The sequence below is a fragment of the Mauremys mutica genome, unplaced genomic scaffold, assembly GCF_020497125.1.
Source record: "Mauremys mutica isolate MM-2020 ecotype Southern unplaced genomic scaffold, ASM2049712v1 000101F_np12_subseq_7647038:7791248_obj, whole genome shotgun sequence".
NCBI lineage: Eukaryota > Metazoa > Chordata > Testudines > Geoemydidae > Mauremys > Mauremys mutica.
Window position 1 is genome coordinate 4,773 of NW_025422846.1, and position 139,439 is coordinate 144,211.

The 139,439-nt window shown below is 43.7% G+C and overlaps 1 protein-coding gene across 2 annotated transcripts; it reads right to left on the reverse strand.

Annotated features, from left to right (window-relative positions):
- Positions 1-22,564: 22,564 nt before the first annotated feature.
- LOC123356965 (tyrosine-protein phosphatase non-receptor type 12-like) lies at positions 22,565-121,291 on the reverse strand. 2 transcript variants are annotated; one of them, XM_045000219.1, is made up of 17 exons: positions 121,184-121,291; positions 101,011-101,087; positions 98,865-98,960; positions 97,537-97,575; positions 96,528-96,599; positions 95,138-95,197; positions 85,727-85,869; positions 81,067-81,133; positions 79,180-79,257; positions 78,985-79,083; positions 63,659-63,744; positions 44,654-45,612; positions 37,244-37,321; positions 32,336-32,427; positions 27,941-27,971; positions 26,809-26,925; positions 22,565-23,875 (listed from the first exon to the last, which is right to left on the reverse strand). In XM_045000219.1, exons 3-17 carry the CDS (start codon positions 98,886-98,888, stop codon positions 23,814-23,816), a joined length of 2,007 nt encoding a protein of 668 aa, XP_044856154.1. In that variant the 5' UTR covers positions 98,889-98,960; positions 101,011-101,087; positions 121,184-121,291; the 3' UTR covers positions 22,565-23,813. The 2 variants fall into 2 exon arrangements, with proteins under 2 accessions (XP_044856154.1, XP_044856155.1); XM_045000220.1 differs by lacking the exons at positions 22,565-23,875; positions 26,809-26,925; positions 27,941-27,971; ... (1 more) ...; positions 37,244-37,321; positions 121,184-121,291 and adding an exon at positions 39,389-39,943 and having other exon boundaries at positions 101,011-101,081.
- Positions 121,292-139,439: the final 18,148 nt, after the last annotated feature.

The window sequence follows — 139,439 nt, forward strand, 5'->3', positions numbered from 1 at the left end:
ATACTATAATCATGGGAGATACATAAACTGTGGGGAGCTAAGATTATCTTTCTGATGCTTATACAGGGCATAGCACAACAAACCCTTGTGTCCTACTGTAATACAAATATTAAATGAGGACCTACATAGAGTTTTGGGCACTGCTGATTCCCTCTCCCCTCCCGCACCTGAGAGTGGTACATTCTATCCCTTAACAGTAGGTTCAGCAGTCCCTTGCGTCTTTAACCTGTTAGCTCCTTTTTCTCTGCAAATGGTGAAGAAGTTTCCAACCAATTGCTGCGTAAAGTCCGAGGCCTTTTTCTGCAGTCATACTAGGAGCGCAGCAGCCATGAGCCAAGAAGCAGAAAGTCACATCCTCACATTCCTTCTAAATTATATCAAAACAATGTAATATTGGACTGTTAAGGCAGCCCTCCTAATAGTACCCACCATCACCAGATAAGTAAGGAATCTCTTATGATGTTTAAAGAAAACTTTGCTTGATAGCATTCTGTTGGGCATGGAATCACTTATCAACAGTTTATAGAGTCATAGATTCAAGGACTGGAAGGGACCTCGAGAGGTCACTGAGTCCAGTCTCCTGCCCTCATGGCAGGACTAAATACTGTCTAGACCATCCCAGATAGACATTTATCTAACCTACTCTTAAATATCTCCAGAGATGGAGATTCCTCGGCAATTTATTCCAGTTATGATTGTAAAATCTATACTTCTATTGTTTTGCCTTTATGGTCTCTACTTCTCTATTGTTTTATCAGTATGATCTCTGTCTGATTCTTTGATTGTTTCTGTCTGTTGGATAACTAATTTTGTAAGATTTAAATCAACTAAGGTGGTGGGGTATGAGTGGGTGAAGAATTATTTCACAGTATGTTAAGATTGGTCAAAGAATTATTTTATAGTATTTTAGTTTAAAATGATAGGTTAAGGTATAGCTAAGCAGGACTCAAGTTTAACTATATAAACTGGGGTCCAAAAGGAAGTTCTTTGGAACTTAACTCCAGGACACAGCCCCAAGTATCAGCCTCAACACCATGCTAATCACACTATGCAGAAGCTGGAGTCCCCAAATCATCTGATCCTGACTGGCCATTAAGAAAACTTCCTCTCCCTTTTTGGGAGTGAGAGTGGCACTGGAACACTTTTTAGAGTGGGGGTGCTGTGCCCCCCTTACCTTTGTCCACGCCCCTCGCTTCCCCCTGGAGCTGGGGCCAGGAGCAGGGTCGTGGCTCTGGGATGGGGGGATGCGGACAGGGGCAAGGGGGCCAAGGCTGGGGCCACAGCTCGGGGTAGGTGCGGAGCCCTTACATGGGGCCGACTGCCAGGACCACGGGCATGGGCCAGGAGCCAGCAGCTGGGACTGGAATCAGGAGTGGAGCCGGGACCAAGACAGAGCATAGGGTCCCAGGGCACAGGGCCATGTGCAGAGCCCCTGGTGCAGGGCCAGTAGCTGGAGCCAGGGATGGGGCCGGCAGCCAGGAACCCACGTAAAACCTGGGGCTGCTGCAGCACCCCCCACACGCCTATTTCCCATGCCTATGGTGTGTGGTGAGTATTGTATGTTTAGCATGTTCATTCTGTTTTGATGATTGTTAATAAATAGAGGTTAAGAATATTACTGTGTAAGGCTCTTTCACTGGAAAAAGACCCTGTAAACCTGCAGAAAATTGTGCCCTGAGCCCTAGGAACTGGGTAAGGGTGGGGGTGCCTAAATCAACAGGGTTAAACCTTGAGCCCTGGGGACTGGGTAAAGGTGGGAACATTCTATCCCTTAACAGTAGGCTCAGCAGACCAGTAGTGTAGCTGGGGGGGTGGGAGCGGGGCCGTGGCTGCTCCCCCACTGAGCATCTTGACGCCTTTTTAATTTTTACTCACCCAGCGGCGCTCCGGGTCTTCGGCGGCACTTCGGCAGCAGGCCCTCACTCGCTCCGGGTGTCTTCGGCAGCACTGAAGGAAATGCCACTGAAGACCCGCGGAGCAAGTGAAGGTCCCGCCGCTGAGGTGCCGCTGAAGACCAGGAGTGCCACCGGGTGAGTAAAAGCACCGCCCCGTCAGTAAAAGTGCCACAGCAGGTGGCACCTTTTTCTTTTGATGCTCCCCCTGTTCCCTCCACTTGGCTACGCTACTGCAGCAGACCCTTCTGTCTTTAACTTGTTTAGCTCCTTTTTCTTGGCAAATGGTGAAGAAGTTTCCAACCAGTTGCTGAGCCTTCAGTTTAAAATCCCAAGAAATCCCTGTGGCTCCCCTCCCCTGAAAACATTCCCATTGTCATTTACAATTTACCTTTTTTTAAACTGACAGTCATTTTGAGGTGATTGTGGTGTGAGACACACTTTTGCCTCAGAAGGCCTCGTATCACTTCTGTGTCTCATTTTCAGGTCTCTGGGGTGTTTTTAATATTTCACCTGTTCTTTATTTTAGTGACTTCCTGTTCTGTCCTGAAGTGCAGTTTAAAAAACTGATTCCAACTATGACTTATGTTCCAAAAAATACTATGTGGGTGGTAGAATCATTGGTGCAGGGGAAAGCTTACCTCCAAAAAAGTTACACCTCTGAACATTCAAGGCCAATAGGAGACAAGAGGCAGTTCCAGGGACTATATGCCAGCTCTTCAAAGGGCTTTAGGTAGCTAAAGATTTAGGTAAATGCTTACAGGCTTTTGAAAATCCCATTAAGCAGGCTAGGTGTCTAACTCCCATAGAAATCAATAGAAAAGTTAGGCACCAAACATGTTAGGAGCCTGTCTAAATCTTCTGCCACCTAAATATCTTTGAAAATCTGGCCCTCTGTCTCACAGGAGCCTAACCACTTGTTGCATTAAGGTCAGAGCTGGCTATGTAGTTTGAAGTATTCTCCGTGACGTCTTCAGAGTGTAAATACCTTTTGAACTTGGTGCATCAACAAGATCAGACCACCACAATGCACCATTAGAGCTGGTGCGATAACAGTCATGCAACTCTCTATGTATCTATATGATACCCAAAGCATCTGAGCACCTCCAGAGAAACTAGGGATGAAATCTTGGTCCCACTGAAGTCAATGGCAAATTACCATTGGCTTCAATAGGGCCATGATTTCACCTTAAGTATTTGAGGAGGAATAATCTATTTCTTCCTTCTTTGCCTGTAGGAGGAAAAGTGTAGGGGAAGAAATGAGTTTTGCATTCAGTCTGTTCTTATCTCCCATGAAAGTAAGTTCCATAGTGTAGGTTGAGCTCCTGTAACAGTTCTGTTTCCTGAATGAGCAACTCTCTCTATTGACAACTGACAATTTAATTATTCTAATGGAATGTCGCTGTTGTGAGAGGCTAGGGTAGTGGAAGGAAAGGCAATCTTTTACGCTACTGGTGACACTTCCAGGCAGGGCTTTGAATATCAGGACAGAAACTGAACTGGACTCTATTCACTGGGGAGGAGGATTAGGATCTAAAATCTCTCTTAAATGAGTCAAAAACACATTAGTCCTCTTTTGAGAGCTCTAAGGCAGTTTGGTTGGCTTTAAGCTAAGCTAATATCTTAAAGACCAAACATTTTCTTTACAACCTGGAATTTTGCTCTGAATAACATTCCAGTTTCAACTCCTGACTCTTCATATACCTGTTTAAAGGCAAAAACTTTTCTGATGTGCTTGTATGAAGGGGATAAGTAATGACCCCTATGATTTTAACTGCTTTCAGGATTTGCTCCCCAGCCTGTCTATTAGACAAGATAACAAAAATAATGCTCCCTTCATTGTCTTCATGTTTGAGGTAGAATTTCTCTACATATATGGGATCACTGATACTGTCAGGTATCAGCACTATAGACATACCTTTCTCTATGATCTGGGACTTAGAATCAGTATCTAGTGGTATTCCAAGGTCACAGATATTTCAAATGGAGTTGTTCCTCTAGTACTTCTACAATTTTCTCTCCAATCAAGAACTGATTTTAAGAAGTTATTTTAGTAAGGGATTTTTCAAGTATGGACATCTCTTTTTCAGTTCCCTTTTTTTCTTTAAGCTAAGATTCCACATGGCTTATTCTCTGTCCATCTCTAGAAATTCTTGAATCTGAAAGTGACAGAATCCCAGAAACTAACTCCATTATCTATTACAAAATTCTCCCTCTTCACTAGAATCCATCTTAGCACGAAGGTCCAAGGAATTTACTTTAATGATCTGTCAGAGTCCCTTCCCACCAGGGCTGGCTCTGGCTTTTTTGCTGCCCCAAGCAAAAATAAAAAAAAGGGGGGGGTGCGCACGGCTGGAGCGGCAAAGCAGGGGAAAACAAACAAAAAACCTTCTGCACAGCCGGAGTGGCAAAGCAGGGGGGAAAAAATAACAATACAGCGCAGCCGGAGCGGCAAAGCAGGGGAAAAAAACCAAAACAACAACATGGAGCGGCCAGAGCGGCAAAGCAGGTGGGGCGGGCGGGGGGGGAACCAAACAAAAACACGGCGTGGCTGGAGCGGCAAAGCGGGGGAGGGGGGGAAGAAATGGTGCAGCCGGCAAAGCAGGGAGAAAAAAGAAAACAAAAAAAACCCCTACAGGGCGCCCAGAGCCAGGGTGCAGCAGAGTGCACGCCTGGTCTAATGGGGGGGGGGGAGCGCGGCCGGGGGAAGAGAGAAGGGGGGCAGCCAGGGCTTCAGCGGGGTGCTCACCCCACGGCCCTGACCACCGCGCCGCCTGCCGGGAGGGCTCTGCACCACTCCGGTCGGCTGGGAGGGAAGGACGCGCGGGCTGCCCTGCTGAGTTTGCTGCAGGGTGCTCCCCTCCTCCACCCCCTACAGGGCGTCCAGGTCGGGGAACCAAAAAAAAAACAAAACCCTGCTGTGCTGCCCTAGGGTTGGGCGGACTGCCACCCTGTAGAATCTGCTGCCCCAAGCATGAGCTTGCTCAGCTGGTGCCTGGAGCTGGCCCTGCTTCCCACTAAAAGTGGGAAAGATGGCACGAGCATCAAGCCGTGCAGAGCCCTGTGGCTTGGAAAAATCTGAGCTGTCTCATTTCCCCAACCTTTTCTCCATTTTTTGGTTACCTCAGTAAAGTGGAGCAGAAAAGGTCTATCTCCCATATCAATTTGAGAAGAGCAAAATGTTTGGGTTTTGGTGTATTTGATCAGCTGTCAGTTGTCCTAGCTGGAACTGTGCCTCCCTGCTTCCTCCCCTTTTGGCACCTGAGTTTGACCCCTCTCTTTCCCCCCAAAATGTATTTATTTCCTCTGTGACTGCTACTGTAGTCCTTTCCATCTGCAGAGCTCCCATTTCTTCTAGTAGTACTCCATATTAGCCATAGGTGAAACCCTCTGTTAGCAAAAAACCTGCATGACATGCAGTCAATATCTTGGCCCTTTATATCACCCTACTAACTTATGATAATACAACCCGTGAGGTATGGTTCCCCCCCTAAAGATTACAAGACCTCTGTATTGGATTGTAGGAAGTAATTTACTCTTCTCGCCACAATTCCCCAATGGACCACACGTAATGTCTCCTCACCAGCTCCTGCCAGAAGCTTTTTCTGCCATGAAATAAGTCATCCTTTTTTAGTGCTCATTTGGCTAAAATTCAAGATTCCAATTCAGGACAACACACTTTATACCATCAATATTCCTTAGACTTAAAGCCCCATGTAGTTTACCACTACTTCCTTCCTTATGGGTGCAATACGTGTTGCATTAGTGTTATACCACTTAACCACATCTTCAGTTACAAGTCTCTTACAGAACCGAGAACCTGTTTAACACGTTCTGTACAAGTTATTACCCCCAGGCAACTACAGCTTGTTCTTTACTTGTACTCACTACAATCCCGCTCCTATCTGGTTCACTTTTTCCTGGGCTATTTAATCCTAGTGTTCTTGCTTTTGACATACTCACCTCTCATTGTGAATCATCTAGAAATCTTTAATTTTTCTGTATACAATATTTTGGGGGCAAACAGTCTATCATGATAAGTTATTTTGCTTTTCAGGTGTTCACAAGATGACTGTGGAGACTAGTTTGTGACTAGAGCTGATGAGTCACTTGGCAATAAAACTTGTTATAAAACCTGAAATTTAGACAAGTGCTTTTTCTAAACAGCATGTGGTGTGTTCTTCATGTCAGTGGGAAGCATAAAGAAAGGTTATTTACTTTTTTGTAACTGAAATTGGAGATATGTGGTCCCTGGGTATTCACTGTGGATATGTATACACTCTGGGGGCCAGAACCAGAAATTCTTCAATAGCAGTATCCATTGGTCTATACCTGTGCCCTTCATCTCCTTGTACTGCCTACAGAGAGCATGAAGGGTGGTACAGACCAACTGCCTCTCCAGTTCCTTCTCTGGCATAATTCTGAAGACAATCAAGCAGAGGTGAAGGAGGGTGGGATGTGAATACCTATGAGGACACACACCTTAAAGAATTCCAATTACAATAAAGGTCACCTTTGATTCTTCAAGTGCTGGTCCCCGGGGTGGGGTGGGGTTCACTGTGGATGATGCCCAAGCCATGTTTATTAAAGAGGCAGGTGCAAGGAAGTGCTCTGCACCACCGTTCACTGAATCGCTGAACTCAAGGAAGCCTCCTCAGCCGAGGCTTGAATTAGGGCACAGTGCCTAGTAAACGTGAATGGAGCCCTAGGTTACCAATCTATAGACTTTAGAGAGTGGGATTCCATGCAAGGAAACCACTGAAGTCACTTGAGCTCTGGTAGAATGAGCCCTGACAGACTGAGGAGGAGGGGCTTCTGCATGCTCATAACGGAGGAAGATCCAGTTGGAAATCCATTTTGAGAGAGTCTTTGGGAAGTTATTTCCTCTCCTTTCATCCTCTCATCATTAGAGATGAATAACTTCAGAGGTCTAAGGGCCTTGTCTTGTCCAAGTAAAAGGCCAGATCTCTGTGTGTGTCAAGGAGTGGAGTTTCCTATCCTTCCTATTATTGTGAGGTTTCAGATAAAGTACAGGTAGCGAATCATCTGGTTCAAGGGAAAGTCAAGATGCTGGATATTATCCAGTCTATGTCTCCTTCCTAAGTGGCTCTCCCTATTAATTAGGCCATTGTGGAGCCCACTAAAACCAGGCATACACCCATGTCCTGACCCCTAAAAGGGCTGAGCAGAAGTATTTTGTTCCCTCCGACGAGGCAGAATACTTGTTTTCCCACCCTAACTCAAACTCTCTGGTTGTCCAAGCAGTCATGGAGAAGAATAGGCTACACCAGCCCAGGTCCACTGCTTCCAACAAGGATGCTGAGAAACTTGATTCCTTTGGCAGAAAGAATGTTTAATTGGCCAGCCTATTTCTCTGTATTGCAAAGTACCAGGCACTCATATCAAAATAGGACTGTGTTAATTACAATAAGCAATCAGAATTTGTCAATAAGCTACTGGAGAGCCCAATTCTAGGCTATCCTAGATGAAGGGAAGCTGGTGGCCTCAATACAGCGGACACACCTTCTCACTCCATGGCAACCTTTGTGGTTACGAGTCAGGACTCTTGACTGCAGTCATTGGAGTTCTCCATGGAGGTCCAGGCAATAGCTGAAGATCTGCCCTTCAAGAGTAACAATCTCATCTGTGAGAAAACCAATGTGTTGCTTCACTCATGTAAGATCTCTCCCGCCACCCTCTGCTCCTTTGGAATATACATCCCAGCAGCTCACAGAAAATAGTCTAAGCTGCTACTGCATAGATACCAGCCAACCCCTCAGCCATTCTACCACCAGAGGACCTACAAGCCACCAAGAAAATGCCAGAGAGCACAGCACAGCAGACCAACCACACTATTGCTATTGGCTCTTTAGTAGGCAGGTGGGCCCAGAAAGACATTTTGATGGCATGCTCAAGAGCCCAATCCTTGCATGGCAGGTCTCTCCCACCACTTTCAGTGGATGCCTGGTCCATTTCTTTCTGATGTGGCAACTTATAGACTGAAGGACTCTTCAATCTATAGATGAAAAGTACTATTAAACTGAGTACTATTATTCTGTTGCATATATAGTACGCTGCTGATCTTGACATCTCAACAATGTCAGTTCCAATCTGGGAGCATTATCAGAGAGCTGTGCGTGCCCGAGGCTCTAGTCCTCCCTTCCTCAAGGCTTTATCATAACATTTGTCAATAATATACTCATAGCATGCAGCTCTACCCATCTGGTCTGCCAAGGGTTTACCTTTTCTGATTTGCATTATACATTAGTCTTTTCTGGTTTCAGTTCAAGCCAGGTGGATTTAACTTCATGATCCAATTTCTATACACTTGGTATCAGTTGGTAGCTGCCCTGGGATTTAAAAAAATACACAGAGCTGCATGTTATTAGCATATTATTGACATTAAAGTTTATGATAAAGCTTTGAGGAAGTAGGGACTAGAGCTTCTGGCTACACAGCTCTCTGATAACACTCCCAGATTGGACGAGTGATTGTTGAGATGTCAAGATCAGCAGTGTACTATAGATATATCAGAATAATAGTACTCCGATTAATAGCACTTTTCATCTATAGATTTCAGAGAGTCCTTCAGTCTCTTAATTCATCTAAGTCTATTAACTCAGACTACAGTATATATTTAATTTGTGAAAAAAGTTAGGGGTAGAAGAGGTTTCAAAGTGTCTTAAATTAAGCCAGTTACTTAGGCTCCTAAATCTATATTTAAATGTTTAAGTGTAGAAACCCATTTGTTAAGATCTTGGCCAGAATACATGGAAGCAAAGGAATTAATGTTTCCATTGCAATCATGGAGTGTACAAGCCCTCTGCTGGCTAAATATGGTACCTGTAAATTCCCACAGATATTAATCAAAGACTGTATAACCTGTGTAGCCTTGTGGATTAAGGATTCCCTTCCAGAAGTAATGATTTCAAACACAATTAGGGTTGTATTTTTAATGTTTCTATAACAATTTTTTCCACAGCACACAGACTAATTCTTTAATCACTTTTCTAATGCAAACTTACTGTGTAAGCTAAAAACTACATGTGAAACATAGCAGAAAGTGTCACATGAAGATGTTAGAAAAACGATCTACACTAGGGAAAGCATTCAGATTTTTCAGTTAAACTAGCCACATTTATTGCTAGCTTGGTCCTGTCTCCCCATTCAGAGTGCTCATTTGTGGGTTGATGAGAGAAACGAGTAATTTTATATTGGTGGACTGAAAAGGAAAATTAAGTTTTATCATGTTACAGTTGAAGTAGGACAGAAGTGTTGTCTGCTTCAGTCCTTTACCTCAGATGACTTTGGAGGCACCCTGTAATATGCAAAGAGGATACAAATGAAGGTTCTTTAGGTGTTTATACTGTGATCACAGTACCATGTATAACAGGGGTTCTCAAACTGGGGGTCGGGACCCCTCGGGGGTCACGAGGTTATTACATGGACAGTCACGAGCTGTCAGTCTCCACCCCAAACCTCGCTTTGCATCCAGCATTTATAGTGGTGTTTAATATATAAAAAAGTGTTTTTAATTTATAAGGGGGGGGTCACACTCAGAGGCTTGCTGTGAAAGGGGTCACCAGTACAAAAAAGTTTGAGAACTACTAATGTAGAACCATCAAAATCTAAAGACAATTAGTCATGTCTAAGGCTACGTTTCAGTCATGGGTATTTTTAGTAAAAGTCATGGACAGGTCACAGGTAGTAAACAAAAATTCACGGTCTGTGACCTGTCCTTGACTTGTACTAAATCTTTGGGGGAGGAGGGGCGTGCGGCCCAGGGGTGCCGGCCCGGGGGCACCACAGGTGCTGGGGGGTGCCTCAGGACACCGGCTGGTGCTGGGGGGGTGGGGAGGTTGGTGGGGCTGGCAGGCTCCCTACCTGGCTCTGCACGTCCCCGGAAGCAGCGACATCCTCCTCCCTCTGCTCCTAGGTGGAGGCATGGCCTACAGCTCTGCATGCTGCCTCCGCCCAGAGTGCCAGCTTCGCAACTCCCATTGGCTCCAATGGGTGCTGTGAGGGTGGTGCCTGCAGTGCGCAGAGCCCCTTGGATGTGCCTCTTCTCAGGAGCCAAGGTATGTTGCTGCTTCTGGGGAGCCCCCCAAGGTAAGTGCTACCCAGAGCCCTCACCCCCCTCACTCCCCAGCCCTGAGCCCCCCCCCCACACCCAAACTCCTGCTGCTGCCGGTGGAGAGGGGTGTGGTGGTCCACATCTACCCCAGCAGCGGCCGGTGCAGCTGGCTCAGGGGCTGCCTGAACTTCCACACCAGCTGCAGCAGAAGCCACAGAGGTCCCGGAAAGTCACGAAATGCACAGCCTTGGTTACGGCAAGTCTTCCAAACCTATGGCATCCCTGAGACATTGAAGACATCTACAGAAAGTCTATGAGTGTGGTGAGAGTAGACAAGAAACTCACAGAATGGTTCAGAACGGCTGTAGGAGAGAGACGAGGATGCCTGCTATTGCTAGATTTGTTCAACTTGGTATTGGAAGCACTAAGGACTAGTACAGAAGGATGAAACAAGAAGAGTCATATTACATGTGAAGACAGTGAATAACCTTAGATTCATAGAGGATATTGACTTAATAGCATTGAGCAATGAGGATTTACAGAGAAAAACAGGCTGTGTCTACAATTATGGCAGCATGTACAGTACAGGTACTACACATGTAGCTACTTGCCACACTGAAAGGCTCCAGCAGTGCCTTTCACTGCAGTGAGGAAAGGCTCCAGCAGGGAGAAACAAGTTAACCCCCATGCCCCCCAGGGTCTTCAAGGATTGTCAAGTGGCAACTGCTCTAATTTGGTTTCTTTAGAGGCTGTGAGGTAGGGCTATTGCCTGCTCTCTGCCCATTAGTTAGTATTAACCCAGAATTAATGACCACAACTAAGTGGGTTCCAGACAAATGCAATTACGTTAAGTAGCCGTTAGATAAACTGTTTCCACAGTAACTGTAATTTTACTCCATTGAAGATATGTAGTAATTTTAGTTACTATAAAAAGCATGGCCTTTTATGGGTTAATATGAAAGTGCAATGTCATGTAGTTTAATTTGCTGTGGGAATTACAATTTTGATCATACAGTTTAGTGAGTGTTTAAATGACAGCACACAGCTAAAAGTTAACACGTCCTAGAGCTATATTCCCCAATGTGACTACTCCAGCAGAACGTGGAAACTTTAAAAACTAAGCACATGGAGTCTGAAATATTTAGCGAGCACTCACGAAGCATTTTGGTTGGAGATAAGGCAAAGAACTTTTATTAGCAGAATGATCACTCCCCAGACTGAATCTACTTCGGTTTCTAGAAACATCTAGTTTGCACTGGAAATGCTCAGGGGTTTAACAGTAATTATAGCCTAGTTACTCCCATATATTTGTACACTTAAAGGGACTAGCATAAAAGCCACCAGACCTACTAGGCCCCTTTCCAGTGCAGGTCTGGTGGTGGTTGCACTAGCCATAGGCAATGCCAAGAGTTTCAGAACTTCTGCAACCTCTGTTGAATGCAGCACAGTCTGCCAAAATGAACAAACTGAAAGTAAAAATACTTGGGTCTGACTCACAGACTAAGGCCAGAAGGGACCATCAAGATCATCTAGTCTGACATCCTGCGCATCCAGAGGTGGATTAAGATTTATAGGGGCCACGGGCACAAAGAACATTTTGGGACCCCACACTCCGGAGGCCCAGGGACACCAGAACCAGAGGGGCCAGGTCCCCCCACTTTTGGAAGTGGGAGGGCCATGCCTGCCTACTTTTTAACATGGGCGTAATAGCCTCAGGCAGGTGCAGAGTGGTGGCGACCTGGGCATAGTTGGTGTTGCCAAGAGCACAGGGGGGTGTTGCGTCCTCCAAACTGCAAGCCTCAGGCCAGAGGCGACAGGAGGAGCAGTGGTTGCTGCCTTGGGCACAAAGCCCAGGTGGCAGTGGGGGAAGCCTGTCACCGGGAGCAGGAAGGACCTAGCGGAGGCAGCCTGTCAGTGGGAGCTGGGCGCAGGCACGGAGTGAGCCCAGGTGGAGTGTGGCGGTGACAGAGGCTGAGCCAGGAGCAGCAGCATCTTCACCGGAGGAGCCCTCTCTGATTGGCTCCTCATTGCCTGTGACCTTCCCAGGTCTCCCTGCTGCCTCCCAGCTGGGACAGGGCCTCCTCTCCCTGCAGAGCGTGTCTGGTGTGCCCCAGGCAGGAGGGACACAGGTCGGGGCTGCTCTTGGGCACCTCAGCCCCTGCCCAGGGCAGGTGGAGGGTCCAGGGCTCCACACAGTGGTCTGGGCTCCCTGGGCGGTTATCACTGCCTGGCTGCAGCTTCTGGCCCAGCTAGGGGTCAGGGGTCAGGGCCATAGTTCTGGCGATGGTGGCCCCAACACTTGTACCCAGATTCTGGCACTCCTGCACCCCATCTTCCATTATGCATTTTTCCTTTGAGATTTTAAGCATGCCAACAACGAGGCCTAACAATTTACCAGTAGAAGAGGACAGATAAAATTATACTCATATATAGAACAAATTTTTCAAGAATTTTCACAAATCTGTTAGTTTTGCAGAAGGAGAATACATCCAAAGCTACTTCTAATGAGGGTCATGATCCATTTCTAGGATGAACTGTAGAAACAAGAATGGAGATTATTTACCTAATGCAACAATAGTTCCTTTTTGTTTTGTCAAGTTATAGCCAAATTCCGCAAAAGCTTTTGATCAGAATGATACAGTAGTTTAACTGTTTTAAGAATGGAATATTTCCTGGTGAAGTGTAGTTTTTATAGCTCAAGTGACAAGTTTAATGGAAAAATATTTCCAAATCTCAGCAAATATCACGACAGCATTTGTATAAACAGAATAATGAAGACAAAATATATTACAGTATCTTAAAATAACTACATTAAGTTGCTGAGGTCCACGTTTAAAAGGTATCAAAGCTTAGCAAAATTACTAGATAAATACACACAGATGTGGGAAGAGTGCAATGAAGCAGACCTAAAATCTGAATAAACCTAAAATCTACCTATATCTGATAATATATAAGGGACAGACAAATGTAAAATACCGGAATCTAATAGACATCTGACATGTAAGCAATTCAAGAAAAACCCTTCACACCCTCTATACAACACAGATAGGATGGTTGATTAGGAATAAGGAGACCTGTGATCTATTCTCAACTCTGCCACTGACCCAGTGTGACCTTAGATAAGTTACTTCACTTCTATGAGTCAGCTTCCCATCTGTAAAATGAAGATAATACTCTTCCTTTCCAAAGTTCCTTGAGCTCTATGGATGAAGTGTGCTATGTAAGAGCCAAATACACCTCTACCCCAATATAACGCGACCCAATATAACATGAATTCGGATATAACGCGGTAAGCAGCGCTCCGGGGGAGTGGGGCTGCGCACTCCGGCGGATCAAAGCAAGTTCGATATAACGCGGTTTCATCTATAACACAGTAAGATTTTTTGGCTCCTGAGGACAGCATTAAATTGGGGTAGAGGTATATTATAACGTCACAGTGTTTTCTAATGTAATATTGTTTAGCACTGCAAGGAATAGTTTGATAGGAGTGCAGGCCCTGAAACTTGGCAAATACAAATGGATCCAATAGAGGCTAAACAATTTTAAGTGTAACTGAGCAAAACATCGAAATAATAAAAGAATCTGTGCAGAGAAAAAACCTGTATGATAAAATACTCATATAGCTGCCTGGAGGGTGTACAAAGTGTAATATCTAAAAGAATAAAATGAGAGTATGAAAATAAAGGAGCTGCTAAAAGCAAATATGAAGATTTAACTAAATATTTTTATTTAGATTTATGAAGTGTCTAACCATTGCTCTAGGTGTTAAGTTATAATTATAAAACATGTAACTGGAATAATCCCCAAAATAACTGAATACAGAAACTGCTAAGCAAATAGCCCATCCAGGAATCTCCGCATTAAAATAATTACCCCAGAAATAATAAAAATCCTAGTCAGTCATCTGCTTTTCACCCATCCTTTGGCAAATACTGAGGAGGAGAAAAGATGAAGCTTGCACTATATCCTGTAGGTTAACAAGTCAAAGTTCTCAAGGGCCAAAGAGGGTGTAAATTCCAGGCTGCAGGGCTCCTTCATGAAGAACACGTTGCCAGCAGCCCACTCCCATTTAATGGGAGGAAGCATCTCTGCTCAAATACCACTAATTGTAACTACTTTAGTACCATATGGCCTTGTCTACACTACCAAATAAAACTTACTGACACCAGTTGTCAGCAATCCGTGTAGCTAAAGTGGTACCAAACACTGTTTGGCTCTAAGTGTAAACAAGGACAAACCATATTTTGTACTGTTGCGCTAACTGATAAACACTGGTCTGAGCAGTAGGCGAGGTAACAAAAGATCCCTGTAATACCCTGCATGAAAGCAGCATCAAAGCAGAAGAGCTATTGCCCAAATCTATCCTCACAAACATAGGAGTAGAGCCACTGGAGTGGTTATATCCACTCTTACTAGGTAGCACTTCTGTACCAAAGTCAATGGGGTGGGGGCGCGGAAGGCTGTTCACAATCCAAAAAAGTCTACCTGGACATATTCTGTTCATTCATCATTAGATACAGACCAACAAAATGAGGAGTTTCAGTCTAGTATCCAGGCCAAAAAAAGGGGGGGGGGCAGGGGGAGGAGACGAGGAAATTTGAGGACTTCAGAAATCACTAAAGCTGCCACATCAAATCCTTTTCAGTGACTTTTCTAAAAAAGGAGGTTTGGATACAGGTTAAGATTTTGCAAAACTACCAGCATGAATAATGGTCTCTATAGTATACCTACATTTAAACTGGAAGATAAATATTCCTTCATCAAACCTAAGCAGTCACTGACTCAGCCACCAGAGGAGGAACTACTTATAGCACTAATGAGACAACAAAAATAAAAAAGTTTAATACACAAAAACAAAAAATCCAATTGAAATGAGCAATTTATGCAGATTGTACAGATCTATAAAATATAGATTTGAGACGTTTAAATATTCATAATAGAAAGGCTGCAAGCACTCACAACAGATAGATAAGAAAAGATTAGAGAAGTATAACAAAGAATGGTATGCCACTATCTCTCTGATAAACGGAAAGTCCAGATAAGAGAGCCTGCTCAATGAATACTATGAAAGTAAATAATAATCCATTATGCCATACATGTGATTAATGTATGATTAAATTATAAATACAGTCCAGTTACAGGGAGTAAGGCAATTTTTTTCCTGAGAGATTTGTTTAAGGGCATTTGGGTGTTTTGATTGAAAGAGGAATTCATTTTAACTTTACATGCATGTATGTCTTGCATCCAATGAAGTGGGTATTCACCCATGAAAGCTCATGCTCCAAAACGTCTGTTAGTCTATAAGGTGCCACAGGACTCTCTGCTGCTTTTACAGATCCAGACTAACACGGCTATCCCTCTGATGCATGTATGAGTGTTTACTTGTTTTTTGTTCAGTATTAATACACCTACGTTATTCAAAAGGTACAATATATAATTAGAAAAATACTTAATAAAAATACAAGTCAGTGCGGTAACTCCAGTGATGGAAAGTTAAACAACCAGGTTGCACAAAGTGATATGGAATTTGGTTGGAGTGATCAGGTTGGTTTTAGACTTGAAAGAACTGCTGCCAATATGAGAACACTGTTGCACATTATTTGGGAAACAGAAATTGTATCTTAACCATTAACAGCCTATTCCATAAAGAAATTAAAATAGGATTGAACAAGATTTGACCTTTTGAGGTGGCCTACATTTGGATTGGCAGAGAATTTCCGAAGTGTATTGAAAATGTAACAAACCCCTCCACTCCAATGAGTTCAAGTGGTCTAACAGAAAGTAACCTCTCCTTAAGAGTGAATAGGAAAGGGGATCCTACTCCTCACTCCTTCCATGGGTATTAGAGCTATTACTACTGCAATAAGGAAACAAATGATGGGAACAAAGGTAGAGGTTTTTGGTTTTATATATATACACACACACACAATACATGCAGAAGCTGTTATACTGGCTAAGGAAGCTGCCACAACAGTTCAAGAAATATACAGGTAATATGGATCTATTTCAAAATACAAGGCCCCAATGCTGCATAGCTCTTAGCATTGCGCAGGCTCAGGTATTTGCCAGTGGCAAGTTTTGCCTTACATTAACATGGTCAATTTACTCGAGTCTCCAAAAAAGATTAAATATGTAAGTATAAAAGTCAGATGAATAGGATATAGCAGACAATTGTGTACAAAGTAAAGAAGTGACAATAAGAACTCAAAGGTAATACAAACAAGATAGTTTTGGTTTCACAGTTCAAAACCTCAGTAATACTTCAATTTACTACTGAAGCACAGAAAATTCTCAGCTTTCTTATGGCAAAACCAAATGCTGAGTAATGCTGAAGCAGTAGTTCTCAAACTTTTGCATTGGTGACCACTTTCCCACAGCAAGCCCTCTGAGTGTGACCCCCTCATAAATTAACACATTTTTTATATTTAACGCTATTATAAATGCTGGTGGGGAAGTGGGGTTTGGGGGTGTAGGCTGACAGCTCATGACTCACTGAGGGGTCATGACCCCCAGTGCTAAAGAATGTATGCAATTCCAAGAAAAAGAATCTCTCTTGAATGTCTTGTGAATTGAAATGCTACCAAATGGCCTTTATAAATGTTTGTGCCATGAGTCAAATACAAAGTTACCTAAAGACACTTTGTACATCTTCCAGTTTTCAATCTGTAAATCCCAAGTACTATTTAACCTGAAAAATATGGAACTGCCTAGTTACAATACATATCCAAATCACATGGCCGGCACACTTTTCACTTAATACTGACTTGTACTGCAAAGCTGCATTTGGATTGTCCATTGGCACTGGCAAACTGGAGAGCTACTAGACCACTCTGCTGTATGCATTACTCTTTAAAGAGCTTGCAAGCAGGCCTAATAAGGTGGCAGCCTAAGTTAACCATCTCTGGTGTATACATGGAGGAACAGAATTCAGGTTCACTGTTTCCTGCAGATTACAGCTATCTGAATAGTTTGTTGGCCAGGCAGCCAGATAAGGAAGCCACTGGAAAGTGTGGTAAATATAGCAGCTGAGCTAGGCCTCACTGATGTCCTAAGGGAGCCAGAAAGACAGCAGTTGGAGGACGTAGGCTCATCACATTGGTAACAAGTTCCATTTGCTGAGGAAAAAAAGATGGTTACTTGCTGTATTCCACTCAGGTGTGCATGTGCCCAGTGCACTGAAACCAGAAAATGTTGTTTACCAGTACCCATGGGGGCAGTGCTTGTGCCTTGTGGCTCTAGCCTCTGCCCTAGCTATTTAAGGGCAGTGCCACCCTGACCCAATTCCTTCACAGTGAACATCAGGGGTCGAGACTCCGATACAAAGGCGATGGAGGGTGGGTCGAGGAATACATGTCTCCCCCTATGTCCCAGAGAACAATTATAATACAGCTACTTAACCGTCTTTTCCTTTTTAAGTGGTTGCAGACTTGTATTCTACCCAAGTGACTCACAAGCAGTACTCTTGTGACATTGGTCCCCAAACTTTTCATGGTTGCACCCCCCCCGACCCCTGTCCATGACCCCTGACACCCCCGGAAGCCAGGACCAGGAGCGGGGTCATGGCTCCTGGGGGGAGCATGTGGACAGGGGTAAGGTGGCCGAGGCTGGAGCCACAACTGGGGGCAGGGCTGGGGCTGGGAACAGAGCTGCAGCTGCGGCCGGGACTGGGGCCACGGCTGGAAGCGGAAGCTGCAGCTGGGAGCTGCTGCCAGAGCAGAGTGGGGGGCAGAGCAGGGCACCTCATGTCTTGGGGATCTTTGCCTTAAGATGTGGGACTTGGAGTCTACTGAAAGAATGGCTGCAGGACTGCTTTCCTGAAGTCTGCATCTGACCTGGATGCCATGGTATATCAGGTAGTGCCTGATAAAGGTATGTATAAAAGACCAGGTAGCAGCTCTGCACATGTCCAGTACTGAAACATAACTGATGAATGCTATCAGCATTGCTTGGACCCTTGTCTAATGAGCCCCCAATCTCTGAGGAGGCATGGTTTGAGCTACTTCACATGCTGATTTCCAGGAAGTTATCCACCTACAAATACTTTGCACAGAGACTGCCTGACCCCTCATCCAATCTGCATATGAGACGAACAAATGAGGTGATGCCTGAGAAGGCTTAGTTTTGTCCAGATAGAATGCCAAGCATTCTTACATCCAACATGTCAAGTCACTGTTCATCTGAATTGGAATGTGATTTAGGAAAGAACTCCACTAAAGAAATTATTTAGTTGTTATAGCTACAAGGAAGGCTATCTTCTGGCACAGGAGGGATAGAGAACAGATTGCTAGAGGCTCAAATGGAGCCCCCTCAGGACAGTATTAAGGTCCCACAAGTGAACAAGCTATTTCAGAGGTGGATGGAGATGAAGGATTCCCCTTAGAAACCTCAACACCAAGGGGTTCAAGAAAAAATGACTTCCCTTGGATGAGTGGATGAAATGCCAAGATTGCTCCCAAATGAATTCTTAAACGAGGTGAGAGAGAGACCAGAATACTGAAGGTGAAATAGGTACTCTAAAACATCCTGAATACAGGCCAGCATCATCTGAATTCCCCAAGCAAGTAACCAATCTGAAAAATGCTTCCATTTAGCCAAGTTGCTCTAGTACAGAGCTTCCTGCTGTTAAGCAACAACTGTCGAACAGCTTCTAAACTTCGTTCCTTCTCCTCCAGCCATGTAGCATCCACTCCATGAGATGTAAGTACTGAGCACTGGATGCAAAACTCAACCATAGTGCTAAATCAGCAGATTAGGATGAAGAGGAGATAAGGGAGGCTGAACTGACAGATTGAGAAGGTTGGAGAACAAACATTGCCTTGGCCAAGTTGGACCAATGAGAATCACTTTGGCATGATCCAACTTCAGCTTGAGAATGACATGGTGGGATTATTGGGATCAGAGGGAGGCATACATCAAAACTAATCCCCTACTTAGGTGGAAGGCATCAGTTAAGGAGCCTGGACTGACTTGAGAGCAAAATTGAATGGCATTTCTTGATGTGTCTCATTGCAAAGAGATTGATAGTTGGAATGCCCCATTCTGCGAAGATGGAGCTAAGCACACTGACTTCAGAGACCACTCGTGATTCTGGAAGAAGTTCCTCCTGATGTATACTGCCAAGTGATTCTGGACTGTTGGGATGATGCTCTCCCTGATGCAGAATTGCCCAACTTTACAGCCTGTTGGAGCGGGATCCTCCTTGCTTGTTCACATAATACACTGCAATGGTATTGTCGGTATGTATACGAACTGCCGTGCGTCTGATGTGATCCCAAAAGGCACAGCAGTGTCCAGAGTTCCAGTATGTTGACATGGAGGGAAATTTCCTATTCCAATCACAAGCCCTGAAGCTTCAATGCCCTCAGATGTGCTCCCCAGGCTATTGAGGAGGCATCGCTGACCACAGTCCTGTTTGGTGGGAAATGCACAAAGGGAACTGTCCACCACTGAAAGGAGCACAGAATCTCCACAGGCACTGGATAAGCTTGTCTAATGACAACGGGGATGACAGACCATCTTGAAACATGCTTGAAGAGAGCGAAGGAGTAGACATGCAAAAATGAATGCAGCCATATGACCTAGTAACCCTAGGCATACATAGATTGTAGTTGAGGGTTGAGATTGAATTGCCAGACACAGGTTCTGAATCGCTTGAAATCATTCATTCAGTAGAAACACTCTCGAACTTGTAGAATCTAGTAGGGCTCCAATGAGGTCAATTTTTTGAGATGATGTTAATGTCAACTTCTCTCTGTTCAGTGAGAGACCTAGAGATCCAATTCACATTACATCTCCTTGACCATGGGGGAGGAATTGTTCTCTGGACGTGCCTCTCACTAACCAATCTTGCAGGCATAAATGAGTATCTCTTTCTGAGATAATCTCATTTTATGGCCATGCATGCTGTAAAAAAACCAAATTGCTGAGGACAGCCTGAAGGGCAGTACAATGTACTGATAAGTGTTGACCTGCCATGACAAATCTCAGGAACCTTCTGTGGTTTGTGAGGATTGCCATGTGGAAATAAGCATCCTGAAGGCCAGGACAGCAAACCAGTCTTCTCAAAGCAGGTTAGATGATAGGGTGACCTCATGGAACCTCATGTATCTGATATATCTGTTGAGTTGCAGAGATCAATGATAGATCTCCTCCCTCCTTTCAATTTGTGGACTCAAATGCTGTGAATAAAACCCCTTCCCCTGATGCTGTAGGGGACCTCCTCTATAGCTCCCTGTGCAAGCAGCCTGGACCCGCTGAAAGAGAAAAGTGTCTCATAAGAGGGGGTCCCTTGAAGGGGGGCAGCCAGGAGGGACATGCAGGAATTGTATCTCAGTGCTTATGCTGCCTTTGTCCATGGTAACCATATCCCAAGCACTATAAAAGCCAGCCAGCCTGTTTCCAAACTGAGGAGACAGAAGGGCAGGACACAACTGGAATGCTGTCCTGGACATGCAAGTTAAAGTGGCTGCATGCTGGACAGCGAGCTGGCTGAATGAAATTGGTCCCAGAAGACCTTCACCTCTGTGACTTGTGACCTTGCCTGTAAAAACCTTGCTATTTCTTGGGAAAGGAGGTCTCTCAGACACCAGTGAGGAAGAATATAGCAGAATCATCTGGAGAAGAAGGGTTAGGGAACAACGGAGGCCAGCAGGTACTAGGCCAGGGACCCCTACCCTTACTGAGGGATTTGTGCTGGTCCCGGTACTGATGGTGATCCAAGGGTTGAGAACAGTTCTTCAAAAGGTGAAGGGGAAGAGGAAGAAGTCCCCAAACCAGATCTTGAGAAGCTCTAGAAGTCATTTGGTGGAAACTGTGGAGCCACTCCTGAGGAACAAATAACCGTCAGCCTCATCCAGAGCCCAGTACAAAGAAGTCATCAGTGCCGAGGATGAATGAATAGTCGATGCTGTCAGTACTGTAGCAAATGACAGAGCCAAGACCGAGTTCAGCTGAACCGGATTAAAGTGTCTGTGGTAAGGACATCAGTAGTACCGAAGACAGCATCCATGCTGATGAACCTCTCAATACCACAAAGGACTTTGATTGAGGTGCTGCAGTCTTAGCCCCAGATGGTGTGGAATATGGTGCTGACAAGTGAGACAGCTCTGCAACCCAACCAGATGTTGCCAGTGGCACAGCAGAAGAGACAGATGTAGAAGCCATGTCAGCTGACAACCTCTGGACTATAGGGGAATCAGGAATAAAGGCAAAGCAGGTCTGACACTATTCCAATGGCATGGAGACTATTGGTGCCAATGCTGTTGTCATTGGTACTGGACTCAATGGGTGCCCAATGGCCAATACTGGAGGTGATGATACAGAGTCCAACTGATCTAAATGTGGTACTATGGAGGGGCTAGATGGGCCATCTCTATAATACATACCAAAAGGACTCTCAGTGCCGGTCAGCACTTCCCTTGGAAGACAATGAGGAGTCCCCTTCAAGTCCTGGAACAGGCCTGGTTGGTCTCATGGGACCTCTTCCTCGAAGGACCTGAGGAAGGAGAATGACCTCTCTTCCTGTTAGGGGATGCACCACATCTCAACCCAGTAACCACACAGTGTTGGCTACAAAGAAGAGTGCAGGGCCAGAGGACCTTAAGAGATCCTTGGTTCTGAAGCAGGGTTCATGGCCTGCTCTAAGAGGCGCTGTTTCAGACATAAGGTCTCTTGCCACCTTTATCCTCTTCTTAAATGAATTGTATATAGAGAACCTTTCCTAAATGTGCCCCTCTTGCAGGCACAACAAAAACCACGTGAGAGGGTCACTACTGGGGATAGCTACCCCACACAACAGACAATGTTTAAAACCTGGTAGGGGGATCACCCAGGGCAACTATCCATCCTAATTACTATAACTTAACGTAAGGGTACTACTAAGCTACACTAACAATGAACTATATACAATAAATTCCCAGAGAAACAGGAACAGTGTGAGGTGAAACACCACACAGAATGCTCCGACTCTAGCCTTGAGTGCTGAGAAGGAACTAAGGGAGGTGGGGGGTACTGCCCTTTAATAGTGAGGGGAAGGGCCAGAGCACCACCCAAACAGATACTGCTAAGCAAAATTCCCTGGCTTCCGTGTGCTGGGTGACACACACCTGACTGCAACTACGTGAACCACCACCAATTCTACAGAAGTTCCTAGCAGTCTGCTAGATTAACTTCTCACTGTCTAAAGCTTTCTGTTGTGGACAGCAGTGAGCCTGAAATCAGAGAAATGGAGGAAAAAATGACTAAACTGCCCCCCACTGTGGTAGAAAAGACACTGTCAAATCCATGACTAGTGTCCAGAACAGCAGATACTCATGTATGAAGGTTTCAGTAATAAAAACAGGTTATAAAAAAATCTTCATATGTTTTACTACTAAGCTCATTTCTACTGTTTTTTTGCATTGTAATTAGGCAGAATCTCTAAGAAAGTTGACAGAAAATATATATATTTTAGCATCCATTAGGTTCAGTTTCATTTTTACAGTAATGAGCACTGAAGAACTACTAACTTAAACAGCTGAATATGACCTGGCCCACCCCAATGTACTCTAGTTCACTTTTGAATAATATACACGTTCCTTATAAGTAAAAACACTCAATGAAATTTTGAGGTACTTTCTTTAATTTAAAGAGTCTATCATTATTACAGAAACAAAGTTTATAAGTAGAGAATCCTTATAAGGATTAATCCTTGGCATGGTATGCTGCCAAGATACAGTGTAGCTGCAAGGGCTCTATGTGAATCTTCGTATGATAAGTTGCTTTCACACATACACACACTTGCTGAATGATCAAAATACTATTTTTACCAGCACAATGGAAAATAATGGCTCTCAAATAGTCCCTTTACCAGTGTGTCCTGAAATGTTTGTACAAAAGTAGAAATACACACCATATTATACTGTAGCATTAAACCAGTTATGTAGGAAGTTTAGGAAATTCATCTCTATAAATTGAAACTTATGAAATATTAAAATGAAAACTAACGAATGTTGGTTACTTAGAATGAGTTCTATTTTACTGGCAGGTCAGATACATTTTTTTTGTTTTTATAAATTTCTAAACCCAGATGAACTCAAACACTGAAGCAACATACATAGGCTAAGAGAATTCAATATTGTTCCAAGGCACTTACTGAATCTCCATGACTAGATGAAAACCAGAACAAATTAGGTCTGACCAACAGTATATAATATAAAAATAACCTTTTGCTTACAATTTACAAAACGTATTACAATCTTTATCTCTGCAAACCTGCAATTCTGGCTGTATGTCCAGAATTTTTTTGTTTTTAAATCAGAAACTGTTTTCTAAAATTTCAGGGCAAATAATTTACAAATAAGATACACACAAATTTAGAACATGCAGAGATTTCTTACATCTTCTGTTAATATTTTATGATTGCAACTTTATCAAATTATATTCCTACTTGCCCTGTACATATACAAAATAATGCATACATGGTAATCAAAAGTTAGCAAAAAGTAGTCCATAAACTCAATTTGTCAAAAGTATCACTATATTAACAAATGTCTACAAGCAGCGTGTAACAGGGTTAAAAGACATTAAGGCAATAATACTTGGAAGTCAAAAATAAACCATATGTAATACTTTCTTCTAGGTGTAATAAGGCAGGTAGATGGCCCCAGCAAAAAGTTAGGTTGTAATACTGGAATCCACTGTTGTGAATAATATTTAAGGTTTTATGTGGGATGTAAAGTAAAAAGTGTACCATTCTGTAGTTATAACTACACTGTTGTGTGTTAGTCCCCAAAAAGAAAAGAGTGGAATACTATTTATTTAGTTTTCAGTGGCACTTGACTTTTCCAGAGTGACCATTTTCTTTTTCATCATGTCCATTCTGAGGGTGGCTCTCTTGGTCCTCTTGGCTTTCCACAACGGTTACCAAAACCTAAAAACAGAAAACATTTAAATTCTGTCAACTTTGAAAAAAGCAAATTCAGAAATATTAGCATTGAGAAGAATTGCTATTGTTAAAGCTGTTTCAGCATCTCCCACTTAAGATATTCCTATTTTCAGGGATTTACAAAACTTCATGTAGTCTCAATACAAGAGTTATAAACACAAGATGCTTGTAATAACGACAAACATGAACCAGATACTTTTATATTTCACTATTTAAACTCAAATTTGGAAGGTACTTAATCCACAACGCCAAATTACAGTCTTTTATAATTTGCTTATTTTATTCCCCCAAATACAATGATTTTGGAAAATTGTTTATTTCCTCAGGTTTTCATAACTATACAGTGAAAATGTGTTGTAATCATTAAAGCATAATTTTGCAGACTCTATAAACACGCAAGTGAGGATCGATTACATAATTCAAAACCCAAATAATTGTATGAGTAAAATATGACAATACATGGACAGTTTCAAAAAGGAAATTCAAATAAAAGTACATTACAGTATGCTCAATTTCTGAAAGGAATATACTAAGAAATTCATATTTACAGTAGCTACTCTACTTTATTGCAACTAAGAGATTAAAATTTACAGCACTAATTGTCAAAATCTTTAAGCGAGGTCTAGTGCCTAGTATAGCTAGGCTGGCAAACCCTTCTGTTGCAGATGTAGCTAATACTGTTAAAGTGCTTTTGCATTTTAGTAATATTTGGAAAATAACCCATAATAGCTTAATACCAAATCTGTTTGTGTGTGTACTTTTAGAGTTTTATGCTCCTAAAGAATATAAGAACAGCCGTACTGGGTTAGACCATAGGTCCATATAGACCAGTATCCTGTCTTCCAACAGTGGCCAATGCCAGGTGCTTCAGAGGGAATTAACAGAACAGGTAATTATCAAATGATCGATTCCCTGTCGCCCATTCCCAGCTTCCGGCAAACAAATGCTAGGGACACCGTCTCTGCCCATCCTGGCTAATAGCCATTGATGGACCTATCCTCCATTAATTTATCTAGTTCTTTTTTGAACCCTATTATAGTCTTGGCCTTCACAACATCCTCTGGCTAATTGTTCCACAGGTTTACTGTGCGTTGTGTGAAGAAATACTTCCTCATGTTTGTGTTAAACTTGCTGCCTATTAATTTCATTTGGCGATGCCTAGTTCTTGTGTTATGTGAAGGAATAAATAACACTTCCTTATTTATTTTCTCCATACCTATTATGATTTTATAGACCTCTTCAATATCCCCTCTTAGTGCCTCTTTTCTAAGCTGAAAAGTTCCAGTCCCAGTCTTATTAATCTCTCCTCATATGGAAGCTATTCCATACCCTGAACCTTTTCCAATTCCAATTTTTTTTTGAGATGGGGCGACCATATCTGCACGCAGTATTGAAGATGTGGGTGTACCATGGATTTATATAGAGGCAATATAGTATTTTCTGTCTTATTATCTATCCCTTTCTTAATTATTCCCAATATTCTGTTAGCTGTTTTGACTGTCGCTGCACACTGAGTGGATGTTTTTTAAGAGAACTATCCACAATAACTCCAAGATCTCTTTCTTGAGTGGTAAGAGCTAATTTAGACCCCAACATTTTATATGTATAGTTGGTATTATGTTTTCCAATGTGCATTACTTTGCATTTATCAACATTGAATTTCATCTGCCATTTTGTTGCCCAGTCACTCAGTTTGGTGAGATCCCTTTGTAACTCTTCTCAGTCTGCTTTGGACTTAACTATTTAAGTAATTTTGTATCATCTGCAAGTTTTGCCACCCCACTGTTCAACCCTTTTCCCAGATCATTTATGAATGTGTTGAACAGCACAAGTCCCATTACATATCCTTGGCGGGACTCCTCTATTTACATCTCTCCATTATGAAAACTGACCATTTATTCCTACCCTTTGTTTCGTATCTTTTAACCAGTTACCAGTCCATGAGAGAACCTTCCCTCTTATCCCATGACAGCTTACTTTGCTTAAGAGCCTTTGGTGAGGGACCTTGTCAAAGGCTTTCTGAAAAGTTTAAGTACATTATGTCCACTGGATCCCTCTTGTCCACATGCTTGTTGACTCCCTCCGAATTCTAGTAGATCGGTGAGGCATGATTTCCTTTACAAAAGCAATGTTGACTCCTCCCCAACAAATCATGTTCTTCTATGTGTCTGATAATTCTGTTCTTTATTATAGTTTCAACCAATTTGCCCGGTGCTGAAGTAAGGCTGTAATTGCTGGGATCGCCTCTGGCGCCCTTTTTAAAAATTGGTGTCACATTAGCTATCCTCCAGCCATCTACTACAGAAGCTGATTTATGACAGTTTACATACCACAGTTGTTAGTTCTGCAATTTCACATTTGAGTTTCTTCAGAACTTTTGGGTAAATACCATCTGGCCCTGGTGACTTATTATGGTTTAGTTTATCAATTTGTTCCAAAGCCTCCTCTACAGACACCCCAATCTGGGGCAGTTCCTCAGATTTGTCACCTAAAGAGAATAGCCCTCACATCATCAGCCGTGAAGACCGATGCAAAGAATTCATTTAGTTTCTCCGCAATGGCGTTATCTTTGAGTGCTCCTTTAGCATCTTAATTATCCATTGGCCGCACTGATTATTTAGCAGGCTTCCTGCTTCTGATGCACTTAAAACACTTCTTGCAATTACTTTGAGTCTTTGGCTAGCTGTTCTTCAAATTCTCTTTTGGCTTCCTAATTATATTTTTACACTTGATTTTCCAGAGTTTATGCTTCTTTCTATTTTCCTCAATAGAATTTAACTTCCATGTTTTAAAGGATGCTACTTTTTAAAAGTGCTACTAAATGGAATGTATACACTGAATGAGTAAACATTTATATATTTATGTACTCAATTTAAACAAATACATAAAAGGGTCAGTTTTGAATGAACGGCAATTACCAATATCTGTGATTTCTACTGGAATTTCTGTAATTTGACCTCTTATATCAGAGGAACTGGAAAGAGGAATCTGAGGTATAGGATCAGCTGGTGTTTTGTTGCCCATTTCAAGATTATCTGGAAAACAAGAGATTTTAATATAAATATGTTAGGCAAGCACTTTTTGTGGTATTCTTAATTTCAAAATGATGCTTTCAAGTCAAACTTGATTCAAATTTTACCCTCTGTAGAAAACAGCCTTTATAAAATCCATGACTAACAGAAATGTTTTTATTCCAGTAGAAACAGTTTTTTCTTTTAACACTTCCCTGAAGTGCTTGTAACCCAGGCACTGCAGCACTGAGAACTGAAAGTATTTATAGTAAAGTTTCAGCAGCTGAACTAATACCATTGGTCTTCACTGGCCAAACTTAGAGAAATCCACATATTAAAGTTTCACTTATTTCAATATGAAGTAAAGAAGATTTAAAAATTCCTTTCCGTTTTTATCTTCTAACCAACTAGTGTCAAAGGTAACTATGTAAAATATTATTTAAATTCACAGTATCTGTAATACATTCATATAAGTAGCTATATTCATGCTTTCCTTTCAGCTTGTATTTGGTGCTTCTGAGCAACAGAACAGAATTCATTTGAAATACTTCAGGCTTACACCAATTTATTTTGGAGCTTCATTAATGAGGTTAGTGTTTGTGAAAATTAGCTCATACTGTAAAATAAAATGAAAATTAACTCAATATTTATATAGTACATACAGAAGTAAAAGAGTAGTTTGGAAATGAAGGTGAAAAGATAAGACTTCGTTTGTACATTAGTATAACAGCTACAATTGGGTAGGAATAATTTTTAAGTCAGGTTGTTGTAAACCTAACTATTATTGTGACGAAGTGCAACAGGCTATAGGCTACAAAAACTATGGTAGATTTAAAAAAGGATAAAGAATTTAAGATGTTTGGTGACTATGCAATGCACATCCCCTGCAGCTAGATCAATTCAGTAGCTAGTGCAAACAGGGTAACTAACTCCTTTTGGCCTCCCACCATTACTTCAAGGTAATTCACAGACTAGTAACAAGGCAAGTTGTTAGTTTGAAAGTTTCATTTATATTCAAGAACTAAAATCAATCACTTACCAAGCTTTACACATCCAGCTGTTTTCAAGCCCTGTTAATATGAAATATTGTATTTTAAATGTCTGTAGCATACCTCAAAATAATTTGTTAAAGAATGTCTGAGATTCAAGATAAAAGCAAACATTTTTGGAAGGAGATACCATAAGCAGAATTGGAAAATTTTACACTTCCTACCAGTGGTGTAGTCAGGATGGGACACTTGGGTGGGCGGGCAATGACAGGAGGGTGGGGGGCCCACCTCCCCCTATCCCTTCCAGCAGGCCTTGCGTAGGGTGATGGAGGTTCTGGCCAGGGTCCCCCTGGGGCCCTGGATGCGCACCCAGCTCCGGGAGGAGATGCAGCTCTCCAGCATGCATGAGTCCCAGCACCTGTTCTCGTCCCACAGCCCCACGCCAGGCCTGGCTCCCTGAGGAGGCAGGCCTACCTTTTTTGAGGAGCTCCTCTGTCGCCAAGCCGCACACTCGCTTGCCTGCCCCTCCCAGTGGTGGATTACCACTGGGTCATGCCTAAGGGGCCCAGCCAATTGGGGTGCCACCATCCCCCAATCCGCTCCGCCCGGCGCTTCTGCCAGAGAGCAGGGTTAGGTGTGGGGGCTTGCCCCGCTTCGCTCACCTAGGGCTTCTGTTGGGGAATGAGGCCAGGGCGTGGGGGCTTGTGGGCACCAGAGCAGGGGCAAGCCCTGGTGCCTTGACCCCACTCCCTGGCTGGAGCACCGGGCAAGCAGGCAGAGCCGGGCAAGCACTGGGGCCGGAGGCTACAGAAGACTCAATGTAAAAGTATGATAGACTCATGGTAACAAGAGCTGATAGTTAATACATGAATTACTGTTAAAATCATTATTTCCATTCTGGAATGCTGGCAAAATAATGCAAGTTCTGATGCATTAAAGATGACCTGGAAAGCTTTTAAAGTTTGTTCACTTTTTCATTTAGTGATTAGGGCCCTACTAAATTCATGGTCCATTTTGGTCAATTTCACAGTCACAGGATTTTAAAAATTGTCATTTCATGATTTCAGATATGTAAATCTGAAACTTCACAATGGTAAAACTGTAGGGGTCCTTACCCAAAAGGTGATTGTGTGCATGTGTGGGTGGTGTCACAAGGTTATTGTAGGGGGCTCGCGGTACTGCCTGCCTTACTTCTGCGCTGCTGCTCATGGTGGCGCTGCCTTCAGAGTTGGGTGGACAAAGAGCGGCAGCTGCTGACCTGGAGCCCAGCTCTGATGGCAGCACTGCTGCCAGCAGCAGCTCAGAAGGAAGGATGACAGGGTATAGTATTGCCACCCTTACTTCTGTGCTGCTGCTTGTGGGGCACTGCCCTTAGAGCTGGATGTCTGGCCAGCAGCCTCTGCTCTCTGGCCACCCAACTCTGAAGGCAGCACAGAAGTAAGGATGGCACTACTGTGATCCCCTACAATAACCTTGCAACCCCCCCCCCCTCACAACATCCTTTTGGGTTGGGACCCCCAGTTTGAGAAATGGTGGTCTCCCCCCATAAAGTCTGTACAGTATAGGGTTCTCAATCTTTCCAGACTCCTGTACCCCTCTCAGGACTCTGATCTGATGCGTACCCCAAGTTTCACCTCACTTAAAAACTACTTGTTTACAAAAATCAGACAAAATACAAAAAAAAGTGTCACAGGACACTATTACTGAAAAATTGCTGACTCATTTTTACCATACAATTAGAAAATAAATCAATTGGAATATAAATATTGTACTTACATTTCAGTATATACTATGTAGAGCAATATAAATAAGCCATTGAAATTTTAGTCTGTACTGACTTCGCTAGTGCTTTTTATGTAGCCTCTTGCAAAACTAGGCAAATATCTAGATGAGTTGATGTACCCCTTGGAAGACCTCTGCATATTCCCAGAGGTACGTGTACTCCTGGTTGAGAACCACTGGTGTAAGGTAAAAGTACACAGAAGACCACATTTCACAGGGAAGACCAGGTTTCATGGTCCGTGATGTGTTTTTCACGGTCATGGATTTAGTAGGGCCCTATTCATTGTCCATGAAGATACATTTCTACTTTATTTTTGTCAAAATCCACAATTTCTTGCTTTTTATAAAAGTAAAAAATAGCTATTCTGATCTTTCCAAGAGTAGTTTGGGGGACTTCAGGTTTGCCTCCAGCTGACACTTCTATTGCATATCTAACAGAGGCAAACATACCACTTTCTATACCCTCTGTACTTATACAGTGCTAAATTGATTTAAAGTTATAGTATTTTTATTGAAGATGCTACATTGTTGCTTCCCAGCAGAGTATGGGAAGCGGGAAACAGTCAGTAGCAGGAGCTCAGATGACAGCTCAATGATTAATGTGATCATGGGGTTTGTGAGCTGCTGAGGGCAAATGGGTGTCCCCAAAATGGCAACATTCAAGGAGGAAAGAGAAGGAAGTTGTATTTAAAACATTAGGACTTCAAACATACATATTAATATGAGGCCTGTTACAAAAACGTTACCAACAAAATTAATTCATGTCACTATTAAATTTGCATTCAGATTGTTCCTTTCCCTTATCATCTTTCATATTCCGCTATCTCAGCACAGCAGCCATCTAACACAGAGGAGGGCAAACTACGACCCACGGGCCACATCCGTCCCACAGGACCATCCTGCTTGGCCCCCGAGCTCCTGACCCCTCCCCCGGTGTCCCCCTCCTCTGGAGCCTCAACTCGCCGTGCCACCAGTGCTCTGGGCTGCGCGGCTAGCTACAGCTGGGCTGTGCAGCTGCAAGCTCCTGCCACTCTGAGTGGCATTGGGGGTGTGTGTGTTGGATAAGGGGCAGGAGGTTCTGGGGTGCAGTCAGGGGACAGGGAGCGGGGGGGGCTGGATAGAGGGTCGGGTCCCGGGGCGGTCAGGGGACAAAGAGCGGGGGGGCTGGAGGTTCTGAAGGGGGCAGTTGGGGTGCATAGGGGGCGGGGGCCAGGCTGTTTGGGGAGGCACAGCTTTCCCGACCCGGCCCGCCATACAGTTTCACAACCCTGATGTGGCCCTCAGTCCAAGAAGTTTGCCACCCCTGATATAGCATATTAGTAATGACTGCAATAATGAATAGAATTAAAGTGGAATTGACTAACCAGTTAAGTAGCTGCATGATTTGGTCACCACTAGCACAAGATCATACTAAATCTCTAGCATAGTTAGGACAGTTTATTACATAGGCTGAGAATTTAGTCTTCCATCCTACAGGTTTGGACGTTTTTTTGGACATTTTAATACTCTCACATGTTTTCAATTTATTTAATCAACTTTCTATCTTGTGGTTGAAGTCAAGGCCACTTCTATTATAATGTGGAGGAGCTCTTAATGGGGACCTGCAAAGAAATACACTGGGCTGTGCGCAATGTTTCTTGCCTTTTCTTTTTTTGAGCTTCTTAATGATATGAAGAAAGCCTGTAAGGCTGAGTTTTTTGGTTTGTTTTATTTTTTTCCACATTAAAAATACAAGCCTTGGGCAAAAGCTTCCGAAGTGCTTAAGTATCTTGGGAGCCTATGTCCCATTTTCAAAAGACTTCTAAGTGCCTAAATCACTAAATCATTTTGAAAATGTGAGTTAGGTGTTCTTGGAAATTTTACCCATAGTCTACCCTGACAGACAATGGACAACTGGAAATTTGTCATCATATTTCACTTAGCGTATTTGAGACATTAAAAAATGATTTTTATTTTACCTGTTTTTGTTAACCCCTTTAACTAAAATCACTTGGATGGCAAAAAGCTCCCAACCCACATTTCTCAATCATGTAAGACCTCCTCTAACAGTAAAACCTTCATATTCTTTGTACTTTTAAGAAAAACACCTTTTGGAAAATATCTTCTCAAGATCCTTATACATCAAAGGATAGTCATAATCCTAATTTACACAGTAATCAATTTTTTCTTCATTGCAGGTCACCTTTAACATGTCTACAATTTTGTATGGGGCAAGGATTGGTGAAATGTAGTTGGTTGCAATGGAAAGGAAAGAGGGATTGTTCCTAGCAATATAACTTCAGAAGGCAAAGGAGAGTCGTTTGAGTGTAGGTAGCATTTAACTCATTTCACAGAACGTTCAGTTTCTGATTTTAATTTTCACGCCTGTTTGAAGTTAGAAGACCTCTGTGCTACCACTTCATGTGAAGTACTGGTGACAAAAAATGCAGAATGTTAGCACTCAAAATTCAGAACAACAGCGTAGAAAAGCAGCTCAGGTTTAATTTTAAAAATTAAATTGATATAGGTCACCAGTTAAAGCAAAGGGGGAAGTTAACTTGGTCAGTTGAAGTTTATCAACAATTATAACATTTAAAAAAAAAATTCTTTTACCATTTGGCTGTATATTCAAAAGGTTAGTTCCAGAAGCTAAAAATTAACCTGTACTTGTCACTCATACTTACTGTAGATTCTGTTTGTTCAGGAAGATTCTGATCTTGCAGTATATGCCTTTCAGCAGATTGTGAAAATGTAACAGGCTTGGTCAAAGGTGCATCTAATAAAAATGAAATTTTAAAATCAAAATATATTTCAGAAATGTATACACTGTGGTCTCCTGAGTTTCAATACCACACCAAGGACCTTCTTAACAAAACTTTAGAGATAAGTTACATTAACAACCTTTTCTAAGAGGTCTTTAAAACAAACAGTATTCACAATATTTCTAAGCAACATTTTGTTCAAGACACTTAATGAAGAACTTCCAAAATTACAAAGTGCCACCAATCAAAATGCAAAATCACAAAATTCCCTTTTTTGTTTAAAATTGGATAGAATTTCCTACAATCAGGGAATTCCAGTTGGTAGGCAACTGGGTTAGTTTTTAGGTAAAATTTAAAAAATGCAATACACCAACTGCAAAAAAATTTATACCCTGAATATATACAACATGCAAAACTTGGATATGCATTGATAGAGTCCACTAAATTCTATTTTGACATCTCAGGCTAGAATACAACATTATATACAAAAGAAATATTTTAGAGGGAGATTAATAGATATTTATAAAGTCACAGTTACAGACGGTACAAAGTCAAGAATTACAAACCCAAAAATTCAGAGCTAGGGTTAGATCTGAAATATCAAAACATGTCAAGCTAAGGAAATGCACAAATAACCATAATTCTTCCCTGTAGTGACACCATACAAAAATATGATTCAGATTATGGCATTTTAGCACTTGTCGTCTGAATTAAATGTTTAAAGACAGAATTTTCTTCTCACGTCTCTACAGGACAGAAATAAGATTGTTTAGGTACTGCAACTGTACATTTTTATATCTTAAGGTGCCTTGATTTCTTTCAGGTTTAACCTTCAGTCCGAATTTCCTGGGTTTGTAACACTTTCTTTTGAGATAATTACAGCATCCCTGATTTTTTTTTTTTTTTAAAAAAGCTTTAGTACTCAACCTTAATTCCATTTTAAACAATTTTTGTTTGCAAATTTCCTTTTAAAAATGGTTCTTACATGGGCACTACACAAATTCCAACAATGTTACGATGTGATAATTTTAATGATTTGAAAATATGAAGCAAAAAACTTTTTATTTTAAATGTTAACTTTTATGACCAGATTCACCAGTATGCTTAGACCTGCCAAGCAGTAAGAATGTACACACACCTTCTCCTTTAAGTTTTTCCTGTCCTCCAAACTCTGTGTACAAACATGCCACCTAGTTCTCTCAACTGCCTGGATCCTGCATATTTCCTTGTGCACCCCGTTTTCTCCTCCCTTTCTGCTCTCTCTTGAATAGATCTGGTTCAACAGGTAGCTTTTGTGGAGACATATTTAGGATTAATGGTCATTTTTTGCCATTATTTTTCATAACAAAATTTGCCAGGGTTTAGCGCATTAAATCTTCAGAGAAACTGAAGAATTTACCCTCATTCAAAATGGCCTTCATCTCCCATTGTTCTCAATGAGAGATACCAAGTCGCACTCAAAATGGTGGCCTCCTATGCTGCCAGGAGGTAGAAGAGAACACTCCAGGAGAGATGCTCCTCTCAAGATGGTCACCAAGTGGTTTCAGTCTGTGTCATGTCTCATTGTTCTCCATCATTTTGAAAGAGGGCTGTTCTTTGTGGATTTTCTGTAGACCATTATCTACTATTTGCTGAATGAGAAACTTTTAGTTACAAAAAGTAATTGGGGAATTTTTAATTTTTTTTTTTATTCTTTAAATGTAGCCTGGACAAGATTTCAGTGAGTTTTAACTATGTGAGAAGCGTGAAGGGTCTGCATTATTCCATTACAGAGATCATTCAGGACAAAAAAATTGTTTGAATAGGATGCTAACTTGCTTAAGGAGCCCATTTTAATTAATTTTGATTCAGACAAAACTGATTTATTTATGCATTCTCAGAAAATAAATACTATGCTCCAGGAGTAAGTGCTCTAAAAGATGTGTGGAAAATCCAGTTCATCCTTAACTATGGATTCACGAATGGCACTTTCACAACTCAGGTAATTTCTATAAGAATTTTTAATGAATCAGTAAAATCAGGGGTTGTACCGTACGACTGGAGAATTGCTAACATAGTTCCTATTTTTAAGAAAGGGAAAAAACGTGATCTGAGTAACTATAGGCCTGTTGGTTGGACATCTGTAGTATGTAAGGTCTTGGAAAAAAATTTGAAGGAGAAAGTAGTTAAGGACATTGAGGTCAATGGTAATTGGGACAAAATACAACATGGTTTTACAAAAGGTAGATCATGCCAAACCAACCTGATCTCCTTCTTTGAGAAGGAAACAGATTTTTTAGACAAAGGAAACGCAGTGGATCTAATTTACCTCGATTTCATTAAGGCATTTGATACAGTTCCACATGGGGAATTATTAGTTAAATTGGAAAAGATGGGGATCAATATGAAAACTGAAAGGTGGATAAGGAACTGGTTAAAGGGGAGACTACAATGGGTCGTACTGAAAGGTGACCTGTCAGGCTGGAAAGAGGTTACTAGTGGAGTTCCTCAGGGATCAGTTTTGGGACCAATCTTATTTAATCTTTTTATTACTGACCTTGGCACAAAAAGCAGGAATGTGCTAATAAAGTTTGCGGATGACACAAAGCTGGGAGGTATTGCTAACACAGAGAAGGACCGGGATATCATACTGGAAGATCTGGATGACCTTGTAAACTGGAGTAATAGTAATAGGATGAAATTTAATAGTGAAAAGTGCAAGGTCATGCATTTAGGGAGTAATAACAAGAATTTTAGTTATAAATTGGGGACACATCAGTTGGAAGTAACAGAGGAGGAGAAGGACCTCGGAGTAGTGGTTGATCACAGGATGACTATGAGCCGCCAATGTGATATGGCCGTTAAAGAAGCTAATGCGGTTTTAGGATGCATCAGGCGAGGTATTTCAAGCAAAGATAAGGAGGTGTTAGTACCGTTATATAAGGCACTGGTGAGACCTCATTTGGAATACTGTGTGCAGTTCTGTCTCCCATGTTTAAGAAGGATGAATTCAAACTGGAACAGGTACAGAGAAGGGCTACTAGGATGATCCGAGGAATGGAAAACCTATCTTATGAAAGGAGACTCAAAGAGCTTGGCTTGTTTAGCCTAAACAAAAGAAGGTTGGGGGGGGATATGATTGCTCTTTATAAATATATCCGAGGGATAAATATTAGGGAGGGAGAGGAATTATTTAAGCTTAGTACCAATGTGGATACAAGAACAAATGGATATAAACTGGACACTAGGAAGTTTAGACTTGAAATTAGACGAAGGTTTCTAAGCATTAGAGGAGTGAAATTCTGGAACCGCCTTCCAAGTGGAGTAGCGGGGGCAAAAGGCATATCTGGCTTTAAGACTAAGCTTGATAAGTTTATGGAGGGGATGGTATGATGGGATAGCCTAATTTTGGAAATTAATTTGGCAACTGATCTTTGATTACCAGCAGGTAAGTATGCCCAGTGGTCTGTGATGGGATGTTAGATGGAGTGGGATCTGAGTTACTACAGAGAATTCTTTCCTGGGTGCTGGCTGGTGAGCCTTGCCCACATGTTCAGGGTTTAACTGATTGCCATATTTGGGGTCGGGAAAGAATTTTCCTCCAGGGCAGACTGGCAGAGGCCCTGGAGGTTTTTCGCCTTCCTCTGCAGCATGGGACACGGGTCACTTGCTGGAGGATTCTCTGCAGCTTGAAGTCTTCAAACCACAATTTGAGGTCTTCAATAAGTCAGACATAGGTTAGGGGTTTGTTACAGGAGTGGGTGGGTGAGATTCTGTGGCCTGCATTGTGCAGGAGATCAGACTAGATGATCGTGGTGGTCCCTTCTGACCTTGAAGGGTATGAGTCTATACAAAATTTTCTAGAGCATTACCAATCTGCTCAGACCTGATTTACATTAATTCCTTTTATTTATTTACTTAATAAAGCCATTGCTGGTTTTATAAGTGAAGTATACTGATAAAGACCCAGTGACTGATTTATTAGAGTTGGAAGTGTTATCTGTTTCAATATGTTACAGTAGCACTGTGCTAAATAAATGTAACAATATCGGACTGGACTGCTGCTTCTGCTGGACACAATGGAGTCAGGCAACAGGGAGCTGTAAACAGCTCCCTTATTCTCTGCACAACCCTAGACATTGCTTAGAGCAGCCTAATGCTATTCTATGATAGGGACTGTTGCCAGCTGATTTGAAGGACCATCTATCAGCTAAGGAGAGAGTAGTATAGCATACACCAGCCACACTCCCTCCCCAACCCCTGCGTTGGAGGTTACAAGTATACTGAAGAAGCAGACAAGTAAATCTTTAGTGGAGAGGGGGAAATACAGCCACACTTCTATCCCTGCACCATTCTCTTCAAACTATCCTTAACACAGTGTTACAAGCTTTTAGAATACTGTATTTTAAGAACATATCCTTTTTTCAGGAAATGTTGACAAGCCATAAACTCAATTTTTATCAGCACTCCCACCAGCTGTATCCAGGTGCATGTATTAATGTATTACTATGCTAAATGGATGTAGGTATAGAGAGCATACTGATCAAGTTTGCAGATGACACAAAGCTGGGAGAGGGGGTGCCCATACTTTGGAGGATAGAGCTAAAATTCAGAGGGATCTTGATAAATTGGAGAACTGGGCTATAGACAACCAAATGAAATTCAACAGAAACAAATGTAAGGTGCTACACTTAGGGGGGAAAAAGGCATGGGTGGGAAAACTGGCTTGATACCTTTTTAATTCTTTAAAACAAACAAAAAGCAGCAGCACTCAGAACTACTGTATTGGACTGGTATTATTTAGAATTATTTTATTCCCCAAACCTGTAAAACATAACAGAAGAGACTCACTCTGTTCACTTGCTAATACAAATGATTCTGGTGTTCTTTCTGGTAGTGGGGGAGAGGAGTCTTCACTCACATCAGCATCTAAAATCAAATGTATTACTGTAGTTAGACAAACTGAGAATGATGTAGCTTTGTTTAAGCAAACAGAATTTTTAACAACGCTTAATAGGTCAATTTTTACAAGTCCACAGTATAAGGCATTGTATAAAGAAAAGTTTAAAACCAAATACAGATGCAACAACAGGTTTATACAGCAAATGAAACCATTTCCTCTATCATTCTCATATTTTAGTGTGCAAACTCTTTGGGGAAAGGGCAGTGTCTCTGTATTGTTCAGTAATTAGTTCACTGACAGTGTTCAGCAAATCAAATAGATGAAAAACTACTTTCTGTTCAGATGCCTAATGTTCTTCAATTTGTGCTTGGAGGGGGAAGAGTATCTCCTTAGTGGTGTTTGAGAAGTTTTTAGTAATAAGCTCAAAACAGTAATACAAATAAAGAAAAAACTTACTGTGCCTGTTTAGAGCAATGAAGCAAAAACAATGTTTTGTGCTACCCACTCTGAATTTAAAGAGAATTAGGATGTCTCTGTACTGGAGAGCTCTGCTATTGCTTCTTGAACCTTGAGGGTTGTGTCAGTGCCAAAAGCAATAGTCCAGTGTATCCACAGTAGCCATTTCGTTTTACTTACAGTTCTGCTCTGTGATAAATGAAGGGGAAGGGGGCAGCTCTCTTTTATGGAAACCCAGCCAGCCAGTTAGCTACAAAATCCCTGTTAGTAGCTGTTCTCTACTTGCTTTACAGGTAAAGGGTTAAAAATCCCATGGGTAAAAGGGAGGGAGTGGGCACCTGACCAAAGAGCCAATGGGAGGGCTAGAACTTTTTAAAATTGGGAAAAAAAATTCCCTTTGTGTCTGTCTGTTCTCTGGAGAGAGGAGACACAGAGCAGCAATGCTGTAAGAAGCTTTAAACCAGTTATGAAAAATCATCAAAGGATACCTAGGAATTACTTATTTGAACCCCAGATAAGCAAGTACATCAGGGAATGTCTAGGAAGATGTGATTAGGTTTAGCTCTTATTTCTTTATGGCTTGTGGACGACTCTGTGCTAACCCCAAAATGCTTTTGTTTTGCTTGTAACCATTAAGCTGGACCTCAAGAAAACTATCTTGATGCTTAATTATTATATTTGCTCTTTTAAAATCTAGCAATAGCCTAAGTTCCAAATATATTTTCTTTTTGTTTTTAATAAAATTTACCTTTAAGAACAGGATTGGGTTTGTGTGTCCTAAGGTTTGTGCATGTTTAATTAGCTGGTTTCCTTCGTTATCTTTCTCAGCTCTTCCCCAGGGATGGGGGAGGGAGTGTAAGGGCTCGCGGGTACCCACAGGGAGGAATTCTCATGTGCGCCTTCCTGGGTCCAAAGGTTTTTTTGTTTTGTTTTGGGCGCACTTGGGTGGTGGCAGCATCTACCCATCCAAGGTCAGAGAGAAGCTGTAATCTTGGGAGTTTAATACAAGCCTGGAGTGGCCAGTATTAAATTTTAGAATCCTTGCGGGCCCCTACCTTCTGCACTCAAAGTGCCAGAGTGGGGAATCAGCCTTGACATGCCTCATGTCTATACACAGCACACTAATCAACCTTTGTAGGCACACTGCCTCAAGTTTTTAAGCCCACAATTTCAGGTTTCCTGAAACAATGGCTTGCTAGAGATTTGAAAAATGTTTCTGCAAGCCCATGGAAATTATGAGAGAAGAGGGGTCAAAATCCCAACTCCTTTAGAAACATAACCATTCATATCCATGGCCTGTTTGCAAAACGGAAACAAAACAAGACAATTTTCTACTGGAGGTAAGAGAAGACTACTATTTGTTATTAAATATTGTTTTCTTTGCTGGTGGTGGGTTTAACTTTATGTGACAGCTGTTGCTGATCCCATTTTGTAAATGTGTATGATTTTGATTAAAGATATTATAGAAAATGAGGTAGTCTGGTGTCCAGTGAGATTTAATGATACTATGAAGGATAAATTTCATTAAGCAGAATAATTTAAAAGATATACTGAAAACCATCTTTATTTAACACCACATACAGGCCAGCTGAAGTAATCAATGCAAAAATGCATAATAAAACAAACAGCTTGTAACTAGATACTGTAGGGACAGGAATTGCATCTTCTGTGGATTCTCATGGTCTTTTTGTTAGTTCTGATGAGGGGCAGAGTTGCATAGGAATGCCCAGGAAGAAGCAGGTAAGAATGGACAGTCCAATATGTAGTGCTCATGTCTAATGGCATGGTACTGAAGAGCTGGAACAGAATGCACGTGCAGGGAGCCAGAGGGGAACAAACTGCAATTTGCCTCTTGCTCTGCATTTATTTCCCGTGAAGAGCTCCCTGTGGTACTCTTTTCCCAGTAGGCTCATTTCCCTGTCACAATAGATGTATTCCATCATGGCTTCTCTGTCCTCTTCCCTGAATGTACACAAAAAAGGTTGACTGTCCTCAAACTTCTATTTCTTGTCCTCCACCTCAACTTCTATTGCTGTATATTTTCACACCCCTATGATGGTCACCATTTCATCTCTTGCTCTGCCTTAGCAGAAGACAGGTCAAGCATCTGCTCCTTGTGGTGCTGCCTGTTCACTATCTTGGTGTAACTAACATTTCCAAATTGTGGCCTTGATGCAGTAGTGGTTTCTAAACTGAGAAATAAGGAGAGAGTCAACAGGCATATTAATGTATTGACCACCCTTGAAGTATCAAGGAATGTCATAAAAGTAGCATTCATTTCCCTTTTAAATTCAAAGTCTAAAGATAATCTGTAAAAGATTTATTTTAGAAAACTTAATATGAGCCCTTTTTGCTTCATTATGATTTAGAAAACTTTTGGGTTTGTATTTTTACCTGTTGCCTTTGAAATATCAGGAATACGAATTTATGTCTTTCCCAGTTTTGATGGAAGACTTACTGGATATTTCCAGAGAACATATAGTCAGCTCTCACATCTTAACAGAAAGTTAGGGCATGTTGAATTTTTAACAAAGGTTTCCTTTTTCCAAAATGTTAGTGACAGAACAAAAAGTGGCTACAAATACCTTCCTCTTTCCATTGTTAAGCTTTTACTCTAAGCTCTTATGACATTAATTTCAGAGGAGTAAACTAACAGCAATATATCTTGTTTAGAGGACCTTTCATCTCCCAAGTCCTCATTCGAAACTTGCTTATCAGCTTATGTCCAGAAAGAGACACTGCAAAGAGATCTTTCAGCACCCAGAACAGTTCTGGATAAGCCTTTATCCACATCAGTTCTGGATTTGGACCCATATGTCCTTTCCACCTTTCCTTGTTCCTCAACAGCACATTGACAGCTTTTTTGATGCTGTCCAAAATGAACTCAGACTAGGATAATATTCTCAGCACATCATCATCTAATGTGTCATAAATAGGTGTCTTCCACGCTGCTGTGGAGCAACTGTCAACATTCCAGGCCTTGTTGCACTGGACCTTCAGACCCTCTATCTTCTCCCAGAATTAATGATACTTTGCTTGGCGAGACATTTGGAACCCAGCTGTAAAACATGGTATTATGAATCAGTTCAGCTGGGAATAATCTGCTGGTTGCTCCAGGTTCTCATGAACACCCAAACACTTCCAAGCCAGCTGGACGCACATTTAAATGATGGTTTCTTCTGACATACTACAAAAGTAGCCTGGTAACTCAAGAGATTGTGAAAACACATGTACTGACATCCCAAGCATGTGCAATCCAATTTGAATGGGTGAAAGGCTTCTAGCAAATTTGACCCTTGTACAATACAGAAGCACCTAAACAACGATCACTGCACTGTAATGCACACTAATTGCACTTTTGCAGCTGTTATGCCAGTACTGTTCTCTACCCTGGTGATGCAATGGCGGAGATGAACAGATGTCACAATTAACTCAAACGACATCGACAAAGTCCATGAGCACTGGTGCACTGTTGAAAGTCTGGCATGTGGGCTTGCTGGCATGCCTGTAACAGTGGTTAGCATGCCAAATTTTTCTAGTATAGACAAGAAAAGTTCACACACATGTATACGGTCTCTTCTTTAGGGCTTTTAACTAATTATTAGCACTTTCATCTCAAAGTACTTTACAACCAAGCATCACAAATAGCCTTCATGCGGTTTGCACAGGGTGGCTGGCCTCTTAAATGAAGTGGGTCCAGCTTCTCTGGAGACTAAGTGCACCCAGTTGGGAGTCTAATGAAGGGGCAGCTGGCACCTGATTGGGAGTATAATTAGAGAGAAGACAAGACAGGAGAGCTTGAAAAGGACTGGGGAAGGACTCTATGAAAGGAAAAACTGCATGATAGCTCCTTAGAATCTAGGCTCAGGGAGGGCAGGAATAAACTATCTAGCTATGAAGAACAGCAAATCCCATCAGAAAGAAGACAGGCCCAAGATGTGAGGAGTAGCAGAAAGACTTCAGGAAGCGGTATGTCTGGGGAGGGAATAAACTGGGACGAACTGCAAGCAGCAGCATAAAACCTTAAGAGGAAGGTGCAAAGTCTGAAGAATCTGGTATAATAGGCTGAGACTGAGAAAAATAAAACCCCAATGAAAAAGCTGTTTGAAAAATAAGTGTCTGCATGGTAATCTTTAAAAGACAACATGGTGCATAGTCCTAGTGTGACATTGTGGATGATGACTCCTGTTCACCTGTACATGGTTGTGTTTAATGGAGAGTCCCACGAAATACAAAGAAACCCATCCGTTTAGGGGTGATGCTCCGCTGAGGCCTGCTCCATTTGAATCTTTTGTCAGAAAGGCTGAACTGCTACTGCAGCACTGAAAATCTTTATCATACAACCAAAGTATAAAGCCTAAACAGCCGTTCAAGGGCATTAAACACAATTTATAATCCTCATTTTAAGACCAGCCCTTGAATGTTTTTGCACCAGCATATTCTCTAATACAACACAACTGGTTACCTGGAAGAACTGCATTGGACCATTAGTTGGGGATTGGTCCTGGTTTGAGCAGGGGGTTGGACTAGATGACCTCCTGAGGTCCCTTCCAACCCTGATATTCTATGATTAAACATGGTTCAATCAGCATAATACAAGGGAGACAGGTGAACCCACAATGACCAGGCAGCACATATATGACAAACTAGAATCTACCACAATTTAAAACCTTAAAGGGGAGAGTCCTCTGCCTAAAATGTTTTATCAAGTCTTCTAGAAACCACAGTTCAGACTTCATTTTTAAGTTCTCTCACACACACTTCTGATGCAGCATTTCCATTGATCAAGCCTCTGGGTGCTGTGTTCTTCTTAGTCTATCATCCCCTTTATACCACACCTTGCATTCCCACCTTATTTACTTTTATGTCCTCACAGTATCCATGCCAGGAGAACATGGCTAACATGTTCAGACATGAGGAGATAGACTTGATCATCATCATCATCATCATATCTTGGGACTGACAGTAGCAAAATAGACAAAGCAACAGCCATGGGTGAGAGCACCAAAAGTCTGAGTAGAAATATATTGAAAATAAACAATTTCAATAATATGAATTTACCTGTTTTTTACTAGTCTCAAGAAAGACCTTTTTGGCAGATATGCTAAATAGGGGATGGAAACAAAGGGTATTTGCTTTTTGGTACGTGTCTGATGATTTTAAAAAACCTTAAAATAGGAATTAGCTACTTTTAACCCTTAGACTATGTGCAAGCTATACTTCTGCTTGTAAAAAGAATTTAATTCTGAAGTACCTGTAAAAATAGTGGTTTTTTAGATTTGTCAAAAGGTAATATTCTTTTGAATATGTGTCGTATTTTTGACAGAAGCATAGCCTAGGAAAAAATATGAAAACTTTCAAAACGCTTCTCTGAAGCAGCAGCAAGGCATCATCTTTGTTTAAGAAAGTTGACTTCAACATCTCATATCACTGAACACCTTCCCCTCATTTTGGGACATTCAAGATGGACACACACACACACACACACACACACACACACACTCTCTCGCTCTCTCTCCCCCCAACAGTGGCTGGGGCAGATGCTTCAGAGGGAATGACCAGAACAGGGCAATTATTGAGTGAGCCATCCCTGTCATCAATTCCCAGCTTCTGGCAGTCAGAGGTGTAGATACACCCAGAGCTTGAGGACAGCTCTCTGACTATCTTGGTAATAGCTATTCATGGACCTATCCTCTGAACATTTCTAATTCTTTTTTTAACCCAGTTATGCTTTTGGTCTTCACAACACTTTCTGGCAAGAGTTCCATAGGTTGACTGTGTTGTGTGAGAAAGTACTTCCTTTGTTTTAAACCTACTGCATATTAATTTCATTGTGTTATGTGAAGGGATAAATAACACTCCCTTTTTCACTTTCTTCACACCATTCATGATTTTATAAACTGTATTACATCACCACTTAGTTGTTTCTTTTCTAAAATGAACAGTCCTCTCTTTTTAATCTCTCCTCATATAGAAGCTGTTCCTTACTCCTTATCATTTTTGTTTCCCGTCTCTGTAGTTTCCCCCCCAATATACATATATATTTTTTGAGATGGGGCAACCAGAACTGCATGCAGTACTCAAGTTGTGAGTGTACCATTGATTTATATAGTGGCATGATGATTTTCTGTCTGATCTATCGCTTCCCTAATGATTCCTAACATTCTGTTATCTTTTGGACTGTTGCTGCACATTAGTGTTTGATGTCACCTGCTCAATTATGTTTAACGTCTTTCTTTTGAATGGAGCTGGGGTGTAAGCCTGTCTTCCTCACCCCATTCTGATGCAGCGAACTGCAAAAACCATAGAGCCCAACAGTAGTATTAGAAATGCATCATCTGTTCACAGTGTAACACATTTCTCAAAGAGCGATAAAGCAAAGATTACTGTTTTTCACAAATATACTTTAACCAATGGTGACAGCAGCCAGATAAATTACTCAGAAAGGTGTATTGCTGCTATGTTTTCTACTGTGAATGTAGTTATGCAAACTAACTGTATATCCAACATTTAACAGGCTGTGATATTTGTTAAGTACACAAAAAATTTACACTAATTTCCAAGTAGCCAAAGTGGTGGAACGAAGGGGCAACCTAACTTCAGATGAGACGAATGAGACTGTTGAAAAGGTAGAAACAGGCTATTCATGGAGTAAATGTTTCTCAATACAGCACTTGAGGCAGTTTATCAAGGTTTCTAGTAATAATACAACAGGGTTAACTCACAGGAGAAAAGAAGATTGGGAAACTAAATTAGATTGTTGCAGAAGCAGCCATACTGTCAATTTAAAGTTTAAGATTTATAATTAAATATTTCTTTGCAATACTGTCTTAAAATTATGAAGTATTTTCCCACTCTACAGCTTAAATGTGACAAATATAGCTGAAATACAAAAAACCTACCTTTTTCCTCTTCAAAATGTCTTACGCTTGGAACATCTTGTCTAGCAATGGACATTGATAATACTTTTCTAGAAGAAATGTTTTCAGTACTAGTGGAAGCAGAAACTGTGGCACTTGCGGTTGAAATATTAGACATACTTTTGGTCATGGCTCCATCAACGTTCCTCTCATCTGTGTCAGAATCATCGGAATGAAGAGGATTAGTAAAACAGAGGGGTGCTCTAACTAAAAGCATACTGCTCTGATGATCAATTGTTTCACTGGAAGAGCATTCCACTTGAGATGTGGGGTTTGGTACCAGAGAGGCAGTTTTAATACCATGACTTAAGACATCTGAAGACATATCCTCAGACGCGGATGTAGGCAGTGCATTTTCAGGCCCGTGTAGTGACCACATGGCATGCCCCTTCTCTTTGAGAAGCAGACGGTCTGGTCTTGGTGGAGCATCAGAATCCTTCTGGCTCTGCAGCCCTTCCAGTGAAGCTACTAAGGCTTTGTTTTCCATACTAGAGTTTTGAAAAGAGTCTACAAGTGAATCCTCTGAACTATGATCCAGTGGCTTAGAGTTCTTATCCATTACACAAGATGAAACAGACTTCATTTTAATTGCATGTCCTCGGTTCAAAAGAGTATTCCCATCAAAGCTTCGTGGACCCTCCTGAAGAGGTACTTTCTTAATTTCAAAACTTAAGTTACGCTCAAGCTTTTTCTCCACACGTTCATTGGGTTCATTTTTCCCTGAATGTTCTGTTGATTTATTATAGTTTTCATTGAGGTCTGTTGAATGGTCTGATGAAACCATGTGCAAAACTGGCTTTGGATGGTATCTATCATTGTCCTGCCACACAGTAGTGACTGTCGGATAAGCTGAAGGAGGAGATGGTGTTAAGATGGGTGGTACTGGGTGAGGCTCTGGAGGCTGCAAGATTTCTTCCTTAACATCTCCTTCTACAAGACAACTGCAAAAAAATAATTATGTAAATTCTCTGTATTTCAGCAATATCACATCTGATATAGTTCAAAAAAATTCTGAAACATCCAACATACATTAATCTTAAAGTCTGGGCAACACTTCTACTGCTTGCCAAAAATGGTTGTATAATATGGCTGACAGAGCAGATATGAACCAAGCACAACAGTATAAATGGCAAGGAAATAGTTAATAAGTCTTCCAAAGTATAACTTGGAAAGGATTCTTGATAATGCCACAAATATAACTTTTAAGGCCAGATCTTACAAACCTTAACCCATAAAAATAACTTCAAAGCAGATTTTCCCTCACTTTCCTCCCCACAGCCGACTCTACAGAGAATTTGTAGGACGGTCAGACCTTAAGAACATAAGAATGGCCATACTGGGTCAGACCAAAGGCCTATCTAGCCCAGTATTCTGTCTTCCAACAATGGCCAATGCCAGGTGCTTCAGAGAGGATGAACAGAACAGGGAATCATCAAGTGATCCATTCCCAGCTTCTGGCAAACAGAGGCTAGGGGACACCATACCTGCCCATCCTGGCTAATAGCCATTGTGGCGATACTCCCTGAAAGATTTTGAGGAAAAAAACCCAATTGATTCATAGGAGCATAAGCACCCTCTAAAAACACTGCTTTTAGTGAAGCTAGGAAAAATTCCCTATATTTAAACAAAAATAGAAATCTTTGGAAAGATATCTTAAGATACAGACTCTTTTTGGTACTCAATCCCTCTCAACTTCTAGCTCAGTTTGTTGCCCTCCTCCTCCCCAAATAAAAGTCTATTAGCTATTTAGAGACATTTTAAACAAAACACATTTTCTCCATAGATTTAATGATGGCAGTATTGTGAATATAGATTCAGTTTTTGTTACTCTGAAGGTTAGTTTATACACCAACATGTTGATGGCATAGCTTCAGTGAGTTACATACAGTATATAAGGACAGATTCATCTATTGGAGTATCTGATTTGTTGACAAGGAATTTCAATATTACCTTTTTTGGGAGAGAAAAGCGACAGGGGTAAGGTCAAAGACACCTCTGCAAATTTGTTTTAGTGAAATTTGTAGAGTGGATTTTGACACGAGTTTACAATTTATACTATTTATACTAAGTTTTGGTAGAAAGTTTGCAGTTTTTGAGAAAAAGGGAGAAATATTTTAGGTAGGAGTGTATAAGATATACAAAATAGGTATCTAATAAAATTTACTGTAAGGTGAAACTGAAGTAACAGGTCTTCTTGATAAAATAATTAAAATGACTCAAGATTTGTTTAAAAAGTCTACACACAGGAATTGCTTGTTATATAGAGGTAGTTTTTCTTCAGAGCCATTAAAATTGGCGGTAGGGGGTGGGGTGGGGGTCTTTTCCACTATGAGAAAAAGAATCAATTTTCCCTACAGTAAAATTAAGAAAAATGCATTAAGACACTTTCATTCAGCAGATGGTATTACTACAAGGGGAAAATGGCTCAAGCACAGGATTATATGCAAGAACAATTATGTGGTTTATACAATTAATTGCCCTTGTGATGTCATACCTATATGAAAGAGGGGAGGAGGGGGGCAATTTTACCCAGAAGGATGAACTCAAACCTGTGGGTAAGGCTTTTAAAGAGTATGGGACATCTGTTATCTAGGCTTCATGCCAAATTCCATAAGAAACATATGAGGACATTTTGATGCAAGAAAAAAAAAATTGGAATTTTGACAGACTTTGAATACTGTTTTTCTACATAAGTGAATCCAAATAATGGAATTTCAATGTTTTTTGGCCTAACAGCTGGGTTCACTATACATGAATTTAACTTATGATATCTAGTAATATCCCTTCTAGCTGGTTAAAAATAGCTTGGCAAAAAATCTCTTGCAGACATCTTATTGTGATTCAGAGAAGTGTGGTTAACTGGAGCCATTCTCTAGAAAAATGTTGTTCAATTCTCAGAGTGTAAACCCGAGATGTGCTGAGCACCTGCAACATCCATTGATTCTGCAAAATGGATGATCAACACCTCTCAGGAACAGATTCCTATTGTCTTCTTAAGTAATATGCCATTGCTTTAAGATGTTATAGTTTGTCAAACAGTAGTAACATAGCTATGTGAATTCCAATATTGGAGATGTAATATATTTGAATAATTTCTTTGTTTTCATCCTCAGGAAGACTTTGCCTAAAATGTCAATGTGATATGCCTGTCACTTTTACAGGAAGGCTGCACCACTCTTGAATATTATGTAAATTTAATTTCTGAAACATTCAACAAGCCACTAAAGAACAAGGTTTTAAAATATGCTATTTCGTGTTCTGAAGACTGTCTACTTGTCCCTGGATTTATAGATGAAGTTTATCTAAAAAACAATGACACCTTTCAAAAACAAAACAGAGGTGAGACAGTGAACCAAAAGAGCACAAGAAAAACTCCTTATGACTTAGGTCTGCTCCTTCCAGCAGAGTAGGTGAGACATTTCCAGGATACTAAAAACTGCTTAGTTATCTTCATAACTTGAATAAAGGTTCAGAATAGTTTTATGTAGCAACATAGATTTCACAGAAAAAAATACTTGTCACAGTAAGCCCTGGAGAGAAAAGCTTTTAGATCTTAATCACCTTATTACTCCTCATAGCATTTAAATGAAATTCAATGTAAAGATGTACTACATTTTCATAATCATTACACAGCTTTCATTATAAAATCTGAATATGCCCTGATTTGGAAGTTAACAGTTTGTTACTTTTTAAAAATAATTTTAACGCAAGCTAATTTATTTTATAGTGTCCTAAAGCATACTGGGTGTTTCAGAGAAGGAAGATAATCTACACCCAACAAAGTTTACAATCTAAAATGTATAAACACAGTAAGTGAGATGACAAACAATAGGAAGAGGATGGGTAATGCAAATAGGGACAAGCATTTCTATAGTACACCCATCCTCCAACCATGCGCCAAAGGATTAATAAAATAGACAATTTAAATTTTAAATCACTCTGTGCTTAGTGGAAAATTGCAACTGTATTAAAAAGGGGCAAAATGCAGTTTGGATTTAAATGAGAACTGGCTAGTGTCCAAATGAAAAATCCTCAATCCATGGTTACTCTGTTTAACACACTGTGGAGTTTTAGCATCAAATAAAAGAGAGTGATGTCAAGGTCATGGAATGCAGCTGCTATGATCAACCAAAAATAGATACTGAGCTCTGCATTCTTCTGGATAATTAAAATAGGAACATTAAACCCTACGTAAGTGGGCTGAAGCCAGACACCATATTATTCTACTTTATTTAAGCATCAGATCTTATTCAGTCATAAGGGAGAAATGCTACAATTTGCTCAACTTGTCAGAAACTGAATTATAGGTTATAACATATACCCATGCATCAGGAATGATCAAAAATAGCCCTTTGGTGATTTTCTAGTAAAAAAATAGTTAAATGAAAAACGTTTTTAAAATCATCACTAACAAATTTAAACCAATGGCTGCTAACAGGGCTATTAGCAGCCAACAGATTATTGAACTGTTTTTAATTTTAGCCTAACTGAATATGCATTAAAAGGTTCGTCAGAGTTTGAAATGTGGCAGAGGAATTACTTGCCATTACAGCATGCAGCCTCATTCACAGTAAGTGGCAATTTGACTTGTATCATCAACATTCTAATCTCTTCTCTCTCAAATAAAGAACTATAGAAATAGAAACGAAATCAGGATGACGTAGAAACATTGTCTCATGTTTCCTTTACCACCAATTTCCTTCTCTCACGCCTTCTATTTTCCCACTTTCAGCATTGCCTTACCTTTGTATGTTTGTGAAGTATTTTGGCTGTAATCAGTTTCATCATTTAAATGTTGGGTCTAAAGGATACTTTCAGTTTGAAAAAAAAAAAGTTACCATTTTTCCCTACTGAACACCAATTCCCATTATCCTTTTCCTTTACAGGTGTCTTACTTATTCTCTAGCGAACAAAGCTATCAAGTAATTAGATAAGAGAGCTTCAAGGACTTGGCTCACTGAAAAGTACTTGTGTAATTAAAACACCCCCTCCGGATCCTAAAGAACCAGCACATTATTGCTGGAGTTGAAGTAATTGAGTTCTACTGTATGGAAATAAGTCTAAATTGCAAATTAATCAAAGCTCTGGCTTTGCATCTAACACTAGGAATAGTCTAATGTACTCAGATAAAAAAATCAGGTGTGGCAATTGTATCAACAGGCACTAATATTGTAATACTAGAGTCTGAGATTTACTGAGGCAGTTAGCATGAGCACTAGTTACAGAACTTCCAGACTCAATGGCTCCCAGAATTAACTATACTGTGTTGTTGCCAGATGAAATCGGGACAGCATGAAATGTTCATATACACAAGTTAGTGGCAGTACTCAGAATTTTTTTTTTTAATATTTAACATTTTGCTAATATCAAGTTCAAACACAATCTACCCAAAGATGATTATGTTCAATAAGGAATTACTATTTGCTCATATTATAGAAAAATTTTAAATGTTTTGTACTGTGTTATCATAAATTGTTATAATTCCAAAACCATTAAGGAATGTTACTGGAAGATTCTTTTGGGAAGTAAAACAAGCCAAAAAGTGTACTTAAGACATCCTTTTCATGTGATTAAAAATTAAAAATGTCAAGAAACAAGAATCTACTAGAATTCTTTGAGGGGGTCAACAAACGTGGACAAGGGATCAAGTGGATATAGTGTATTTAGATTTTCAGAAAGCCTTCAGACAAGGTCCCTCACCAAAGGCTCTTACGCAAAGTAAGCTGTCATGTGATAAGAGGGAAGGTTCTCTCATGGACTGGTAACTGGTTAAAAGATACAAAACAAAGTGTAGGAATAAATGGTCAGTTTTCAGACTGGAGAGAGGTAAATAGTAGTGTCCCCCAGGGGTCTGTACTGGGTCCAGTCCTATTCAACATATTCATAAATGATCTGGAAAAAGGAGTAAACAGTGAGGTGGCAAAATTTGCAGACGATACAAAACTACTCAAGATAGTTAAGTCCCAGGCAGACTGCGAAGAGCTACAAAAGGATCTCTCAAAATTAGGTGACTGGGCAACAAAATGGCAGATGAAATTCAATGTCGATAAATGCAAAGTAATGCACATTGGAAAACATAATCCCAACTATACACATAAAATGATGGGGTCTAAATTGACTGTTACCACTCAAGAAAGATGTTGGAGTCATTGTGGACAGTTCTCTGAAAACATCCACTCAATGTGCAGCGGCAGTCAAAAAAGTGAACAGAACGTTGGTAATCATTAAGAAAGGGATAGATAATAAGACAGAAAATATATTTCCTCTATATAAATCCATCTTGAATACTGTGTGGAGATGTGGTCGTCCCTTCTCAAAGAACATACATTGGACTTGAAAAAGGTTCAAAAAAGGGCAACGAATATGATTAGAGGTATGGAATGGCTGCTGTATGAGGAGACATAAGACTGGGACTTTTCAACTTGGAAAAGAGATGACTAAGGGGGGCTACGATAGAGATCTATAAAATCATGACTGGTGTGCCAAAATTAAATAAGGACATGTTATTTACTCCGTCTCATAACACAAGAACTAGGGGCCACCAAATGAAATTAATAGGCAGTAGGTTTAAAACAAACTCAAGGAATTATTTGTGAAGGCCAAGATTATAACAGGGTTCAAAAAAAGAACTAGATAAATTCATGGAGGATAGGTCCATCAATGGCTATTAGCCAGGATGGGCAGGTATGGTGTCCCCTAGCCTCCGTTTGCCAGAAGCTGGGAATGGATCACTTGATTACCTGTTCTGCTCATTCCCCCTGGGGCACCTGGCATTGGCCACTGTTGGAAGATCAGATACTGGGCTAGATGGACCTTTGGTCTGACCCAGTATGGCCATTCTTATGTAAGCATCTGAAACCTGTGAAAACCTTTATTTGCAGGCAGACACACAAGCAGCAAATTAAAGTTCAGCTGGAAAGCTACACATCTGTAAGATACTTTCGTCTCTAATGGTATGTCTATACTGCAAGGTAAGCCCAGGGTTAGCAGGACTCATGTCAGGGGACCCTGGGTTTGAGAATCCATGATTGCCAACGCTAGGTTAAAATTTTTGACCGGACCTGAACCCGAACCCGGGTTCTGGCGTCCACGGACCCAAGTCCAACCAACTGTATCCCAGACTTCCTAGTGCCCTCTCAAAATGTGGCGACTCTAGCTCTTCGTTCATGGTGTAGTGTAGGAAAACTTGATTGTCCATGCTACACATTACATGAAGTTTGAACACTCCCCCCAACAAACCCTGCTGAGCAGTCATTTTGGTCTGTAGGCTTCCACCAACTGGAGTCAACAAAATGGAGGCGTTGCCATTTCCAGAACTTCTATTTGAGCTTTTGCTCCTGTTTCAAGATGCAGGCAGAGCTTCCATGAGATGCTGGTGGGCAGTTTGGTGGCTTTTTATGACCCACAGAAGGCACCTGACAGAGCTAATGACCAAGCAGGACGACGACGACGACGACAACAACAGACATGGCAGACTCAAATCAGCTGATGCTGCTCATGACATTCTGTATAGCCACTGATACCTGCTACATACACTGGTGCTTCTGGAGCAGAGCCACAAGCACAGACTCGTGGGATCATATCACCATGCAGATGGGACAACCAGCACTGAGTCCATAACTTTTGCAGAGCACAGAACTTTTGCTATATTTCTGAAGCTTTGGGAGCAGTTTGCCCCGAACCCTCCTGTGTAAGATCATATGCGTGAGGGTGGGCTTGTAAGTCCAGAAGCAGATTGCTATAACTGTTTAGAAGCTGGCTGTCCCAGACTGTTACAGGACCATTGCCATCCATTTGGTGCTAGAAAGTCGACTATGGGTAAAATGGTGACAGATTTCTGAGACAAGCAGCTTTGTGGTTTAACCCAACATGACAGGCATTAAAGAATATTCCTTAAGTAATCGCTGGCTTTGGGAGAATGGCGTGATGCCAGTAAACCAAGTGCCAGCTCTAGTCAAGGCCATAGGTGTTATAACTGGACTGGAAACCAAACCAGCTCACCTTTATGTTAGGTTTGTTCAGAATAGGTATTCTTTTTATAAGAATATATTTAGTGTTTAGACTACGAAATGCTTGTAAATTGCTGCATGCATTAATCTCACTTGTAATGTCTGTATTCCATGTTGCAAGGTAAGATACAAGTTTGTTTTATAAAACTGTAAAAATGCCTGCTCTGAACTTGTGAACAGAGACAGGAAGAGTGGTTCTCACCACCCATCAAGACAAACTATCAAGACTTGATGGGTCCTCTAGGACAAAGCCTTCTTGATTGCCCCATCCACCCATGAAGAATTTACATGCAGGAGCACTCATCCCATTGGTTTGTGCTCTGGTGAAAGGCCTTATAAAGGTGCTCACAAGAAGAAATAGTTCTCTCTTTGCTGTTTGAACTCTCACAGGGTCAGAAACACTAAACCAAAGCACAGATCCCCAGAGTCAACCTGGGTCCACCCTGTAAGACATTTTGAACAGCAAAATGTGACAAAGTGGGTATTCTCCCACGAAAGCTCATGCTCCAATACGACTGTTAGCCTATAAGGTGCCACAGGACTCTCTGTTGCATTTTGAACAGAGATTACATTTCTGTCACCTTTAGAAACCATAGATGGTAACTCGTTTGTGTATATATGTTTGCTTGCTTTAACCGGTAAATAACTCATTTTTCCCCCTAGTTAATAAACTTTAGGTAGTTTATTACAGGAGTAGCTATAGGTGTTGTCTTTGGCGTAAGTTCTATGGTACCAATTGATCTGGGGTAAGTGACTGGTCTCTCGGGACTAGAAACAACCTGAATATTTTGTGATTTCTGGTGACAAGATAGTCCCCTTGGGCTCTCCAATCTGTCTGTGACACCATGCAAGACTACTACAGTGAACCAGGAGTTCATATTTGTTACTAGGCTGGTGAAATCGAATGATAGAACATACATCAGTTTGTATCTGCCCTGTTTTTGACTGACTGTCCTGAGGTACACACTCACAGTTATGAGCCACTCCAAACAGTGTGACAAATGGGGTTTCCAAACTGCAGTGGACTCATGCTCATCATGTGCCCACCTCAAGGAGCACATGAATTCATAAGCCACAAAGAGTCTTACTCCCTAGTTATGAAGGACCTTGTGGACAACAGAGGCCAAATTATGAACCTCAAAAGTTCATGATACCAGGGTTTTCCACCAACTGGGAGTCTACATTTTTGGACAGGCTGGGACACGATTCCCACCACATGACTGTCATAAACAGAGTTACTATCCTCACTGTTATTCTCAGGGACCCAGCATATCCCTTTTTGCTTCGTGAAATCATACCCTGATCTTAGAGGCCCTGGCAAAAGAAGGTTTAATTACAGTCTCAGCAGGTGCAGAGTGGTGATGGAATGTGCGTTTGGCCTACTGAAATCCTGCTGGCAATATTTACAGACCTGTTTGGATTCCAGTGTCACCAATGCTGTCCACATTACTGTGGCTTGCTGTGCTCTTCATAATCTTTGTGAAGCCAAAGGTGAGCCATTTCTCCAAATGAAAATATGACAGAGGTGCACTTTGTGGCTAAGTGTCTAACACAGCTGCAGCTGGATATACCCAGGCAACAGAAATTAGGAATGCTTTGTGTTCTCACATTATGGACTGGCATGGGCCAGTGGCAGAGGGAGAATAGTATGTTTATGAATGTGCTTGTTGCGGGGGGTGGGAGGGATTTGACCACCATGTACTGTACTTTTGAATGACATGACTGCTTATTATGAAATGCGGGAGGGGGGAAAAACAGATGGATTGATGTTTATAGCTGTATTGAGACATGGGTTTTGCATGCAACAGGAGTGGGGAACCTACCTCTTGCTCATTTTCATCTGGCCCACAGACCAGACACATTCAACTCACCCGCTGGGGATGGGGAGACTTGGGGCTCCCCCCCAACCCCACGGTGGGGTGAGCCGGCACTCGTGGGGGTGGGGGGAGAAGGGCTGGAGCCTTGAGCGCCGGCTCACCCTGCTGTGGGTGGAAGCCCCAAACCTCCATGCAAGTGAGCTGAACTTGTGTGGCCCACCACTGATTTTTTTGATGGGTCAACATCCCGACACAGAAAAGGTTCCCCACTTCTGGCATACAATCTCACAGTTGTCTCTGATCATGCGTTTACTTTTAGTATATGATGTGTTGCCATGACAATAAAATTTCTTTACAAAATGAAAACCTTTATTTTCAGACATGTATTGGAAAAGTAAAATATTAAACCGTTGCCTGGCAGGCCAGCTGCCTTTAGCACACCAAATCAGCAGCAACACCAAAAGCTTTAAAAATAACCAAGAGCAAAGTGGATAAACAAGTGCACATAGCTGAACTATATACACAGGACACTCTCCAGGTTTTCCACACACTTGCAGCCAGGACAGGGGTGTCCACGGGGGAAGAGGTTCAGCACTGAGGACCGCATGAGACACATTTGCCCTGTCCTGTCACTCATAGGGCCCCACTGAATGGGCCACCCTGTTCCTGGAATGCAGGCCAAGGTACCATGGATGGGGACACAGGCCATGGTGCAGGTGCAGCAGGAGCCTGCACTTTTGCAGCCATTAGAGGTAGCAGCCACTCAAACAATTCTCTCTGTTGTGCTCTCTCCTCCTCCCTTAGCTGCCATTCCTGTTCCAGGAACTGTGAAGAGTGCCTGCTTCCATGCTGCTACCCTGTCAAGCTGCAAAGCCAGCCTGAGCCTGTCCGCTTGCCTCTCAGCATGTCTTTCTTCTTGCCGCAAGTCCCTTTGCCTTTGGTACTCACGCTACCTATTGGCCCAGTCCAGAACTTCAATCAAATTCATCATGCTTCCTCCTGGAACCGTCTGTGAGGGTACGAGGAGTCAGGCTTCTGCAATGTGGGCAAGCTAAGAAGGTATTGCAACATGTAGAGTTCGAGAGGTCTGGAACAGGACAAGACACAGAAGGTTACTGTCTTGAATATCACTCAATGTCAATATATTGGCAGAGGGCTGCTCCAGACCACAGAAGCTCCTTGGACACAGCCAGGTTAAATTGCAGTGAGAGAAAAAGTGTATGCCACCAAAGTATTCATACATATGGTGACTGAACAACACATCCATAAATGGAGTGGGCTGGTGAACTATTGAGGTGGCCCTGAAAACATGCACCTTTCCTCAAAATGTGACTAACTATCTGGAGTTCTTGTTATGTGTTTGGGTCAGAATTCATGGGGGAAAAAAAATCAACAGGATGCTGCATTTGGGCTTCCACATTGCTTCAGACTTCCCTTATGACTTCTGACACAGTCTTTTAGGACTGCATGAAAAGAGACAACTAGTCCCTCCCTCCCCTGGCAAATTTATGGACAGAATTCAACCTTCCCAGTCATATTTGGAACTAGCGGTTTCATCACCCATGGAATCACCTCTTCCCCCACCATAGAGTTCAGTCCTTTCAGGCATCTTGTTACCAGCTCAATAGTGTATTGAGCTACATACAGACAGGGAAAGTAATACTAGTGTATTATTTTAACAAACTGGAATTTATTAGAAAAAATGTGCACCCTCCCAGTAAAAATTCTCTTTTTATATGCTTGTTTTACTGTTTGTGGTTCCTGGCCTCTACTTTGAATTTCCTGTGGTGGGGAGGGTGGCATTGTGATGCCATGGCACTGGCATAGAATCCGCCATTAATGGATACACGCTTCTATCTAGGGCTTCTCCTCTTTTATATTGGTTCTTACAGTAGAAATTGCTCCGATTCTTATATTAACAAACATGAAAATAGATCCAGAAACTTACTCGGCTCTGGGGCAGCTTCTCCCTCTTCTGCTTCGGCAGCCAGTTCTGCAGTGGGGTGTTCCTCCAAGGGGACATAAAAAAAGCTCTTCTGAGTACATCCTCAAGATGTGCTGCAGCTGCTCCTGCAGCAAAGCCTCCTCCTAGGACCAGTTTCACCAACAGAGTTACTTCATTTCATATTTGCCTCATTTGGCACCTGCTACTGGCTCCTATTTATTTCGTTGCTGGCTTCTGGATGCCATCCCAGCTTACCAGGTCATCGTACACAGTTGATGGCTCAAGTGCAGTCACCAGCACCCGGTCAGACTCATCATAAAATGGGCATGATGTTGGTGAGCAGCCAGAGATGCGTTTGTGGTCCCTGGTTTTCTGGTAGTCTTGAGCTGCTTAATCTGTTTTCTGCACTGATCGCTGGTCTGATAAGTTTCCAGTGCCACCATCTTCTTTCCTAGTAGCTGGTATTCATGGTCACTCCTAGAACTCTTACTAAAATCCAGTTTTTCTGGCCTTGCACCAGAGATTAGCCAAAATCTGGCTGTGCTCACATGACCATGAAGGAGCACACTTTGTAAAGGGACATCTGGTCAGTATCCATTGCAAACACTGAAGAGTTTCCTAGGGTGTGTTTGCAGCTTGGCAATCAGAATAAAATGAAGGGGTTAAACACAAAGCTGCTGCACTGGAACAAGGAGAGTGCTTCCATTTCCATGGAGTCGACTGCTGATTCTTGGGAGATGGAGGACAAAGGAAGTTGTCCCATAGCATTGTGGGAGATTATTGGTGGACTCCAAGGACCAGAGTCCAGGAAAGCAGGGGTGCTGCAGAACACCCCTACACTATAGTACAAAACAATAAGGCTTGAACCCTGGGTCCCATCTTGACTTGGGTTCAGACAGACCCTCCATGCTCACAGGGTCCTGGGACCCTGGGTCAGAGCACAAGTTCAAGAGATTTGCATGTAGACTGAAGGGGAAGGGTTAAGGCTTTAGCCTGAGTCCGAGCCCAGGCTTATATTACAGTGTAGACATATCCCAAGATCACCCAATCCAATGAAGCATTAAAGGATTTTCTTTTCATTTCCTGTATAAGCCTGTTTTCTTTTACAAAAAAAATCCTCTTGGCAGCATCTCACCCCTATTAATATGTACATGAAAGTTTATGATAATTTTATCAATATACACCAATGGTTGCTGTGGCAAAATACGTAATGCGCAATTATACTTTTATGCTTTGCAGATAAAACTCAGGCTAACAGTTATATGAAGTTAAAATAACGTGCCCTCTTCAATTTATCTTCTGAGAAGCCATATTCACAAATCCCTCCCAAGTGGATCAAACCTCTTCACCTTCAAGAGAAGAACTGTCAGTCAGGAAGAGCTAAGATAAAAAGGACCCAATCCAGGAACTTTATTCAAACTTTTTCCATAGCTACTGTAACTGTTAACATTAATAAAAACTATGTATGTGAGGGGAAATTCAGGAACAGTAACAGTTGGATACAGTGAACAGAAGAAAATATATACATAAGCCAACTGAATTAAAGAATAAAAAACTGTTTAAACATATTCCTGCAATAATGGAAAGAAAAAGGTTAGAATCAGAAACCGGTAAGTAGTATTACCACTGACCACACGTAAGTGGGGAGTGAAGTGCAGAGAAAAGGAATGATTGGGGGTCATATGGGAATATGAGCCAAGATCAAGAAAAGAGCATTTGAGTGGGATGCCATAGTAAGAAAACCTCTTGAAAAAAATGCATCTGCAGATTTTTGGGACATGAAATCCAGGTAATTTGTGGTCGAAGGAGGAGTTCTATAGCTCTAGAGCAGAAGCAAAAACTGATAGGGATTTGATGTGCTGGCCCAGTTCCTTACTCCACTCTGACATCTCTATCTTTCTCCATGCCACTACTCTTGCGGGGGGGGGGGGGGGGAGAGAAGGAGAAGGAGAGGCAGTTTTAGGACCAGATTTTTGAAGAGTAATTTTGTTTCTTTGCGTCAATAAAGCTGGCATGGAGTTTACTTTTTATCATAGTATTTAACACAGAAAGATAAGAATTTTTTAAAAAGATAAATAGATTTATAAAAAAAGATTCTCCGGAACCTGGACTGATGGACCATTCAGGAATTTTTGGGGGTTTCTGAAATCGCTCAAGCTTTGTGCTTCATAACATGTGAAATATATTCCATGGCCTATTCATTCATGCTCTAACAAATTTTGTTGCTTAATTGAGTATATCATACATGTAGACAACAGTTACTTAGGTGCATGCACACAGTTAGTGAAGTTTTCCATTCAGTTTGTTTAAAAGCAAAGCTATAAATAATTTATAAAACCTACAGCTTGCAGATTAGTGTTAAAGACGTGAGCAATTTTTGATTGCTCGTTTTCTAAATTCATCTCAAAGAGCATTATGTAAAAAAAATAAAAGGTCTTATTGTTTTTCCCCTTTTAAGTTACTACCTTGGGTAAGAATGATTGCTTGCTTTTAACTCCTTTAGAAACTGAACATATATTCTCTTAAGTACCCATTTGACTGGAAGTCTTAAAAACATTAATCTAAAGAAGATTAAATATTTTCCACTAATATTCCTGAAGGAAGTTAAATACTTTAACAAGCAATTTATTCAGATAGACTAGGAACATGGAACACCCTCCCTGAACTGGTCAGTAAAGCCACTGTACCCTATTTAAATCCCACCTAAAAACCATTTCTACAAGGAGATATCCAAGAAACAAGATGTCTGTAACCCACTTAGCTATTCTGTTTATATTATTAATATATTTAGTCTCGCCCATAAAGAGGAAGGAAACAGAGTATTGAAAAGAAGGGGCATAGTGGCCCTGGAATTAGAATTTGGAATTGTTGTGGGAGAAAGACAGGGAGGATAGCAGTGTGCAAGAGAACAGTGTGTTTAACAAGACAGGCATGAGGCTGTCACCGATAGGACTGTTACAAACAAGTAAAGTTTACTAATTTGTGTTTTTAAATTCTAGGTTCTCCAGGGCAGGGACTATATCTTCATCTATGTTTGGGATGCATCTTGCACACCATGAGCATTATTACAATAACTGTCTCCACCATAAGAAACTACGAAGTGGCAGAAGTTAGTCCCACCTCCAAAAGTGATGGTACAGTAGTTGTGGTCAGAAAAGACCACACAGATTATTAGCTGAATGCCACACCTTTTTCAGGACTATTTTACCCACTAAATATCTTGCATAATATTCTCCCAAACATAACCACCACTTCTGAGAACAGTTCCAATGCCCAAACTACTGATGGGGGGAGGGGGGTAAGAGAAGGGGAATAGGAGAGAAGTAGGGTAGCTTTAGGGAAAAGGGCCTTAAAATTATTGCCCCTTTCCATGTCATCTTGCAATAATGTGAACATTTTTTCCCACTTCTATTTTCTTGAAGGTATTTGTTTAGACTGATCACATTCCTGTAAGACATCCTTTCCAGACTCTAAATTTAGCTTACTCAGGATCTCATTTTATTCTCTAATCCTGATGAGATTTCCTTGCCACTCATGTGATTTCCTCTGCTTTTTTTTGGTACCCTCAAGTAGACCCCAAAACTGCATGCAATGTTCTAGTCCTGGAACAATCATTTATAAACATAGAGTCAAAGTGGACCACCACATCTCTAGTTTTAAATTAAATCACTATTTCTGAGAACAGCATTAACTTCTCTCTAACAATACTGCAATGTGATCTCAGATGCATTTTACATGTTCTCTCCACTCATTCTGACTCACTAGTTTCTAGACAGCTTTTATCTCCAGTTTGTACACATGCTATTTTTCTCTCCAACCAAAATGACTTCAGTCTTAAATCTCATTTTACTGTATACAATTCACAGTTCTAATCGCCCCAAGCCACTTAGTGTGGATACAGCATCCAGTATGTTTAATGTTCCTCCAATTCAGAGGCTGGCAAGTATGATTAATGCTGATCTTCAGCCTTCTTCTAGATCATTAAAGTATATGCCCCCAATACTAACTTGACCCTGTGGTACTCCATTTGGAAGAGATTAATTTTTAATGGTAAAAACTGTAACATCTGTCATACAACTTTTAATCTGTGCTATGGTATTTAACCAACTGAAAACATTTTTATACTGTACTATATAAAATATGTTATAAAGGCCAAATGTATGCTGCATCTACCAAAATAGCAAATGTTTCAAAAAATTCTATCAATATTACTTTATAAATGAGTTGGTTGATTGAAAAGCTTTATTTCCTCACAAGTGCAGTCACTAATTCCATTATATGTCTAAATATTTTGCAAAGAAAATATTAATTGACTGGCTATTTCCTGTATCTTCCTTTAAGCCCTTACTAAATTTGCTGGTCCATCATCAGGTACCTCTGTTTTTTCACTTAAAAAAAAAAACCCACAAGAAACTGCATATTATGTCACAAAAATGTTTATGACCTTAAGAAAACAAACAAACAAACAAAAAATCTCAGAAACCTTCAATTTAAACTAGTTTAAAAGAAACAAGTATGAGATAAATAAAAAGCAAAACAAGGGGGGTTAAGCAATTCAACATGCAGATAATTGAGAGATGGAGATTGATTATATTGTTTATATATTGTTGAAAATAAGGAAACGTTAAAGGAAGCGCTAGAGAAAGTTACCTGGTATCTTACATTATATATAACAAGGGACATATCTAACATGTGCACCAAAAATTAGGCTATTCAGAAGTCTTAGCTGCTCCCACACTCCCCACCTCACCAAAAAAGAGAGGGGGGGGAGTGGTGCCTCTCATGTAGATCTGATTCTCTCCTTCCCCCCCACAAAAAATAAGGTATTCTTCACCATCTTTTCTTCATGCTGTCTCCTAACTATTATCTGCTTTAAAGTTCCAATTGCTTGTGTTTATCTTTCTAGAAAGAGAGCAAAACTAACCATTTAGAGTCACTCCATATTTCATATTTTCCTTTCACTCTCTTTTTTCTGGAGGTATCTTTAGACCCTTGTGTGCCTGTCTCTGCAAGCTATTTTACATCTGTACATCCAGTCCCCAACTTCTCAGTTTTAAGTTTTTTCTCTTTGAATAAATAAAAGGTCAGTTGGTAAAACTATTGCTCTTAATTATTAAAGCATTCTTCCTTTTTACCTTTAAAAATATAAGCTTTAAATATCAATGTACGTTTGTATAACAGATAACATTATATGTAAGTTTGTACACACAACCAAAAATAGCATTATAATAGCTTTTGTGTGCATTAGATATTACAGGATCAGGGGGAAATATGACAAAGTAAATGTCTGTGTTAGTTTTGTAAATAAACAATTTAGGGGAAGCTCTTAAACATCCTCCCTTCAACATGCTTCTATTGCTACGACTATGCAGTCATAACATTAGCTGCAGCCTGAAAGTCTTCATAATATTGAAGATTTAGGGCTTGTCTACGTTACCCTCTGGATCGACAGGCAGTGATCGATCCAGCAGGGGTCGATTTATCGCGTCTACCGCGAGTGCTCTCCCGTTGACTCCGGTACTCCACCGGAGCGAGAGGCGCAGGTGGAGCTGACAGGAGAGCATCAGCCATCTATTTACTGCAGTGAAGACACCGCGATAAGTAGATCTAAGTTTGTTGACTTCAGTTGCGTAACTTAGATCGATTCCCCCCACCCACCCCCAGTGTAGACCAGACCTTAGACTCCTAAGTGCCTAAATCCCACATGATGCATAGGCTCCTAAGTCAGTTAGGTGTTGTGACACTGAGTGCAGCAACACTTAAATAGCTTTAAAAATCTGAGCCATGGTGATTTTAAAAAGTTTACTATTAGCTTTCTGAAGGCTTTCCTTACTTTTTCTGGGACATCTTTAAAAGGTTTGGCTTCCATATTCCAAAGTTCTTTTGTTTTGCCAAAAAGGCTTTGCTGAGAAGTTTATTTTGGTTATGTGGTTGTTTTTTTGAGGGGGTGGAAAAACAAATATATAATCTGAAGAGCTTCTAAATACGCCATACTAAAGGAAGCATGGAAGAAGTTAACTATATGCTCACTATAAAAACACTATGAAAAGGTGGCACACTCTTCACAGCCCAAACAGGAAAGAAGCAGCACTTGATTTACAACACTCAAACCACAAATTCACCCCCTAAAGTTTGCAAAAATACATTCAAAGGTCAAAATAGACCCCATTAAAACATACTTTCAACATCAGGGCCGCCCAGAGGGGGGGGCAAAGGGGGCAATTTGCCCCGGGCCCCGGGCTCCGCAGGGGCCCCCAAGAGAAGAGCGGAGGCTCCCGCCTCCGCCCCTCTCCTGGAGCCTCAGCGCATCAAGCGCCGAGTCTCCGGCCGAGCCCCTGAGCCCCGCCCCGATCCGAGCTGCGTGGTGAGGGGTCGGGGCTGGGAGCTCCAACGGGGCCTGAGCCCTGCCCCGCTCAGAGCGGCGTGGGGAGGGGGCGGGGCAGCTGCCTCCGCTCGGCGTGGAGCTCACAGCCCCGCCCCCTCACCACACGGCTCTGAGCGGGACGGAGCTCAGGCCCCGCCGGAGATGCGCTCGGGTAAGAGGCTGGGGCTGGGGCAGGGGGGAAGCGGGACCCGCCGCCGCGCAGCCCGGTCTTCGGCGGCGGGGGGCCCCTTCTGTTCCGGGACCCGCCGCCGAAGTGCCCCGAAGACCCGCGGCAGGCACCCCCTCCCCCCCGCCACCGAATTACCGCCGAAGACCAGACTGCGCTTCGGCGGTGGGTCCCGCTTCGGCGGTAATTCGGCGGCGGGGGGCTCCCGCCGCGGGTCTTCGGGGCACTTTGGCGGCGGGTCCCGGAACGGAAGGGCCCGCCGCCGCCGAAGACCCCGGGCCCCCGGAATCCTCTGGGCGGCCCTGTTCAACATTAAGTTAATTATGTGTGTGTCTGTGAATCTCCGAAGTGTATTATCTTGAGATCATGCAACAGTTGACTAGGTTAGGATTTCTATTAAATACCACATGTGGTGTTGCTGTGATGCAAGACTTTTATTCAGTGTCCTAAGACAAATTGCTAGAACGAGGCGAAACAATTGCTGCATAAATTACATTTTAACTTGCCTTTGGAATTATGTAAATTAATACTGGTTACACTTTCACAAAATCCATTTGTTCGTACAAAATATGGGCTATTAGCAATATCAAATGAGACAGGATTGGTCATTTAAGTATAAACTTTGTAACTCTCTTTAAGCTCAAAACTGAGAAGATGAACAGTACCTGCGGGTCCGTGGAGGCTTTGGTGGAGGAGAGTCTTGTTTCTCAAGATCTACAGAATTGAGAGTTTTCTCTGTAATAGTTTCATTCTGCCAAAAAAAATAAATCAAACTATATTTTATTCAAAGTTGAAAGAATCATGATCACTAGAATTTAATACATTTCTACATGTCCCTGAAACAGAATGAGGACCCAAACCAAACTTGAAAAAAGCATGGGGTGACAACAGCAAGTCACTAAGCCACCATACACTTGCTTCAGCTTCCAATTTAAGCACAGATTACGTTCTATACATATATTTATAAAGCACCTCTCCCAAAAAAGCACCGAGGGAATTGAGACAAGGATCTTAAAAGGACACTAACTTTAGAACCCACTTCTGAACAATTTTTTTTACTTACCGTTATTCAGTGTTGCATATAACAAATCTCAGATTCATCTGTCACTTTAGTAACAAAGTATTTTTCATATTGTTTACTTTAAGTATTTGACAGCACTGTGTGTACAATGAGTCTCACTGTTTCCTTTGTACAATCAGTTTCCCATCTTGTGGGAAATGTATCTTTCAAACCACAAAAGGAAAACACAAATTGGAAAAGGGATTCAATAGGAGGGAGTAGTATACAAGATAATGCATTTTCCCTAAAATGGCTAGTTTTCAAGTTGACAGTACCCCTTTGTATTTAAAAATAAAGTTGGAGAGATTCTCCTGCCTTACACAGCAAGCCACTGCAGAAGGAAAATGTCCGTCCATGTCTGGCCCCCCCACCACCCTGACACTTTTTTTTTTTTTTTAAAGAAATTTCATATTCAGGTTAACTAGAACTGCACCAGGTACAGACAAAGCCAATATTAGTTTTCATGCACACAGTTACCTTAAACATGTGTATAACAATTCTGAAGGCAAGTTCAGAAGATAGTACTATTAAAAATGGAATACACAATATTTTTGAAAAAGATATCTTCTTGGAGCTAACTTTGAAATATCTTTAAAAAGACAATTTGCAAAACAGGCATTGCCAGGATCTCAGAAACAAGTAATTTATTCCCAGAAACATGGCATTAATTTCAACTGATATGCCTATCACTCCTAGCTTATCAGTCAGATGTGATCCAGGGCACATGTGACCTACTGTTGCCTTCTGACAGCGTTTGGCCTATTTACACTAAGTAGTTGACAGTCTTTTATAATGTGGTTGCCTGTCAACTAGAATACCTGACTTCTAAGCAGTACCTTTGGTATCAACCCCAGAAGAGAGCACAAGGACTGACACCTGATTGAGCCCCTACCTCCACCCCCAGCAAGAGACAGCCCTACTGGTGAGAATGTTGGGAAGCTTGCATTTCCAAATTAAAGCTAAATCTAAATTAAACCTAGTTCCATTAACTTCATCCTCCAAAGAGCAGCACAGATGGAGGTATTAAGAGAAAACCCTAGCCTTCCTAATCACAGATTATTGGCCTCAACCAACCACTTGCCTGCTTCCCTAGACAGATGTTATTGCACTGTCCAGCAGCAGACAAGTTTAAAGAAGAGAATCTGCCTCAAAACAAGAAGGACAAAGAATATTAGCCCACCAGCCTCTAGTCTAGCAATTGATTTAAAAACCAATAATATATTCATGAACCAGTATGCTGGTTATTGAATGAGACAAAGATCTCAAAGATTAACAGGTGTGTCTTCCGCTCTACTCTGCGCTGGTCAGGCCTCACCTGAAGTATTGTGTCCAGTTCTGGGCACCGCATTTCAAGAAATATGTGGAGAAATTGGAGAGGGTCCAGAGAAGAGCAACAAGAATGATTAAAGGTCTAGAGAACATGATCTATGAAGGAAGGCTGAAAGAATTGGGTTTGTTTAGTTTGGAAAAGAGAAGACTGAGAGGGGACACGATAGCAGTTTTCAGGTATCTAAAAGGGTGTCATAAGGAGGTGGGAGAAAACTTGTTCATCTTAGCCTCTAAGGATAGAACAAGAAGCAAAGGATTTAAACTGCAGCAAGGGAGGTTTAGGTTGGACATTAGGAAAAAGTTCCTAACAGTCAGGGTGGTTAAACATTGGAATAAACTGCCTAGAGAGGTTGTGGAATCTCCATCTCTGGAGATATTTAAGAGTAGGTTAGATAAATGTCTATCAGGGATGGTCTAGACAGTATTTGGTCCTGCCATGAGGGCAGGGGACTGGACTCAATGACCTCTCAAGGTCCCGTCCAGTCCTAGAGTCTATGAATCTATGAATCTGGCCCAATGGCAACCCACTGCTATTTTGAAGATACTCCTCACTCTCTCCTATTGTGGTAGGGCTCTTGCCTACCAGAAGATAGTTATCAGCACTGCAGTGGTAAAACACCAGGTGGTTTTCACATGAGATGTGTGCCCCATTCTGGATCTAAGGAACAGCCTAAATCGGAATTCTGAAGGGAATGCAGAATCTACCGTCCTGATCAAAGAGATTTGCTACAGCAACAAGTATTCAGATTAAATCTAAATGGTGATAATTCAGAATTATTGGATGCTTTGTTAAAGTATTTTCATACTGACGTTCAGGGAACAGATCTTTTCAGCTCTCAGCCTAGGAACTGTAGTCAAGACACACACCGTATAAATTTCCTTTGGGAAATGTATCCAAACACCAGTGTTTTATCTAGAGAAAATGAGCACTAAATGTAAACAAACCATTATTTAATGGGTAACTTATTTAGCTAAACATCTAACAGAAGTCAGCTAGGATGAAGATTTGAGACTGACAGTGAAGACATGTTATATGATCTTTGCTCTAGTCTAAGTAGACTGTAGCCATGTATTTGTTGCTATATTTTAACTACATACAAAAAGCTATGTTAAAAATGTTAAGGCTGCAAACTCAAGCACACAAAAAGGTTAGGAAATGCAAGAACTAAGATTGCCTGTGCAAACTTAATTCAGATCCCTTTTACAGACGCAGGATATATGTCTAATTACATGATGACATACTATTTCCACAGGACCTCTACCTTATTTTGCAAGACCTCTTCATAATTCAGCTGTAACCCACACTTACAGTGTGGTTCTCTGCTCCTCCCCAGTGTCTGTACCACAGAGGTCTATGAATGTGCGCGTGGCTTTGAGCTAGCAAACTTGTGTCTTTTAGCTCAAGCAGCAGAGTTTCACGATTTTACAGCAAGAATTCCTAGGAGCACTGCATTACAAGTAAACAATTTAAAGCTTCCTGACCAGGAATATAAAACACAAGTTTCTTTTGAACCCAACAGTTCAAATATATAGTTTGAGTCAGAAGCTGCATGTGTTTGTTAAGGATTACTGAGTTTATTCAGTCTTCCCCAGTAGTCACTCTTTCATGGACCCTGTTGTAAGTAACAGATATTTCTTTTGTACTCATCATAAAGCACAACAGGAGCCACAGAACATCCTACAAGTTTGACATGCTTCCCTTAAGTAGCAATTTATCTTTTAAACCAAAAGGTTAAAAAAGAAACAAAAAGATACCAATATAACCAATAAGGTAAAGCCTCTGAAGAGCAATAAGCTTCACACAGTGCCCCACATGTCAAAAAATTATATCTGTCCAAACAGAAGAAAATTCCAGAGGTGAGGCCTCTTACTGAGAATTGCCAAACATTAAAGAGGTGCAGTATCAGGTACCCAGGACTCAACAACACATAGTTTAAGTTTCTGTAGCACTTTGAACATGTAAGTTATTACATAATTGTATTATATAATTTTCACAGGAAGACATGCAAGAGAAACCCGAAGAGGAAATGGTAGGATCATGTTATGCAACAGGAACCAATCTACTTAGTAGAACAGACCTTGCATTAGTGGCTAATGTTGATAAAACATGACAAAGGATTAAGTCCCATGAAATGTGGGAGACTTTATAATATTGCTGATACCAATATTCTAAAATTGCAAGAAATCTGACCAGATATGCCATGTGAAAATGTTATAAATTGCCAAGTATGATAATCTTGTTTATAGGTTTGTATCATACCTTTGTGTTATGAGTTATTGATATGTATGGTATATCTGTATTTCAAAACTTCTGCTGTGTTTCTGGGTGACACTCCCATGCAGACTGGCATCAGCACTGCCTAGCCTGTTTGATGGCCCATCAAGGTCACCATTGAAAGGAGTCAGGGGACATACCTTATGACTCAACAGGATTTGCAGGGGCATGCTTGTGGACAGAACTTTAAGGCTTTTCCATGCCCATGTACTGTGAAGCTTGTGTTTGGGACACAGGAAGTACAAGCCACATGGCAAAAGGAACATAAAGGGCTGCTGCATCATCTCCATTTTGTCTTCAGTCCTGCTTCTTACCTCAGTTTTCTACAAACTGAAGCTCTGAACAGAAGGACTGAATGAATGACCCATCGAAGCAATGGATGTGTTTCAGAAGGACTTTCAAGCCAAGCCAACAAACTCACCAATACCGCTAAGCACCTGAAATATGGACTTTGAAGTCTGTATGTACTTGATTGCTTTACCATTTAACAAATCTCTTTTTTTTCTTTTATTATAAACCTTTAGTTCTAGACACTAAAGGACTGGCTGGCAGCATGATATTTTGGGTAATATCTAACCTAATACCCACCTGGCAACGTGGCGGGACCTTTGGGGTGCAGAAGAACATTTTGTATATGTGAGCAGAGCTTTTTAAATAACTTCTCACTGCACTGGACCTATATGCTGATTGGGAGCCAGAGAACTGGAATGCAATAAAGGGGGCTGTGTGATTTCCTTTTTAGCTTCTTGATAACCAGTGTGGGGGATCAGGAGCACAGTTTGTGACTGGTTGAAGAGTTTAACTTCAGTGTTAACCACCAGTTTTGGGAGTGTCTGCTCTCCCTTTCGCATCCTGCCCTGCCCTTTGCATTTCCAGTGAGGGCTGCCCTAGGGACACTGGATCACATTGAGTTATACCTTTAAACATTTTTAATGCACAGTACTTAAAAAAAAAAGAAAGTAAAAGGACACTGTCAAATGGATTTTTAAAAATTGATTACATTTAAAATAAATCAAGTTTCTAACTGAACATTAAAAGGCACATGCATATATATTAAAAAATGTATTCACCTTCTGTTTATCATAAAATCATAGGACTGGAAGGGACCTCGAGAGATCATCTAGTCCAGTGGTTTTCCAACTTTTTTTCTGGCGACCCAGTTGAAGAAAATTGTTGATGCCCGTGACCCAACAGAGCTGGGGATGAGAGGTTTGGGGTGTGGGAGGGGCTCAGGGCTGGGGCAGAGGATTGAGGCGTGGGGGTGAGGGCTGCAGGGTGGAGGTCGGGAATGAGGGGTTCAGGGTGTGGGAGGGGGCTCTGGGCTGGGGTGCAGGAGGGGGTCAGGGCTCTGGGTTGGGGGGTGCAGGCTCTGGGCTGGGGCCGGGGATGAGGAGTTTGGGGTGCAGGAAGGGGTTCTGGGTTTGGAGGGCTAAGAGCTGGGGCAGGGGATTGGGGCACAGGCTTACCTCGGGCGGCTCCCGGTGAGCAGTGCAGCAGGAGTGTTAAGGTAGGCTTCCTGCCTATCCCAGCACCGTGGACCACACTGTACCCTGGAAGTCGCCAGCAGCAGGTCCGGCTTCTAGGTGGAGGCGTGCAAGTGGCTCCACATGGCTCTTGCCCACAGGCACCGTCCCACTTGGCTTCCATTGGCCAGGAACCAGCCAATGGGAGTGTGGAGCCAGTACTCAAGGCAGGGGCAGTGTGCAGAGCCCCATAGCTCTCCCGCCTGCTGGCAGCTTCTGGGGCGCAGCGCGGTGTCAGAATAGGTAGGGACTAGCCTCTTTAGCTGGGCAGCACCACCGCCACGATCCAATGCCTTACATTCCACGACCCAGTACTGGGTCACAACCTGCAGTTTGAAAACCACTGATCTAGTCCAGTCCCCTGCACTCATGGCAGGACTAATGAAGGATTTATGAAGAGTCTTTCCAGCAGAGTGGCGTTGGTAGGTCCCAAGGAACACCAAACACATTTAGGTCTACCCCCCAACCCTTTTTTCTCACCTCCCTGCTGCAGGGAGCTGCTGAATGAGAGCTGTAGGAGATCTCTGAAGAAGCTGGCCAGCCAGGCTGATTCTGTTGAACAGATCGACGACACTATATTGACGTGATATTTAAGATCCCAAAGAAAAGAAAACACTGAACCAACGGCTGCAACAGGATTTCAACTCAAAAAACAAATGTTTTCATTTTTGAAAATATATTAATTCTGATGGGGGCTTATGAAAAAGACTCCCAGAGAGTATTTTAATATAAAAAAAATATATACCAGCACACCTCAAACCTCCCTGCTGCCATTTCCAGTTTAATTTTTACTGCTCATGTTTCTGGTTAACACTTTTCCATAGCCTAGGAAGGACATGCACACATGCTACTGTCCAATAAAACAGTCTTGTCTAATGAAAAAGTGAACTATGGGGGGAAAAAAATGTCCTCTTAGTAACAGTAATCTTAGATGTTAAAAGTAGGTACAATTTTATTCAGATAAATGTAATTTCTATTGAACAGCTCTTAATTAGGAAGACTTAGACCCTATCTATGTGTGCAGTACCCCGAATGTGTTACAGATGCAACTGTAATATAAATCAATCTAGGAGTCTTCAGTTTAATCAGATCCTTTAAGTACTGGTATTCAAAATGAATGGAATGCCATTGTCGGAACAATACGACAATTGTCTCCTTAGCAGGTGAAAGAAAGTGACACTTGACTGGCACAAAAGTTTTTGTAATACAATTAGAGCTTTTCTTCTATACTGTATGTTTATCTGGTTATCTTCCCTAAAATCTCATTTAAATATTCTCTCTAGGATGACTATTCATTTCCCTGGCTGAACTGGTAGATTCAGAATTATCCACAGACACAAATTTCTTATTGCTATGTCAGCATGATTCTCAGACAGTAACTCATCTCACAATCCGAATGTAATGAATCAAGGAATTTAGCCCAATTGACTAAACATCAGAACATTCACCCACCCCTTTGCTTACGTCTCCTGCTTCTATGCACATTCACACAACATGCAAATACTACAGTGACCCCTGTGTATGAGAAGGCAAGAAACGTCTACGGCTGCCTTGCATTTCTATACTCCAGCTGCTGGGACTACAAGAGGTAGAATTTCCATCAGATGCTGAGAATATTGTTTCCACGACACTGCTAGGTATCCTCTCAGTTTCATCTGAAGCATCTCAAATCTGCACAGGAATATACTGACACACCAGAAGTACCTATCCTTGACTGTAGGTACTTTTATATTAAGAGACAATTTAGGTACAATTAAGAACAATGAACCCTAACCAAAACAGCTCAAAGCCCATATTGCAAGACAATAAACTAGTAAAAACATTTTAAAAAAAGGAACAAATTTCTATTACCTGCCAATTTTCCTTAGACATAGCCAGAGCAGACCGGGTTGTTTCTCCTTAAGATGTCACTCCAGCAGTAGACACCCATAACACCCCAAACCCATCCTTGCTAGGGCACTGGATCCCCAAGTAATGCATTCTAAAAAATGGTCATCTTATCCTACCCTTTTTCCTACACTATAACAGGTGGTACCTGATTGGATGGATGTACTGTGCTGGAAAATAAGTATAAGATATGAAATTTATTTTTCAAGATTGTTCCCACAAACAGTGCAGATCCAAGATCGTCCCAAGAGGGGCCAGCTATGATCAGGTAGATATGACAAAAAGTAGACTGGGAAAGAAGGTGGGGAAGATTTACAGAACTATGCAGTACAAACATTCAAATTAACATCAAGTTGACTGAGTCTCCTGTTGAAAAAAAGAATCCAACTACATAATATTTTCTTATTTACCTTCTTATCTTTAAGGCTTTAGGGTTCACATGGGGAGGGGTGAGACACACCCCCTTACCTCCTCACACACTCACACTCGGCAGGGGGTGACCAACCTACCTGACCCTCCCTGCCCAGCACTCTCTGCCCTTCATGCCTGGCTGGGCACCCAGGACTGACCTGCCTCTCCTGGCACCATCTCTTCCGGAGGCAACACGTGGAGGGCACGCAGGGTCACATTCCCCCCTCCCCAGATTTCTGCCAGGGTTCACACCAGAATGTGGCCAGCAGCAGCCTTTTGGCAGTGTGTGGGAGGAAAGGGATGGGAGCTGCTTCCGGCTGCAGGGGAGCAGGGCGGGGGAAGGGATGACCTGGCCCCCCGTGTTTGCAGAGCTCATCTCTTCCCCCCTCCACACCCCAAGCCGTGTGGCTGGAAGTAGCTTGCTCCTTCCTGGCCGCTGTTGGCCAACTACATAACCTAGCCACATCCAGGTACAGTGCAGGCAGGAAGGGGCAGGGCCACCAAAGGCGGGTTCGGGCCCCGTGAAAAAAAAAATTCAGGCCCCCCAGTAAGGGCGGACTAGCTAAACAGGGCCGACGGAGCTGGGCCCCTTTCCAGACCACCAGGCCCCGGTAATTTGTACCAGCTTCCCCCCCAAATTGGCCTTGGGAAGGGGTTAAACCCTAAGGCTGCACTGTGCATCGAAGCCCAGGGAACCTGACTGCAGGAGCTTTAGCAAACCCGACCAGAGCGGTGGCTCAGCAGAGAAGGGTGCCTAGGAGATAGAGCAGCCCCGCACTCCCTGGGGGCAGGATCCAGGGTGAGGTAGGTGGGGCACAGGGGAAGAGGGTGCTAAGCCCCTGCTCCAGGGCTGCTGTGGAGCCTACAGGTTTGGGGCGGAACTGGCTGGAAATCCTTCCCTCCCCCTGCCTCCAGAGCTTAACCGAGGGGTGCAGAGGCTTCCCCATGCCAGCGCTGTGTGGGGCTTTGGCACATGCAGGGCTTGGCTCCTCCTGGCCAGCGCCCAGCCTGGAGGGTCTTGGGCTTTCCCAGGGAACCAGCCCAGCCAGAGACAGTGAGGAAGGAAGAAGCCTGCCAGCCAGGCTGTTGGTGAGCTGAGCACTCTGACCAGGGGCTGGTTCTCCCCATAGCACAGGGAGTGGAATGCACCCCACCGGAGGGGCAGGGGGAGGTACGGAGGAGCAGTGGGGCTCGGTGGGCGAAGGGGCAAAGCAGAGAGAGGACAGTGAAAGAGGGAGCATGTAAAGGGCCGATGGGTGGGCAGCAGAGGTAACACCTAACTGGCTGCTGCCTGTTACCTGCCCGCACTCACTAGCCACCACAACGTGCAGCCAGTGCCAGCTGGAAATGGGACGGGGCCCTGCTGGCCAAGAGCCGGCATGCAGCGGGGGCTGCACTGATGCAGCAGCAGAGGGAGCAGCCAGTCCCGCACATTGCATCTTTGCCCCACCACCAGCCTTGCACACTCTCCCCCATTGTCAGCCACTGTATGCCCTCCCCCCTCACTGCTGGTGGATGGGTGGCAAGCAGGGATCCAGCCAGCAGCAGGACCCACCAGTACTGGTGCGGGGGAGACAGAAAATACGGGACAATTTGCCCATTTTAAAGAAAAAGTCAGGACACCTGCGGGAGGGCTAAAATACGGGACTGTCCCTTTAGAAACGGGACAGCTGGTCACCCTACATCAGTGGTTCCCAAACTTTAACAACCTGTGAACCTCTTTCACTAAAATGTCAAGTCTCGCGAACCCCCTCCTAAGAATTAGTAGTTCCAGGGATTTTCTCCTTTACCCGAGTATAAATTATAAAAGCATTCATCTTGGAAATATAAAATTTGTTTTTGACATGCTTATTACACACTATTATTAATTTTTATCATTACAGTATTTTTATTACATTATGAAAACGGCAACACTCTTCCAAGATCTCACTTTCGTAGCTTGTATCACTTTGAATAAGCCTGTTATAAGACAAGGCTCCTATGTTTCATCAAGGAGTATCAGATGTGAAACAGCATGAAGGTATTTAAGAAGCCAACTCAAATCGTTCCTACTACACAAGCATTCAGGTCTTGAGCAGTCCAGGCAAACAATGTATGTTACAATAAAGCTTAAATTTTTTATAATAATTTTAAAAACAAATACTAGCTGCCTATTTAATTTTAAAAACAGCAAAAAATATCCACCTGCCTTTTCATTTCTTATAAGGAGTCCTGAAGTTTAAAATCTCCTCAGTATGATAGATATGCTTGCTTTGATCTGCTTATTCTTGGAAGTCCAGGGGCTCCGGGCTGCTGGTCCTGAGCTGCTTGGGGTCCCTAGGGACAGCTCTGTCCGCCATTAGGGAATTCCCCCCTGAGAACCCCCTGTAACATTTCACGAATCCCAGTTTGGAAACCACTTTCCTAGGAAATACTGCAGGATGTCAATCTGCCCCATGTTAGGACAGAGGTTAGGGAGGGAGAGCTCCTGGTTAAGGTAAAAAAAGTGACCAACTTTGGGAGAAAACCAAGACAATTACTATATCCTTGTGGAAAATGAATAGCAGTTCTAATCTGACTCCCTAACGGCCATGGGAAAAGAAACTTCAAAAAACAAGATGTAAAGAAGAATGAATTTTAGTGACTCAAGGGAGTCAGAGGGTTATAGACTAGGTACAGGCTACAGGGAGAGACTGTTGATTTAAGTGGATGAGGCAGAAGACTGCCTTAAAGAAACTTATCAGCAGAGGCTGAGCCCATACTGGCTACTCGTTGAGCACACTAAGAGCAAATGCCTGAACCCAAAGGGCATTAAATTATAAAAACCTTCTCAAAACCCTCCTGAAGAAACTCGAACTGCAGTATGCTTTGAGACCTGTTTGGTTCTGCACCAGCAAGAAAACACTGACCTAGACAGATGGGACTGCAGAGGTGTACTTTGTTTTTTTCATGATTAACAACTTTATGTGATTCAGAACTGGATTGTACATAGCTTATGTAACCATATATTCCCACCACTATTATCCTCATCCCTCACTATTCCATCCTATTTATTATGACAACTTTATTGAATCTTATCCAATTAGACCAAGCTCTAAGGTCAGAAACCATAACTTCTGATTAATTTGTACAGCACCTAACAGACACGCACACACTCTCTGATAAATAGGTGCTACTAAGTTTTATAATATACAAGTATATGTATATAAATAGTAAGTTAACAACAGAATGACACAAGTCCTTTTTCCAGCAAGGAAGAACGTTGGGGAGACTTTCAAGAAGGCCCAACCTTAAAAAGCCAGATCCTTAAGCCTGAACATGGCTGGGATACTGTCGTGCAACAGGTCCAAACTCTGAGATAATTTCATGTTGATACCTGAGAACCAAGTCCTCTGGAGTAATAAGGATCAAATACAACCTTTGCTCTCTACACCTTCTACTCATTGGGAATTTATTGAAGAGATGGGAACACATAAGCCTCAGTTTTTTCCATCTGAATGAGAAGTCATCTAAGGTCTGGTATCTGATGTGTACCCCATCACTGTGCAGCAATCCACTCTCCAGTATGAATTTAAGTTCTTCTCAATTAGTCTGTGTGCTAATCCAGCTCAGAACATGTACAGGATTTGATGCACTCCCCTCAACAAGGCTTAAATGGATGACCCTCTGGTGCTTTGTACTATAGTTGTTTTACTTGACCTTATGATTATTTGTGAAAGTACACATGCAGCAAGCTAAGTAAGACCAGGAAGACTGCCTGAGCTCCAAAATACTTTTGTGCAATCCTCTTTCTGGCTGGCCAGCTCTGCTGGACCTATTTCCTGAAAATGTGGGCTCCCCAGCTTATAAGGCTGGCATCCATGTGTATGTATTTATAGGGTGAGTGTATAAATTCTGAGTGTGGTGTTCCTGTTCATTCACCAGAGGAGGATTTGACTGATAAGTGGCTCAAGGGACTTTTTCAAGTCCTCCCTTGTAGACAGTATGAACTGTAAGAGTTGCTACTTTAAGTTTCAGGAACGAAAACTGCACACACTACCAGGTCTTGGCATAACATTGGCATGCTCAGAAATGACATACACAGCCAGCTGGGGAAGACTCACCAACTCAGGAAGAGAGCAAATGTTTCCAGTTTCTGAATCCTTTCCTGAGATGGGGAGTCTCTGCCATTTCAAGTGTCTATGTCAGTCCCCAAGTTGGCAATTTTCTGAGATGGGAATCAGGGAACTATGAACTCCAAGTGAGCCAAATATTTTCAGGCATATTTCCATCAGAGCAGAGGTTTTCAAAATGTGGCGAAGAGGTTATCAGGGAGGTGTGAGAACCTGAATGGTACTAGGAAGAAACTGGTGTTAAACAAACAAACAAACAAAAATCTGGTGTGTAGGGTCGCAGCACCATTCGGGTTTGGCCCATTTGCCCCTCTGTCATCACGGCCCAGCCCTGCGGGATACAGGAGCTGCTGCTGCCTGAGGTGAGCTCACTCTCCAGTCCCGCCCATCCTGACTTCCCCTCCTCACTGGGCCAGGGCTTGTTCTCCAGGCCCACACCTGGATGATACAAGCATATCCAAACAAAAATGTCTGACACTGGTGAGAATTGCTAAGATACGTAGAAAATACTATAATCTAACTCAGCACTCTGATCTCCACATTTAACTGGTTTAAACAATAAACTCTTAACATTGCCATATTTTAAGATAAGATAAGATAGATAGATAGATACAGGGGCTCGGGGGAAATGGAAAGTTGGTTTGTCCATTCAAGAGTTTTGAAAATTACTGAAGTGTTACTCCATTCCCACCTTTATTTGTAATTATTAAACTAGTCAGAGGACAAATTATTGCACTTTAAGTTTTTCCTTGGACAGAGCTTTGATTTAAAATTTAATTTGCTCCTTAACTGTTTTATTCACCACATCATTTTACTGTTCATTTCTAGTAGGCCAGGCCTTGTTTCCTACTGATGTTACCACCAGTAGCAGCCAAAGAAAGAATTAAGCCTGGTCTACACTACGCGTTTAAACCAGTTTTAGGAGCGTAAAACCGATTTAACGCCACACCCGTCCACACTAAGAGGCCCTTTATATCGGTATAAAGGGCTCTTTAAACCGGTTTCTGTACTCCTCCCTAACGAGAGGAGTAGCGCTAGTATCGGTATTACCATATCGGATTGGGGTTAGTGTGGCCGCAGATCGACGGTATTGGCCTCCGGGCGGTATCCCACAGTGCACCACTGACCGCTCTGGACAGCAATCTGAACTCGGATGCAGTGGCCAGGTAGACAGGAAAAGCCCCGCAAACTTTTGAATATTTCCTGTTTGCCCAGCGTGGAGCTCCGATCAGCACGGGTGGTGATGCAGTTAAAAATCAAAAGAAAGAAAGAGCTCCCGCATGGACGATGCGGACGTGATCGCTGTAAGGGCAGGCAAATCTGTTCTATCAGTACTCCGTTACAGAAGACGAAATTCAAAATCATTTTTTAAATATCTCCCGACAGATGCCATAGCAGGGACTCAGCGCACTGCTGCGTGACAAGCGTAACGGAAAGCCAAAGAATCAAATGGACGCTCATGGAGGACTCAAGCTATCCCACAGTTCCTGCAGTCGCTGAAAAGCATTTGCATTCTTGGCTGAGCTCCAAATGCTTCTAGGGTCAAAAACAGTGTCCGCGGTGGGTCAGGGCATAGCTAGGGAATTTACGCACCCCCCCACCCACCCCCAGAAGTGAAAGGGAAAACAATCCTCTCTTGACTCTTTTACATGTCACCCTATCTTTACTGAATGCTGCAGATAGACGCGATGGTGCAGCACTCAACACCAACATCCTTGCTCCCCCCACGCTATGGATGGCTGATGGTACAAAATGACTGGTATCCGTCCTCATCATCAGCCTATTGGCACATGGGGCAGTGCAAAAGGACTGGTAACCATGCTGACTAGCATCTGTTAGGTCGATCAAGGGCGCCTGGTCCTAATTTTTCCTGGTAGATGGTACAGTATGGCTGATAACCATCGTCATCATAGCAACAGGGGGCTGAGCTCCATCAGCCCCCACCCTTCATGTGTAAAGAAAAGATTCAATTGCCCCTGAACTAGCAGAGGGATGCTGGGCTCCTCTCCTACACACTCCTTACTGTCCTGTCTGGACTATCATAGCAGCTGGAGGCTGCCTTCCACTCATATCTCACTAACAATTCACTGTGTCTTATTCCTGCATTCTTTATTACTTCATCACACAAGTGGGGGGACAATGCTACGGTAGCCCAGGAAGGCTGAGGGAAGAACGGAATCAACAGGTGGGGTTGTTGCAGGAGCACCCCCTGTGAATAGAATACAGCTCATAATTTCTGCAGGATCTGACACAGAGCAGCTGTGCTCTCTGGTTCTCTGATACAGTGGTTCTCTAGTACACTTGCCCATATTCTAGGCAGGACTGATTCTATTTTTAGATACCAAAAAGGAGGGATTGACTCAGGGAGTCATTCCCAATTTTGGCTTTTGCGCCCCTGGCTAAGAGCAGCCAGGGGCACTTATGACAGCAGCAAATGGAACAGTGCAAAAGGACTGGTAGCCATGATCATCTTATTACCAATTTATGGTATGGTAGATGGTACAATATGGCTGATAACCATCTCTGCTATCATGCAAAAGCAAAAGCATGCTGCTGTGTAGCACTGCTGAATCGCCTCTGTGAGCGGCATCTAGTACACATACGGTGACAGTCACAAAAGGCGAAACAGGCTCCATGATTGCCATGCTATGGCATCTTCCAGGGCAATCCAGGGAAAAAAGGCATGAAATGCTTGTCTGCCGTTGCTTTCCCAGCGGAAGGAGTGACTGACGACATTTACCCAGAACCACCCGCGACAATGATTTTTGCCGCATCAGGCACTAGGATCTCAACCCGGAAATTCAAAGGGGCGGGGGAGGCTGCGGGAACTATGGGATAGCTACGGAATAGCTACCCACAGTGCAATGCTCCAGAAATCGACGCTAGCCTCGGACCGTGGACGCACACCATCGATTTAATGTGTTTAGTGTGGCCGCGCACACTCGATTTTATACAATCTGTTTTGTTAAACTGGTTTATGTAAATTCGGAATAATCCCGTAGTGTAGACGTACCCTTAGTGTAAACTGGCCACTGGAGTTTTACCCACTTAACTAACCATGCTAAGAGCAAGTTTCTCAGACTGGCTGTTTAAAATGCCAAGAGTTCCCTGTCTACACTAGAGCTCCTACCTTTGCTAGTAATGCTGAAGTTGCACTGGTGGTAAGCAGTAAAAAAAAATTCCTTTTAAATGTCTAGCATAGATAAGTGGCTTTTTGCTTCCAAAATCAATTTGCCATAGCAGGCAGAGCACAAGTTAACTGCTGAGAGACATATACATAGCCCAACTGTCCACAATCACCACAAAAATATTTAAAAGACAAACAAGATCAAGGACTGAATGCACAGTAAAACTTAAAACTGCAGGTAAAAGCTATAACTTTAATTGAAAACCCATATCTCTAAGAAAAACATACCACTCCATCAGCAATCTTCCAGTCTTTGCAACTTTCATATTTCTGTAGTTGCTTTTCAAACAGTTGTGCTATGGCTCGATGGACAAGTTCATACTGCTCCTGTTGTATGCATGTTAGAGATTATGATTAATGTACAAGATCCTTTTAAAAGAGGACATACCATAAAGTCCAAGTCTACACTACAGAAGAATATACCTTGGTCTGAACTGCGGAATGCCTTTGTGTCCTCATATCTTGTATTAAATTAAATACATTGAACTCTTCTGGTATTTTCTGAAATACAGGGCAAAGTAGTGTTATTTTTCTATAAAAATCAATACAGTATATTGTCAGCATAGTGATTTAAAATGTGTCAGACCAATTTTTAAAGTTACCACTACAGGATGCCTTACTGCTTTTTATAGAAAGCTGACCCATTCCCTCCATGTAAGTGAATCTTATGAAAGTAATTTAGAGCAACAGTTCTCTCAGAACTGGTATTTATAACGGTTTCACTGGTAGTGCAGATCACACAAATATTTTTAAGATTAATTCCGAAAGTGAGACAGACTTGGTAGAAGCAATAATGTCTGACACACTGACATTATGGCAACCCATCAGCATGTCTCTTTGCTTCATGATGAATCTAAAAACCACAAAGTGAAATATAAGAGCAGATTGCATTTGAAATTTCAAATGCAGAAAGTCTAAGATGCTATAAGAAATCCTCTCAGAAGAAACAATGAGTTTGCAGTATATTTATAGATGTTGAAAAATTGACCTTTGGAAATAATTTGAAAATCAGCACTTCAGATCAGCATTCAGGTCAATATACTCAGAACTATGTACTACTTAAATTTACAGTTTGATGTTTTACCTTGAGATGCTTCCATTCTGAGACTGGGTAGGTTTGGTTTTGTTTTGTTGATATAGGAAAGTGCTTCTGTAAGTAACTTAAAGCCAATTTTTAGTATACAGTAACTCCTAGCTTAACATTGTAGTTATGTTCCTGAAAAATGCTACTTTAAGCAAAACGATGCTAAGTGAATCCAATTTCCTCATAAGAATTAATTGGGGGGGGGGGGAGGAGGAGGAGGAGAGAGAAGAGGTTAGGTTCCAGGGACATTTTTTGTCACCAGACAAAAGACAATCGATCAATAGAATAAGTTTTAAACAAACAATTTAATACTGTACACAGCAATGACAATTGTGAAGCTTGCTTGAGGTGGTGAAGCCAGAGGGTGGAAGAGGCTGGGGTATTTCCCAGGGAATGCCTTACTGCTAAATGATGAACTAGCACTGGCTGAGCCCTCAAGGATTAACACATTGTGCGGCTACGTTGACAACACTCTACAAGGCAGCATGAATGGAGGGAGGGAAGACAGCATGGCAGAAAGAGAAAGAGACACACGTATGTGAGAGAGAAAGAAACACACATTGCCCCTTTAAGTACGCTGACCCCACTCTAAGTACACTGCCTTTTAAAGTAGATCAGCAAGTTGAGACAGAAGCTGCTGTGAGCAAGCTCCCTCCATCTTAAGCCCAGTCATGTCCCCTCCCAGCTCTATGGAGATGGGGTAAAGGAGCGGGGGGCAAGAAGGACATGCTGACATTATCACTCTTCCCCCTCCGGCACAGCAAGCAGGAGGTTCCCAGGAGCAGCTCCAAGGCATAGGGCAGGAGCAGCACACAGCAGTGGGGGGAGGGAACTGCCCAGCAAATGATAGCCTGCTGGGAGGCTGCCGCACAGGGGACTTAGGGAAGCTGAGAGGGGGCTGCCACCTGTCCACCCGAGTTCCAAACCCTCACCAGCTAGCTCTAATGGGCTGCTGTTTCTGCAAGCAGTGGACAAAGCAGGTGGCTGCCAAACAACATTATAAAGGGAGCATTGCGCAACTTTAAACGAGCATGTTCTCTAATTGATCAGCAACGCAACAACGTTAACCAGGACAACTTTAAGTGAGGAGTTACTGTACTTTAAAAATTTTAACATTTAATATTTCTGAATTTGTTACTCCTCAGCAAGTTAGAAGCTTAATTTTAATCACTGGTATAAAGTGACTTAATTCTACAATAAGTTATATTCCTATAAATCTTCCTTACCCCAGCTTTTAGCAAATTCCATGTATAATCTATGGCACAGATGGCTCCCGTTCTTCCACACCCTGCACTAGGGACATAAGCAACAGTTACTCGATAGTTCTTTTGACAATGATTTAAATTAACTCGTGTAAGTTCTAGAGACTTAATATTTTCATATTTACAGAATCAAGATAAAAATATCACTACCTACTTAAAAATATATCAGTCCTCAAATACCTTTTGTCAGCCAGCTCTTAATGTATTTAATGTAAAGTATATGTATTTTCATGTTTTCATAGCCAACAGGCATCAGCATTTCAGAGGTGAAGAAATGCTTTATTAAAGTGTGTTGAAGCATTTTTGCCTATTCTATATACTACAGAGGAAGAGACAATAGAAGTGTAAAATGTAAAGTTTTCATTTTCTTGACAACCTGGTAAAACACAATATGGGTTGCTCCTCAATTTATATAAATGACCATCTTTAAAGTGTAGTTCTCCTTTTAAAAGTGATGAAAAATGGAATCAGATTTCCACATTTATTCTGTCTCAAATGATTTCTGAAGCAAATGTGTCCAGTTTACAAGTAAAGAGACTTACTTTACACTATCAGCTCAAAACCTAATCTTTGATAACTTTCTTCCCATAACTAATAAGTTTCTGCAGGATAACCTATCCCTCAGTGCCTGTGAATCTCCATTATCTTCTATAAGTGTACATAGGTGCAACTGGTTGAAACTAAGGGCAGGTGTTCACTACCCGCCGGATTGGCAGGTAGTGATCGATCTATCGAGGACTGATTTATCGCGTCTAGTGTAGATGCGATAAATCGATCCCCAATCGCTGTGCCGTCGACTCTAGAACTCCACCACTGCCGAGAGGCAGAAGCAGAGTCGACGGGGGGAGCAGCGGCAGTCGACCCCGCACCGTGAGGACGCGAGGTAAGTCAATCTAAGATACGTCGACTTCAGCTACACTATTCTCGTAACTGAAGTTGCTTATATTAGATCGATTCCTCTCCCCTTCCCCGCCCCCCAAGGTAGGCCCGGGCTTAGTTAACAATTCTGTTGATGCTCAAGTAGTAAAATCCATTTAACTTTTCTTAGCACTAAATAGGACTAAAAAACAGTAAAAATTCTGTCACTAATGTCAGCTGATACGACTGAATACACAAAAATAGCACATCTGTTGAGTAAAAGGGTATGTTCTTTCCATAGTCAACTTTTCAGAGTAGAACCACACTTTAAAACCACAAAGCATCCCTAAAAGATTTACAGACTTAACCTTTCCTATATAATTTTTGATGTATAATCACTCATTAACACTGATCACAACCAAAGGCATGTTCAAATAGTTACTTGCAGAAATAGTTACATTTATAGTGAAGTTATTAGTGTTGACTAATCAAAGGTCATATCTATATTCAGGGTCAATTCTCTTCCAACCTATGAAAAAGTGATTGGAATTCATATTTGAGAGAGAAAAAAAAGCATACACAAATTTATTATAGGGTAATGACCACTGACAGAAGTTTTAAAGTAAAAAAGTAGTAGAGCTTGTTACTGTGGCTTTTAGTAGCTTTTTCATTAAAATGAATACAGTATTAAAAGGGAAATCCAAATCGTATAGGTTTAATATAATCATAACTTGGTAGCTATTTAAAACACATGTTGCAAGAATAGTTTAAATTTTGTGGGTCAACAAAATAGATGCTCAAGTCCCCCTGGAGGTTCTGCAACAGCAGCTAGAGTGCTGCTCTGGGCTATGATGAAAGGCTACAGTTTTGTTCTGGGTTTTTTTTTTCCAGGGGAAAGGAAATTTCCACACCCTTTTGGGACGTTCAAATGTTTGGAAAGTTGATTTTATCTTTGCTTTTTCTAGTATAGTCAATGCTACTTTGGCATTAAGGCTTTTAAGGAAAAAAGTGACAATTGCATAAGCCTCAATTTTTTATTATACTTAATCCTGCTATAGATTCAGACATCATTTGTCAGAGCAGCCTAGAAATATTAGAATTAATAGATGTTCTAAATGGAGAATACAGTAGGCTCATCAACAAGGAAAGAAACCCTCTGGAATTTAAGAACAGTAAATCTTATTTAATATACAAACAGATTTGACATTTGCATTGGGTGTTTATTTTATATATTAATGCAGTGGCTAAGCAAATAAATAATTTGAGAATTAACGGCACAGCAGTGTTTGTTGTTCCTAATCTATAGCGTGTTATGAAAATACACCGCTACCTCAATATAACACGGTCGTGGGGAGCCAAAAATCCCTACCGTGTTATAAGTGAAACGCCGTTATATCAGGGTAGCGGTGGCAGGGCTGCAGCGGTGATTTAAAGAGCCTGGGGCACTGGCCACGGGGAGACTCAGGCCCTTTAAATCGCCGGCGAAGCCCCGCTGCTACTGTGCTATATGCGAAGCTGTGTTATATCGGGTCGCGTTATAGCAGGGTAGCAGTGTGTATAGGCACATTCTAAATATGGTTTTTGTACTCAGCTAATATTTCTATCATTTTCATGACTATACTGCTATATATTTCTCTCTTTGGCTGTATTTTTGTTTTTGCAATGCTATCATGAAGCAAAATTCAGTCTATAACAAGTTCTGTGGTTTAGTCTAAATTGGAAATGTAGTTTTAGCCCTTATTTCATTAAAACAATTGCCAAGGTGCGTGCTTTTGTGAGACTTTTGATGTCTGCACTAGTAGCTTGCCAGAAATCCAATGATTGCACTTGATTTGCATATGGATGTATATAAGTTAACAAATGCATACAGGCCTGTTATTTCTTAGCACTTTCATCTTCCTTGATATAGGAACAGAAGTTGTATATTTGTTAAGTATACCGGTAATGAAAACCTGCAGATCAATTTCCCATATTTATAGAATTTAGTGATGAAAGACCCATTAGGCATCTTGTGCATAAGACAATGTAATACTTCACCCTTCTAGCTCTGAAATGTCCTTAGAAACAGATTCCACTGCTTTGTCCTCAGTCCTTCACTTGAAGAGGAGAGGGCAGCCCTGGGCTGCATTTTAAGACATTACAAGTGTACAGTTAGCTTTTGGGCCACATGTTAAAGTACACATAATCCATGAAGCTGTGTAGAAAAAAAAACCGGTTACCTACCTTTCATAACTATTGTTCAAGATGCATTGCTTGTGTCCATTCCGTTCCAGGTGTGCGCACACCCATATGCGCGGCCGAAGATTTTTTGCTTTAGCCAGGGCCGGCTCCAGAGCCCAGCGGGGCAAGCACCCGCCTGGGGCGGCCCTTTCCCGGGGGGGGGGAGGGGGGGGGGCGGCAGGCGGGGCCGGCGGACCTGCCGCAGTCATGCCTGCGGGAGGTCCACCGGAGCCCCGGGAGCAGCGGACCTGCCGCAGGCATGACTGCGGAGGGGATGCTCCGCCGGCGGCTCCAGTGGACCTCCCGCAGGCATGACTGCGGACGGTTCGCTGGTCCCGCGGCTCGGCTGGACCTCCCACAGGCATGCCTGCGGCAGCTCAAGCAGAGCCGCCGGACCTGCGAAGCGTCCGCAGCTGCGGGAGGTCCAGCCGAGCCGCGCGACCAGTGGACCCTCCGCAGTCATGCCCGCGGGAGGTCCGCTGCTCCCGCGGCTCGGGGGCGCCTCCCGGGCATGACTGCTTGGGGCGGCCAAATTTGTAGAGCCGCCCCTGGCTTTAGCGGTATCCGTAGGGTAGGCTACGGCGCCCTCTTGAGTGCTGTGCCTATGGGTCAGTATATTAGGCACCGCTTGCCCAACGCCCTCTCAGTTCCTTCTTGCTGGCAACTCCAACAGAGGCAGGAGGGTGGGTAATGGAATGGACATGAGCAACACATCTCAAACAACAAGAGTTATGAAAGATAGGTAACCGTTTTTTCTTCTTCGAGTGCTTGCTCGTGTCTATTTAATTCTAGGCGACTCACAAGCAGTATCCCTGGTGGCGGGCTCAGAGTTCACGATCATACGTCTTGCAACACTGCTCTGCCAAAGCCAACATTGTCTCAGCTTTGCTCAGTGAACGCATAATGAGACAAAAGTGTGTGGATAGATGACCAGGTAGCGGCCATACAGATATCCTGAATTGGCACCTGGGCCAGGAAGGCTGCCGATGAAGCCTGAGCTCTAGTCGAGTGGGCAGTCATGGTTGCCAGTGGAGCCACCTTTGCCAGGTCATAGCAGTAATGGATGCAGGCCGTGATCTAGGACGAAATCCTCTGTGCTGACACTGGGCAACCTTTCATCCTGTCTGCCACCGCAACGAACAATTGTGTTGACTTACGAAACGGCTTTAAGGCTCAAAGACTGAAGTAGAAGAATCATTGGCTCTTGAGAGGCAAGGGATAGGCACTCTGACTAACCACTATGGGCGGTAAGAAGGAACCAAGAAGGCGTAGGGCCGGCGGCACCTAATATATCAACGCATGGGCACGACACTCAAGATGGCACTATAGCTGACCCTACGGATAACGCCAAGGCAAAAATCTCCAACGGCCATGCAGTTGGGCACATGTGCGCACTTAGAATGGAATCAACGTGAGCAAGCACTTCAAGAAGAAAGGTTCTTTCTGACAATGAGCTAGAAAAGTAACTTTTCAAAATTAAATTAATACATGTAAGTCTTGTACTGAACATACTACTTTAAAAAATATTAAAAAATATATTTGATACCTGCAGTGTATACAAATAGGCACATCTTCATGCTCCTGGTATTCTCTCATTAAGCTGATCATGTCCAGAATAGAATCAAAAGATGAAGGTACATCGTGGTCAGGCCAGTTCACGTAATGAAACTGATATACCCTACGAGTTTCCTAAGAAAATTTTTTAAATGAAACACACATTGAAGAATTTTGTATAAATGTATGATCATTGTCTGCATGATTTATTTTCCAGATCAAAAGACTTCCACTGCAAAGACAACAGATTATGCATTTAGCCAAAGTAAAGTAAGATTGAGCAAGGACAGCACAAGTGGATGAAACAGATTTTGCATTGGGGTTGATATGGAAATCAAGATATTCAATTTTATTACAACCACCATGGACCCCAGTATTTTTTGTATAAAGTAAAACTTGTAATCTTAAATTATATTAAGTAAAAAGTAAGTGTTCACTAACAAGCTTGTTTAAGCCAGTGGTTTTCAACCTTTTTTTTCATTTGAAACCCCCTAAAAAATTATGAATGGAGGTGCAGTCTGCAGTACCCCAGGGGTCTGTGGACTTCAGGTTGAAAACCACTGATTTAAGCCCATAGAGGAGGCTGAAAAAGGGGGGCTTCAGGAAAAGACAGACAACTCAGATGTGCAGACTTCATATTTTTACTTTGGTTGGACCTACAAAAGGAACATAGCTGAGAGAGAGAGAGAGAGAGAGAGAGAGAGAGAGAGATTCTGTCTTGTACATCATTAACTGAACATATTAAATTCTAATTGTTTACACCTGTGTAACCCCACTGAAGACAACATGCTTGCATATATGTCAGTAAGGACCTAATTTGGTCTGCAAAACCTTTATGAACTGTGTAGATGTGCAAAGAACGCTAGATCCAGAGTGACATTCAGATCCCAGGAAGAGTTTGCAGGACTGGCAGAAAAATAACTTGTAAACGTATGCTTTTGATAAGAACTTTTTAGAACAGAACCAAACTAGTGGACTTCAGGAAAAACTGCAAAAAGGTAGTGCATAGGATGTTCCAATGAGCATTTCACAGAAGTAGATGAGAAAGAAGTTTTCATATCATTTGTTCAAGCTCATCTACAGACTGCAGATACCAATTTTCATCCTTTGCTGAACTGTATGTACCATCATGAGATAAAAAGGAAAGTTTATATCTAATAATGAAGAGTGCTTAATTAGTGTAACTAATTGATTTTTTGAAAAAGGGGAATTAGATGCTCATGACTAGGAAAAAAACCCTTTATTGACAGAGCAGGTTAAGTACAGCTATCAAGCTTCCTCAAAATAACCTGTCAATGTGTCTCAATTATTTTGTTCTAGAGGGACCAACTCTATGGATGAGGAGTCGATTCAATTTTTAAACCTATTATCTTTGGCTTTACTGCCCAGATGGTAAACAAAGTGCAAATTGTGACTGTTTTTGTTACTAGTGTTGTTTTTGTTATTGTAATATAGTGGAGAGTCGTCCTATAGGAACTTAACTGGGATTTTGACCTATGAAGTCTGCACGGTTGGATGCTAACCTGGACACAAGCTAAAAATTATCAGCAATAAACCTGAATTATCCAGTCCCCATAAGATTTAATTGTTAACGATAGCCTGCTCTTCGTTTCTTTAAAAATTCCTCAAATGTAGCAATGCACTGTGTGCACCCAAAACAATCGTAAGGAACAATTCATCACACATATAACACAATAGGTTCAGAGGGACTCTGAATATATTTAGTGCAGGTAGTCAAAAGATATCACTAAAATCAGAGAATTTAGGATGTTTTGTAGATTGTCATGGCTTCCTGTAGCTTAAAGAACAAAATAAATTGATACAACTGTACACTATTCTGTGTAAGTTGTTATTCAGAAAAAAAAAACCTATCTGAAATGGTTGAGATCTGAGTTATTTTTAGGGACAGGAAATGCCTCTTCAAGTGAGAAAATCTGACCAAACACAAGACGGTAGCTTGTAACAGTCATTTAGTAACTGTGGTGGCCACTACAAACCCCAGGCTGGAATTACCTACCTTAACAACATTGTTTTAGGCTAGTTATCATTATGTTTATGAAATTTGCATTGTTGCCAGTCACCTGACAGGACTATAAATGGCCCTCCCCCAACTCTTTATTCTGAGCTACAAATTAGCCCTCTTTTTAAGAGGTATAACTCTGCAGAAAGGATCAACTCCTGCATTTTTTTAAACAGTTACTTTGGAAGTGAGCTGGATTTCCTTTAGCAAAAAAAGACAAACAACTTCCAATACTTGTTACCATGACCAGTTCTGAATTCTGAACATTATTTAATCCTTTGTTTTTCATAGAATTACTGTGAGTGTGTACAAGAATTCTCAAACTATTTCTGGAAATTTAACATTTTACAATAATTAAATTCTCTTCCTGTCAGACATTTTGTTCAAGAGAAGGTTACTCACCCTGTGCATTAACGGAGTTTCTTTGAAATGTTTGTTCCTATGGGTGCTCCACTTGTTAGGTGCAGCATCGCCTCCTGCACCTGGGATTGGATATCTTCATCAGCAGTGACAGTGAGACCACACATGCGTATCTGCCCCCTCCCCCAGGGCTATGCGTGGGACATATATATAGTGTGTTGCAGTCCAACCACCCCCAGGTTCCTTCTCTGCCACAGAGCTGGTGGATTTTTCTTGGGGGGGGGGTCCCCGAAGCCAAGGGGAGGAGGGTGGATAGTGAAGCACCCATAGGGACGCACATCTTGAAGAGCCTCAGTTACTGCACATTGTGAGTAACTGTCTCTTCTTCGAGTGATGTCCATACGAGTGTGCCACTTGTAGGTGACTAGAAAGCAATGCCCCTAATTGGAAGGCTGGGGCTATGGAGTGACGTTTACTGTCGATGATAGGATGGTATGTCCTAGGAGAGCATTTGCTGCGGCATCATGAATAATAGTGTAGTGACAGACAAAAGTGTCTGTTGGTGCCCACATGGCTGCTCTGCAAATTTCAGAACAGGGAGATTATTGAGAAATGGTATTGAGGTGGATAATAAACGTTTGGAACATTCTCTGATTGTAGTAGGAGGTTGTCTATTGTGGAGTTCATATGAAAATGTATACACTTCAACATCCACTTTGAAAGATGTTCATATAAGGCTGTGCCTCTAGATCTTTTGGTGGTGGAGAGGAATAATTGTGGTGATTTTCAGAAAGGTTTAGTCCTGTACAAGTAAAACGCCAATGCTCATCTCACATCCAGGGTGTGGAAAGCGGCTTCCTGTTGGTTACTGTGAGGCTGTGCAAAGAAGTAAGGAAGGTGCATATATTGGTTGACATAGAAAGATGTTGGAACCTAAGGTAGAAATGGATGTGAGCATAGTGTAACTTTGTTCTTGTGGAACAGAATGTATGGTAGATATGCCATAAGGGCTGCAATTTTGCCGACTCATCGGGTTGAAGTGATGGCTGCAAGGAAGGCAGTTTTCATTCACAGATGCACGTAAGAATATGTTGCCATTGGTTCAAATAGGGGTCTAGCCAGAGAACATAGGATGAGGACGAGGTCCCAGGTCTCATGGGGATAAAGATTTTGGTGATCAGTCAGAAAATATTTTGTGAGCAGATGTGTGAAGACAGAGTGATCGTCTATGTGGCAGTGAAAAATAGTGACTGCTGCCAAGGGTACTCAGATGGAACTGGTGGATAACTCTGTTTAAGGTGTAGCATGTAATCCACGATAAGTTGAAGCAGAGCATATGCTGCGTCAACTTGGTGCGAGGCACACCAGTATTGAAATCTTGTCCATTTGTAAATGTAAGTGCATTTAGTTGTGTCATGCCTGCTATTTAAACATATCAGTTTGACTGTGTCTGAACCATGGAGGAGCCAGGCTTTGAGATGGAGCATCTGTGGATTGGGATGGAGGATGTGTCCTGTGTCCTGCAAAAGGAGCCGTGGCATTGGATGGAGAAAGAGATCAATTGGCACACCATCATGTAGAAGAGCTAAGTATACCAGACCTGTTGTGGCCATGTTGGAGCTATAAGTATGACATGAGCATGATCCTCCCATATCTTGCAAAATACTCCGAATAGGAGGGGAAAGGAGGGAAAGGCATAAAAGGAGCAGTATGTCCTATATTATGAGGAATGCACATCCTATAGATCCATTTCCCAGTCCTCCTCTGGAACAGAATTGAGGGAAGCAGGCATGGTGCTGTGTGGCAAAGAGGTCTATGATGGGGTTTCCCCATCGATTGAAGATGGGCTGAAGTGCTTGCATATTCAGTTTCCGCTTGTGAGCATGGGAGAACCTACTGCTCAGTGCATCCATGCTGGTGTTTTGGTGTCCAGGGAAGTACGCTGCTGAAATGGTGATGCGTTGGATACACCAGTTCCACAGTTTGAGTGCCTCTGATCAAAAAGAGTGGAACCTCACTCCACTCTGCCGGTTGATGTAATATACACAGGTGAGATTGTCAGTCATCACTTACAGTATGATGTTTGAGAAGAGGTAGGAAATGTTGGTAGGCATTGCAGAATGCTCATAGTTCTAGGAGATTGATGTGTAGGGTGTTTTCGGTTAATGACCCTCTGCCCTGCGCTGTGTGATTAGGGAGGCATCGGTTGTTAGGATCATGGTTGGTGGTGATTGGAGGAAAGGAACTCTGACACAAACATTGTTGGGCTGTGTCCACCAAAATAGTGAGCCCTCTACTCTCATTGGCATGGATAAGAGGATGTGGAGGCTGTGTTTGTGGGGGAGATACACTGTACAGAGCCATGGCTGAAGACATCACATGTGTAGATTTGCATGCCTGACCACGAAAGTGGAATTGCCATGTGGCCTAGAAGTTGGAGGCAGAGAACGGGGAGCAGACTCGTACGTTCGATACCAGATCTACTACGCTTGAGAATCCGTGAGAAGGTAGAAAGGCTCTGGCTTGTATGGCATCCAACTGTGTGCCAATGAATCCCACTTGTGTACCAGCATTAAAGTGGACTTTTCTAGGTTCACAAGGAGACCTAACTTCGTGAACAGGTCCATTGTTATGTGGACGGCTCAGAGAGCATCAGTCTCAGATGTGGCCTTGAAGAGAGTCATCCAAGTATGGAAAGATGACGACACCTTGCTTCCTCAGATAGGCAGCGGTTACCGCAAAGACCTTGGAGAACACCCGAGGTGTTGAGTACAGTCTGAAAGGCAGTACTTTGTGTTAGTAGTGGCTGTCTCCCAAGACAAATTGGAGAAATTGCCTGTGGGCAGGGTGTATTGTAATATGAAAGTATGTGTCTTTGTGGATAAGGGCCAAGAACCAGTTCCCCTGTACCAGTGCTGTGATAATATTGGAGAGAGTAACCATTTTGAAGCATTGCAGTTTGATGAACTTGTTTAGATTGCGATGGTCCACGATGGCTCGCCAGTCTCCAGATTTCTTCTGGATCAGGAAATGGTGGGAGTAGAAATCCTGTCCCATGTGCCAGGAAGGGACGAGTTCTATGGCTCCCAGTTGCAGAGCATGATTTATTTCTCCCCATATAATGGAATTGTGAGACGGGTCCCTGAAGGACAAGGAGGGAGTGGGTGGCGTATCCTTCTTTGATTATCTCTAGAACCCACTTGTGTGAGGTGATGATTCTTCAAGAGGGGGAAAAATAGAGCTAGTTGTTCACCAAACAAGTGGAACATCAAAGACAGAGGGGATGACTGGAATAGTGGGAGGCTTCTTGGGGCCTTGACCACACCTTCAAAATTGTTGCTGTTGGTGGGGGCACATGAGAGATAGCCCCTTGATGAGCAGGCTGTCTACTTTTGGTAAGAGGCCTTTGTCTTTGGCGCTGGGTGTCAAAGTGCTGTTGAGGGATGTACTGCTGTGGTCGGGATCGCAGGGGGCGATGATATTTCCCTGGCTGTCTCTTTGGTGCTGACGTGTAAATGCCAAGATCAGAGTGTAGCTTGGGAGTCTAATAGGGAATGAGGAGAATTGTCCGCGCATTCCAAAAATAGTTTCTGGCCCTCAAAAGGTAAGTCCTCTACCGTGGTATGTACCTCCTTAGGAAAACCTGAGAGGTAGAGCCATGGATGCATGCCTCATCCATCACGACTGCTGTGGTCGTCAGGCAGTGGTGTCGGCACAGTCTAACATGGCTTGCAAGGCTATACGAGCTAGGTGGTGTCCTTCCAATATTAAGGACTGGAACTGCTCTTTCTTGGCCTCTGACAGGTCATGGCAGAGTTCCTCCAATTTAGAGGAGTTTAGGTGATTATACTTAGCCACAAGAGCTTCGTAGCTGGAGATTCTAAATTGGAGCATGGATTATTAATACACTTTGTGTCCAAATAAGTCCGGGCATTTCCAATCTGTCTGGATTGGATTGGTATTGACGGCCCTCTCATTCTACATCCTTCTCTGGAACTTTTTTTGGCATGTTTGCAGGTCAGAGGGATGGAAGTCTGCCAGATCAGCTTTGCATGGTTGAGAGCCTCATGGATCGTAAGTGCAACCTTGGAGGAGGAGGGGAAGGAGGAGGTGTGGAGGGTATCAAGCAGCTTATGCTGCTTGTACTTGACCTTCTCCAAAGGAATCTGCCAGGAGTCTTCAAGTCTGCAGAATAAGTCCTGAAAATGTCTGAAGTCGTCGGCAGATGTAGGAGGTGGAGGCATGATTGCCTTGTCAGGGGAGGAGGAGGAGGAGCAGGAGGAGGAAAATGATGGCGCCCCCTCCTCCTGTTCCTCCTTTTCAATTGGTACTGGCGGGGGTTCAACCTCCAGAGGAGTGATGGAGAAGGAAGAGGTGTAGGTCTCCAGCTTTGCTCCCTGGGAGAGTTCCTGACTGTTCCCTGTACATGGCCCAAGGGTCCCAATATGGCCAGTGTGGAGCAAGTGAAATGTGGCTGTATCCACAGTGGTCCATGCCAAGACTGTTGACCAGATGTGGATTGTGGATAGTGAGGATGAAGAGGTATGATTTGCCTGGTAAATGAGGGAGTAATGGAACACTCCTCTTCTTCCTCCTCCTCATTGCTGGGGGAGGTAGGTGCCATCCTCAGAGGAGAAAGGAAGGAGTGACGTTGAGTCCAGAGAGGGTAGGTCACATCAAAAGAGCAGAGACCCAGGAGTGTCAGATACCAGCAGGTCTTTAGGGAATCTAAATTGTGGAGGGTGGAAAAGCATCATCAGTGCCAGTGTATAACTTGATGTCGAAGTAAGGGTGTATTCCCCTGAAGTGTCCGTAGATTGCTCAAGAGACTTGGCCAGTGCCAACGATTTTGATGGTGCCGACGATTTTGATGGTGCGATGGGCTTGCTCAGGGCCAACAGTTTAATCACTGTTGGAAAGAGCACTGGTGCCAGCATTATTTTCTGTGACGAAATTCCTTAAGTTGGCCTGTTTCATTCCCCAGAGCTGTGAAATGGTGCTGTAGGTCTGGCCTGGTTAGGATCCTAAGACTGTTTCTTCAAGTTGGTACCAGAGGTACTTGGATGGGCCCTGGAGCTGTGTCCCATCAGATGTGCTGAGGCAACAGACCTCGCAGGCAACGGTATTCTGGTGGGCTATGCCTCAAAGTGTGAGAAGGGAGCCCAATTCTTTTCATCCAAGAGAGAAAGAGAAGGCTCTCTCTTCAAGGGACGTGGGGACCGAGGATTGGCAAACAACCTGGAAGAACGTGAGGGCCTCTCTGGGGAAGAGTCCAGGCCAGAGTCCGATGCTGGTCACAGAGAAGTTTTAATCTAATGTCCGGTCTTTTCTGGCTCTGGGTTTCAGGCCAAGGCAGTGGGAACACTTCTGTGGGATGTGTCCCTCTCCCAGACAGCGAATGCACTATGGGTGGCTGTCTGTTACTGGGAAGAAATGTACCTTTTAAACCTGGAGTATCTGGGCATAAGGGTGAAGGAAAAAGCTTCCCAGTTGGGAAGGGTGGGAAGAAGTGGGGAAACGGAAACCTAAGCTATGAAATAACTGAAGGTAAAATTAAAACACAAAAAAATTAAGAAAGAAGAAAGTAACTACACTAATGGGTAAGGCACTATCTAGTAAGGGAATAGGAAAAGCAGACTCTGCTGAGGATTCCGTCACAGATCGAAGGCAGTACAGAAGGAACTGTGGGCAGTAGAACTGCACAGCACTACATATACACATCCTGTGCAGAGTGCAAGGGGGGCCAGGTACACGTGTGGTCTGAAAGGCACTGCTGATGAAGATCTCTGATCCTAGGCCCAAGGTGAGCAGCTGCACCTACACGTGGAGCATTCAGAGGGACATCACTGAAAGAAGAACTTAGTTTTATTTCAGAAAAAAGTGACCGCAATTCTTAAGGATTAACATTCATAACTTCCAAATTAACATGAAAAATCAGTATTAATTGGTATTATCACAGATCATTCATCATAAGTAAATATCAGAGAATGTTACTCGTAAGGTTCTTATTCTAACCAATGAACTATATCTTGAAAGTGCAATTTTAGTAACACCACCTTTGTTAGTAATTTTGATGGCAGAAAAAGTATGTTTCAAGCACAGATTGTTTGTTTGTTTTGTTTCTAACATTTATTTCCATTTTGAGCCTTGACTGCATCCTCCAAATCCCTATGGACTTCAACTGACAAAAACAAAGTGACAAGCAGAATCAGGAAGGTCAGCACCCATTAACCTAAAGCTAAAAGCATCTATTAGATGAAGCAAAAAAACCCAAACATTCAGAGGCCATGTCAGCAAGATATCGAAGCCTAGATGAAAATTTTATGTATCAAAGCTAGACTGAAAAACATCATTTTTACATTAAACAGAGATAGTAAGGCAAGGGGGTATAACTGGGCATTAAAAGAAAATTTCAAACAAAAACCAGGAAGCACTTTCTCAGGCTAATAAGTAATAATCTGTAGAGTGGGCAGTCAGACACGTCTGTCAGACACAAAGTTATAGTCAAGGAAACAGTCAGATCGCATACTAAGAGGCATTAAAAAGATTGGCTGGATCAAAAAAGCTTCTTTGGCCCTTCAGATTAAAATTTGTGGATCAGATATTCAGCTGGTGTAAATATTAGCGCTTCATGGACCTCAACAAATTATACCAGCTGAAGATCTGGCCCTGTATTGTTAATAAACGCTACAGAAAAACGTAACACAGATTTGGTTAACCACAAAAGCACTACCATAAAAACAGATAGTATATTAAGACATTTCATGAGCCTTTTGTTTCTTGTAACTGAACTATTTATATCCCTTACAAAAACTTGGTAATGTACATACGCAGAGAACCAAGCTTTCGCTCCTTTAATATTAGCGACTTGATTTTTTTTGCAAGTTTCCTTGATTATATACCATCTGAGATCTTTGAACAGATGTTGAATCATATCAGATTAAGACCAAAAATGTAAAACACCAATAGTCTATTTGAGCAACTGTCCTGAGTGGGGAAACCTTTCATGTTTTAACTACTTACATTTTGAAATTCAAGTAATAGCGTTCTAATATAGTAGTCTGTTCTTGCTTGTTCAGCTTCCTAAATAAGAGGAAACATCTGTGAATGGATAGGAATTTAATATACAACAAATTAGATATAAACCCCAACTTTATTCTCTATAGTGTCATGTGAACAAAAATAATTCACTTTTTGGCAATTTAAGACTTACCTGAAGAGTCAGTGTAAAAGCTATTCATCTGTCATGAAGCTAGACAGGTAAACATGTTTTACCATGTTTTTTAAAAAATGAAAAGATTTTGGGTTTAAAAAAAATCAGTTAAGATCTTGGCCAGAGGCTACCCTATTTAGAAATGAAATTTCCCCATAAAACTAAACTGTCACCAAATTCTGTCACTTCTTTCTCTAGGATATTTCAAAATGCATCCTTGTACCTCTAATGCTTCTCCATGCCTTAGTTAACTTTCTCTGGCCTTCTTGTTTTCTAACTTGCTTCCTTCAATTTATCCTTCCTTGCCATGCACTCAGATCATGTTTCTCCCCCATCTGAATCTCTCTATTAATCGCCATCATTTACTGAATGAAATTTAAGGTTATTTTCCTTTCCAAGATGGGGGACAATTCAGTCCCTGCTTATATTGTTGCGTCTCTCCTTACCCTTTTCACTCCCTCTGTGATGGCAGCCTCACCTCCTTTTATTTTCTTCCTTTTCCTGATGCCTTATACGGCAGCCAACCCATGCCACAAATGCCACCTTTATCCCAGTATGCACTCTGATTTCCCTATAAAAAGGTATTTCAAGCGAGTTTGCAGTTGAAGGGCCCTTGAACATACTACTATGCCCACACCTTTTTTAGTAAACAAAAAGTGTTACCATTTTCTGGTCTCCCAGTATACGAATATCCATTTTTTAATTTTAAATGACAAGCTCAGGCCAGGGACCATTTGTGCCTTGTGCAGTGTCAAACAAACAATGCTGGCACTCAAACAAATATTTTAATATTAAGGTGGACAGCTATAAAAGTTATTCACCTCTCTGCAGTGATTTGCTAAATATGAAAGATGAGTTTTCCACGACATACAATAAGTAAGTATACATTTTACTAAATAGAATAGAATAAAGTGAGACACTAAAGTCCTCCAGGCAAGACAGTGTCTTATGTCACTAAGGATACTCAATAAAGAACTGAGAATTAGTAGCCACAGTGAAACCACCTAGGGCCTGTTCTGCCCACAACGAGAAAGGTGCATTTTTAAAAGATGTTACATGTTTAGAATTAAAATTTACACATGATTACAAAAAAGCATTCAGAGTCTGTACTACTGAGTACATCTGATAATAGGAAGAGCTCTTTAAAATGTACAGCAATAAGTCCATTAAAAATATTAGTTCACAAAACTTTGTACTTACACAAGAAATCTGAAATGGTCCAAAAGTTACACTTTCTTCTCCATGCAAAGGCCAGTACCGCTCACATTTTTTCTATTAAAAAAAAAGTATAGTCCTAATTTAATCCAGAGTTGGTACTTTAAGAAAGTCACTGACAGTAAAAGTGTTGCCAATTTTTGCAATTTTATCGCATGTCTCATATTTGGTGTTTCTTAAAACTCCAGCTTCTGGAGTCCTGTGATTGAGAAAGAATCTCAGCTTTCATTTAAAACAAAAAAAATAAGTTTAGTCTTCATGGTTGCAGAGAAAAGTTTGAAAACAAACCTTAAGGGCTTGAAAAAACAGAAGACCAACAAATGTAAGCAAGAGATTTGTAAAAGTGAGATTTATTTATTTAAAGCCTCATGATCTTTTGGAGCCGGATTCAAATTTTTTGTGAATGCACAGGGTTAGCAATAGTGGTTGCACAGAGTTTCCCTGTGGCACTGGAAAATACTCACTAAGCTAGGGAGCATGACAGAGCAAAATCAGCCCTTCCTGTTTCCTCATCTGACAAGGGATTCTTATGGACTCAAAATCAAGATTCCTTATTTGATGAATGGGCCTTTTTATGCCTAAAACTGCACTAGGCAGTAATCTCCACAGTGAGAAGACCAGCAGTACAGCTACCATTAGTTTATTTTAATTCATAGGGATCCTTTTATAACTGAAAATAAATATTAGCTTGGAGTCTATTCAGGTTGTACCTGGCTAGCACTGTGGTATAGTTACCAGAAAACAGCTGCTTTCTAGAATGAAAAAGTGGCCAAATTCACTGATTTTCTCTGCATATTGACACAACTCAGCTCATTGAAGTAGGTTTGTGAACTCTCTCCATAAAAAATGACAAGAATAAACGGCTCTTTTACTCAGTGCAATTGAGCTATATTTGTAGTTACTGACTTTACGTAAAAAGTCTCAATAATTAAAATATTGTCCTAGAAAGTGGGGCTGCAATATTTATTCATATTTCTCTTTTTAGCATACATACCCGTCCCATTTCAAACTCTCGACAGGCCATTACAATTATCTGAAAAAGGAAGAAATATAACTACAGGAAGTTAACATTTTAACATCTTTCACAAAAGTTCAGAACTTTGCCATCTGAGAAAGTGCTCAGACTCTTTGACTGCCTATTACTGGAGTGTTTAAACCTCTGTTAAAATCTAAATACAAGTTATGCATATTAAGAATTGCACACATGCAGATGTACTTTTAATATTAACAATTTAAATACTAAACAGTGTCCGAATTTTTATCACTTACAGCTAATCTACTCAAATAGCAATAGTAATTTCTTACGTCCATCAGTTATTTGTATTCATTGCCATCACAATGTTTTTAAATTAACGAGAGAAGTCAGTCTATAAAAGTTATATACTTAAGTTCTTACATAGATTGACAAGTTGTGATTGACCTTGCCATTTATACACAATGTATGTGGTTATATGCTTTGCAAGCAACCACAGCCATAGTTGGCTTAATTAAATTGCCTGGAAAGAACCAGGACAGATTTTTACACTGATCATACATAATTAAAGAAATAATATTCAAAATTTTAAAATGTAACTTACTGCTATTTTTCATGGAGTTGTGTGTATTACCTTAAACCTCTAGATAGGAAATGTTTAAATGTTAAACTATTCATTGTACTATGGAGTAATATCAAGTTTCCCCAGTCACTAAATCACTGTTTTAATTGGTAAACATTAAAATAGAATATTTTAAATTTCCTTGTGTTATGAAAATTTATGAATGATAAAGTTGTACCCTTCTGAAAGACTCGTGAATTAGTAGAAAATAGATGAGTTTCATAGTACTAAAGCTTCCACTTAATTCATTACAACAGTGCAAAACTATATCACTACATGAACTCTAAGAGAAAGACTACTTCTAAGCACACTCTCTCTCTCTGTCTCTCTCTCTCTCTCTCTTTAAATGTTTGAACTATTATTTCTGAAACCGATTAGTTAGTCTAGTATGGACTGACAAGTGGTAAACCCTATTCCAGGAAAATGATTAATGATGCATTTGAGCTATTTGTATACAATAATATAATTTTATTGGCAATATTTAAATGTAATGTTTTCCCACAATTTTCATTCATACTATAAAAAACAAGTTCTGTTTTAACACTGTAGGACATTACGATTTTAGCCAGTCTGTAGAATTTTTGGCAGAAGTCCAAGTTGCTCAATTTTTGTAAATATTCCTTTGTGCCAACAGCTTCAATAGACTCTGAAAATGCATTCACAGTTGCTCAATATTTATCACCATGTATGTATGTAACAAGTTTAAAAAGAGAAGTAGGGTACTTACTGCAACATTGTACTCCCATATCATTCTCCAGAAATCTATTACTGTATTTGCTAATGGTCCCTGGGTAGCAACATATGCTTGTGGCCCATGTACTCCCTAAAATTGCAAAAAAGAGAGAAACAGCTGAATGTTCACAAGGAAGTCTGGTTGTATTGGATAAAAAAAATCTCTTTCATAATTTAAATGTAAATCTAGAATCTCTTTTCTGTGTCCTCCTTTCGCAAACTCATTTTGTTCCATATCCAAAAGATGGCAAAAATAGCCTCCACCACACTTCCAAACTGCTAACTTGATGTAAAAGAAGGGAGTAAGACAATGGGAATTTTACAAGGGTATGTCTACACTGCAGCTGGGAGCTGCCTTCCGGCCAGAGTAGATGGATATGCGCTCATGCCACAGACACACAAACTAGCAGAGTGGAAACTCCAGCACAGGCTAGCCACCCAATAACAAGCCCACCTAACTCAACACGTCTGAGCTCAGGTGGCTCTCTTGTGCTGCAACATCCACCCTGCTATTTTTAATGTGCTAGCTCAAGGAGGAGAGCTAGAACATGTCCATCTACTCAGGCTGGGTGAGATGCTCCCAGCTACAGTGTAGATGGACCCCTATTGGCTTCAAATGGACCAGGATTTCACAGTTGTTAAGTTCTTACATTATTATGCCAGCATAAAAAAAATTAAGACCAAGGAGTCTATTTTTTTTTAAAAAAAGGAAAGTTTGTATGGAAATTCCAATTCTGCAATATTTCCCTTGCTTTATAAGATTTGTTAAAAAATGAAGGAAAAAAACCTTTATATTTAAATCTGTAAGTATGCTTCATATTAAATTTGCCACCAAAAAAAGTTCTAGGAAAACATGCACAATTATTTACATAAGAATGGCCATGCTGAGTCAGACCAAAGGTCGATTTAGCCTAATACCCTCACTTCCAATAGCAGCCAATGCCAGATACTTCAGAATCAATTAAAAGAAAAGGGCAATTTTCAAGTGATCTAGCATCCTCTGTGGTCCAGTCCCAGCATCTGGCACTGAGTCTTAGGGACACCCAGAGAATGGGGTTGCATGCCTGACCGTCTCGGCTAGTAACCATTGATGGATCTATCTCCATGAATTTATCCAATTCATTTTGCAACCCAATTATAATTTTTTGATTGCTACTACTAGTGTTTACATTTCTTCTTTTAACTAGTGTTACATTTCAAAGCTCAATTTTTCAATTTAGAAGTTATACAAGACGGTTTTAGTCAGAATATTTTTATTTTTAAGTCAAAAGCAAATATTCCCAGACAATGAACATAAAAATTTGACTGAACTTTGAAATATATGTTAAAAATTTCTCAAATCAAATTTATGTCTAAGTGGTGAAACTTTTTTTTTTTATTTTAAAAGGAAGAATTAGAGATTAAAAGCATGCCCACTGAAGAAAAGAGGATCAGAGTTCCAGGAAAACTTAAGAATTGTCACTTCAGATCATACAGGCAAAAGGCAAAGCGTAACAGCATCCTACCATGACTCTACTACCTGAAAAGTAGGTCTTCAAAAAGAATGCTACTTTTATAGTATTAAAATAAGCCCCCTTCCTCCAATAGTGATCAAATATTTGCTAAACATCAGAAGATCCGTATATAAATATTCTATATCTACCATCTCCATGCAGCGGTGAGTCTTTGCAAAGGCTCACCACTGGATGGAGATGTCGAGATACGTTGATATGTGCTTGGATATTCTATAATAAATACGCAAATTAAAAAATAAGATGTATATACATAATCTTAAAATATCCTATCATTTTCCTGTGAGAAGTTTTTCTTATAAATGTTACCTGGAACTATATCTCAACAGAATGACAGATCTGCAGTTTTACTGCACTGAAATAGTGATAGGTTAGCCAATTCCGAACTAAATTTACTTTTTTAAATAAAAGTACAATGTAAAGTATAAAGTAACATTAGACATTAACTCATTTAAAGTACACACCAACATGTTCGAAAATTAAATAAAATTATGCCAACTGGAAATGTTCTATAGTAAGATTTGAGTTCTTATTTCATAAGGTTTGTAAAATATTAGAGAGATTAAAATTGCATTTCTATGAAATCAAAGCTCCAAAGGTATTTTAATGTAGTCAGATGTTAATACATACCTTAATAAAATTTGCATTGATATAGTCTGAATCTTGCGGGAGTGTTTTTAAAGTCAGTTTAACTCGGCTGTGGTCAACTAAAAGAAGATAGTTTTTTAGTGAAAAACAGCATGTGTAAGATATATCTATTACATAAATAAAAGTGTTGCTTGATGCAGCAAATTAACCATTAAACAAAACGTTTCTTCAGATGCATAATAGTTTCTAGCAGATACTAGTCAGTCAATGAAATTAGCAATATCTGAATAAGCTAATTTAGGTGGGAAAGGGCAGGAAGGACCTACTGCCTAATACACCTCTAGAACGTGGTTTCACATACAACACGGTAAAGCTCTGACACGCTGCTCTGCTTTGATAAGGGGCAGAGAGTCTCAGGGGCAATCAGGGGCCCCCCACACAGGGTCTGGGGGGCAGGAGCTGTGGGAGGGCACTTTTGGGGGCCCTGCAGTGCCAGAGTGGCCTGGGGGATTAGCGAGGGGCTGGGAGCAGCCCACTCTGATTCCCTCGCCCCGGCCCCGGCTGTGTCGCTCCGAGGAGGGGGCTTGGGGGAAGGGATTCCCTCCGTACTCACCAGCAGCAGCGGAAGTGGAGCAGCCCAGCCCCAGCCCATTCCACTCTGCCAGCTCCCAGCCACAGCGCTCTGCTTCCCATCACATGTGAGTACGGGGGGGCATCCTTTCCCCAACCTCCCTGCACTCACCTGTGGCAGGAAGCAGAGTGCCGCGGCTGGGAGGTAGCAGAGTGGAGCAGGCTGGGGCCGCGTCGCTCCGCTTCCCGCCGCTGGTGAGTGTGGAGGGCGTCCTTTCCCCAACCTCCCTGCACTCACCAGCAGTGGGAAGCGGAGCAGCCCAGCCCCAGCCAGCTCTACTCTGCCAGGTCCCAGCCGAGGCGCTCCGCTTCCCACTGCAGGTGAGTGCAGGACCTTTCCCCAGCCGCTCTTCAGCAACACGGGGCTGGAGCAAGGAAAGCGGAGCAGGCTGGGGCTGCGTCGCTCCGCTTCCCGCCGCAGGTGAGTGCGGGGGGCATCCTTTCCCCAACCTCTCCGCACTCACCGACAGTGGGAAGCGGAGCACCGTCGCTGGGAGCTGGTAGGGTGGAGCAGACTGGGGCCAGGCTGCTCCGCTTCCCGCCGCTGCTGGTGAGTGCCTGTCAGGGGGCGGGGAAGGGTGGATAGGGGTCAGAGCAGTCAAGGGACAGGGGGGTTGGGTAGGGGATGGGATCCTGGGGGTGATTAGGGATGGGGGTCTCTGGAGGGGGCGGTCAGGGAACAAGGAATGGGGACGGGGGCAAAGCAAGTTTGATATAACGCAGTCTCATCTATAACGCAGTGAGATTTTTGGTCTCCCGAGGACCGCGTTATATCGGAATAGAGGTGTAACTCCAATTTGTCAACATTAAGCAAAAATGTAATACAATATTAAATATAACAATACTTATATCTATACAAGCTTTTATATAGAACTTTTCCTCTGTAGATCTCAAAGCATCATTAACCCAGTTTTACAGATGGGAAACTGAGGAAGAAATAGCTAGAGTGACTTGGCCAAGGTCATCCAGTAGATCAATGGCACAGCTGGGAATAGAACCCATGTCTCCTGAGTCCTGTCCAATACTCTATTCTTAAAGTCTCACATAGTCTAGGTTAGATTTAAAGGACTTTTGCAGTCACAGTTAAGGGCAACTATATTTACATTCCCCCTCTATATTCCACCAAGGGCACCTACTCTAGGTTCCCAGCTAATTAGCCATCACGTTTCTTGGGAAGGTTTCAGAGTAGCAGCCGTGTTAGTCTGTATCCGCAAAAAGAAGGGGAGTACTTGTGGCACCTTAGAGACTAACACATTTATTTGAGCACATCTCCCTCCTGACTAGGGTTTTTCCCTGCCTCATACAGTGATATTCCCAGCAAGCCAGACTGCCTAAATAGGCCAGCATTTTCACTTTGCTTTCTCGTCAAAGGCTACAAGCAACTGTAATTGCCAGCAGTTATAAGTTACCACACAGCCCTTTATAAGCAAGCACATTTATTTTTAAGGTGAAAACATTACACAGAAAATGTATTAAAAACAATAGAAGAACCACATACATCCTAATAAGCTTACCAGAGATCACTCCCCAGCTACAGCAGGGGCTCTGGTAGGAGTCAGTCCTTCAAACCCCACAAAAAGTGTTTTCTTCTGTGATTACAAGTTAATAACAGCTTTAGTTCAGAACTATCCCACCCTCCCCCAAAATAAATTACCATATGTACTCGTTCATAAGCCGAATATTTTTTGGTAATAAATAACGCAACAAACAGCGGGGGTTGGCTTATAAACAGGTCTACACCAAAATTTGATGATTTTAAACTCTGTGGAATCATTGAATATTTAATACATTGTCATTTTGTTTACCTGGAGCATCTGCAGGCACGAGGCGCCTCAGCTCCCTGTGGCCACAGTTTGCTGTTCCCAGCCAATGGGAGCTGCGGGAAGTGGTGCCACTTCCCGCACCACCCCGTGGCTGGGAACGGTGAACCGCGGCCACAGGGAGCTGAGGGGCTCCATGCCTGTCAATGCTCCAGGTCAGGGGTCGGCAACTTTTCAGAAGCGGTGTGCCGAGTCTTCATTTATTCACTTTAATTTAAGGTTTCGCGTGCCGGTAATACATTTTAATGTTTTTTACAAGGTCTCTCTCTATAAGTCTATATATTATATAACTAAACTAGTGTTGTATTGTAAAATAAACAAGGTTTTCAAAATGTTTAAAAAGCTTCTTTTAAAATTAAATTAAAATGTTTATCTTACACTGCCGGCCTGCTCAGCCCGCTGCTGGTCTGGGGTTACGTTCACCTGGGCCGGCAGCGGGCTGAGTGGGGCCTGCGGCCGGGATCCCGGCTGGCAAGGGTCCGGCAGCCAGAACCCCAGACCGGCAGTGGGCTGTGCAGGGCCGGCGGCTGGGACCCCAGACCGGCAGTGGGCTGAGCGGCTCAGCCCACTGCCACTCAGGGGTTCCATCCGCCGGCTCCTGCCAGCCGGGATCCTGGCTGCCGGACCCGCTCACCCCGCTGCCGGTCTGGGGTCCTGGCCCTGCCCACATTCAGTGGGTACCTACCTTCTCCCTGGTTCTGGCCCATTCTCTTCCTCTCTCTGCAGTGAGCTAAGGATGGGAGTGGACCGAGCACAGGGCTGGGGGAGAAGGGTCTGGCCAGGAGCTAGAATGAGAGAGGGGGCTCAGGGTTGAGGCAGGAGGTTTGGGTGTGGGGCACTTAACTGGGCAGCTCCCATCTGTTGTGAGGGGTGCAGGTGGGAATGGGGAGAGGGGTGCAGGAGCTCCCATTTGGTGCTCAGGGTGGGGATGTGGGGGGTGCAAGAGTCAGGATGTGGGAGGTGCATGGGGGTGGGGAGGCTGGGTATGTGAGGGGGGGTGCAAGAGTCAGGGCGGGGGGCTAGGGGCATGTGTGGGGGTGCCAGAGTCAGGAGTGAGTGTGTGTGTGTGTGTGTGTGTGTGTGTGTGTGTGTGTGTGTGTGTGTGTGTGTGTAGTGGGCCCCTCCCCCCACTCCTGTGGCCCCCAGCCCGCTCACCCACTCGGGGCCCTGCGGCGCACCGCACAAGCACAACTAGCGCTCCCCAGCAAGAGAGTCTCCTCTGGCTGTGCCTGGAAGAGCCACCCCAGGCGGCGCATAACCCCACGGTATGTGAGCTCCTTGCCCCAGGGCTCCCTGGCCACCACCGATTCCTGCTCACCCACACCTGCTACGCACTCAGTGCTGCGGGGCTCTCCACTCCTCCCAGCTCAAGAACAGCAGGTACCGATCCATGGCTGTGGCCGGGTGCCTCCTCCCGGGAACGCTCAGCAGCCGGCGCTGCTGCCGCCACCAGCCTCTCCCGCCTCCGCCTCCACCACCCCTGCTTACTGCTGCTGGAAGTCGGGACTGGGTCCTGCAGCGAACCCGCTCCCGCGGCGCGCCACCAATCCACCATGGCCAGCTATACCAAGGCAGCCCAGGTGAGCGGCCCCTCCACGCCCCTGGGCAGGGCTCCTCACCGGGTGAGGGGACGCGGGAGCCCACGGGGCGGTCGCTGAGGTGGCTCCTCTCTCGGGGGGCATGGGCTCTGCCCCTCACTGGCTGTGTGTCCTCGAGACTGTCAGGCAGCAGTGTGTCATTAAAAATTGGCTCGCATGTCATCTTTAGCACATGTGCCATAAATTGCCGACCCCTGCTCCAGGTAAACAAAACGTCCCAACCTGCCAGTGGCTTACTCTGACACCGGGAGCCAAAAGTTTTCCAAGCCCTGAAATATAGGTTCGGCTTATGAAAGGGTCATACCGTTTTTGCTATTTTTACCTATCCATTTTGGGGGGGTTGACATAAAAAATGGGCTAATGAATGAGTATATACGGTCGTTTTTCCTTTATACAGCTTGGGCCTTTGATTTTGAGACTCCAATAACAGGTAATCAGTAGACAACGGCTCACTCCTCAGGACATAGCTTCAAAAGGCTGGGTTTTTGCATTACTGGACGTGGGGAATTTACATTCATCTTGAGATTTCTCCAAATCAAACCTCTTGACACTTGTTCCAGACAACAACTTCTGGGACAAACATGGTTCACTACAATCCTTTGAATTTCTTAATACTTCCAAGGGTTCACCTCACATTTCTCCCCTAGAGAGATTACATAGAATCCTGGCCCACAATAACCTTTGCATGTAATACAATGGACTCCAAAGATACTTAAACTTAATTCAAAAAGGGTTTTCGTGGATATAGCAGGAAATTGCCATATCTGTCACAACTGACATTGGCTGTTAGGAAACTAGGAGTAACAAAGTTATTATTTGCCTCTTAAAGGAATATATGGCAACACATTCCCAACACAGAGTGCTAAACACGGACAAGGAAATGCAGCTGGTTGAGAAGACCAGATGCTGATCATGTGAACTATAGTAGGAGGTACTGAGTGTGGCCTGGGAGAACAGTATGCAACAGAAACTAGATGAGACAGCATTTAGGCAGTTTCTTAGCATATTTTGTCTTCAGAAAAAGCATATACTAAAAGGTAGGAGGAAAAAGTCTTTGCAAGCAAACTCTGGGATAAATACCCAAGGGCTCAGGTTCCCTCTGCCTACCCAGTTTCCAATAGAGCATTCCAACTGACTTCCGGATTGCTACAACCTATTTAAAAATTGCTAGCCGTGGGCATTTCAACCAGAAACACCAATAATATAGTAGATGCTCGGTGGAGTACCAAAGTAGCATGCAATACATCAGAAGTAGAATTCCCACATAAGCTTTTAAAGCAAAAAATTCAACCAACATTGTTTCTATCCAAAACAAAAAATTGGCAAAGGGAAACAATGGAAACATTTTAATTAACACTAAATCTCTGGCTTACACCTAAAACAGAATATTTTTTCAGCTTGTCTTGCCTTTTATATTTAGCAGGCATCTACTCAGATGTTCCTGTATTTGAACGGTTTAGTATTTGTTGTATGAACCATAAGCAACTGAGCCTTCAGCATAAAGTAATTCAGTCACAAAGCTTTGGTGGCCAGAAAGTGCTGTGAATGAACAATTGTGCAAGATTAGTATAACAGCCAGGTATTTTGTTTTAAGTACTCTAGGTTACTGAACAATTTTAAAGCACACATTCGGCTCTGCTTAGGGACTGAGGATATGCTGATATTGCTCCATAAGAACCATCATATTCAAGTGGTTTATTTATAAGTACACAACTATAAATGCTTACATTTTAAGCTAAGAATTTCAACTGTGAAGCTTCTTTCTCTAGAGACAGATACACTAATGAAAGTTTGCCCAGGGATGTAGCAGCTCTCTCCATCTACTGAGAAACCGTAGTAATCTTTCTAGTTTGTTGCTTGGATATTTTATGATTCAGGAAAGCTATAGGTCTTGAAGTACAGTCGAAGTTAGTGAATTCTATTGCAGTGTCATTACTGTGATTATTAAGGGGATACCAGGAAGTTAATCCTTTTTAGGTGCTATGGAAAAAAATAAGCTAATCCTGCTCAGTAACAGTTAGTACACTTCGTTGACACTTTCAATATAACACAAGTAAAGAGACAAACATATTAACATTCTTCAACTGAATGTAGCAAATACATCTGTAGGTAACCCATGTTATTTGCCAATTGTTCATTCCATTTGATTGTGATGCTTCATTATTATTTGGCATTCCCACTAATACAATATTGAATAATAAATCCTGTTTTAGGTTGTTTCAAACTTACTCTAAATCAAAAACCATGTTCTAGAGTGGAGATTGTCCTTGGAGTCTAAACTCAGGCAACATTGTTACTGACTTTCAGTTTGGCTGCGGCCTGAGATTAGCATTAGGTCATTTGCAAATTAAAAAAAAATAAATAGGCTTGTGCCTTCCCCCCACCCCTCCTTCAGAATATAGAAAGGAGACTTGAAACTTTTAAAACAAGCCTTTTTTAAAAATACACATTAGAAATTCATATCTTTTCTACCCTATTTTCCCCAAAGACACCATGGATGGCTGGAGATTTAGGAGGTATTTTTTTGTATCTTGTAGGGTATTTTTAAATTAGAGGACTTGCATGAAAAGTGGATCTTTGTTTCTGCTCTTGTGGCTCACTCCCCAGCAAAAAAAGGGAGACTGTGCTCTCCATAGCAATTAACTGTGAGGTCAAAAGAAAGTATTAAGTCTTCAGGTGGAGAATAAGCATCAGTAGCAAGACAACCCCTAAGGAAGGAAGGCGCTGTTTTCAGCCAAATGTTGTTAAACAGGAATGGAAATATAGGAAGTAGGCCATAAGAATTACATCTGAACAGCATGCTTCCCAAAGTGTTTAATTAGATATCAGCAACAAAGTAGCACTTTTATGTGTTGCTACAATAATTTACTTCAAGCAAACATATTTGGCAGGTTAATATGTAAAGCTCCTCATAAAGCACCAGATTTACTCCTGGACAAATTCTGCACCACTGTGCATGCGCAGAATTCACTCCCTTCACAGATTTCTTTGCTTCCCCGCAGAAAAATGACTTTCTGACAGAGAAGCAAAGAGAAGCTACAAGAGCACTCATGCACCACTCCCTAGCAGTGCAGGCACATCGTTTCAGGAGCAGCTGGCAGAGAGGCAAATCACCGCAGGGCTGAGGACACCCCAACCAGTGGCTCCTACTCTGAGGTGAGATCAAGTGCTAGTCCCAGCTGGGCTGGAGGCAGGAGAAAACGGGACTTCCTTTTCCCTTGCAAGGAGTTCCTGGGGCTGTGTCAGATGCACCCCCAGCTTCTGGAAGCTCAGCATCCTCCCCTGCTTCCTGCCCCCATCGCTCCTCAGCTGTGGAAGGAGGGGTCACTGTATGGGGAGCTGATCCCCCATCTCCCCATAGCTGCTCCCCTATGCATCTGGACCTCCCATACCCAGACAACCCTGCAAAGCCTCACCTGATACATCCAGAACACCCCTAGCCCTCCATACCCAAACCAACCCCACTGAACCTCAACCCCTTTATTTGGAGCCCCCCTGCACCCAGACCACCCCCACTGAGCTCAAGCCCCCACCCTGATGCCCCCACATCCAGACCCCATGCAACTGACCCCTAACTAGCTGCACCCAGACCCCCACCCCACCAAGCCCCACTTCCCCAAACACTCCTCCCACCCACTGAGACCCCAACACCCAGACTACTCCGCTGAGCCCCACCCATCTTTACCTGGAAGCTCCTGCAGAGTCTCATTGCCCCTGCACCTGGAACCCCCACAATAAACCTCAGTGCATCCAGAGCCTCCCACACCTAGACTTCCCACTCAGGAGCTTGCACCGAGATTGTCCCATACAAAATCCTCTCACCCCACCCCTGGATCCCCCCACACTGAGCCCCTTCACACTTGGATCCTGCCTGGTTGAGTTTGCCTGCTCCACGCCTGGCGCAGAAGGGCAGGGTCCCAGGGTGTTTCTGGGACCCAGGCCTTGTACTATGTCAGGGTCAGCTGCAGCCTCACAGCTGAGCGTGTCCCGGGAGTAGGAGGGCTGTGGTGTGATCTCCCACCTTCGTGCAACCAGCGCCCTGTATTCCCCACTGCTATGCTGGAGCCTCTGCATTTATTTATTAACAAATAAAGCTTGCAGAATTTTAAAATATTGTGCGCAAACTTTTAAATCTTTTGGCACAGAATGCCCTCAAGAGTACAGTTTATAGAACTACAAGAAGAGCTGCAACCCTCACTAGTTTTAAGAGACAGGACACTTAAAAAAAATAAAGATATGGAGAATCCCTTTGAGTGTATGTTATATTGCTATTATAGTAACATAATTATTGCCATGTTATACTCTTTAATCCTATTCCACCCAAACACAGCTCAGCTGCAAAAATTCATTTATGAAAATTGTTGAAAATATTCAGAGATGGGCTTATCATGCAGCCTGGCTCCACTCCCTGGGTCTCAACTAAATCACCTACCTACACTTCTGGTTCCCCACTTTTCAAGCTGAACTCAAATCCTGGTTCACCAGCGCCCTGCTGCCAAGCTCCATAGAACATTACAGAAAGTATGCACGGTTATCAAATTAACCCCACCTTGTTGGGAAAGTTGGAGAGCACGAAGCAGCGGCAGACAGGTCCACTACGGCAGGGAGACAAACCAAGATGTCAGGTATCTGGCTACAGCAAAATAGCTTCACAGTCCATTATGCTGCGGGGGCCGTTGTCTGGTGTGTAGAAAAAGGTGCATGGCCCCTTTAGGGGGTAGATAGCCAGAGAGTGACTTGCTGTAGCAGCCTCAGACATGGTCAGCATAGGGATGCTGACTCATTCCCTCCCACACCAGATGACTAGAAGAGATGGGAGACTATTTAGGTCCACAATGGTGCAGGAAAAGCCCTCTCTCATCTGGACTAGGCAGAGCAGCAGGAACTAAAGCACTTTGTTCTCTCATGATGCCATGTACACATACAAAAACGGGAAACGACTGCCTAGGAAGGAGTACCATGGAAAAGGATCTGAGGGTCATAGTGGACCACAAGCTAAATATGAGTCAGTGTAACACTGTTGGGGGGGGGGGGGGAAAGCTAACCGTTCTGGGATGTATTAGCAGGAGTGTTGTAAGCAAGACACGAGAAGTAGTTCTTCCGCTCTACTCCGCACTGATTAGGTCTCAGTATTGTGTCCAGTTCTGGGTGCCACATTTCCAGGAAAGATGTGGACAAATTGGAGAAAGTCCAGAGAAGAGCAACAAAAATGATTAAAAGGTCTAGAAAATATTACTAGGAAAAAAACTGGATTTGTTTGGTCTGGAAAAAAGAAGACTGAGAGGGGATATAACAGTTTTCAAGTACATAAAAGGTTGTTACAAGGAGGAGGGAGAAGAATTGTTGTTCTTCACCTCTGAGGATAGGACAAGATGCAATGGGCATAAATTGTGGCAAGAGAGGTTTAGGTTGGACATTAGGAAAAACTTCCTAACTGTCAGGGTGGTTAAGCACTGAAATAAATTGCCTAGGGAGGCTGTGGAATTTCCATCACTGGAGATTTTTAAGAGCAGGTTAGACAAACACCTGTCAGGAATGGTCTAGATAGTACTTAGTCCTGCCTTCAGTGCGTGACTGGACTAGATGACCTCTCAAGGTCCCTTCCAGTCCTATGATTCTATGAAGTAGCAGATTGGTGAGAACAGCAAAAGAGGGGAAAGAGACCCCCCTCCTGAGCAGCAGAAGCAGAAAAGGAGAGTTTCAGCTCATTGGTGCAGGGCTGTAACAAACAGGAAGGGGGGTGTCCCCCCCAACCTTCCTGCTGGTCATAGCAGGCATGTTAGAGTCTATGAGGTAGGGAGTTCCACACCCAGCTCATGGGGGACCAAGAGGCGCTCGAGGGGCCACAGAAAACCAGGGGGTACGATCCTTGCCACATGGGCAAGGGATTGGACACAGGACCACAGCTGGCAGATCCCAGGGTGGTCTGCATCTACCAAATGGATACCCCTTTACTGGGAAGTACAGATCTGAAAGGAAGCAAACACATCCTGTGGTGAACTAGCTGGGTATGGGGGCAGGGATGCCAACAGAGAATTGATTCAAGTTGTCTGGGCGGTTGCTTCCAAAGTTGTTTCTGCAGTACTACAAGGCTTACAAGGTGTAATGGGTTGCTCAGAGCCAGGACACTTGAACAAACAGATGGCAAGAGGAGAGCGACATGACTGGTTGTGGTGAGTCTTATCAGCACCAAATACAGGTTGCAGGGTCAGGGTGTTAAAGTGAGTCCCTTCCATCCAATGATGCAATAGGTGTCTGTAAAGGGGACTTCAGTGAGGTTCAAGGAACTTGCTCCCACCTAGGCCACCTGAGAGGAAAAGTGAGCAAGATGCGAGGGTGGTCTCTTACCCCTCCCTCCAAGAGGGCAGGAGACACTGAACTTAGTGGATAGCAGAACAAGCAAACAGACTATGTGGGGGATCTGGTCTCCTATGAACTGTGTTGGAGATGTCTGGGGTACACACACTTTCTACAGAAGTTATGGCATTACACAGCCTTCAGTAGTTGCAGCAGCTGGGAGCTTCCACAGGTGAGGGAGGTCTGGAAATGGTTTTAATGGAAACCCAAGCTCCAGCTTGGGAGACAGGTGATCATCACATGAGGCAGACTGCTTACCAGGGGGCAGAAACCCTTACCGGGGGGTGGGGGGGGTGTTGATTGATGAGAACCCTACAACTCATCCACTGATTGGGAATGTGAATTCCCAGGATGGAATTGCTTTCCCAGGGGCAACTGGTGAGGAACAGGGCACTGAGGGTGCCAGTCACAAGTATGGTTATGCTGGGGTGGCTGACTCAATGGGAGTTCACTTTCTCAGCACAACTAAAGATAAAATGTTGAGAGGTGACTTTGTAGACATCTCACTGTTGCACAGGGAGGTGCTGACGGAGAGTAAGTTGGGGCAAAGCAAGTAGGGCATGAAATGCCCAAGCAGCCAAAGGTGACTAGAACATGGAAAAACTGGGAAGCTGCCTTCCTGATCTATGTGGGCTTTATCGCAGAGGCTTACCTAAATAGCACTGTTCAAATATATGGCTATAATCAGGTGCGCATATCATATGTTATGGGGCATGTCTTGGTTTATCTATGAGGAACAGTTTAGATTGTGAGCAGCAACACAAACCAGTGGCACACACCACATCATACACTGTGGTTATAGTAGATGACACCACAGGCCGGTTTCCATACTGACAGTTCATTCTGTAGCAAGCCCACCAGAGGCCTGAGGCTCATAATGACATTTGCTGGGCATTTAATGAAAGTAGTTTTCGTAGCATCTGAAAATGTAGGCATGCTTGCAAAATGTGCTTTAGAGCCGCAAAGCCTGCAATTACCACAGCAGCCGTGAAAGGCTGCAGTAGTGAAACAGAATGGATGGGTAAGTCAGGTGCTGCCCACAGACCCCTGGGGGCCAGAGTAAGGTATGGGGGCCAAGGCATAGGAAGGGTGGGGTGAGCTGAAAATGTGGGGCTGGACAAAAAGTGTCAACTCCAATTAAGCTGGAGGAGTTAAAGGTGTCCCTTTGGATTATGCTAACAAGATAGATGGGACATATTTGTTGGATAGGTTTACTGAGGGGTTTAGGATCCCCTTTACAGGGGAAAAAAGTCATGTCCAATATGTCCAAAAATTTGAAATCCTTAGTGATAATGGGTCATATTGTAGAGAAAAAGATTACAGAAGAATTAAAGAATAGGGTAACAGGGCCATGCAATCATCTACCGATACAGAACATGTGGGTTTCTCCCCTGAACTTGGTCCCTAAGGAAGTTCCAAGTGAATATCATTTAATTCACCACCTGAGATACTCATGGGGTAGCTCTGTTAACAATGGTATAGACCCAGACTTGTGGTCTGTGCACACGGTTAGGTCTTATGGCCCCAGGTCACTGATGGCCAAGTGTGATATCAAGTCTGCTTGTCGACCGCTACCCAGTGCATCCTTCCAACTTTGAAACAGAAACCCAAAATGTTATAGGATAATATTGTTTTGATAAAGTTATGTCCATGGGATGGGCAATATCCTGTTTGGCATTTGAGAAATTTAGTACAATGCCACACAGGGCTATGATGCTGGTTTATGGCAGGTAGTGCACAACTTAGGTGATTTTATACATGGGCAGGGTAAATTTGGATGAGTGTGTTAGCCTGATGGACAACTTTCAGGCACTAGCTAAAAAAGTAGGGGTACCCCTAGCGGAGAAAAAAAAAAAGAGGGCCTTCCACAACACTGACCTATGTAGGTATAAAACAGTGGGTATATAAAGTCCCTTAGGATAAGCTTCTGGAGCTATTGGGCTTGATCAGGAAAGATAGGAGGCCATAAAAGTTACACTCCACCAGCTACAATCTCTTAATTGGGCATCTTAACTTTGCCTGCCAGGTGGCAGTCCTGGGTCTGGATGCTGCAAGCAAGGCACAGAATGCCTCTGCAAGCACAGACAAACCTCACCATTTTCTAAGCGTTACTAGAGAGATGAAGGAGGATTTGGGGGTTTGGGAACAGTTTCCAAGCCATTTTAATGGAGTGTCATTGTAGAGGGAGGAATGCTAGCAGATGGTTTAAAGATACCCCAAAACCTGTACCTCCCAAATCATCTGAGTGTGTTTCACCAAGACAGGTCATGTACCCCAAAATGACCCTTCATATGAATACAAAAAGGGATACCACAGAATAAAACATTTTTGGAACATTTTCTCATTTGGTTGCAGTGGTCATTTGGGGACCAGAGTTTGCTAATAAAACCATCTATTTCTGGTGTGACAACATGGTGGTGATACATGTTATCAGTTACTAGTCCTCCAGATCACAGAGTTATGAGGTATGTAAAGGCATTTGTACTACATTTACGTTTTAATATTGGTTTCTTGTCCAGTCAAGTGCCCAGGGTTGATAACGTCATATCAGATGCATTGTCTCATTTTCAGATGGACAGATTCTGGTTGCCAGCAAGGAGCCAGAATGGATGCTGCTAGCACTACGGAACCTTGGTGTATGACAACTATCATTGTAGTGCAGAGATAGGTGGCTCTGTGAACATTGCAGAGCTACAAAAGAAGTCTTAATGATTTTGTTCAATTTCAGGAGTGAGAGGGCATGTCACTCATATGGCCATAATGGAAGAATGAGTGCTGCAGTACATGGTGTCATTAGCAACCCGGCAACCGGCATCATCAACCTTCTTCACTCACCTACTGGTCCTTATGTTGGTCAATAGGCTGATGCAATAGGTTACTCAGATGCTTGTAGTGTGTTTTTAGTTTTGAGACCATCCTGCTAGAAACTTCCAGGCACTAGCCCTAAGGAAGATACATGCCGTCCCATCACTGTTACTGTGCTTAAGGATCTGGTGTGAAACGTAAACCCCACACATCATTGTGGACAAGAGGTAGGTTTATTAAGGGTGGCATTTCTGTTAGCACATTTTGGAACTTTTAGGATCAATGAACTAGTACCTGGGTTCTATAGGGACTCTTCTGGAAGGGCTATGGAATTGAGGAATATACAGTGGGAGGGACGATAGACTCCCTCAAAGTTAATTTGACCAAAGATAGTTTCAGTAGGTGAAAGATAGATCAAGGAGGTGGGTTGAATCCATTATTCTACAGGAGGGTGATAAGCTGGGAACTGCCCTTTGGAGACTGAGGGCATATGTGGCAATAAAGCCAGGGAGGGATGGGCCCACTCATAATGCATGGTGATGGGAGTCCCCTCACAACATACCAGTTTTAAGGTGGGGGTCTGATGAAGTTGGGGCTTCCAGCACTCATTCAGGATTGGGGCAGCAACAGCAGGAGCCCAGCTGGGTCTGAGAGCTAATGCAACTCAGGCAATTAGGTGTATACGTGAGACCCCAGGTGGGGAATCAGTGTTAATTTTCCTTTGTGTTTGTATTCCAGATGTTGGCAAATGAGCCACACAGACATTGGTGTGGATCTGCGGGCACAATATTGTTTACTGGGCGCATAGACAGGCTTCCAAGTTGCCTGGAGGTTGCAGCTAGGCCTCAGTGGTGAAGCAGCCCTAAGCTGGCATGGGAGGAGGGGGCATAAGAACATAATAGCCATACTGGGTCAGACCAATGGTCCATCTAGCCCCGTATCCTGTCTTCTGACAGTGGCCAATTCCAGGTGCTTTATTCGGACCAGCTGTTATCCCTTCTGTACACTGTGGTGGCCCATGAGCAGGCATCAGATATGATTTTTCCCTAAAGTGAACCACAATGATTTGGGAATGTGTAAAGGGGTTGACTTAATGATCAGAGAAAAGAGGGACTTGGGGCAGATCCTGGAACTTTTCCAGGAGTAAAAATTATTTGGTCAGACATGTTGCAATACAGGGTGTGGCAGGAAACTGTGAAGCCCCCTTGGGCTGACAAGGCTAGGAGCTATGTGAATAGGGAGGGGGTCAAATTCACAGATGGCATGGGGGATTGGTAATTTCTCATCCAGACATAGTCTAAGAGGCACCAGAATTATTCAGGGAGACTAGGGTCCACTTGTCAGCCTTAAGGTATATGTAATTGATTATGGAATTACCCGCACTGTACACTTGTCTGTCAGGTTCTACCTGACATTTAGTAATGAGGTTGTAGTCTAGTCAAACCCCATCCAGTTTCATCATAGCCAGACAATGGCAAAGTCTCTGGGAGAAATGCTGAAATGTAGCATTTGGGGGAAAATGGCAAACATCACAGCTGCAGAATTGCTGAATTAATGGAGCATCGCTCAAATGAGTGGGGCAATTCACACCTCTTTGAGCTACTGTTTCAGGCTGTCTGGAACTTCAGAAGGAACACACTGCACTGGTTTATTTATTTATTCCCTTCCCCCCCCCGATTCTCTGTAACCCTTACACTTCCACAAGGATTTTTTTTTTTTTTTAAATGAGAGCTGAGATTCTGGAGTACAATTCTGTAGGAAAGGGTGAATTCTGTGGCAAATTCTATGATTACAGAATACACCAAACCCTGGATATATTAATACACATTTATGGTTCCAGTTTAGAGTTTAAAAATTGGTCCCTCTGGATAATTCATGTTCAACATTTTAAATTAAAACAGAATTTAAGGTAGAGTATTAAAAGCTGTGTAAGCAGCCTAAAATAAAACATGCACTGATTTGTTTAGGTTGGAACTAGAATGGAATATAGTAACAAGTATGTCATACATATACTTCTCTCTGGTGGCAAAAGCAGTTTCTGCAGAATTTAAAGACTGGCAAATGCTTTATAAAAATCTATTGTGTCTTTTATTCTCCTTTATGACAAAAAGGATCCATAAGAGTTTTTCCCAAAAAAGTTTTCTGGTTTTCACTTTGATACCAACATAAAATCTTTTGTTCCCTAGTTCACTGGAGGACCTCCTGAATATCTGAAAATATTCTCAGACCTCAACTGAGCACAAATTGTACTTCTAGACTTCTGATTTTCCTGGATGCCACCAAATTCACCTGAGGTCTGCCGTGCTTTTCATACAGCTGTTGAACACTTAATTCAGTTCTCAACTCCCCTGCATACAGCTGTGTTCCGCAGAACTAATATGGGTATTTTTTCTAGTACATTTATATTTAAATAACTAAAAAGACAAACAAAGGCTCTAAGTGCCCAAGCACACCATTACCACCAAAATTAAATCTAAGCGATGTTAAAATGATCATTCAACAGTGCACCAACTGACCAACCAGACATCTAACAAGACTTCTTTCCACCCCTTTATTGTTATGGGAAGCATATGTTTAGCCTTCTCCCTAAGTTCCTATCAAAGATGTCTTTTCAGCATGTCTGGAAGGTCATCAAATTTTGGACTATGTCAGACCCAGGTGGGGAGCTGCAGACTCTTGGAGCCCTCACTATCTGCCAGCCACTGACAGACTGGAAAGATTTCTTTCTGCCCATGACATCAAGAGGTCAGGGTCTCAGAAACTTCTTGTGCCTCCCTGGTGGTTAATCTATGTCATCATCTATCAATCATGGCACTACTCCAACTGAAACTCTTCTAGACAACTGTCGCTTGTTCTGAAAATTCAATACAAAGAACCTCACTGCATTGGTCTCTGGCCTGTTTATAAATCACTTTCATTCATTCTCTGTTCATTAGCCCTGGACTATTGCTTTCCCTAAATGAGCATCCTAACCCTGTAGTTTGGCATCTGTGTTCAACACCTTCCACTCCAGAAGTGGTCAACAGAGAGTTGCTATCCTCAAAGGAATGACTGTTTCAGATAATGCCACACCTTCTTAGATATCTTCAGATATAAAATCATCTGTGGTATCCCAACTTTCTACTGCACCAGAAAGATTTCAAATGGACTACTGGGGAAGTAGGCTAAGGGCACTACAGCTCGACTTTCCACCACTGACCCTAGTGCCTGCAGCAACTCCACACTGTTCTTCTGATGAAGAATCAAAGCTTTGCCCTAGCTCTGAAGTTTGTCATTTTATCTTGTAGAGGCTACCAGGGGTGGCTCCAGGCCCCAGCACGCCAGGCGCGTGCTTGGGGCGGCACGCCGCGGGGGGCGCTCTGCCGGTCGCCGGGAGGGCGGCAGGCCGCTCGGGTGGACCTCCCGCAGGCGTGCCTGCGGAGGATCCGTTGGTCCTACGGCTTCGGTGGACCAGCAGACCCTCCGCAGGCACGCCTGCGAGAGGTCCACCGGAGCTGCGGGACCGGCGACCGGCAGAGCGCCCCCCGCGGCGTGCTGCCGTGCTTGGGGCGGTGAAATTGCTAGAGCTGCCCCTGGAGGCTGCTTATTAGGGCTTTTAATCTTGCTCCATGACCTACCAGCTCCTGCTAGACACTGACAGAACTCTTCTGGTTTATTACCTACTCGCTGCTTATTGGGAAACTGCAAGCCTCTGACACTGCCGGCCTAGCTGTTGTTTACAAATTAGCTCCAACCAGTCAGTCATCCAGGTAAGGCTGGACACCTGCCTTTTCTTTCAGTGCTGCAGCCAACACTATCATAATCTTGGTAATTGTACTTGTGGATGTAGCCAGTTCAAAAGGCAGGGCTTGTTGCTGACAGTTCTGCCCCAGGATGGCAAACTGTAGGGATGAAGCATGAAAGTATACAACAGGGGTCGGCAACCTATGGGACGCGTGCCAAAGACGGCATGCAAGCGGATTTTTAATGGCACGCTGGAGCCTGCCGGGACTCCAGCATGCCATTAAAATCCTGCCCAGCCCGGCCTGCTCTCCTCTGCCCTCCGCTCGGGCAGGGAGCAGAAGCATAGCCATGCGCATGGGGTGGGCAAATGGCCCCACTCCCAGGCCAGAGTGCTGGGCTTAGCACAGCAAGCTGCCCTCCCCCACCTTCTCCCCTCCCCTGGAGCCCTGCTGCTGCGTGCGCAGCGCTCTGGGGGTTGGGGCTGCATGCTCCCGCAGGGCAGTGTTTGGCTCTGTGGGGAGGCAGAAACGCTCCCCTCTCCCCTGGAGCCATGCTGCCCTGCACGCAGCGCTCTGAGGGGCAGGGCTGTGTGCTCCTGCGGGGCAGCGTGGAGCCTCATGGTAAGGGGTCCAGGGCTGTGGGGGCAGTCAGGGGATAGGGAGCAGGGTGGGTTGGATGGGGGGTAGGATCCCGGGGTGGGGGTCTCTGGAGGGAGGGGTGTTGGATAGGGGGCGGGGCAGTCAGGGGACAGGGAGCAAGGAGAGTCCTAGGGGGCAGTTAGGGTGTGGGTGTGTGTGTGTGTGTGTGTGTGTGTGTGTGTGTGTGTGTGTGTGTGTGTGTGTGTGTGTGTGTGGTCAGGGAACAAGGAGCTGGGAGGGGTTGGATGAGTCGGGAGTTCTGGGGGTCCTGTCAAGGGGCGGGGAGTGGTTGGATAGGCATGGGAGTCCCGGGGGTCTGGCTAGGGGCAGGATGTGGTTAAGGGGTAGGGCAGTCAGGGGACAAGGAACAGGAAGGCTTAGATACGGGGTGGGGTCCTGGGGGACAGGGGTCCCAGGAGGGGGTAGTCAGGGGACAAGGAGCAGGGGGGTTGGGAGTTGTTAGGGGGGCAGTCACCCAGCCCTCTCCCCAGAGCCCTGACCCACCCACACACACACCCCGCCCTCTGCCCTGAGCCCTGCACCCCCCCCACACACCCCGCCCTCTGCCCTAAGCCCTGCACCCCCCACACACACACCCCGCCCTCTGCCCTGAGCCCTGCACCCCCACACCCCCCCCAGACCCCTGCCCTGAGTCCTGTACCTCCCTCATACACACCCAGCCCTCTGCTTGACTCCTTCATCCCCGCCCCCCCCCCCACAATCCTAGCCCTGACTCTGGCATCCACACACATACCCAGCCCCCCCTCTGCCCTGACACCTGCACCCCCCCCACATACCCAGCCCCCAGCCCTGACTCCAGCCCTCTGCCCCCAGCCCCCCCCGACTCTTGCACCCCCACACATCCTCAGCCCCTCCCCATGCACCCACCCACATCCCCACCCCCACCCGGAGCACCAAACGGGAGCTCCTGCAACCCCTCCCCCCCACATTTCCACCTGCACCCCTCGCATCAAATGGGAGCTGCCCAGGTAAGTGCCCCACACCCCTCCCTCATTTTAGCTTCCGGCCCAACCCTTCACCCCCAGCCCTGTGCTCAGTGCACGCCCACCCTCAGCTCAGTGCAGAGAGAGGAAGAGAATGGCCAGAACCAGGGAGAAGGTAGGTACCCACTGTATGTGGGCAGGGCTGGGACCCCAGACTGGCAGCAGGCTGAGCGGATCCAGCAGCTGGGATCCCGGCTGCCAGGAGCCGGCAGATGGAACCCCTGAGCAGCAGTGAGCTGAGCCACTCAGTTCACTGCTGGTCTGGGGTCCTGGCCACTGGCCCCGCACAGCTCGCTGCTGGTCTGGGGTCCTGGCTGCCGGACCCTTGCCAGCCGGGGTCCCGGCCGCAGGCCTCGCTCAGCCCGCTGCCGGCCTAAGTGAACAGAACCCCAGACCAGCAGCGGGCTGGCGGCGTAAGATCAACATTTTAATTTAATTTTAAATAAAGCTTAAACGTTTTGAACACCTGGTTTATTTTACAATAAAACACTAGTTTAGTTATATAATATATAGACTTATAGAGAGACCTTCTAAAAAACATTAAAATGTATTACTGGCATGCAAAATCTTAAATTAGAGTGAATAAATGAAGACTCGGCACACCGCTTCTGAAAGGTTGCCGACCCCTGGTATACAAGATTCAGAGAACATAAAATGTACTCAGGTGCACTGATTGAATAATGGACTTTAACGATTCCATGCTTAAAGCTGAGACTGAAGATGACAACTGTTTTTAAATTCAGAACTGGTTGCAGACCTAGCATCATTTCTGGAACAGCAAAGTATGAAATAAATCCCTGCACTTCTCTAACCTCCTGGGACTGGATTAATGGCCACTCTGTTCTCAAAATATGGTTTTTGTATCTGAGCTCTTTGCCACTTGCTTATGTTAGAGCAACAAATGAATGAATTGCTGAAAGCGTTTACACTGAACCTATGTAAAAGTATGATTTTATGATACCTTTGTCATTCCATCCCATAAGCTCTTCTGCCAGGAACCAGGTCTTCCTATATGTTTATATAGTGTCCAATACAATGGGTTACCAATCCTAACTGGGCGCTACCAATATACAAAAGACTCACCAGGGATTGAAAATTTCCCCCAAAATCTTTGTCAAGGGTTTTAATTTAGCCTGTGTATAAGTAGTATGTGTCATACCACAAACAAAGCCATATCCACAGTTTACATTGGTATGCCTTCACTTCCCACCCCAAATAAGTAATTTCTGATTCCCTTAAGGGAAGGGAGGGGGACTCAATATTAGACTCCCAAAACTTGAATTAAATTTCAAGACTGAATTAATTTTGAGTAATTGAATGAATTTGGTGCTTGTGATGTGAAACGTGTTGGTTTGACAGGCCTAGAGACCAAAGTCCACTATTCACCGCAAGTTTGTTTTGCAAAGTAAAGTAATTTTAAAATAGAAACTAGGAGGCTGAAATAACCATATACACCAGGGCAACATTTCACTTTAAAGGCCGATTAAGAGAGTCTCAACAGCAAACCTTTATGCAGAGAATAATTTCCATTTAATTTAACTGTTCAACAGAATGCGAATAGTAAAACTGGGAAGGTACATTAACAAGGATAATTAACATTTTTCTTTGTTCTGTAGTAGAAGAATCAAAAAAAAACTTACATGGCAATATGTCCTTATATCTGTTCTTTTTAACATTTTCTTCTCTCTCTCCAGTGACTGTTGGATAGATTTTTTCAGTTCTATATTTGGTTGATAATCTTCTTAACCTCTGAAATAAAGATGTTAAAATTTAAGCAACATTAACATCTCAACATAATGAAAGCTTTGAGCAAATGAAGCACATCACTATTGTACTTGCATCACATTGTACTTCAAAAACAAATCTATTCATAATTAAGGCTGCAAGTGTGTCACGGAAGTCATGGATTCTGTAACTTTCTGGGACCTCCAGGACTTCTGCAGTGGCTGGCCTGGAGCTTGGGCAGCCCTGGGCCAGCCGCACCAACTGCGGGTGGGACAGTCTCGGACCACGACCGCCCCCCTCCCCCCCCCCCAGCAGCAGCAGGAGTTCAGGTGTGGGAGGGAGATCAGGGCTGGGGCGCAGAAGGGGGTGAGGGCTCTAGGCGGTGCTTACCTTGGAAGGCTCCCTGGAAGCGGTGACATGTCCCTCCCTCTCAGCTCCTAGCTCTGCGCACTGCCTCCACCCACAGGCACCGCCCCTGCAGCTCCCAGCCAGTGGGAGCTGCGGAGCCGGCACTTGGGGCGGGGGCAGCACGCAGAGCTAGGAGCTAAGAGAGGGACATGTCACCACTTCCGGGGAGTCTGCCAGGCCCACCAACCCCATCCAGCACCAGCAGGAGTCCTGGACCACATGTTGCCTGCCCCCCCGCGAGCACCCGTGGCAAAATTTAGTCAGGGTTATATAGTACAAGTCATGGACCGGTCATGGGCTGTGAATTTCTGTTTACTGCTTGTGACCTGTCCATGACTTTGACTAAAATTACCCGTGACTAAAACGTAGTCTTATTCATAACTCACCCTTCCTCTTTCAATCTCTCCTGAGTAACAACTGTACTCAAACAATTAAAATATCTGGAACATTAAATGCTGCAAACAAAGTTTACTTTACACCCCTTAAAAATGAGATGTTACGGCAAGGAAGAAAAGGCAATGGACTACAGTTTCTCTTAAGAGGAAAAAACCCCACAACAATATTGCTTCACAAGGGATTGATCAGAGATCAAGATTTAAAAAGCACTTTAAGTAGAATAGAGGAAAGCTAACAAAAATAAATCAGTTAAGATTTCCAGGTAAGAGCATGGTGGCAAATACAACCAAGTCAGTGTTAACCCAGGGAAACAAAGAGATTACATACATATATCCAGAGGAAAATCTAGTTGAGAGAAAGTTGAACCATTAATGCAAGGAGATTAATTGGCCCGAAACCAGATATTTAACTTATCCCCCCTAAACGTAACCTGCAAAGGATAAGAGTTGAACACGTGCTGGGATTTTGTGCTTCTCTATGATGTGTAAAGAAGACCTTAAGTATTAGAGGGTTTTCTGTGTTTTTTTTGTTTTGTTTTTTAAAAAACCCTTGGAAATTCAAGTCTCCAGAAAGAACAGGAGTACTTGTGGCACCTTAGAGACGAAGATTATCAACTGCAAAACTGGTAGAATGACTTCACAAGTACCAAGCAAGTAGAACCTGACTAAAGGGCAAGCAATTTTTATTCAGACTGCTTAAAACTCAATAGTTTTTATTAATATTTGATTAAGAAATGACTAAAACACAAAGAGTTAGTTTAGATTCAATGATCTGCCCCTTCAATTATAAGTCTGAGAAAGACTACAAACAGCATTTGAGAACTACAAGTCTTCCAGCAAAACCCTGGAAAACCTGACTTGATATTCCTGCTATTTCAAAGACAAAAAATGGAGAAAATGTTTTGACAAACTTTTTATGTCTTCTTTATACATCATGAAGTAGTAAAATGAAGCAATGATCTATCAGCTGGTTTTGATCAAACACTCTATGGCAGGAATACTTAGACTGAGGCTCAGAAGCCGAAAGTGGCTCTTTAAATGTGTCTCCTGCGACTCTTTGCAGCACATATTAAAAACATCATGTGATTTAATTATTAATCTAAGTTATTAACCAATCAGGATGCTTTTACGACATTATTAAACAACTGTAGAATACTTGGCCAGTTATTACTATGAGAAAATTACAAAGTTAATGGATGAAGAGAAAGCAAAAGATAACATAAATGGACTTTAATAGATAAGTTTTGCCCTAGAGTGAAGGAAAAGGAGACTTAAGTTTAAGTTAACCTTGTGTCCCATCTACATACAGTTTTCACTACTGGTAAGCACAAGTTTTCCTCATGTAAATGAACCTTCAGGCAGCTAGGTAGACATGAGTTTGCAATCATTTCAGATAAAGTAATAATCCCTTCAGTACAGCTATAGTGAAGTTGCAACTAGAATACTGTGTTTGGTTCTGAACACTAGAAGTAGAAGGATCAACATATAAAAGGAAAGCTTAAAAGAGCAAGATAGATACACATACAACTTGACTACTACTAATCAACTTATAATGGCTAGGTTAAGGGTTAGCTGGAGATAGTCTACAGAGCCTAAGCATAAAAACCACACAAAAGCAGAGTAGTTAAACATTAAAATTTTCAAACTGTGGCCAACACTTGCATCTTTGTGATTTTTGGAGGGCAGGGACCATGCCTTTTTATATTTGCACCTAAAACATTAAAAGATCTTCCAGAAAGAATAGTTAATATTAATAAAAAGTGCCAAATAAAGGACAATATAAATATGTAAATATTTAAATTATTTAAACACTTAAGCAAAAACTTACTTGGCATAAGGAAGTCATATACTTTAGGAATAATAGCATTAAGAGAGATGTATTAGACTAGGGAACAGTTTCCCAAAGAAAGTGGGGGAATCATCTTTGTTTTGCTTATATAAAGCTAGACAAGATAAAACCACTAGTATATGTACAACATGGAATAATCTTGGATTGGCAAAGTGGACTGCATGGTTTAGTATAGTGGTTTTCAACCTTTTTTCATCTGTGGACCCCTACAAGTTTTTGAATGAAGGTGCAGACCTGTTTGGAAATCTTTGACAGTCTGTGGACACACAGGGATCTGCGGCCACAGATTGAAAACCACTGTACTATAGTTTCATTTTCCAGAAACTGATACTATGGGGGGGGGGGAAAAATCAACCCCCCCCCCCCTTCCTCCAATGGCAAAATTGTTGCATAACCAACTATAAAACTAGGGAGAAAATAAGCTCTCTGTCAGTATAGCCCAATGACAGAAGCAGTAAACTGAACCCTATGAACCATTGGCCTTGCTTAACAATACCTGTGTTCCTAACAACCTCCATTCCTCAGTAAGTTTTCAAATACTGTTTTTTGGTGATAAGTCGAATGTGTTATGCATCTATTCTTAATACAATCTGCAGAAAAACCACATATTTAAATTGCCAGCTGATGGAAAAGTACTAGTACTACGCAGGTGAGTGCACACCCCTTTAGCAACTTGGATTCACGGATATGATTTAATTAATTCAAAAGTGGAATTAATTTGTATAGTAACACAGACAATGTACTAGGCACTGTCCAAATGTATGAAGACTGTCCCTGCCCCAAAGAACTCTCAGTCTAAGACACGCAAGGGTAAGGATGGTACAAATAAAAAAGAGTCAAAAATATATACTTGTTATATTTCAAAAGTAGTCCCAAATGCTGTCCCACTTCTGAAGTGATCAAGTTAGCTAGTGATGAAGTGAGTCTGAGGAAGTATTTGAGGGAGGAAAGGATATTGAAAAAATGGTTACTCACCTTCTCGTAACTGTTGTTCTTCGAGATGTGTTGCTCATACCCATCCAATTAGGTGTGTGCAGGCCTCCTGCACAGTCATCAGAAAGTTTTCCCCCAAGTAGCACCCGTCAGGTCAGCTGTGAAGCGCCCTGGAGTGAAGCCTTCACGGCGCTCAATATATGACCCTGCCGCCCCGGCGCCTCCTCAGTTCCTTCTTGCCAGTTACTGACAGGGGGGGAAGGCGGGTTTGGAATGGATATAAACAACATCTCAAAGAACAACAGTTACGAGAAGGTGAGTAACCGTTTTATCATCATCCTTTCCTCCCTCAAACTTACTTCATCACTAGCTAACTTGATCACTTCAGAAGTGAGACAAATGATTGCTCCTATTGATTCCAATTAGGTGACACCCAAGCCTTACCTAGGCGGTGGGGTCAGAGTTATGGAATCGCTGATTGGAGCACCCCTCTGCCGAAAGCTGCATCATCTCTGGCATGCCGGATGATGGTGTAATGAGAGGTGAACATATATACCGAGGACCAAGTTGCTGCTCTGCACATTTCTTGTATCAGGACCTGGGCCGGGAATGCCGCTGATGAGGCCTGAGCCTCGTGGAGTTCATAAAAAGATCCAGGGCTGGTATTCTGACCAGCTCGTAGCACGTGTGGATGCATGATGGGATCCAGGAAGATATTCTTTGAGATGAGACCGGGAGACCTTTCGTCCAGTCTGCCACCACTATGAATAACTGGTTCGACTTCCTGAATGGCTTAGTGTGCTCGATGTAAAAGGCTAGTGCTTGCTGAACATACAGGGAGTGCAGCCTCTGCTCACGGCTACTGGCATGAAGCTTAGGATAAAAAACAGACAGGAAAGTGTCCTTACTAGTGTGGAAGTGTGACACAATCTTAGGAAGAAAGGCCAGGTGAGGTCTGAGTTGCACTTGATCCCTGTGGAAAACCATATAAGGTGGGTCTGAAGTAAGGGCCTTTACCTCAGACACCCTCCCTGCTGATGTAATGGCGACCAGAAAGGCTACCTTCCACGACAGAGAAGGGAGCAAGTTGCCAGCGGTTCAAATGGGGGCCCCCCATTAGCCTGGAGAGGACCAGGTTACAGTCCCACATGGGGACAGGCTGTCTGATCTGGGAATGCAGGCGTTCCAGACCCTTGAGGAACCGACCAGCCATAGAGTTGGCGAAGATGGAGCGTCCAGACGCTCCTGGGTGGAAGGCCGAAATAGCAGCAAGGTGTACCTTTATGGAGGACATGGCCAGGCCTTGCTGTTTCAGGTGCAGAAGGTACTCTAAGATGAGAGGTACAGGTGTCTGAAGAGGGGGTGTATGATGCTAGTCACATGAACACGTAAATCTTTACACTTTGCCAGACGTGTGGCTTCAGTTGAGGGCTTCCTGCTGCTGAGTAGGACCACACTTACTTGTTCTGAGCACAGAAGCTCCTTGGGGTTCAACCATGAAGCTTCCAAGCCATGAGGTGGAGGGACTGCAGGTCAGGGGATGAGGACGATCGTGATCCTGAGTGATCAGGTCAGGGAGGAGAGGCAACATGACCGGGGCGTCCAATGATAGTTCTAGGAGTGTGGTGAACCAATGTTGTTGAGGCCACGCTGGTGCTACCAGAGACTTCTCTGCCCTATCCCTGCAGACCGTGAGTAGGACCTTGTGCATGAGAGGGAACAGGGGAAAGCCGTAGAGCAGGCAGCCTCCCCAGGGTAGCAGGAATGCGTCCATGATTGAGTCCGGGCTGAGTCTCTGGAAGGAGCAGAACACTGGAAACTTTCTGCTGCTCTGAGTGGCGAACAGATCGACCTGGGGAAACCGCCACCTTTGGAAGATGAGGTGTGACATCTGTCTGGATGGACCACTTGTGATTGCGGAAGGACCTGCTGAGGTGGTCCATCAGTGCATTCAGAACTCCTGGTAGATGGGATGCCTCCAGGTGAATGGAGTGGGCTATGCAGAACTCCCACAGAGGGAGGGCTTCCCGACATAGGGGAGAGGACTGGGCTCCATCCTGCTTGTTGATGTACACCATGGCAGTGGTGTTATCAGTTAGAACTGCTACACACTGACATTGTAGTTGGGACTGAAAGGTCTGGCATGCTAATCGCACAGCCCTCAGCTCCTTGATGTTGATATGGAGAGAGAGAGAGAGAGAGCTCATCCTGCAACCAAAGAACCTTTGTTTGGAGGTCTCCCAACTGCGCACCCACTCCCAGAGCTGATGCATCCATTACTAGGGACAAGGAAGGCTGAGGGCTGTTGTAGGGGACTCCTTTGCACACTGTCCCAGGTTCGAGTCACCACTGAAGGGACTTAAGCACCTTCCCTGGCACAGTGACCACTAAATTCAGGCTGTTGCATCCTGGGAGATAGGCCAAAGTGAGCCATGCCTGTAGAGGCCGGAGCCTCAGTCTGGCATACCGGGTCATGTAAGTGCAGGCTGCCATGTGGCCGAGGAGACTCAGGCATTCCTTTGCTGTAGTGGTCGGGTATTGCCTGAGGCCTTGAATGATGTCCGTCATGGCTTGGAATCGGGACTCTGGCAAAAGTGCTCTTGCCTGAACAGAGTCTAACACCACCCCAATGAATTTTATGCTTTGGGTTGGTGCCAAGGTTGACTTCAAGTTGAGGAGCCCCAGTCTCTTGAATATGGATCTGACCAATCGGACTTGAGACTCTACCTGCCCCTGGTGTGGCCTCTGAGCAGCCAGTGGTCGAAACAGGGGTATACTTGCACCAGCCTCCAACGGAGGAAAGAAGCCACGACCGACATACACTTGGTGAACGCTTGGGGGCAGTTGAGATGCTGAATGGAAAGACCATGAATTGATAATGTTTGTGGTCGACCACGAAGCGCAGGAATTGCCTTTGTGCAGGCCGAATAGCTATATGGAAGTATGAGTCTCATGTTGAGGGCGGTGTACCAGTCTCCCAGATCTACAGAGGGAATAATGGTTCCCAGGGAGACCATGCGGAACTTCAACTTTACCATGAACTTGTTGAGTCCTCGTAGATCTAGAATGGGTCTGAGATCCCCCTTGGCTTTGGGTTTAGGAAGTATCGGGAATAGAATCCCTTTCCCCCTTAGCTCTTGAGGAACCTCCTCCACCACTCCCATGGCGAGGAGTGCCTGCACCTCCTGGATAAGGAGATACTTGTGAGAAGGGCCCCTGAAGACGGACGGGGAAATGGGGGTGGGAGGGAGGGTAGGAGCAGAATTGGAGAGAATATCCCACTTCTACTGTATGAAGAACCCAGCGGTCCGAAGTAATTTGGGACCAAGCACAGCAGAAGTGGGGCAGACGATTCATGAAAGATGGGGAAGGATCCGGAATTGAGGCTGGTGCGCCATCCTCAGGCGCACCTTCAAAAGGTCTGCTTTGAACCCAACGATGGCTTAGTCGGGCCCTGGCCCTGCCCAGGAGCGGGGTTTAAAGTCTTTAATCTGCCATTGCTGCTCCTTCTCCTATAAAAATCCTGCCTCAGTCCAGGAGGATAGGAGTGCTGCTGCTGCGGCTTGAAATGTTTACGTTGGGTTGCCGGGGTGTACATACTCAAGGATTTCATGGCAGTCCTGGAGTTCTTTAGGCTATGCAGCCTAGAGTCAGTCTGCTCTGCAAACAGAACTGCCCCATTAAAGGCAAGTCCTGCATGGTCTGCTGAACCTCGGGCAGGAGTCCAGAGGCCTGCAGCCATGAACTACACCTCATGGCAATACTGCGTGCTGCTGAGTCTGCAGTGTACAGTGACGCCTGTAAAGAAGTCCATGCCACCACCTTGCCCTCCTCCGCTATCGCTCCAAACTCCTCCCTGGACTCTGTTGGCACTAGCTCCTTAAACTTGAGCATCAAGTTCCAGGTGTTGAAGTTGTCTCCACTCAGAATTGCCTGCTGGTTGGCAATCCTGAGTTGCACTCTCCCCGTAGAATATACTTTGTGCCCAAATAAATCTAGGCGCTTGGCATCTTGGACTTAGGCTCTGGGGCCTGTTGTCCCCGCTGCTCCTTTTAGTTTACAGCAGCCACCACCAATGAGCAAGGCTGCAGGTGCGTGAAGAGGTATTCATACCCCTTAGATGGGACGCAATACTTCCTCTCCACACCCTTCATGGTGGGAAGGATGGAGGCTGGGGTCTGCCAAATGGTCTTAGCATTGGCCTGTATGGTCTTGATGACAAGTAAAGCCACGCTCAGTGGGCCTTCCGGGGCCAGGATGTCGATCATCTGGTCCTCCGATTCTACCACCTCCTTGGCCTGCAAGCCCATATTTCGTGCCAACCTGTGAAGGAGGTCCTGGGGGGCACAGCTGTCTATGGGGGGGCGGTCCAGAGACTGAGGTGCCTGCAACCACCGTGATCGGGGAGGATGACAAGGAGGCTAATCGGGGAACAGAGTCCTCCTGACCTCTTCGTCTCCAGGGGCCTCTTGTCCTGCCTCCCAGTAGGGCCCAAGCTCACCTGGGTCAGGCTCAGGAACTGAGGTTGGTTCCAGGGGAGGTAGAGGGACCGGCACCGCCTCAGCACCCCTAGGGCTGGGGCTACTGGCTGGTGCCTCCTGCACCCGCAATTCAGAGGTTGCCGAACGGGAACCCTTGGAGTGGGTGCCCTGGGCCTGGTGGTACGCCCACAGGGTAAAAAAATGGCCACTGCCCTGGTCCCTACCACTGTGCAGGCCTTGGCCCTGCCCCCGCCTCAGGCTTTCCATGGCCCAACCAGTGCCAGACCTGCTCTTGAGTATCTAGACCCTGTCTGCACGAGGCTGGGGAGCGGCGCTGCGATTAGGATCTGTGGGGGAATGCTGACCGGTGCCAGGATGACCGGTGCCGGGAGCAGCACTTGCTGCGCAACAGGGATCAGCGTGAGGATCAGCGCCGCGATTGCAAGTGGCATCGCTGAGGTATGGTGCATCACCAGTTTGCCTCGAGACAGTACCACATGTTGTGGTACCGCAGTCTTGGCTCAAAGGACTGGGGACCGCAGTGTCGTCACGCCAATGAGGTCCCTCATGGCCTCAAAAGGTGTCCGGTGTGGATGGCAATTCCACGTCCTCGATGACCTGGCCTGGGGAGTCCAATGGCACCGGACTAAACAGTCCCCCTTGTGGGGCCAAAGTTGACGGTGCTGGCTCCAAAGTATCCAGCCCTGGGTGCTCCTCTCTGGGATGTGGCCGGCTCCAAAGGGGTGGGTCTCTGAGTTGGAGATCCACTCCTCCCCTGCTGCCGGTGTTGCTTCTGTGCTGGTGCTGCGGGTCTCTCCCAGAGTTCTTCTGCAGTGCTGCTTTTACCACTGCCACTGGGGCGCTGTGCACCAATGAGCTTGGTGCTGGGTCTTGCTGTGCCGATGTAGATTGCAGTTTAAGTGCTGCCTCCATAAGGAGCTGCTTGAGGCGAAAGGCTCGCTCTTTTTTGTTCTGGGGCGAAACCCTTTACAAATCCTGCACTTGTCTGCTTGGTGTGCTTCCCCCAGACACTAAGTAACATTGGCATAGGCTTGTTGTAGGACTTTCAGGGCTTGAACCCCTGAGACGTAAGCATGTATGTCCCCCAAGGAGAACGCAGTTGGTGTGGAGGGTAAACCCTTCAGCCCAACAGTTAACTAACTACTATAACTAAGAACTAACTAAAAACTAATCAACTACAAAATACAAACAGTCCGAATCAGAAGCTAGGGGAATGTGGAGAGCTTGCAAAGCAAGATGCCACAGTTCCAATCACCGTCACTGGTGGTAAGGAGGACCTGAAGAGTCACTGGGTTGGCAGAGTCGTATATTGAGTGCCATGAAGACACCACTCCAGGAAGCTCCACAGCCGACCTGACAGATGCTGCTAGGGGAAAAACTTTCCGATGACTGTGCATGCGGCGCACGCACACTTAATTGGAAACAATATGAGCAATCACTTGAAGAAGAAAGGCCTTCAGTGTGTATGGGGCAGCCTGGTAGAGAGTGCAAAGACATGAGAAGTGAACTAATGGAGTAGTCCCAAGATGGACTTCTGTGATGTGGATGAATACACATAAGAACCAACAACAGATAAACAAGGAGGGGCAGAGTTATGAAAGCCTTTGAAGGCAAAAAAAGAAACTTCTATTTAATGCTTTGGAAAAGAAGGATCCAGTGGAGGGACTCAAATATGGGGTAACAGTCAGAAAAGCAGGGTTAGAAGAGGATCTTAGCTGCTGAGTTTTGAATGGACTATAAAGGGGAAGATTAAGGTGTCTGAGACCAAAGAGGAGGATGTTGCAGTAGTCAAGATAGGAGATAGAACCTGCACTAAAGATTTAGCTGTAGAGCCAGAAAGAAAACGTAACATCTTGGAAAAGCTTTGTCAGAACAAAAAAAAAATTAGGATATAGCCTGAACGTGTTATGTAAGGGAGGTGGGAGTTGGATGATTTCCAGATTACAGGCCAGAGGAAACAGAGGAGGATGTGGGCAGTGAGAGGAAAGAGAATTCAGTTTGGACCAAGTTTAAGTTGATGGCAAGACATTCAGGAAGAGCTATCAGAGGAATAGGCTTTATGCTAATTAAAACAACTGTTCACAACACACAGCAGCATGTATTTTTGGGACAAATTAGTGAAACTGCCAAATTACTTCCCTGAAAATTTCAGAGATGTTAGAGCTCAAAAGTCTGTGCTTTCACAGACAGCATGCACCTTGCACAGCACTCACGTGCACTCTACTGGCAGTTCTGGTGTTACAAGCCCTTCATTTATATGCATTATACAACTCACAATTTTTGACAAGTATATTTTTAAAAGGCAGTTGGAAGTTAGCATGCAGTTCTTTAAAATTAAGACAAATCATTCTAAAGGGTCTGAAACTAAATTCCATTCTAGTTAGAAATGCTGCATAGACTAATTTTGCTTATTCACTGTATCACAGAAGTGGTTTGCGGGATAGTGACAAACCCTTACCACATATGGCAGTGGGGGGGGATGTTCTTTTGACTGGAACAATTGAGTGTTAGAAATACACTTCCTGCTTTCATAATGGCTGAAACTCAGCATTGTGAATTGTTGAAATTCTACTCAACTGCATCCTTCAAAGTTGCTTCAGAAAAACCTTGAGGTCTGTGTTTGGCTTTTTTTATTATTATTATTAAAGTCTTAAGTTAATATATGGACTGCCACTACAGTAAGTCAACAATTCAGTCAGTCTGAGAGAGCAGATTCTGTCACTTTTGCAGCCATCTTATTTTATTTATTGGTTATCCAATTCACACTAAAAACCTGCAATAGAGGCACATTGCTCAATACCACACAAGATACATATTCATACAAACTTCTCTTTCGCAGTGTATGTGCAGAAATATTTTAGCATGTTTTCCATATGCTGCCTATCTAGGCTTAAAGAACATCATTTAAAAAACTGAATATTTACTTAGAATCAACTGACCCCTCCTTCCTGACCCTCCATCATAAGGGCAAGTATTCAGCAGATGCTTACATAAGCAATAGTAACATGTCACTAGGGCCTTGTCTACACTAGCAGTTTGCAGCAAGTATTCCCCTGTTGCTTAACCACCTGTGAAGTTCTAGGGGTGACCAAAATGCTGGGAGAGTTAATAGACAGGGTTCAAGCATTTACCATTGTTTTGACTAGACTTGCTTTGAGCAGCATTTGATAACATGGTGGTAAAATACCAGCTCTTAGTCTATGCTATGGATCCCACCATTTTGTCACACACAGATATATACTGTTGTAGTGCAACAAAAGGAGATTTTAAGAAGTTCGGTGTAGATGCACAGTGCAAGATAATGTGACTTTTCTAACAACCATGCAGAAAAACCAATATGGAAATCAAAGTTTGCTTCCATCTATCAGGTTGCCTTCATCAAGAATCTAAAACTATGTCAGTGTCCTACCTTTGCAAAAGTTATTTCTTTACAATCTACCCAAAGCATCAGAACACACATACACACAGCGATACCTAAAAAAGTATCTCTCTACCAGCATAAGCTTCATAAGACTGCTTTTCCCACCATAAGCTTTACTTTGTACTGCTATTTCAAATATGCAAAAAGGACCCAGTGTACTGTATTCAACTACCCCTTTACCGCCAGTATTTTAAAAAAACCCACAAAATCTCACTCTGCCTTCAGGCAGCATGTTTACCACTTTTTCAAAGATGGAGGAAACAAACTTTAAAGCACAGTATCAACCAAAATCTAGCAGGGGTGAGCTGGAGCCGGTTCACACCGGTTCGCAGGAACCGGTTTTTAAATTTAGAAGCGGTTTTAGAACTGCTTGTTAACTGGCTTCCCTGCAAGGGAAGCTTTGATGGGCTCTGGCTGGGAAGGGTGTAATTCCTCCTCCCGGCCGCCAGAGGGCGCCGTGCTGCGCTGCGGGAGGCATGTGAGCTGCCTCCTGGCCCTGTTGCTGCTGCTGCTCCTCGGACCTCTGGCCCTGGGGTTCCTGCTGCCTGGTGGGTCCCCGGCTGCCTCCTGTTGCTCGGGCTGCTCCCAGCCACTATCCCCGTATCTGCACCCCTCCCCCGCACCCTCTGCCTGCAACCCCCGCCGCAGCCAGCCCGTCACCCTGCCCGCAGCCCCCCGCCCTGCCACCCTCCCCTGCCTGCAGCCAGCCCATCTGCACCCCCTGCCCTGCCACCCCCCACTGCACCCCCTGCCTGCAGCCAGCCCCTGCCGCACCTCCTGCCCACAGCCACCCCCCATTGCACCCCCTGCCCCCCTGCCCACAGCCCCTGCCTGCAGCCACCTCCTGCTCCCAGCCACTCTCCCTGTGTGAGTGTCTGCACCCCCCCGCTCCCTCCCTGCCCACAGCTGCCCCCTGACACCCTCTCCCACCCACAGCCTCTGCCCCCCCTACCCCCAGCCAGCCCCTGTCTGCACCCCGTGGCCAGAGCCAGCCCCTGCCATCCGTCCTGCCACAGCCCCTGCCAGCCCCTGCCACCCTCCCCCGCCAGCCCTTGCCACCCCCCTGCCCACAGCCAGCCCCTCCCTGTCCTCCCCCGCCAGAGCCAGCCCCTGCCCAGAGGGCAGGGGGTGCAATGGGGGGTAGCTGTGGGCAGGGGGGTGGCAGGGCAGGAGGTGCAGCAGGGGCTGGCTGCAGGCAGGGGGTGCAATGGGGGGTGGCAGGGCAGGGGGTGCAGACAGAGCCCATCAATGCTTCCCTCGCAGGGAAGCCAGTTAACAAGCTGTTCTAAAACCGCTTCTAAATTTAACAACCGGTTCATGCGAACCAGCTCCAGCTCACCCCTGCTCCTGCCCCCTGCCACAGCCCCTGCCACCCCTCCCTTGCCCCCTGCCACATTCCCTGCCTGCAGCCAGCCCCTGCCCTCCGCCCCTGCCCGCAGCCAGCCCCTGCCCGCAGCCAGCCCCTGCCACCCCCCGACCCCTGCCACAGCCCCTTTCCCCGCCACTGCCCGTCTGCACCACCTGCCCACAGCCAGCTCCTGTTGCAGCCAGCCCGTGTCACACTCCCTGCCTCCAGCTAACCCTGCCCCACGCCCCTGTCTGCAGCCAGCCCCATGTCCACTGGTGCCCTGCAGTTCTCAGGGCACTAACCCTGCACACCTGCTTCAATGAGGGGGGGGCAGGGAGCAGCTGGGACCCACACATGTGCACACCCTAGGGTGACCAGACAGCAAGTGTGAAAAATCGGGACAGGAGTGAGGGGTAATAGGAGCCTATATAAGACCCAAAAATTGAGACTGTCCCTATAAAATTGGGACATCTGGTCACCCTAGCACACCAAGGGAGTGGCGGGGACCCACACGTGAAAAGGAGCTCATTTCTAGTTCAGGCCCATCTTTTTAAAAAAGAACTTTAGGTAGGGTTAACATACATCAGTATTTTCCCAGAGATGTCAGGCTTTTCGGTTCTTAAATCGCTGTCTGGGTGGTAAATTTTAAAAATTCCTCCCGGGAAAATACGGACGTATGGTAACCCTATTGGTACAAAAAATCCATACTGTGGCACATCCAATCAGAACTTTTTATAGGGATCCGGTTGTTAAGATTTTAGCAGCTCATCACTGAAATCTAGTCAATTAAAAAAAAATTCAAGGTAGTTTCAGGCATCATATTTGAACCTAAATGCCCTATCAATTTTTATGGTTTCCAAAGTTATATTTTCTTATGAAGCACTTTTCATCTTTTGCTTTGGGAAAATACTAGAAGTCTTGTCAAAATTCGTGGCATAGGTAAAGAGAGATATAGACAAAACTGTAATTTTGAAATTGGCTGTGTCATATTAACACTAGCTCCTGACAGTGCTTGAAAATGCTCCTACTTGGGGCAAACAGGAATCTTTCCCAGCTAGGGCTATTAGCCGCTGAATAATTCAAGCTTTCATTGCAAAACAATACTTCTAGCCTTCATGGCTAAAGGAAATGCAAAGCCCAATACAACCAATGCAGTGACATCTCCCTAAATCAGCAAAAGAAACAGCTCCAATGTTACTGCAGCCCCTGGCGGTAATGTGGTGACTTCTGTTGTTGGGAGTAGACTGGCTGGGGAAGAGTCTATACACATGGCGACTGTCATTTCCCTACTGGAATTGAGGGGACCCCCTCCCAGGGGCGGCTCTAGGAATTGCGCCGCCCCAAGCAGGGCGGCACGCCGCGGGGCGCGCTCTGGCGGTCGCCGGTCCCGTGGCCCTCTTGCAGACGTTCCTGCGGAGGGTCCGCTGGTCCTGCGGCTCCGGTGGACCTCCCACAGGCAGGCCTGCGGATGCTCCACCGAAGCCGCGGGACCAACGGACCCTCCGCAGGAACGTCTGCAAGAGGTCCACCGGAGCCGTAGGACCAACGGACCCTCCGCAGGCACGCCTGCGGGAGGTCCACTGGAGCCGCCTGCCGCCCTCCCGCGGCACGCCGCCCCAAGTGCACGCTTGGCGCGCTGGGGTCTGGAGCCAGCCCTGCCCCCTCCACATAAGCAGAGGTGGTGTATGTGTGTATTGGGGCCTTCTGTCACTCAGCAAAAGATTCAGGAGGGAGGGGCTGTTGCTGTCACAACTCCAGCAGTGAGTCATTGCTAGGGTGGTGGTACCCATAATCCACACACCAGAGTCCCCTGCTAGAGTGACAGATGGGTGTGAACACCACTCTTAGTCTTCAAATTAGTCAGGTCCTCCCTGCTCCTCAGCCTGCTGCTCCTTATTGTGAGGAGGACAGAGTCCAGTCCAGGAAAGCAGAGCTTTAGCCTCCACCACCACAGTAGACAGCATAGTGTGAGGACCAGCATAAATGATTTTAGGGGCTGTCCATCATTAATATATTGGAGGCAATGTCATTTCACTAGGGCAGCCTAATATTAGAGGATTTAATCTGTGCTATGGCTAATCAGCATAAACTGATTTGGCGTTTTGGGGGAAGCAGGATTAATGAGGGACTCAGAATTCAAACAGCAGTAGACTATGGGTTTTTGCATCCAAACAGTGGTATCACACAACCAGCAGGTGTTCAGGCAAGGGTGCAGGCAGGACATGGAACACCACTTTAATTCAGGTTGGCATGTAGGCCTGATTCTTGGACAAATTCTTCAAGTCCTGCCCCCAAAACAGAAAATAAATGGGGCATATCTGATTGACGAGCACACTGTTGCTTTTTACTATTTATATAGGCAAAGAGTCCTGTGGCACCTTATAGACCAGGGGGAGGCAACCTACGGCACGCGTGCCAAAGGTGGCACGCAAGCCGATTTTGCCGGCCGGGTCCCGGACGCCTGCCTCGCTCAGCGTCCTGCCAGCCTGGGGTTCCGTTCAATCAGCCGGCAGGAGGCTGAGTGGGGCCGGCGGCCGGAACCTCAGACTAGCAGCAGGCGCGTCCCCCGGCTCCCACCTCACCATGCTCAGGTTCTGCGGCTCCCGGGAGTGTGAGCCTCCAGGGCGCAGGGCCCTGAGCCTGCTGTGGGAGGGGCGGCAGCAGCAGCTCACACTCCTGGGAGCTGCAGAGCCTGAGAGCAGCGAAGGGAGGGAGCTGAGGGGTGCACGGGGATCGCCGCTTGCATGCATCCACTGCAGGAGCCCCCCCCCACCCCAGGGGGAGGGCACCGGGCCGCAGCCCAGGAAGGCGCGCCCCCCGGATCCCTTCTCACCACGCTCGGGTTCTGCGGTTCCCGGAAGTGAGAGCCACCGCCGTTACCCCTCCAGCAGTTCCCCCCCTCCCTCTGCCTCAGCACTCCACATGGAGTTTTGCCTCCACATGGAGCCAGCATCTGACCGGTATGGGCATGGTAAGTGGAGTCCCGAGGGGCAGTCAGGGAGCAGGGGGAGGATTGGCTGGGTTGGGAGTTCTGGGGGTCCTGTCAGGGGGCGGGGAGTGGTTGGATAGGGCGTGAGAGTCCCGGGGGGTCTGTCTGAGGGCAGGGGTGTGGATAAGGGTTGGGGCAGTTAGGGTGGGGGTGGGGTTCAGGAGGGGGCAGTCAGGGGACAAGGAGCAGGAGGTTGGGGGTTCTGACAGGGGCAGTTGGGGTGGGAAGTGGGAGGAAGTGGATGGAGGGCTAGGGCAGGGCTCTCCCCTGTTTTTGATTGTTGAAATATGGTAACCCTAGGCAAGGGAGGGAGCCGGGGGGGGGCGCATGGGGGCTGGCACCCACATACATCCACTGCAGCAGCCCCCTTGGGGGTGCCGGGCTGCAGCCTGGGCAGGAGGGGCAGGGGGGGGTCATGGCTGCCCCCCTGCACCGCACCGGCTCCTCCATGGCTGGGGCTTGCTGCTGCTGCAAGCGGGATGCTCTGGCTCTCCGGAAGGCGGATCCTCCCTGCCGAGCTGCTGCCAGGCTTGGACTGCTGCAAAGCCAGTAAGTGGACTTGGGGCGGGGGCCACTGGGGTGGGGTGGGGTGGGGGAAGGCTCGCAAGGGGGCTGTGCACCATCCAGCAGTGTTCAGGGGGCGGGGAGGGGCCTAGGGCGCAAAACATCCTTGCACCGGCCCTGCCCCAGGGGGTGCATGCACGCCAGGTTAAGAATCACTGCACTCAACTGATAAGATCAGCATTTTAAATGAAGCTTCTTGAACATTTTAAAAAACTTGTTTACTTTACATACAACAATAGTTTTAGAAGGTCTCTCTCTATAAGTCTATAAAATGTTAAATTATATTACCGGCACGCGAAACCTTAAATTAGAGTGAATAAATGAAGACTCGGCACACCACTTCTGAAAGGTTGCCGACCCCTGAATTTGACAACTGTAGTTTAGTTTTAATCCTGAAAATATGTGGCATTATACAAGTAATGAAGCCTCAGCTATATATAAATGTATGCATGTATAACACAGGGGGGGAGTGGGGGAAATCACACTTGTATAATCTGATTTCAACTTCCTGACCACAGCTCATACTATTATTGCAGCAAGGTAATTTTTATTGCATTGTAATAAATACAGCCGACACTATGATATAAGTCAATTAGCACAGTAATTTCAGTTAAGTCACTTGAGAGTACTCTAGCACAGTTACACAGTGTACTAGGTAAGGATAACAGCATTTCCATTATGTCAACTATTTTCAAACCGTTTACACTATGTTGCTCTGGGTTAAAGGACGGCAAAGAAGGTCTCAGGGCAACAGCAAAAAAAGCATTTTAAAATTAACAAACCAAATTATAGGTTCCCCAACAGACTAGCTGCTTTGAAGGAATTTTGCAATAGTTTGTTTAAAATTTAGTTACAGAAATAAGCCTGAAAAGGTATGCTTTGTTGCTGTGCAAATTAAAGATCACATTTTCAGATCCCTACAATACATTAGCACCTAAAGCAAGGCAAGAATGAGGCAAGCTTCAACCTACATCTTTGCTTGGACCATAAACTTAAAATTTACTACATATGTTCTTTCCCTCCCATGGCACGATCCATTAGCAGCACCGAAAACTGCTTTTGCACATATGTTTGAAGACAATTTGCTGTCTAATGCTTTGTAAAATAACTAATATTTAGAGACTTGAAATGTAGTTACTTTCCTCTGAAGCATGCATGGTAAAGGCAAAGGTCTTATTAGTCACACCTTTACTAAAGTAGTGTGGTTATCAAAAGAGGGTAACCCTTTAACAAAAAAAAGTCTTAAAGCCTTTTGCAACAGCCTCTAATTTTTGACATATTATATTTACTATTCTGAAAATGAATGCTTGTTATTTTAAAAGTAGCAGGTGCCTTATGGAAAAGTATTAAAGTGCACTTGTTGATTCAGGTTTTATGTATCTCCATTTTTATCAAAGAGGAATTGTGTAGAAACAGGACCTTTGTTTTTATATATTTGTTTCAAGTACTAACAATTTAATTTATTCTCTTCATATACAACTTTATCAATACAAAATGTTAAATAATTACTGATACATATTACTCACCTGAGTAATCCAAACAATTGGATACTTTGGAAACATAAGGTATGTTACAACTTAATTTCCCATTATATACCCTTAATAATAAATAATAATAATAATAATAGGAGATATACCTATCTCCTAGAACTGGAAGGGACCTCGAAAGGTCATCAAGTCCACCCCCCTGCCTTCACTAGCAGGACCAAGTACTGATTTTTGCCCCAGATCCTTAAGTGGCCCCCTCAAGGATTGAACTCAAA

Bases quoted from the DNA above. Each gene is read 5' to 3' on its own strand.
- LOC123356965 (XM_045000219.1), bottom strand. From the start codon at position 98,888: ATGATATGGGAGTACAATGTTGCA. The intron at 81,134-85,726 runs GTATCAAATATA...TTATGTCCCTAG, and splicing joins CCTATTTGTATACACTGCAG to TGCAGGGTGTGGAAGAACGG. The intron at 37,322-44,653 runs GTAGGTTTTTTG...ATTTGATTTTAG, and splicing joins ACATTTTGAAGAGGAAAAAG to ATGCTGATGTGAGTGAAGAC.